Genomic DNA, 141,354 nt, shown 5'->3' with positions numbered 1-141,354 from the left:
ATGTGTGTGTATGCTTGTTATGGTAAAATATATGCAACACAAAATTTGCCTTTTTAACCAGTTTAAGTGTATGTTTCAGTGGCATTTAGTACATTCAAAATGTGGTACAGCCACCACCACTATTTCCAGAACTTTCTTATCACCCCCAAACAGAAGCAAAAGCTCCCCATTCACCTTTCTCCTTAGTCCCTACTGAGGAGAAACCCTAACCTCTAATCTACTCTCTGTCTCTATTAATTTGACTATTATAGGAACCTATGTATAATAAATGGAATCCTACAATATTCTTTATTGTCTGGTTTATTTTACTTAGCATAATGTTTTCAAGGTTCATCCCTGTTGTAGTGTGTGTTAGAATTCCTTCCTTTGAAAAAGCTGAATAATATTCCATTTTAAGGGGTGGCTCACATTTTGTCTATCCATTCATCTCTCAGTGCACACTTGGGTTGTTTCCACCTTTTGACTATTGTGAATAATGCTGCTAGGAACATGTGAAAATATGTCTTTGAGACTCTGCTTTCAGTTCTTTTGGATATATACCCAGAAGTAGGACTGCTGAATCATCTGGTAATTCTATTTTTAGCATTTTTGAAGCACCTACATACTGTGCATACAGTTTTCCACAGAGGCTTTACCATTTTATGTTAACACCAACAGTGCACAAGGGGCCCAACTTCTCTACATCCTTGCCAACTCTTTGCTATTTTCTTTCTTTTTTGGGGGGAGATTAATTTTATTATTTATTTGTACTTTATTTTTTGGCTGCACCATGTGGCAGAGGGATCTTAATTCCCCAACCATGTGTAGAACCTGTGTCCCCTGCAGTGGAAATGTAGAGTCTTAACCACTGAACAGCTAGGGAAGGCTCTGCTTGCTATTTACTTTTCTTTCTTCTTTTTTTTTTTAATGCTAATGAGTGTGGCAGTTGGGTGCATTTTGCATCAAGGTCTTGCCAGGTGAATTTGAAAGGCTTGAAGGACAAAGAGTGATTAAGGACAGGGAGACTCAAACAATCAACGTATTGGTCATAAGATAGGCATTATAGGTTCACCCCAAAGCTTTGGGGTCATGTGGAAGGATACCAAGATGATTATGGGATAAAAGGCAGAGAGGAAAGATGTTGGGAAAGTCTGTTGAAGTGGTATGATATTGTGATTTATTTAAAAAATTAAAAAAAAAATTTTGGCTGTGCCGCTGGCATGTGGGATCTTATTTCCTTGACTAAGGATCAGATCTGCTCTCCTTGCATTGGGTTAGCACTGAGTCCTAACCCCTGGACAGCCAGAGAAGTCCTGATATTCTGATTTATCATAAGATAGATACAGATATCTACTGGTCTATATAGTCAAAGCTATGGTTTTTTGAACTGTGGTGTTGGAGAAGACTCTTGAGAGTCCCTTGGACTGCAAGATCAAACCAGTCAATCCTAAAGGAAATTAACCCTGAATATTTATTGGAAGGACTGATGCTAAAGCTGAAGCTTCAATACTTTGCCCACCTTATTCGAAGAGCTGACTCGTTGGAAAAGACCCTGATGCTGGGAAAGATTGAGGGCAGGAGGAGAAAGGGATGACAGAGGATGAGATGGTTGGATGGCATCACCAACTCAATGGACATGAGTTTGAGCAAGCTCCAGGAGATGGTGAAGGACCGGGAGGCCTAACATGCTGCAGTCCATGGGGTCACAAAGAGTTGGACACGACTGAGCGACAGAACAACAATAACAGATACAGACATAGATATATTTGGTCTTTCCCCCTGTTCCTGGCACAGAGCTGCTAAAACCCTTGGAATTTCCTAAATGGTAAGAGCAATTAAAGGTGAAATGGGTGTTATCCCAATAGTCAACAATTTTATCAGTTTTGCCTACATAATGAAACCTCCATAAAAATCTCTATGGATCTGGAGAACTTTCAGGTTGATGACCACGTGGAGATGCTGGGCGGGCAGCACACCCCAGAGAGGGCACAGAAGTCCCTCCCCTCCTCCATACCTTGCCCTGTGCATCTCCTCCATCTGACTGTTGCATTTTTTCCTAATACATGTGTGATCTAGTAAGTAAACTAAGCAAAACAGTTCCCTGAGTTCTGTGAGCCACTCTAGCAAATTACCTAAGCTGAAAAAGGCATTGAGGGAGCCTTATTTATAAGCTGGTCAGTCAGAGGCCCAGGTGATAATGGCCAGGACTTGCGATTAGCATCTGAAGGCAGAGGGCAGTCTTTTGGGATTGGGTCCTCAACCTGTGGGATCTGATGCTATCTCAGGGTTTGTGTCAGAATTAAGTTGAATTCAGGGCACCCAACTGGTCTCTGAGGACCATTTTGTGTGTGGTAAAACCTGCACATTTTGGTGTCAGAATTGAAGTATTAAGAGCAGTCCTGGAGAGGAAACACAGGAGTTCTTCCTTCCAGGTGGAGTTTCAATGGAGGAGCTCTGGTTGCCAGCAACAGAAGCCACACCAGTAAGCCCCACAGAAGAAATGGGTTGTTCACAGGGTTGGCTGAATATAGGACCCAGGTCAGTTCTGGGGATCTGGGGAGCAGAAATCAATGGATGTCCCCTTGAGGGAGCTTTGGTCACCATGGTTGACTGAATAATGCAGCAAAGGTATTATTCATCCTGACCTCCTCCCACTCAGGGGAAAATTCTGGGAAATTTCTGCTAATTGGCTCAGATTCATGAAACTGTCCCCTGCTTGAGTGGGATGTGTGGATTGACAGCCCATCCAAGACCCAACATCTAGGGAGGGAAGTGTTCCCCAGCAGTAAATCTGGGTGCTGTGAAAAAATGAAAGTGTTAGTTGCTCAGTCATGTCCAATTCTTTGCAACTCCATGAACTATAGCTCTCCAGGCTTCTCTGTCCATGGAATTCTCCAGGCAAGAATACTGGAGTGGGTTGCATTCCCTTCTCTAGGGGATCTTCCCAACCCAGGGATCAAACCCAGGTCTCTCTCTTTGGAGGCAGATTCTTTACCATCTGAGCCACCAGGGAAGCCCTGAAAATCCCACCAGTTCATTATAAACAGTACCTCAGGAACCCAGGCACTGGGACAAAGAGGAATGAGCTGACCCTCGTCCAGGAGAAAAGTGTCTGTAGTCAGTCACCCAAGTCATATAGTCTTACAAGGTTGATTATGTTCTTCCCCTGCTCTAAGCTCTTCCATTGCTGCCTATTGCCCTCAGGATAAATTCCATGCCTCAGTTTGCTCTTCTGCAAAACAGAGCTATTGTTCTTTTTAATAGAATCAGCCTCCTCAGGACACGGTGAGAATAAAATGAGTTACCACAGGGAGGGCGCACAAACAGTGTCAGGCATGTAGTCACCACTTAAGAAATGAAAGTGACCATGATGATAATTAAAGGCTTCCCTGGTGGTTCAGTGCTAAAGAACCCACCTGCCAGTTCAGGAGACCCGGGTTTGATCCCTGGATTGGGAAGATCCCCTGAAGAATGGAATGGCTACCCACTCCAGTATTCTTGCCTGGAGAATCCCATGGACAGAGGAGTCTGGCAGACTAACAAGCCATGGGGTCCCAAAGAGTTGGATATGACTGAGTGACTACGCATGTATGCATGTGATGTTAATTATCTTTATGATGGATATTATAGTCTTTTGCGCGCCTTCACATCCCCCCCTCAAACACCTCCAGAGGTTCTGATATGCTTTCCTTCTGCTCAAAAAACTCCCATTGTGCCTCAGAAACTATTTCTGCTTCTGTGAAATGGACACAGTGACACGAACCCCACCCCCCCACCAACAGGTTTGTTGTTCCGTCACTAAGTTGGACAGGTTGTGGTGCATATATTTTTAAACTCATGTGTCAAATGCTTAACCAATGCTGGGGACATGGTAAGGGCCCAGAAATTTGTATTTTTTAAGGAAACATTTATTTATTTATCTGACTGCACAGAATCTTAGTTGCAGCATGCAGAATCTTTTTTTTTTTTCTTCTTCTTCCAGTTGCGGCATACAGGATCTTTAGTTGAGACGTGTGGGATCTAGTTCCCTGACCAGGGATCAAACCTGGGTCCCCTGAATTGGGAGTTCAGAGTCTTAGCTACTGGACCACCAGATAAGTCCTAAAATTTTTAGATAGTATTATATACCTTTTGTGAAACTTAATTTTGTGATAACTGTAGGCTCATATGCAGTTCTAGAAACACAGAAGGGTCTGGGGTATCCTCTACCCAATGACTACATGTTGCAAAACTATAGATGTATATCCAGAAAATTGACACTGAACACTTCTGACACTGTGGGGGGGCCCTCTTGTTGATCTTTTAAAGCCACCCCCAATTTCCTTCTACTCCATCCTTTTTTTGGCTCAGCATGTGGAATCTTAGTTCCCCAACCAGGGATCAAACCTGTGTCTCCTGCATTAGAGGTGTGGGATCTTAACCATTGGACTGCCGTGGGATCCCCCTAATTCCACCCTCTAAACCCCTGGCAAGCACTGATACGTCTCCTGTCTCCAGTTTTGTGATTTCAAGAAGGTCTGTTAGAGGAATGCATACAATGTGTAAGCTTTGGGGAGTGGCTTTCTTTACTCAACATCATTTTTTGAAAATTTATTCAAGTTGTTGTGTGTTATCAGTCATTTGTTTCTTGTAACTACTGAGTAGTTCCATATATTAGATTTCCCCTTTTTCTTTTGAAAAGAATATCAAAGGTTATAAGACTGGTACCATGACCTCTTGGGTACCCATTGCTCCACCTCACATTTTGTTGTTCACATTTTAATACATCTTGCATTGTCACCAAGCTCCAGAGGATTTGGCACCTCTAAGAAAAAGGCCATCCTCTTACATAATCATACAACAAATTCATGCAATTTAACATCGAGTTGATGTTATTATCCAATATATGTAATCCATATTCACATTTCTCCAACAGTCAGCATTGTGTTTGTTAGAGCCCTTTCCTTTTCCAATCTGGGGTGTAGTCAGAATCACATATTGCATTTGGTGTTCCTGTCTCAACCAGCTGTAATTGTCTTCCATGATGTTTGAAGACAGCAGAAAAGTTTTTTTTTTTTAAGGTTGTACTGCATGGCATGTAGGAGCTTAGTTCCACAACCAGGGTTTGAACCTGTGTCCCCTGCATTGGGAACACCAAGTCTTAACCACTGGACCACAAGGGAAGTCCAGAAGTTGTTTCATAGATGGAATTTGTCTGATGGAGTCTCTAATTCATTTCATTCATCCAGCACACACTTATTGGGCATCTACCATGCCAGGTGGGTTTCCCAGGTGGCACTAGTGATGAAGAACACACCTGCCAATGCAGGAGACCTAAGAGACACAGGTTTGATCCCTGGGTCAGGAAGATCCTCTGGAGGATGGCATGGCAACCCACTCCAGTATTCTTGACTGGAGAATCCCATAGACAGAGGAGCCTGGTAGGCTACAGTCCACAGGGTGGCAAAAAGTCAGACAGGACTGAAACGACTAAGCACGCAGACATGCAATGATTGAAGCAATCCATGGTTAAGACACCAAGCACCACATATCTACTCAACCAAGTGTTGAACATTGCTGAGGAATATAGCCAACTTCTAAGCATCCAAGGGTGCCTGGTTTCACAAGGGTAAGATTTCCCAAGCTGTGGTCAGACTTTCTGCTTTTTACCCAGCCCACCCGGTCCCCAGAGCTCCACCCCTGTCTCATCCGCACTGTGCCTCTACGGGTCTGGATGCACCTGCCTGCCCAGCCTCTATCGCCAGAGCCTCAGCCGAGAAGAGGAGCTCAGGTTTCTGCTAAGAGCAGCTGCTAGGAGGCCCCGGGCAGGTGAAGGACTTGGCAGCGAGGCCCTGCTGATGAGGAAGGAGTCAAATAATCCCTGTGTCACTGTTGTCCCTTGCAGTATCCCAGGTCACCTGTGAGAGCCAGCTCAGGGGTCAGAGAACCAGGGAGAGCGTGTGTGGGTGGGTGAGCATATAGAAACAGTCAGTGGTAGTCAGCTGGATTGGGGGGTTTGCCCCGCTCCAGAGGACATTTGGCAATGTCTGGAGACATTTAAAATTTTTTTATGCTTTCATTTATTTATTTATTTAATTTTGGCTATACTGGATCTTTGTTGCTGTGCATATGCTTTCTCTAGTTGCGGCAAATGGGGGCTGCTCTCTAATTGCGATGTGTGGACTCACTGCAGTGGGCTCTCTTGTTGCGGAGCACAGACACTAGGGCACTCAGGCTTCAGCAGTTGTGGCGTGTGAGTTCTACAGCACAGGGTCAGTAGTTGTGATGCTCGGGCTTAGTTGCTTTGCGGCATGTGGGATCTTTCCTAACCCTGGGATCGAACCCATGTCTCCTGCTTTGGCAGGTGGATTCTTTACCACTAAGCCACCAGGGAAGCCCTAGAGATATTTTTGATGGAGGTGTTGCTGGCGTATAATAGGTAGAGGCCTGGGATGTCCCTAAACATCCTACAATGCACAGGACCATCCCTAAAAACAAGACTAATCTGGCCCCAAATGTCAGTAGTACTGAGTCGGAGGAACCCTGATCTGTAAAGATGGAAAGGGGCTCATTTCACCTCATCTTCTCAAAAATAGCCTTCCTTGTTGTCTTCTTCTTATTACATGAGTGCAAGTTGCCTGCAGATAATTCAAAGATTAGAGAAGAACAACAGAGAACATAAAAGTCACCCACAAATACCCCATGCAGAGGGAATTGCTGCTAGCAATTTTTTAATATCCTCACCCCTAATATATCTGTGTTCTCATTCATATATTTACAAAAATTGAATCATTCAATTTTTTGAATCATTCATTCAGCACACTATTTCACATAATAGATGGGAAAATCTTTTTGCATCTTAAAAAAAAAATTTTTTTGACAGCACCCCTTAGCACGCGGGGAACTTAGTTCCTTGACCAGGGATGGAACCTGCACCCTCTGTAGTGGAAGGCAGAGTCTTAACCGCTGGATTGCCAGGGTAGTCCTGATCTTTTGCATATTGAAATTCTCTGCTACATTCTATTTTCTGATATGGCCACGTTGCCACTTAAGTAGGAGCCTCATCATTGGAGATTCCAGTTGGTCACAGTTTAGGGTTAATGCACCTTTGTGACAAAGCTCTTTGGGACTAACTCTTTATACTGGTTCATATCTATTTCCTTAAGATAAGCAGTTGGAGGCTGAATTGCCATATTAACAAACATGCTCATTTTAAAGCATTTTTTAAATGACAACTTATCTGCTACCTATAACTGCAAGGCAGTTGATAATTACATTGTTTACTACAATGCAATTGTAAAAAAAATTAAAGAAGGATATGAAGCAGGAAAGTAAATGTTTCAGTTAGCTCCACCTCTTAGTACCATCTCTCTAGCCAGTTTGGAGCACACCTTACCAAAGCTTTTTCTACACAGACACAAACCTATGTTCACCAATTTCACGTCTATAAAATGTGAGCTTGCTCTGTTCCTAACTATAAAACTCCAGAAAAATGATAAAGATGAAGCTATTTGCAGGGCAGGAATAGAGACACAGACATAGAGAATGGATACATTGAGTTTGGGAAGGGGAGGATGGGACGAATTGAGAGAGTAGCACCAACATGTATACACTACTGTGTGTAACGTAGCTTGCGGAAAGCTCAGCTCAGCGTCTGTGATGAGCTGGTGGGGTGGGATGAGGGAGTGGTAGAGAGGGGATATATGTGTCCTTACAGCTGATTCACTTCCTCCTACAGCAGAAACTAACATGACCCTGTAAAGCAGCTGGACCCCAGTAAAAAATCCTAAGATGAGTAAGACCATTTCCACCCCCTCTTTTCATCTCCTAATCACTTCAAAAGCATAAACCCATCTGATTCTCACTTTTCTCAGGTGGTGTGACCTGAGGGTGGAAAATGTCCCCATCCATTCATCCATTTACCCACCACATGTTTACTGAGCATCTGCCGTGTGCTGGACATTATTCTAGATGAGCAGTGAACAAGACAGACAAAGATCCGTGCCTTCGTAGAGGTTACAACTCAGAAAGGGAGACAGGCACTGAACAAGGAAGCCTTCTAACACAGAGCATTGGAGAGAAGTATAGGATACTGTGAGTAAGTAACAGGTGACCAGGGCCAGCTTCTCTGACTGTGTGAGCCGACACAGAAGGGTGCATTAGCACAAATAAGAGGCCCAAGAGGAAAGCGTGTTCCTGGTGGTGGACACAGCATGTGCAAAGGCCCTGAGGTTCGGGGGAAAATGAACCATTTGGGGTACTGCAACCAGGCTGGAGAGGAGCAGAGAGTGTGGGGGGAATCCCATGTTGCTGGAAGGGTCCTGACTGTGACGCTGGCAGAGATTAAACTGGGTGTGGGGAGGTGGAATTTCAGATGGGAGCCGTGGAAGTGTTGGGGGACTCCCAAGACCCTGTCAGGATGGATGAAGGCCAGGTTTACAGGGGGTGGATCATGGGTTGGGGGTCTGTGAGGGTTCAAATTGCAGACCTTGATAACAGCCTCCTTTCTCTCTCCTACAACTGTGAATATTTGTCTATGTCAGTTGAATCCAAAGCCTGTAAAACTTAAAAAAATTTTTTTGGCTGTACCACATGGCATGAGGGATCTTAGTTCCCCAACCAGGGATCGAATCTGGGCCTCCTGCATTGGAAGCGTGGAATCTTAGCCACTGGACCTCCAGGGAAATCCCCAAAGCCAGTAAAACTTATATCAAGGTATCAAATGTCTTCTTTAAACAGAGAGAGAGAAAAAGGGGTGGAGAGAGGGAGAGAAACTGGCAAATGCAGACTGTGTCTTCCTGAAACCATGGTGACCAGAATAATGACCTGGGGGGCTGCTGATGATATTAATAATAAATCCCTGTGAGCTTGTGTGTATTTTTCCAACATGGGTATTGTAAGGGCAAGACAACATGTTTGCCTATGTGTGTGTGTCTGTGTGTGCGTGTGTGCACGCATGCATGGATGGGGCTCTGTGTGTATGCACTTTTGCATAGGTGTCTGTGTGTGTGTGTGTGAGTGACTGTTGTGCATGTGGATTGCAGGTGTGTGGCTTGTGTGTGTTGTGCATGGGTGTGACTGCATGAGCGTGCGCTTTCACGTAGGTGTGTAGAGTCCTATGAGTGTTCGAGTGCCCCTTTCCATGACTGTGTAATCAACTGTGTGTACATATACATCTGTGAAGGCATCTGAATCGGCCTGTACATATGTGTGTGTGCAACGCTGTGTGAGTGACTTGTGCCCATGGATTCAGGTGTGTGTATGTATAGCATGTGTGTTCAACACCAGAAGTGTGTCTGCACATGTTTAGATGTGAGTGCCAGAGGGGAGCTTAAAGTGATAATTGGAAAAGTGAAGACCCACATCCTACCTAACAACTGGTCCCCATGCCAAGTTCCTGATTTTGAGAATGTACTAGAGTTATGTAAGATGTTACTACTTGGTGGAGGGGGAAGGAGGGGTACAAAAGAATGTCTGTGCTATTTTTACAACTTCCTGTAAAGCCTATAATTATTTAGAAAACAAGCTTTTTTTTTTAAATCTGAAGATGAGAAACATGAATTTCACATATTTTCTTGTCTCCTCAAAACAAGCAGTAGAAAAATGGAAAAAACCTAAGCTGCCAACCAAAGATTTCTTTTAAGTGAGGTTTTATCTGGGAACATGGTTGATGTCCCCAAGTCTCCTGGGTGGGGGATGGCGATACAGGCATGTGTGCTGGGGAGGCTGGGGAGGTGGGGAGGCTCAGGCTGGACCCAGGCAGGTGCAGTCAGTGTCCACAAGCCTGTGGCTGTCTAGTGACCTGGATGGGGACTGGGAACATGCAGAGTGAAGGGCAGCATTGGCGAACACGCGGGACTTCACAGGTGAAGACGAGGAAATTTAATCAAGGCGGAGCGGACAAGTCAGCAGTGTCAAATTGCTTGGGTTGGCAGGAGAAGGAGGGGCAGAGCAGCTAATCCCTGGGTTTCAGGTTGTCTGACCACCTGCCTTAGTGGAGGTCCTCCCTAGACCTCAGGGTCCCGAGTTGAGTGGGTGTTGGGGTACAGAGGGAGGCAGAGACATGGAGATAACATGGAGATACAGAGAGAGAATGTGAAAGAGAGGGAGAGAGACAGAGGCCAGGCAGAGCAGGGAAACAGAGAGAGAGGCAGAGACACAGAGAGAGAGACGAGAAAGAGAGAGAGAGAGAGGCAGAGAGAAAGCAAGCTTTTGTTGTCTCTGTTGAGCCTTTGTTTCCTTGCCTAAAAGGATAGATCAATTAATTGGTCCATCAGTGGCATTCTCGCAATAGGCCAGTAATTTATCAGTTATCTATTGCTACATAACAAACCATCCCAAAACTTAAAGTCTCAAACAACAACAGTTTATTATTTCTCAATTATTCTGTGATATGGCTGGGTGGTTCTTGCCTGGGATCATTCATGCAACTGGACTCAAAGGGCAACATGTTGGGCTGAAGTTCTAAAATGGTCTCATCCACATGTCTGGGGCATCATGGGGTTTCTGGAAGCCTGGAGTCTCTCTCCTTCTACTTCTGGGTCTGGAAGCTTAGAAACTACATTTCCCAGAATCCCATGCAGCTAAACTTTGGGTGCAATTAAATTCTGTTAAGGGAATATAGTGATGCAGAGGCTGTATTTCTGTTTTATTTGTTTATTTATTTTTGGTTGTGCTGGGTCTTTGTTGCTGCAGGGAGTTTCAGAGAGTAGAGGCTACTCTCTAGTTGCCGTGTTCAGCTTCTCCTTGCAGTGGCTTCTCTTTGTTGTGGAGCCATGGGCACTAGGGCACTCAGGCTTTAGTAGTTGCGGCACATGGGCTCAGCAGTTGTGGCTCCCAGGCTCTAGAGAACACAGGCTCAATAGTTGCGGTGCATGGGCTTAGTTGCTCTACAGTATGTGGGATCTTCCCGGATGAGGGATCGAACCTGTGCTTCCTGCACTGGCAGACGGATTATTTACTACTGAGCCATCAGGGAAACCTGAGGCTGTGTTTCTGCCACACCTATGCTGTATTTCTTGGGAAGCAGGGTGGTGATATGATATGAACAGAGGCATGAAAGTTCAGGTACCATTTTTTTTGTTGGCATTGAAAGGCAGGACATGGCGGAATCAATTTTTGTTGCTGTTTTCATGGACATTTAATGACCAATAACAACCTGTTTGAGATGGGTTTTCTGTGACTTGCAATCCAAAGAATCCCAACTGATGTGGTAAGGAAAGTGAAGTCTTCATGGATGGATATTTTATACACAAGGAAGCAGAGGAATTAGTTTAAGGAAAATGATTTCCATGAGGTCAGGTTCCCAGCTCAATCAGACCAAAGAGCAAAAATGCTCGAGCCACATGGGATAGCAGAGACAGAATAGCCTTCAGAAAAATGTTACTGGAGCCACAGCAAGGAAAACTGAGTCCAGCAGGGGCAGAGAGGCTTGCCCAGGATCACGTAGTGATGCCAGATGAAGCTGTTTTCCTGCTTGTGGCTGGGGGGAAGAAAAGATGTAGGAGGGAATGGGAGGAAATTTCTCTGTGTGCAAAATTGCTATTAGAACAGGAATAGTAAATGTGTCATCAGCAAGATAACTGAGAGATAGAGCCTTAAAATGTCACTGGTCTGGGAAGGGCCAGCTCTGAGAAAAGATGGAGAGATGTACAGCAGACATCAGGGGAGATGGTGGCATGGATGATGACTGTTTTTCAAGCTCTCAATTTAGTCTCTGAATTCCTGGATGAAGAGCACACAGTAGCTGATACTGCCAGGATCCCGGGGGTGCAAAAATGGCCTCTATTGTCCTAGGTGTGGCCATACCAACAGTTACGGCATGGCATATTTTATCAGGTAATGAAAAATCTCTGCTTGTTTCTGTGGTGGAAACAGTGAGATTTCAGAAAAACCAGGGATGTATCAGTTAGGGAAGGCTAAGGTTTTGCTGCTGTAACAAACATCCCCTAAATCTCAGGGGCTCAAAACCTCAAGATGTACTTCTTGCTTGTGCCAGCCCCTCTATTGGGATTTGGCTGAGGGCTGTATATGGACTTCTTCAGGACACAGGTTGATGGAGTCACCACCGTCTCAAACTTTACCGTTCATTAGTTGAAAGAAAGAGACAATGTGATGAGTTGTGCTCTGGCTACTGGAGCTTCCACCTAGAAAGGGCAGCCCCCTGAGGTAGTGCTAGTGGTTAAGAATCTTTCTACCAATGCAGGAAACATAAGAGACATGGGTTCAACCCCTTGGTGATCCCCTAGAGAAAGGCGTGGCAATCCACTTCAGTATTCTTGCCTATAGAATTCCTTGGACAGAGGAGTCTGGCAGGCTACAGTCCATAGAGTCCCAAAGAGTCAGATAGGACTGAAGCAACTTAGCACACACACAAAGATAGGGCACATGTCACTTAAGCTCACATTTAACTGGCTCAAGGCCATCTCATGGCCCGCAGCTGACTTCATGGGGGGCAGGGAAGTGCAATTCTGCCTGGGAGAAGACTGGAACTTTTAGGGAAACAGCATTTTTGGCTAACTTGGGAGATGGGGGAGGAGAAATATTCTCTAGAAATGAGGCATTCATGCCAGTTTTTTTTTTTTTTAATGAATGTATTTATTTGGCCAGGTCTTAATTGCAACACATGGGATCTTTAGTTATGGCACACAGACTCTTAGTTGCAGCATGTGGGATCTAGTTCACTGACCAGAGATTGAACCTGGGCCCCCTGCTTTGGGAGTGCACAGTCTTAGCCCCTTGACCACCAGGAAAACCCTACTCATACCAGTTTTTTGTTTTTTTTAAGACTAACTATTTCTAAGGCTCTTGGATATTGGCTCTATTCTAAGCATTTGATACGACTTAACTAATTTAATTCTCATGACAACTCCATGACAGATAAGGAAACAGCCCAGAAAGTTTGGTTAGGTATACTAAGAACCCAAGAACTATCCTAAGAACCCAAATTCTGAAGTAGCAGAGGTAGGGATTTGAAACCAAGCAGTGTGACTCTAAAGCTGGTGCATTTAAGCACTACACTATGATGCCTCAAATCCAGAGAAGACTTCAGGGTAAAAAAAAAAAAGAGGCCAAGAGATGTCAGTGGCTGTTGGACCACATAGGAGCCCCTAAGGACTCTCAAGGTGACAACCAGCCTAAGGACAAAGGTAACACACTTGAGAATGTTAGGATAAACTTTGGGGACACTGGAACATTTCTGAGCAAGGCAGGCACAGGAAAGCTGTGAAAAGATGTCGGCATTCACTTAAGATGTGGAAGACATTTGTACAGAGGCCATGGACCAAGAGAGCTTTGAATATGGGTCTGTGGTTAGACCCAGGGGCTTTGGACCATGCAGACTCAAACCCTGGCTTGTCTGCCTCTTAGCTGTGTGACTTTAGGTCAGGAACTTATCCTTTCTGTGCCTCAGCTCTCTTATGCTTGGGCAGCCCTTTAGAGGGACCCACGTGGTGAAGAACTGAGGCATCCCATCCACAGTCTTGCAAGGGCATCATTCTCCAATTCCCGCCAAACATTTGTTTAGTCCTGGTAACAATCTGACTGGAACCTCATAAGAGACTCTCAGCAAGCATCATCCTATGAGTCTGTCCTGGACTTCGATCCTCAGAAACAATAAGATCATAAATATTTATTGTTTGAAGCTTTAATGTTTGGGGAGAATTTGTTACCTTGGACAACAAGGAGATCAAATCAGTCAATCCTGAAGGAAATCAACCCTGAATACTCATTCGAAGGACTGATGCTGAAGCTGAAGTTCTAATACTTTGACCACCTGATGTGAAGCACTGACTCGTTGGAAAATACCCTGATACTGGGAAAGATTGAGGACAGAAAGAGAAGGGGGCGAAAGAGGATGAAATTTTTGGATTGCATCATTGACTCAATGAACGTGAGTTGGAGCAAACTCTGGGAGATGATGAGGGCAGGGAAGCCTGGCATGCTGCAGTCCATGGGATCACAAAGAGTTGGATGTGATTGAGCGACTGAGCAACAACCACCACCACAGAGAACTGATATACTGGGGAGGCGAATGGGTGCCATGTGGGCTGAATTGTAGGATTAGCAGATGGTTTGGGAGCCAGGTCTAGCTGGTGCAGAGGAGGTGGGAACCGGGTAGGTGGAGCCAGTGAAAGCCAAGGAAAACAGTCAAGGACAGTCTCCCAATAGGGGGCCACACCTGCCTATGCATCCACGATGTTCCACCTTGAGACTGCCCTGGTGGTCCAGTGGCTAAGCCTCTGTGCTCCCAATGCAGGGGACCTGGGTTTGATCCCTGGTCAGGGAATTAGATCCCACATGCTGCAACTAAGAGTTTGCAGGTTGCAACTAAAGATCCTGCATGCCACAACTAACAGACCCCACATGCTGCAATGAAGATCGAAGATCCCATGCCTTAGGCTGCAACGAAGACTCAGTGCAGTCAATTTTAAAAGAAAATTTTTATTTTGTATTGGGGTATAGCCAATTTCAAGGTAGAACTTTTTTTTTTTTTTTTAATTTGGCTGCACCAGGCCATTACAAAGAATGAAATAATGCCATTTGTGGCAACATGAATGAACCTAGAGATTGTCATACTGAGTGAAGTAAGTCAGAGAGAGAAGGAGAAATATCATATCCCTTATACATGGCAACTCACTCCAGTATTCTTGCCTGGAGAATCCCCATAGACAGAGGAGCCTGGCGGGCTACAGTCCACAGGGTTGCAGAGTCGGACACGACTGAAGGGACTTAGCACGAGCACATAGCCAGTTAACAAACAATGTTGTGGAGGTTTCAGGTAAATGGCAAAGGGACCCAGCCATACATATACATGTATCCATTCTCCCCCAGACTCCCCTCCCATCCAGGCTTCCACACAACATTGAGCAGGGTTCCATGTGCTATACTGTAGGTCCTTGTTGGTTATCCACTTTAAATGAAACAGTGTGCACATGTCGGTCCCAGACTCCCTAACTACCCCTTCCCCCCATCCTTCCCCCCAGCAAGCATAAGTTCCCAGAAATTAATTCTCTAAGTCTGTCTCTTTCTGTTTTGTGAGTTTACTTGTATCATTTCTTTTTAGATTCCACATATAAGGGATGGCATATGATATTTCTCCTTCTCTGTTTGACTTACTTCACTCAGAATGACAATCTCTAGGTCTATCTATGTTGCTGCAAATGGCATTATTTCATTCTTTGTAATGGCCTGATGCAGCCAAATTTTAAAAAAGAGTTCTACCTTGAAATGACGGTGACTGCACATAGCGTTGTCCTTGAAGTTAAGGCCCACTGCTCAACTACCCAGCCCAGCTTCTGCAACTGCCCCTAAGAGCCTGGGAAGGACCTGACTCCCTTCCCACCTGGCTCTTTCCAGGGTACCCAAGGGGACCAAGGAGTCCCCCCACATCTCTTCTGTGGACCTTCAGCAGAACCCTGAGCCTAGGTTCTCATCAGTTGCCAAGTGTTCTCCTTTCCACTTCCGATGCTTCTCCATCCTCCCATCACACATGTGGTCCAGGCTGCCAGCGTCACTTGTTTGGATGATGCTCCCATGTCCTCTTTTTTCCCCTTTTTATTTCTTTCTTTATTTAGTGACTGTTCTGGGGTCTTCATTGCTGCACCGGCTTTCTCTAGTTGTGGAGAGTAGGGGTTACCCTTTGTTGTGGTGCTCAAGCTCCTTAATGCTGTGGCTTCTCTCGTGGGACACAGACTCTAGGTGTTCGTGCTTTAGTATCCATTCTCCCCCCCAAACTCCCCTCCCATCCAGGCTGCCACACAGCACGGAGCAGAGTTTCACGCGCCATACAGTAGGTCCTTGTTGGTTATCATTTTAAACATAGCAGTGTGTACATGTCCATCCCAAACTCCCGGACTATCCCTTATCCCGTCTTCAGTAATTTCAGCACGCAGGCTCAATAGTTGTGTCACCCGGGCTTGGTTCTTCCGCAGCATGCACGATCTTCCCGGACCAGGGATCAAACCTGTGTCCCCTGCATTGGCAGCTGGATTCCTAACCACTGGACCACCAGGGAAGCCCTCTGAAGTTTTCCTGGCTCCCTGTGACACAGCTGCCTCCCACTCCCATGTCCCCAGGCGGCTCTGGGAAATGTCAGCCTGAGCTAGTCACTGTCCTGCATAAAACCTTCCCATGAGAACAGAAAATGGCACCACCTCTCGGGAGAACCACTTGACAGCTTTTAAAAATGTTAAACATACACCTCCCTTAGGAGCCGTTGCAATCCTTGATACTTACCCCAGAGAAAGAGAAACATATGTCCGTATGAAGATATGTCCATACATGTTTATAGCAGCTTTATCTGTCATTGCCAATCGAAAGAAAGCTGTTGAAAAGTGGCAACTTCCCATGAGGGCAATCGGATGACATCTACCAAAATTACAAATAAGCCTGCCCTCAGACTCTATAATCGCACTGCTGAGAATTTACACTCCAGATGGGGCCACACACGTGCCAAGTGGCACATGTAGAAGACTGTTTCTCATAGCAGTGTGTGTGTGTGTGTGTGTAACAAAAGAGTGTAAATCACATAAACGCCCATCATCTAGGGGCTGGTTAAATCAATTATGAGAAATACATGCCATGAGATGTTATACAGTGAGTGAAAGCAACAAGAAAGCTCTTTATGTACTGAGAGAGAAGCTCTTTATGTACTGAGAAATACCTTCAGGATGTTATTATTAAATGAATAAAGCAAAGTGCGTAACGATTTGTTACCAGTTGATCATGTGTGTATGCGCATGTGGGTGAAATGTTTCCATTAAGAGTCTTTGCAGTGGCTGTTTGCTCTGCTTAAAAGGCTCTTCCCTTGGGGACTTCTCTGGTGGTCCAATGGTTAAGAATCTGCCTTCCAATGCAGTGGACATGGGTTCAATCCCTGGTTGGGGAACTAAGCCCATCTGCTACAACCTCTGAGACTTTGAGGCACGTAGAAAGAAACCAGCTTACCAGTGAGGATCCCGAATGCCAAAACTAAGACCTGCCCCAGCCAAATAAATAAATAAATATTTTTATTTTTAAAAAAAATGCTTTTCGCTTGATAAACTAGAGGGATGGGAGGGAGCCTCAAGAGGGAGGGGATATATGTATACTTATTCACATTGTTGTACAGCAAAAACTAACATAACATTGTAAAGCAAGTATCCTCCAATTAAAAAAAAAAATGCTCTTCCCAGGATTTCCCTGGTGATCCAGTGGTTAAGTCTCTGTGCTCCCAATGCTGGGGGCATGTGTTCAATCCCTGGTTGGGGGACTAAGATCCCACATGCTGTGTGGCAAAAAAAATGCTCTTACTATAGACTCTACATGTCCCATTCCCTCACTACTTTAAACCTCTGCTCAAATATTGACTTCTCAGAGAGGCTTTCTTTGGGCACCTTATTTAAGATTTTTCACACAACTCCCATCTTATATCCCACCTCTTTTCCTTAATTTATTTTTCTCCGTAGCATTTAACACCATCTAATATGAGATATTTATGTACTGATACTGTTTCTTAACTATTTCCCCAACACTGTGACTTCTACCAGGGCAGTGATTTTTTTTTACTTGCTTTGTGCATGCTGTGTCCCTGTTCCTATAATAGTGCCTGGTATACAGTAGATACTCAGCAAATGTTGGTTAAATGAGTGAGTGGATCTCTCTCTGAGATCTGAAGCTGCCCACAGGTATTCTAGATGGCCACCACAAACCAATGGATATTTAAGCCTCCAAAATCTTAGCGGCTGCCTTTGAAACATTTCCTTTGTAGCAGTCCGTCTCCTGCTGTAATAGTCAGCTATTGCTCTGTAACAAGTTTCCCTAAAGTGTCGCCGTTTGAAACAATGAACATGTGTCATCTCACAGCTTCTGTGGGCCAGGAATCCAGACCCGCTTAGCTGACTGGTCCAGGCTCAGTGTCCCTCATGATGTTCCAGTCAGATTCTTGGCCAGGGTTGTATGATCTGAAGGTTTGACTGGGACTAGAGGATCTGCTTCTCAGATTGCATATACATTTGTTGGCAAAAGCCTGGATGATATTCAGATTTTTTTCCCTTTTATTTTATTTTGAAATAATTTTAGACTTACAAAATATTGTGAAAATAGTACACAGAATACCTCTCTACCCTTGACTCATCTTCTAATCTAACACTGTCGATAACTGCAGGAAATTGCCACTTATACAACATAGTGAACTGATTTAAGATCTTACTCGAGTTTCCCTGATTGTCCCATTGAATACTATTTAACTGAACTATATAGATATTGAGATTCATCCGGCCTGGCATTCAGCATGATGTACTCTGCCTATAAGTTAAATAAGCAAGGTGACAATATACAGCTTTGATGAATCACAAGCTGGAATTAAGATAGCTGGAAGAAATATCAGCAACCTCAGATATGCAGAGGATACCACTCTAATGGCAGAAAGTGAAAAGGAACTAAAGAACCTCTTGATGAGGATGAAAGAGAAGAGTGAAAAAGCTGGCTTGAAACTCAACATTCAAAAAACTAAGATCATGGCATACGGTCCCATCACTTCATGGCAAATAGATGGGGAAAAAGTGGAAGCAGTGACAAATTTTGTTTTCTTGGGCTCCAAAATCACTGCGGACTATGACTGCTGCCATGAAATTAAAGATGCTTGCTCCTTGGAAGGAAAGTTATGACAAACCTAGATAGCATATTAAAAGGAAAGACATCACTTTGCTGACAAAGGTCTGTATAGTCAAAGCAATGGTTTTTCTAGTAATCATGTATGGGTGTGAAAGTTGGACCATAAAGAAGGCAAGCACCAAATAACTGATGCTTTTCAATTGTGGTGTTGGAGAAGACTCTTGAGAGTCCCTTGGACTGCAAGGAGATCCAACCAGTCAATCCTAAAGGAAATCAGCCCTGAATATTCACTGGAAAAACTGTTGCTGAAGCTCCAATACTTTGGCCACCTGATGCAAAGACCCAACTCACTGGAAAAGACTCTGATGCTGGGAAAGGTTGAGGGCAGAAGGAGAAGACAGCGGCAGAGGATGAGATGGTTAGATAGCATTACCAACTTAATGGACACTAGTTTGAGCAAACCCCAGGAGATGGTGAAGGACAGGGAAGCCGGGCATGCGGCGGTCCATGGGGTCACAAAAAGTCGGACATGACCGAGCAACTGAACAACAACAACAGATCTTACTCAGATTTCACCGATTTTTCCTCTTAATGGGATTAATATTATTGGATGATTAATCCTATTATTATAAACATTAACTTAATCTTCTCAAATATTAATAGGATTCTGGTTCAGGCTCCCTCATGGCATTTCATCTCCTCCTGTCTTGTCTTTCACAACCTTGATATTTTTGAAGAGCATGGGTCAAATAGTTTTGTATAATGTCCCCCAGTCTGGGTTTGCCTGAAGTTTGCTCGTAACTAGATTGAAGTTAGGCCTTTGGGGGAAAGGATGCCACAGAAGCAATGTGCTCTCAGGGCATCTTCTGGAGAGGCATGTAATGTCAAGTTGTGTCATCACTGATGATGTTCACCTTAATCTCTTGATTACAGTGGTGCTAACCAGGACTCCCCACTGGAAAGTTACCATCTTTCCCTTTGTAATTCACAAGTGTCCTGGGGAAGATACAACAAGATGATGCACATAACCCGACAATTTGAGCATATGGATGGATGTGGAGGATCAAACCAACAGGACATCCCCAAGTTTCCAACTCTGGCGTCGTCAGTGCCGCATCCATATCCCCTTTGCCCACCTCACATGTCACCTGTTCTTAGTTCAGGAATGTGGTACACTGGGGGTGTTCTCTGGTTGGGCACTGAACTCGGTCAGCATGTCAGGGAGCCACTACCCCAGGAGGGACCCTGGATTGATTGATTAAGGTATTGATTGATTAAGGAAGAGGCAACTCCAAGGTGCATCCTATTGGAACACCTTCTGCCATGGCCCGTGCCTGCTCTGTCTCTCTTCCCTCCCCGCTTCTGGGGCTTCCTCTGCCCCCACATGAGCTATCAGTCTTCAGATCTTTTTTTAAAAAAATATTTTAACTTATTTATTTGGCTGCACCAGGGTCTTAGTTTTGATGCATGGGTTGAGCTGTGGCATGTGGATCTAATAATAGTTCCTGGACCTGGGCTCTGAACCCAGGGTCCCTGCATTGGGAGCGTGGAGTCTTAGCCACTGGACTACCAGGGAATTCCCTGTCAGTCCCCAGATCTTGTCTCTGGAGCTGCAAAGAACTGGTGTTTAAGGCATTCTTATGACCTCCAGCTTGGATACAAAGATTTTTTTTTTCTCTCTAAAACAGCTTTAGAAGAGTGTGCATGCTCAGTTGTGTTGACTCTTTGCAGCTCCGTGGACTGCAGCTCACCAGGCTCCACTGTCCATGGAATTTTCCAGGCAAGAATACTGGAGTGGGTTGCCATTTCCTCCTCCAGGAGATCTACCTGACCCAGGGATCAAACCCATGTCTCTTGTGTCTCTGGCATTGGCAGGTGGATTCTTTACCTCTGAACCACCTGGGAAGCCCTTAAAACAGCTTTGTTAAGATATAATTCACACGCTGTACAATTCACCCCTTTAAATATACAGTTCATACTGGGTTTCTTTTTCTTTTGTTTTTAATATATTCACAGAGTTGTGTAGCCACAGTCTAATTCAGGACACTTTCCCTCCCCTGGAAGGAAATCCCGTCCTCATCAGCAGACCCACCCCATTACCCCTCCACCAGCTCCTGGCAACCACTCATCCACTTCCGGTCCCCACGGATCTGCCTGTTCTGGATGTCTCATATAAATGGACTCAGACACTATGTGGCCTTTTGTGTCTGGCTTCTTTCATCACAGGCATCAAGTTTTCAAGGTTCGTCCACGTGTCACATGAATCGGTGCTTTGTTCGTTTTTGTGCTGTGCTGTGCTTAGCCGCTCAGTCGTGTCCGACTCTTTGCAACCCCATGGACTGTAGCCTGCCACACTCCTCTGTCCATGGGGATTCTCTGGGCAAGAATACTGAAGTAGGTTGGCCATACCCTCCTCCAGGGGATCATCCCAACCCAGGGATCAAATCCAGGTCTCTCACATTGTGGGCAGATTCTTTACTGCCTGAGCCACCAGGGAAACCATGTTCCTTTTTAAGGCTGAATAGTATTCTATTGTCTGGGTGGACCACATTTTGTGTGTCCATTCATCCATTGATGGACATGTGGATTGCTTGCACTTTCTAGCTGTTGTGAATAATGCTATTACAAACCCTGGTGGGTACATTTTCCTGTGCTGTAATTTGTCTTGGGTGGACTCACTGGATCATGTGGCACCTTATTGAGGAGGGGGTGCTCCAAGCCCGAGGCTGAGCAATTGTAACCGCTGTCTCTGATTGTTTCTTACAGACTTTTTGGTTTGTCTCTCCCACTGCAAGGTCAGCACCATCAGGACAGGGGTTTCCTCCTGTTTTTTTTTTTTTTTCACTGCCGCATTGTCCCCAGGGTCTAGCTCCCAGTGCCTGGCATGTAGCAGGTGCTGGGTAAATAAGTTAAAGATCAAAATGAGGACCATCCAGGGCTCAGTGCAGGGTCTGAGAGCTTGTGAACACAGGGTACCTGTAACTACTGGTTTCACCACCAAAATACCTTAGGGGCGGGGCAGAGGGAAGGTCCTGGGCTGGTTCTATTGCTTGTGTCCCCACCTGAGTCTGTGTTTAGTCTCCTCCTCACCTCCCCCCGCCCCACCAGTCCTGCCTCCCTCCCTGGGAGGATCTCCCAGGCTTTCTCTATGGTGCACCCCCCATCTCCCTCTGACAGATGTCACTTGTCGGTTCATGGGCCTGGATCACTTTCTCTCTTTTGCTGTTGGGTTGTTTGCATCTTTCTCTCTCTGTTTTTCTGTCTTTTTCTTGCATTTCTCTCCCCCGCGCCGCCCCCCCACTCTGGCCCGTCCCTCTCTCTGTCTTTTTTCTCCTGGTCCTCTGGGGCTCTCCCCCTTGGAGACTGTGTGTCCGTCCATCTTTGTCTGCCTTTATCTTTCCACTCTCTCCCTCCCTGCTAGACTTGCGGTCTGTCTTCAGCTTCTTTGCCTCTTCCCCTCGGTCTCCTTCTATCTCTCCGTCTCTGAACTTTTGTGTCTCTGGCTCTCCTGCTCGCTTTCTCTCTGCCTCTGTCTCTGCCTTTCTGCCCTATGTGACCCCGTGCGCATCTTTGTCCTCCGTGTCTGCCTCTCTCTGGGGCTGTCCTTCCCCTCCTCTCTGTTCCCATCCCCCGTTAAGTGCACACAGGAGGGAACAGCAGCCCCGTGGGCCTGGGGACACCCCCTCCTTGGTTGCCAGGGTGCTGGAGCCTGGGAGGGGCTGTGGGCTCATTACCCTAATGGTGTCTGCGGTGGGCACCCAGCCGGCCCAGGAAATGGGCCACTTAAGCCTATTGGAGCTGATAGCAGCCTGCGGCCACTTTTCCCCTGCTGCTTTCAGGCAGAGAGCTGAGAGAGGGGAGAGAGGGAGCAAGCGGGGACTGGGAGCGAGGGGGGAGCAGTGGAGAGAGGGAGAGGGCAGGAGAGAGAGGAGGAGGAAGAGGGGGGAGGGAGGGAGGAAGGAAAGGAGGAAAATGCCTCTTCATCTCAGGCCTGGTAGGTCCTGGAAAACTGTGCTGGGCTGGACCCCGGACCCCAGGAGCAGGGCCATCCCTTGTACACACAACTTGCACACCCCAGAGAGCGCCACCTATAGGTTCCACTCAGGGACACCGCACGCCGCGCCCCCACCCCATCCCCCACCCCTTACCGTCACAGACGTCATCAGCACACCCACGCACCAGGACAGGCGCAGACCCTCACCGATGGTCATGGTGTACAGGTCACGCGCGCACTCACGCTCACGCAGAGCACTGAGACATGTGGGGAACTGAAAAGGAGGGGCGCTCACGAAGAAACCTCTCACACACAACCAGACACACACTTGCGGGCTGTGGGAGTATGGAAAAGACACGGTGACCACATCCCATATACATGGTCCACCAATCCCGTCACACACCCTCACACCACGGTCAGGCACAATCCATGCTACACAGACCCACAGATTCACAAAGCTGTGGACACCCACAGAAGCAGCAGCATCAGAGACAAATGACAGGTACAACCACAGCCAGCCACGTCTCACCCCAGCCTCTGCTCACGGCCACGCGTCACCACAGAACAGTTAAGTCTAGCTTGGCCAGATCCAACCATTTTTTCCGGAGAAGCCCGAGATCTGGATTTTTATGTGAAACCACTTAAAAAGAGGATAAAGTGTGTGCCACCCTGGGACTTCCCTGGGGCTCCAGTGGTTAAGACTCTGCACCTCCACTGCAGGGGGTGCAGGTCTGATCCCTGGTCAAGGAAGTCCCACATGAGGTGTGGCCAAAGGAGACAAAAAAGAGTGTGTGCTTCCCAGACCAGCAGAACTGATGGTCTAACCTTAGCCTCTATTTTCAAAGGCCCCAGCCACACCATGAATAGCTGGGCAACCCCTAGGCCTTTCTAGGCCTCCACCTTCGGTCCCTGGGTCAGGAAGATCCCCTGGAGAAGGAAATGGCAACCCACTCCAGTATTCTTGCCTGGAGAATTCCATGGACGGAGGAGCATGGTGGGTTACCGTCCATGGGGATGCAGAGTTGGACACGAAGGAGTGACTAACACACACACCTGCTCTTCTAGAAAACTCCGTCAGAAAGAACCTCATTTCCCAGGCCTGATGTGAGGACTGTGGCCTGATGCCAACTCAGCTGTGGGACAGAGGGAGTGCCTCCTGCCCTCTGCATCTCCCCGAGCCTGCCTGCCTCTGCTCCTCTGCTGGGTCCTACCCCTTCTGTGTCTTTCTGCCACCTGCACACACACACACACACACACTCACACAAGTGGCCTGGAGTCCCAGCCAGGAGGCAGAGAGGCCACTGGACTGAGCTGGGTTCTCACAGGGTCTTTGATTTTGAAGAATCTGCAGAGAAATGTGTGTGTGTGTGTGTGTGTGTGTGTGTGCGCGCGCGTGCATGCAGGTGACTGGTGTGCCCGCATTTGCATGTGTACCTTTGCCTACGTGCAGGCATGAGCCATGAGCTCACAGGTGTGTGGTTCCATGTGTCCTAGGCAGATGTTTGGAGTGGGTGGTAGGGTGGGGCCATTCTGAGACCCACTCCTGCCTAAACTGGATCTTCATCTTCTTGAAGCGAGGCCCCTCCATCCCTCTTGCTTGGGTGGGGTCCCCATCCCAGGAGCTGCATCCCAACCCTGCTCCCACCTCTGAGTGCCGCTGGTCCGCTTGGAGCCATTTTAGACAACCAAGCCACCACCGCCGCCACCACCACCAATGGCGCAAAAGATACGGCACTCAGATCATTCCCAAAGGACACTTGTTGACAATCTGAGTGAAGTCAGAAGAGAGGAATTGCCTGGTTCAGCCTCAGCAGGGAAAACATGTGGTGGAGACGCATTTTTCACCATTCTGCACACGTCCAGGAATGACCGTGAGAGTCAAGCGTATTTGCTTTGGAGCTACAAAAAAATGTTAGCAACGAGATGATTTTGCATATACCAAACCTGAAAATGGATCTTCCACACGGTTCAGACAGTAAAGAATCTGCCTGCAGTGTAGGAGATCTGGGTTTAATCCCTAGATCGGGAAGATCCACTGGAGAAGGGAGTGGCTATCCACTCCAGCATTCTTGCCTGGAGAATTCCATGGACAGAGGAGCCTAGAGGGCTACAGTCCATGAGGTCACAAAGAGTCGAACACATGTAAATCCATGGCTGATTCGTGTCAATGTATGGCAAAAACCACTACAATGTTATAAAGTAATTAGCCTCCGACTAATAAAAATAAATGAAAAAAAAAGAGTCTAACATGACTGAGTGACTAACACTTTCCTTTTCAAGCCTGAAAATAAAGAGGATTGACTCTATAAAGAATGTGTATCCAGGGAATTCCCTGGCAGTGGTCCAGCGGCTGGGACTCTGTGCTTCTAGTGCTGGGGGCACAGGTTCCGTCCTTGTCCCTGGTCATGGGACTGAGATCCTGCTTGCTGCTTATTGTGGCCAGAAAAAGAAAAAGCCCCCAAAGAACATGTATTTAAATTGCATTATTGCTGTCTGTATTCCCCGGCTAAATGATCACATGGGCAGGTATCTTGGTCTCTCTTGTTCACAGCTATGTCCCTTAGCTCGAAAGAGAGAGACTGGCACACGGTAGGTGCTCAGTAAATATTTACTGGTGGACAAAGAAAGAACCAATAGATGCATTTCTTTTTTGGCCACATAGCATGTGGGATCCTGGTTCCTCAACTGGGGATTGAATCCTCACCCCCAGTATTGGAAGCATGAAGTCTTAACCACCGGACTGCCAGGCAAGTCCCTGATGGATACAGTTTTTAAAAGCTATCTTGTGGTATAACTGACATAGAATGAACTGCATTTAAAGTGTACAACTTACAGGGCTTCCCTGGTGGCTCAGTGGTAAAGAATCCACTTGCCCATGTAGGAGACATGGGTTTGATCCCTAGTCAGGGAAGATCCCATATGTCTTGGAGCAACTAACCTGGTGAGCCACAACTATTGAGTCTATGCCCTAGAGTCTGGGAGCCACAACTACGGAGCCCATGCACCCTAGAGCCCATGTTCTAAAACGAGAGAATCTACTGCATGAGAAGCCCAAGCTCTGCAATGAAAAGTAGCCCCTGCTGTCCACACCTAGAGAAAGCCCTGAAACCAATGAAGATGCAGCACAGCCAAAAATAAATAAATAAATAAAATTATAAAAAAGATTACTATTTAACTGAAAAACAAACAATGAAGTGATTTTTTTTTTTAAAGTGTACAGCTTGCTAGGTATTGACATCCATGAAGCCATCACCACCATCAAAATAGTGAACACATCTGTCACCCCCAAAAGTTTCCTCCTGTCCTTTGTCATCACTCCCTCCTACTCTCCCCCTCAATTCCCAGGCAACCACTGACCTGTCATCTGTCACTGAAATGAGTTTGCACTTTCTGGAGTCTTCTGTGAATGGAATCCAACCATCTGTACTCTTTTTGTCCGGTTCATTTCACTATGGATAACTGTATGAGATTCATCCATGTGTTGTGTGGATGTATAGTTTCTTCTCTTTTCTTAGTGCATAGTATTCCATTGTGTGGATGTACTACAATCTCTCCATTTACCTAGGATGACATCTCCGTCATTCCTAGGCTTTTTGTGATACAGTACAATATAGTTCTGACACTAACCACTTGGAGTTAAGGCAGACCCCATAAGTTAAGGGCACAGTCACCAACAAGACTGTTCTCACTTCAGATTCATTTACCAACCAAGAAGCTCTACTGAGCTTTGGTGCTCAGAGTTTTAATTGGAGTTTCATTACATAGGTATGAATGATCAAATCATTGGCTGTGAGACTGAACTTAATCTCCAGTCACCCTCCCATTCCATCCCTTAAGGTCAGTCAGTGTTTCCTGCATGACCAGTCCCCATCCTGAGTCGTCCCATTTGCATAAACTCAGATGTGGTCAAGCCCCACCGTCAACAATAGACACTTCTATTGTCCATGGAAAACCCAAGGATCTAGAGGTTATCTTTCAGGAACCTGGGACAAAGACCAGATACATTCTTTTTTTTTTTCTTTTAACAATACAGCAGTTGGTTATGAATAAAGCTTCTATGAACATTTGCGTACAAGTCTTTTTTGTTGTTCAGTTACTAAGTTGTGTCCGACTCTTTGCGACCCCATAGACTGCAGCACGCCAGGCTTCCCTGTCCTTCACTATCTCCCAGAGTTTTCTCAAACTCATGCCCACTGAGTCAGTGATGCTGTCTAACCATCTCATCCTCTGTTGCCTGCTTCTCTTCCTGTCTTCAATCTTTCCCAGCATCAGGGTCTTTTCCAGTGAGTTGGCTCTTCAAATCAGGTGGCCAAAGGATTGAGAACCTCATGAACACAAGTCTTTATATGAACATAAATTCCCTTTTCTCTTCGTTAAATATTATTACATAGGAGTAAAAAGACAGTCATGGCATTTTTAAAAGTTTTTTTTTTTAACATGGACCATGTATTTTAACAATTTTATTGAACTTGTTACAATATTGTTTCTGTTTTATGAGTTGTGGGTTTTTTGTTTTTTCTGGCCTTGAGGCATGCGAGATCTTAGCTCCCTAACCAGGGATTGAACCCATACCCTCTGGAATAGAAGGAAAGGTCTTAACCACTGTACCACCAGGGAAGTCCCTGGGTCAAGGCATTTTAAAAGCATTTGATTTGGGGAACTTTCAAAATACACGCAAAAGGAAGAGTACAGAATAGTGAGTTCCCATTCCCTGTCCCTGTCTCAAATTTGTGGCTATTTGTCGTTGTTTAATTGCTGAGTTGTGTCCAACTCTTTTGCAACACCATGGACTGTAGCTCACTAGGCTCCTCTGTCCAAGGGATTTTCTAAGCAAGAATACTTGAGTGGGTTGCCATTTTCTACTCTAGGGGATCTCCTACCCAAGAATCTAACCCATATCTTCTGTGTTGGCAGCTGGATTCCTCACCACTGAGCCACCTGGGAAGACTTTGTGGCTATTCCCAGGCATTACATCTCATTTACAAATATCCTAATGGTCTATAAAAGATAAGGACTCTTTTAAACAATGTAATCCCAATATTATCACCACTCTTTTAAAAGCTAGCAATAGTCTTTTTTTTTTTTTTAAAGCTAGCAATAGTCTTTAATAAACTTAATAGTGTGGACTAGGAGCCTGTTAGAGCTCATAACATTTTTGCACGATTGGTTTGTTCAAATAGCCCACATATGGTGCTGGAATATGTTTTTTTTTTTTTCATCTAAAGGAATGCTCACCAAAAAGTTACCAGTGTGGTTGTGTATGTGGGGGAGGGGGGTGTGGGGGGTGTAAGTTATCAGCGGGAAGTGGAATTAGGAGTCCCTGCTGTTTTCTTCTGGGTATAGCTGGTAATAATGTTCGTTAAACTTTATTTTTAAAATGTGCTTACCTCAGTGTCTGTCAGCTGTAGACTTTAAGCTTTTATTACTATCTGAGTGTTTGCTGTGTTCTCAGCACCAAGCCCTTCAGTACACAGTTTATCTTATTTAATCTGGACAACCGCCCCCTGTAGCAGGCATGGTTATCCCATTTTGCAGATGAGGAAACTGAGGCTCAGAGAGGTGAAATGACTTGTCCTCGGGGACACCCAGCTGGAGACAGGGGCCAGGCTGGGAGCCCAGGTGTGCCCAGCTGTATTTCTACATCAAACCTGGGAGCTCCCTGGTGGTCCAGTGGCTAAGATTCTCCATTCCCAATGCAAGGGGCCTGGGTTCAATCCCTTGTCAGGGAACTAGATCCTACATGCTACAATAAGAGTTTGCATGCTGCAGCTAAAAATTGCACATGACATAACTAAAAAAAAAAAAAAAAAAGATCCTGTGCTTCAATTCCACAACCAAGACCTGGCAAAACCAAATAAATAAATAATTTTTAAAAATTTAAATAAATAAATAAAATCTGTATTCCCTAAAGATTCTATTAGTACAACAAATATCTATGACTTTAGGGGAAAACAGGGTGTATTCATCTCCTGTGGCTGCTGTAACAAATGATCCTAAACTCGGTGGCTTATGACAACAGAAATGTCTCCTCTCACAGCTCTGGGGACCAGAAGTCCTACATCAAGGTGCCAGAAGGGTTGGCTCTTTCTGGAGGGCGTGGGGGAGAAATTGTCCCATGCCTTCATCCTAACTGAACTTCCCTGGTGGCTCAGATGGTAAAGTGTCTGCCTGCAATGTGGGGGACCTGGGTTCAATCCCAGGGTTGGGAAGATCTCCTGGAGAAGGAAATGGCAACCCACTCCAGTATTCTTGCCTGGAACATCCCATGGACGGAGGAACCTGGTAGGCTATAGTCCGTGGGGTCCCAAAGAGTTGGACACGACTGAGTGACTTCACTTTCTTTTTTTCTTTTTCTCCTAACTTCTGGTGCTTTCCCCAAATCCTCAGTGTTCCTTGATATATAGATGTACCTGTCAAATCTGCCTCCAACTTAGCATCATCTTCTCCTCTGTGTCTCCCTAGGGGTCCCCTCCTCTTAGACGGACACCAGCCATTAGATCTGCGGTTGTGACCAACTCTTTGCGACCCTATGGACTGTAGTCTGCCTTCAGGCTCCTCTGTCCTTGGAATTCTCCAGAGAAGAATACTGGAGTGGGTTGCCATTTCTTCCTCCAGGGGATCTTCCTGACCCAGAGATCAGACCCAGGGATTGAACCTGGGTCTCCTGTATTGCAGGCAGATTCTTTACCGTCTGAGCCACCAGGCCCTTGGATCCAGGGCCCATGCCAAATCCAGCATGACCTCGTCTCAACTAATTACATCTGCAAAGACCTAATTTCCAAAAAATGGTCACACTTGGAGGTTCGAGGTGGCTACAAATTTTTTTTGGGGGACACATTGAACCCACTACATAGGGTTAACTTTTAAAAATATTTATTTATGTATTTGGCCACACTGGGTCTTACTTGCGGCACACATGATCTTCATCTTTGTTGCAGCATGCTTGATTTTTAGTTGTGGCAGGTGGGATCTAGTTCCCTGACCGGGGATTGCACCCAGGCCGCCTGTGTTGGGAACAATGAAATCTTAGCACAGTTAGCATTTTAGACCCAAAAAGGCAGGAAGGAGGACCCGTCACCTATTCTCCATAACCTGATGACCCTAGAGCCCTGGACCTGACTCCTCCGGCCAAGATGGGGCCGAGTTTCTGGGCTGGGGGCAGTGCGAGCAGGGAAATGGGGCGTGTGGACAGATGGCCCCAGATCATTGGCAACGCAGTCAGGAAAGGAGCCTGGCTTCACAGCTCCAGGTTTCTAGGCTCCTCCTGCACTGTGGGATTCTGACACTTCCAACCCCCCCAAACTCAGGATGGGGACACAGAAATAACCAAACAAGGCAAGGACGTTGAGGTTCTAGGGACACTACTCCCATCTTCTCCCTGGTGCCAAATGGCTCTCTTTGTATGAAGGAATACCTTTTGTGGTATTTCTTCTACTTTGTATGGAAACATCACCTGCTCATATGAGGCAGACATTTAGCACACTGAGCCCATACATGTGTGTAGACGTTGTAACCACCATCCAGCTGGTTGTGTGGAACACTCTGGGACTCCCCCAGAGGGCTCCTGGGAAATCTTTCAAATGGGAAGCGTGGTCCTGTCCTCCCTCACCTAAATCTTTCCGTGTCCCATCACCATGAGGATCAAACTCATAATCATCACCATGATGACAGCGCTCAGTGTACATCAGGCACTTGATCTGCCGCAAAGAGCTTGTCTGCATGGAGTGCCTTTCTCTCCTGATATCCTTTGGACACAGGGATTCCCTGGTAGCTCAGCTGGTAAAAAATCCACCTGCAGTGCAGGAGACCCCAGTTCAATTCCTGGGTTGGGAAGATCTCCTGGAGAAGGGGTAGGCTACCCACTCCAGTATTCTTAGGCTTCCCTGGTGGCTCAGCTGGTAAAGAATCTGCCTGCAATACAGACAGGTTCAATCCCTGGAGGAGGACATGGAAACCCACTCCAGTATTCTTGCCTGGAGAATCCCTATGGACAGAGGAGCCTGGTGGGCTACAGCTCATGGGGTCTCAAAAAGTTGGACATGACTTAGGGACTAAACAGCAATGCTTGTTACACCCATTTTATAAATGGGGAAGATACTACATGGAGTGTTGAAGTCATCTGGGCTAAATTTGAAGCCAGATCGTCTGGCTCCAGCCCCACCTCCAGATAGTCATGGAGGCTGCTTCTTGTGACACAGCTGTGTGCTTGAATGTCACCTCCTGTGATCCCTAGCAACTAGCAGTCTGGGTTGAGAATTCAGGGCAGGGCGCCAGATATGCGGAGAGACAGAGTCAACGTAGGAATAAAAAAGCAGCGGGAGAGACTTCCTGGTGGTCCAGTGGTTAAGGCCGCTCCCTTCAACTGCAGGGGCATGGGTTCCATCCCTGGTGAGGGAACTAAGCTCTCGTATGCCCCATGATGTGGTCAAATCGGGGAGGAGGGGACAGAGAAAGAATCAAGGAAAGAGAGAGAAACAGAGAGGGATTAGAGAGAAAGCAATGGATGGAGACAAACTTGTCCCAGGTCCCTAGTACGTGCTTTGAATACATGGGTGGCTGGGGAATGCCCATGAGATCATCAGACACTGATGCTGATCAGGGAAAGGGGAGAAGCAGCAAGACTCCAAATCTAGGCACCTGGGTACAGAGCATGCGTGAGAGGGCGCTGAGATGTACCAGTGTGTGTGCACGTGAGGGCCCTGCATGGATGCAGCGATTTGGCCTTATGGCCGGGCAAGCATCCTTTCTCCTCTCTCCCAGTCTCTCTTCCCCATCCTGGGTCTCCCAGCTTTCCCCCTGTCTCTCTATCTCTTGTCTTAGAGTCTCTGCATCTCCCTGGCAGCCAGTGTTGGGCGTATGTTGGCACAGAAGGCACCTCCTTGGGGGTGGGGTCCCCATGGCAGCGGCTGATGCCTCACACACACTCATTCACATCGGAGTTCCTCCGCCCCCGCCACTGAATCCCCAGGAGGACTCACCCACGGCTGACAGTCACAGTGTGGTAAATGGCAGCCCCCACCCCATCTCACCCACCAAGTGTGGACTGCAGACCCACAAGTGGCCTGCTCTGACACTGAGAAGGGAAAATGGATGGGAGCCCGTCTCCCTCAAAACCCCCAAAACCTGGCCGAGGAAGGATCGTGGGGCCTCTCAAGCTAGGCCAGGCTGAGGACTCCCATCTTTAGAATCCCAGGGAGGGAGGCTGGTGGTGGTGGTGGGCTGTTCAAGAGGAGGAGGAAGAGGAGGGAAGGGGCTCTGGAAACAGAGGGGACTCGGAGTGGAGGGGGCGCAAAGAGAGGAGAAGTCAGAGAGGAGCTCAGAGAATGGGAGGGGGCTCTGAAAGCGAGGATCAGAGTCGGGAGGGGACAGCACCCAGGCTTGAAGACTCCCCAGAGAGGGCCCGCAGCAATCCTGGAGAGCTTCCAGGAGGCCTGGCCTGCTTCCCCCTTGGAGAGTCCTTCCCACCCCACCTCCCAGCCTGAAGGAGTGGACCCCAGAGCCCACCAGCTAATGACCAAGGGACTGACCAGCTGACCCTTGTTGACCAAAGAAAGCCAGTGGCCTGTTCAGGGGTATGTGTGTGTCTGTGTGTGTGTGTACTTCCCAAGGCTGTCCTGTGGACCTTTCCCCAAGGGGCCCTGTTGCCCTTCCAGGTCCCCAGGGCATCCCTGTCTTCCTAATAATGTCTGAGGGAATAGGCCTGGCCAAGGACAGAACTCGCTCCTTCTATGCTTTGCGGTGGTCGTTCAGCTGCCCCCACTGCCCAGGTCCCTGTGGGCCTGGGAGTCCCAGCCCAGGTGCCCCCACCCTGGATCACGTGGTCCCCTTCCCCCGTTCCCTCCTCCTTCCTCCTCGGCCCACTTGGCCCCCTGCCGTCTTTAATTGGCTTTTGTGGAGCTGAATTCACTGGGACGCTTGCTGCACAGCCCTGCGAGGTGGGGCCCGGCTGCCGCTCTCCCGCCTCCCTCCCTGGCTAATTGGGGGGCTTCATTGTCGAGAGGAGGCCCCCCCCAGCCACCGCCCGCTCCCGCTGCTGTCTGCTTGCTCCCGCAGACAATGCTGGAAGCCTGCTGTCCTTAGGGGCGGGCTGCTGTAATTTGGTCTAATTCAGCCCCGGAGACAGCGATTACAGCTAATAAATAGACCCCAACCCTCCTTTGTCTCATGCTTCCTTGCATCCTGCTTCCACCCTTCCCCCCAGCTGCTCTGTTCGTCTCCCTTCCCACAGCCAGGAGAGGGCAGGAAAACAGACAGGGCCTCCAAGCCTCAGTTTTGCCATCTCAGTTCAGTTCTGTTCAGTCTCTCAGTCATATTTGACTCTGCGACCACATGGACTGCAGCACACCAGGCCTCCCCGTCCATCACCAACTCCCAGAGTTTACTCAAACTCATGTTCATTGCGTCAGTGATGCCATCCAGCCATCTCATCTTCTGTTGTCTCCTCCTCCCGCCTTCAATCTTTCCCAGCATCAGGGTCTTTTCCAATGAGTCAGTTCTTCATATCAGGTGGACAAAGTATTGGAGTTTCAGCTTCAGCATCACTCCTTCCAAAGAATATTCAGGACTAATTTCCTTTAGGTTGGACTAGTTGGACCTCCTTTCAACCATCTAGGAAACGGTTATCGCATGGGTCCCCAGGAGCTGGTGCCCATCCATCTCCCCTGCACCTTGAGTTGGGTGTGGGCAGCAGTAGCTTGCTCACATCAGCACCCCGCCATGTCCTAGGCACACCAATGTGCCCCATTCTTTAGTGGAATCTCTCTTACTCCATCCCGCCCAATTCAAGGTCAAGGTCTGGGAATCTGGGAAAGGACTGTGGACCCACCAGACTGGGTACTCCTCCCCTCACATAAATTAACACTGACATGAAACCACTCCTGATGATGGCTTGAAGCACAGGGAGGGTGAGACACCTATCTGATGTCACACAGCAATTAAGGGGCAAGGTTGAGGGAATTCCCTGGAGGTCCAATGTCCAGTGATCAGGACTCCGAGTTCCCATGGTAGGAGGTGTGGGGTTTATCCCTGGTCAGAAACTAAGGTCCCACAGGCTGCATAGTGCTGCCAAAAAAAAAAAAAAAACAAAGAGGTGGGGGATGTGGGCAAGGTTGAGATTTGAACCAAGGCTTTAGGAATTCAATGCCCATGTTCCTAATCACCATGCTATAGTAATTTAGAGGATGAACTTGCCTTAGGGAATGGGCTTTGTTTTAGGGGGGTTGTTTTTGTTTTTCAATATTTATTTACTTGACTGCGCAGGGTCTTCATTTCAGCATGTGGGATCTTTAGTTGTGGCTTGTGAGATCTAGCTCCCTAAGCAGGGATCAAACCCAGGCCCCCTGGATTGGGATCAAGGAGTCTTAGACACTGGACCACCAGGGGTCCTGGGGATGAACTTTGAATGTAGTAGACTCAAGGGCAAGCTGGCTAAAGGAAAGAGATTTCTAGAAGGAAGTCACAAAACATTCATTCATTCACATAGTTTATGTGAATTCACCTTCATTCACATTCAGTCCTTCCTGAATACCGCAGGCTGTGTACTATGGACAGAGCCATGGCTCAGATAGGTAGGCAAGGCTTGGGGAGAAGCAGAAATGACAAGGAGATGTTCGAGGGACAATGTGGAGACCGCGGTGTTTCCCTGCCTGAGCGGGGACAGGTCAGGGCACAAGTGTGGAGGGGACTGAGGTGAGCAACAGGAGAAAGGACTCCATTGACTCACCAGGAGCCAGGGGTCTGCGGGAGGAAACCCTTCCTGCACTTTGCTGTGAACTCACCGCTTCCCAGGTAGCGCTAGTGGTAAAGAACCTGCCTGCCAACTTGAGAGATGCAAGAGACTCAGGTTTGATCCCTGAGTTGGGAAGATCCCTTGGAGAGTGAAATAGCACCCCACTCCCTTGCCTGGAGAATCCCATGGACATGGAGAATCCCCTGACAGGCTGCAGTCCATGGGGTCACAAAGAGTTGAACGTGATTCACACACACACACACACACACAGACACACACACACGACCCTCCATGAGGGAGCACTATTTTTATCATCTCCATTTCAGAGATGAGAAAGTTGAGGCTCAGAGAGGGAAAACCACCTGCCCAGTGGCACACAGTGAGGCTGAGTTCACCAGGCTGCCCAAGAGAGAGTGGGAGAGGAGTGTAGTTCTGGGGAAACTCCAGTAGGATATGTGTGTGTGTGTGTGTTTGTGTGTGTGTGTGTATGAGGGTCTGGGAGACAGATCTGGGGGATGAGAAAATCTTTCTCACATCCCTCTATACCCTGCCCTCACCACATCCCATCTCCCCCCACATTTAGCCTTCAGAGAATGACGGTTTGATTGTGCAGAGCTAAGAATAACCTCAACTGTAAAGTGCCCTGGAGATGCAGGGAGGTGAGAGGCAGAGCCTGTAGGAATGAGGCAGGGAAAGGGACAGGTCTCATCCACACATGCCCCCTACCCCTGTGCCAGAAGCTCTCCATTCTGCAGCTTCTGCCAGCAGCCCAAGGCTTCTGCTTCTCTCATCAACCATCCCTGCATCCCCATGACAGAAATAACAAGCTCACTGTGTCATCATCTCTTGATGGAGAAGGTCCTTTCTATATTTATAGGCGCTGGGTTAGCCATGGAGAGGTTTAGAATCGTGCGTTCTGGAGTCAGAATGCCAGGTTAGAATCGGTGCTCCCCAGCTGGCTGACAGATGACTTCATCTCTTTGGGCCTCAGTTTCCCCATCTATACAATGGGATTAATGATCATACCTCTCAGTGTCACAAGGGTGACTGACACATTGTGGTACAGAAGATACTAACACATTGTAAAGCAATTATACTCCAATTAAAAAAAAATAATAAAAAAAAAGAATTTATGGGACCCACCCCCCAGTGCTAGGGATTGTGTTCAAATGGCGGGGGGTGGGGTGGGGGGGGGAGGAATCCACATGGGCTGCAGGCAAGAAGGCATCATTTCATAAACTGATGAAAATTATAAAGATAAGGTGGGCAGGGGAGTTCCCAGCTACTGCAAACCTCCCCAGGTAATCAGTCAAAGAATTGATTCATTCAAACATGACTGTTGTGGTTCCAACACTTATGGAATAAATAGTTTAAAAATATTTCTCAATAGCAAAAAACAAGTGAGTGAGGTTGTTTATGAAGTTAATCTCTCTGTGTGTCTGTCTCCCCAGTACACTGCTTCTTGTGTAACTTAAATCACCAAGCCTAGTTTCCCCATCTGTAAAATGGACATAATGAGAGTTGTGATAAAGAAATTATGGAAACACGTACTTCAGGGGCTTCCCTGGTGGCTTGGTGGTAAAGAATCTGCCTGCCAAGGCAGGAGATGTGGGTTCGATCTCTGGTCTGGGAGGATCTCACATGCCTCGGAGCAATTAAGCACTACAGCTGCTGAGCCTGTGCCCTAGAGCCTGCTGAAGCCGACGCGCCCTAGAGCCCATGATCCACAAGAGAAGCCAGCGCAGTGAGAAGCCCTCGACCACAGCTAGAGAAGAGTCCCCGCTCTCTGTGACTAGAGCAATGAAGACCCGGCACAGCCAAAAATAAATAAATAAATTAAGTTATTTAACAGCAATAAAAAAAAAAACAAAAACCCTAGTTCAGGACCTGGCACCTTAACTATCATTATTTAATTACTAGTTAACCAATTCATTAGCTAGTAGTTCACTATCATGATGTTTGTAAACTAATTTCTAATAAAAAATGTGATTGATCCCTGGTCTGGGAACTAAGGTCTCACCTGCCAAGTGATGCAGCCAAAAAAGAAGGAAAAAAAAAAAGGTTTTTGCATTAGAGCCACAATTCTTCTGTCCCACAAGTTTTTCTGTATGTTTGGAATGATTTCCAAAATAGAGATGCAACTTGTATACAAGCTGAGGAGTAGTAAGTCAGTCTTGCCCAAACCCCCAGCCCCCAGCCTCCAGGAGCCTCTCACCCAGAGGTCATAGGCAGTCACCCTTGCTGCCCATTTCACAGGTTCCTTCCAGGGCTATTTTGTGGGCACACCTCACTATGTTCATATACATTGGTGCCCTTTCTGAGTTGTGATTATTTTGATAAACGCTGGCATAGGCTATAGAGTTCCCCAGACTGCCCCAGTTCAGAACGTAAAGGGTCTTCTCATTTATCACACAGCTATGGATGGACAATTGGGCTGTTTCTGCTCTTCAAAAAAAAAAAAACTTATTTGGCTATACTGGATTTTAGTTGTGACACGGGGGATCATCACACTTTGTTGTGGCATACGGAATCTAGTTCCCTGACCAAGAATGGTCAAACCCAGGGCCCCTGAATTGGGAGTACAAGGTCTTAGCCACAGAGCCACTTGGGAAGTCCTGGTTTCTGTTCTTTTGCCCAGAAAGCTCTTGGTCTACTATGTCTTAATATACTCATGAATGACCATGGTATGGCCCAGGCCGAATGTTCTAGTGGCTGATTCCTGTTCAATGAGCTTTTATTTTATCTTTAGTCATCTTGATTACCTTGAACTTCATCTATGTGGTATGCAGTCTAGTTTTGTGCCGTGAACTTTGGAGCCAGACCACCTGTCTTTGAATCTCTCGTCTATCATCAAGTTGTTGTCGATTAGTCACTAAGTCATGTCCGACTCTTGAGACCCCATGGACTATAGCCTGCCAGGCTCCTCTGTCCATGGAATTTCCCGGGCAAGAACACTGGAGTGGATTGCCATTTCCTCCTCCAGGGGATCTTCCCCAACCCAGGGACTGAAACCACGTCTTCTGCATTGGCAGGCGGATTCTTTACCACTGAGCCACCATCTACTACTTATAAGCTGTGTGACCTTGGGCAAGTTACTTAACCTCTCTGTGTCTCCTTGAGCATGTTACTGTACTCTCCATACCTGGGTCTCTTCCCCTATTAAAAAGGGGGCTGCTAGGGGGTTGTTGGGAGTTTATTTATTTACTTGGCTGTGCCAGATCTTAGTTGTGGTGTGTGGGATCCAGTTCCCTGACCAGGGATGGAACCTGGGTCCCCTGCATTGGGAGTTTGGAGTCTTAGGACTCCTTAGGACTACTTGGGAAGTCCCCTAAAAGAGTGTAAAATGTGACATTTTCTTAGAAAGTTTCTCAGCTCACATTTGCTGGAAGTACAAAGGGATCTGTTGCAGACAGCCAGTTACAAGAGATGTTTCCCAGACTGGAAACACTGAATCCTTACCCACTTCCCTTCTTTCTTTCCTCTTTCCTCTTCTTCCCTCCAACCTTCCTGAAGGCCCCTGGAAGGCTGAGCACTTTGGTAGAATAGACTCTGCCTGCTGATGCTGCCTGCTTGGGGACAAGGACACTTCTGTAAATACTGGGGGTGGGTGTTAGGGGAGAGAAATCTGGGCCTCAGTGAGGAGCTAGAAGAAGGATGGGATGTGTGGTAGGAAGGGGATAATGGTGGGGTGGTGTGGATACTGCAAGATGCCTGTGGTCTGGGCTCCTGCTGACACCTAGTGGAAAGATGGAATTATCGTTGTTTTCATTCGAGGCACCTGAGTTTCTAGCCTCCTCAAGGACATCTACTGGACACAGACTCAGAAAAGGGGAGCAACTTTCTGGGCATCACACAGCAGACTGGCTGCCTTGAGTCAGTTTGAAGGACACAAGAAATGATTTTTTAATGAATTCCTTCAATGAGCTTTTTTAAGTGAATGTTTTATTTTTATTTTTAAAAATTATTTATATTTTGGCTGGGCTGCGTCTTCATTGCTGAGCTCAGGCTTTCTCTAGTTGCAGCAAGTGGGGGCTGCTCTCTAGTTGGGATAGGTGGGCTTCTCATTTAGTGGCTTCTCTTGTTGCAGAGCACAGGTTCTAGGCTTGCAGGCTTCAGTAGTTGTGGCACGTGGGCTTAGTTGTCCTGTGGCATGTGGAATCTTTCTGGACCAGGGATCGAACCTGTATCCCCTGCATTGGCAGGCAGATTCTTTTATGCAGGTCTTTGCTGCTGTGCGGGCTTTTCTCTACTTGCAGCGAGCAGAGGCTACTCTTCATTGCACTGCGCAGGCTTCTTATTGCAGTGGCCTCCCCCGTTGTGGAGCAGAGGCTCGAGGGCCCCGAACTTCAATAGTTGCAGTTCCCAGGACCTACAGCACAGGCTCAGTTGTTGTGGCCAATGAGCTGAGTTGCTCTGTGGCATGTGGGATCCTCCTGGATCAGGGATCCAACTCGAGTCTCCTACATTGGCGGGTGGACTCTTCACTACTGAGCCACTAGGGAAGCCCCAGCAGGTGGATTCTTAACCACTGGTCCATCAGGGAAGTACAAGAAATAATTTTAAAGAAGATTTTCTTTTTGTTGCTTTTTGTTTTTGTTTTGTTTGCAGATAAGTGACCTCTCAGACCTTGATGCAGGAAAGAACAGGCTTTGCAAGGTTTTGTCCTTCACCAGGAAGCCACCTGTGTTACTCCATCCCCAAAACCAGGTATTTTCACGCCATCCCTTGGTATTTTCTCTCCTCTGAGCAGCTGTTCATTTGTTTGTAATTTCAACACATGTTTCCTGAGCCCATAGTGACATGTAGGGAACAAAATAGATTTAAACAAACAAATAACAACAACAAAACCCCTGAACTGGTGAAGCTCACAGTCCAGTGGGGTAGACAGAGGAGAAAGAAGTAAACAGATCTACATATGGGGTTGTTTCAGAGACTGATAAGTCATTGAAGGAACAGTGACGTGATAGGGACTGCCAAAGTTAGGGGAGAAGATTAAGGTTAGCTGGGCTCAAGGAAGGCCACTCTTCAGAGGTAGCATTAAAACCATGACTTGGAGGAGAAGGAGGAGCAAGCCCTGGAAATAAGTGGGAGAATGTGGCAGGCACAGCTTGTGCAAAACTGTATGGTCCTTGGGGCAGGACCATACCTAGTATGGTGGAGGGACAGCGAGCAGGCCCATGTGACTGGAGCAGAGTGAGGGGGAAGAAGAGAGGAAGGAGAGGAGGGCAGGGAGAGGATGGGGCAGGTCGTGCGGGACCTTATGAGCCATGGGAGGATGTGGTCTTTTATCCCAAGGGAAATGGGAGTCCTGGAGGGCTGTGGCAGGGGAGGGGTGGGGCCTCAGTCAGGTGATCACAGGTGCAGTGGCTGCTGCAAGAAATAACATGCTGTGAGGGTTGAGAGGATGCAGGTGACCACACTGGTCCATGTGGGCCATGAGGGGGAGGATGAGAGAGATGGTCATATAGTATGTAGTCAGTAAATACTTACTGAATGAATGAATAGGTGGAATACTATGCAGCTGTCAAAAAGGATGCTGCAGAAGAATTTTTAATGGCAGGGGGAGGTGTAGTTGGCAGAATAATACCCCCCACAATGTCCACGTCCTAATGTCCAGAACCTATGAAGATGCTTCCTTCCATGGCACAAGGTACTTTGCAGGTGAGATTAAGTTCAGGGTCTTGAGCTGGAGTGATTATTTTGCATTATCTGAGTGGGCCTACTGTAATCAAAGGGATCCTTGTAAGGAGAAGAGGGGACTTCCCTGGGGGTCCAGTGGTTAAGACCCCATACTCCCAAAGCAGGGGGCACAGTTTCAATCCCTGGTCAGGGAACTAGACCCTGCTTGTTGTGACTAAGAGTTCACACGTCATAACAAAGATCAAAGATCTTGTGTGCTGCAACTAAGACCTAGTGCAGGAAAAGGAAAACTGTGTGCTTCTCAATATGATTAAAAAAAAAAATTATATATTTTGCTGTCCCGTGTCTTAGTTGCAGCATGTTGGAACTTTCACGTGCAGCATGTGAGATCTAGTGCCCTAACCAGGGATCAAATCAGGGCCCCCTGCACAGGGAGCTTGGAGAGTTAGCCACTGGACCACCGGGGAAGTCCCTCAGTATGTTTTAAGTAATTTTTAATAGTAAATCCCCGCCTCGAGCCTATGTGGAAAGTGTTATCAATATGTTTGCTTCCATTAAACACAGAAACATAAAATTGTAAGTTCTTAATGTTGTGAATTTTAACATACCTACTTTTAAGTTTCAATATTCTCAATGATGTTCTGGGGGGAAATAGGACTTAAAAATATGTAAAACCAGACATAGAAGGGCACACATTTTTGTTCTTGCCTCAGACTGCAATACGGCTTGGTAAGACACTGCCAAAACCTGTCTTGATTTAAGATTTTGATATTTTGTCCACTGTGAGGTTGCTTTTTGCCATTAATTTGATATTAATATATTGGGATAATGTATTAAAATATTATTTATCTTGATTGTTGAGTTTTTTAGAGCCACCTTAATTTTTGCACCTGAGGTCTGTGCCGCCTCACTCTCCTTCTAATCCTGGCCCTGCAAGGGGCAAAAAAAAAAAAAAAGCAGATTTTACAGTAACTTGAATCTAAATCCTTATGATTACCTACCTCCCTTCCTTCCACTATCTCTCTTAAAAAAAGAAATGCTCTAAAATGAGTTAACTCCAGTTAAGATGAAAACTCATTTAAATTATCTTCAATTAACTTCTTCCTGTGTCCTGATTCCACCCCCCTCCACTTCCAAATTCGATGCACCCAGCAGCCAGATCTTTTACAGAAAATTACTCTAGAAAGTGGTTTGGGCTGAAACAGCATGGTTAATATTTGTAGGCAGGAAAGAGTTTAAAATAAGGAATCTATGAGACGAACTAATGAAACGTTGACTTCAGGATAGGTTTGAGAGCAATTTCTGTCTTAGATTGTTTTAATAGTGTGTTTGTGCTTGTTGAGAGGGGGTTATTTTCCTCCTTCTAGCTTCCACATCAGACAGAGTGATGGACATTTAGGAAGAGTGGAAATCAACGTGGGGGGACGGAGCCAAATAATAGTCATTTCAGGAGCTACAATGTAACAACTTCTGTAATATTACCTATAGTAAACTCAAGAAGTGTGACTCTTGTCCGTTTCCCTAGTGTAGCGGTTATCACTGTCACCTCCCACAAGAAAGATCCCTGGTTCAAAACCCAGATGGAAACACTTAGGTATTTTTACTATGGGACTTTAAAATTTACTACAGTAGAAATTCAGATTAGGCGCTTTTAAAATTTATTCTTGTTTTTTAAAAGCTATTCTGGAATTGTAGAAGTTATTGCAAAGTAATAGAAATACTAGCTTGATGTTTAGGAAATTTTAAATAGACAGTAAGAGAAGCTTTTTAAAAAAGCGACTAACCAACTGTTGCGTTGGCCGGGAATCGAACCCGGGTCAACTGCTTGGAAGGCAGCTATGCTAACCACTATACCACCAACGCCTGGGCAACAGAAGATTTCTCACAATACCCTTAGTAAAAGTCTTAGCGGTTTGGTTGGGTGGTACCAAGTTACCAGGGGTGTCTCTTCCCAGTGTCCCTTCCTCGCACAGGAAGACGCCACCCGTGGCACGTCTCACCCCACTTACTGCGGGGGACCCTGCTGACGCGTCTCCCCCAAGCGCCCCTGGCTTCTTGGTACTGGCCGGGCCGCGACCAATCCCAGGGCGCCGCCTGGGCCGCTCGACTTCCGGGTCAAAGGGGCCTGGGCTGCCGGGTACCCCGTGTCCGCCGGCGCCGCTGTGCCCCGCGCCCGCCACTTCCGGGGCCGCAGTCCCGGGCATGGAGCCGCGAGTTTGAGGTGCCGCCGGCCCCGGGACGCCCTGCCCAGCTCGGCCGCCTCCCTCGTGCCGGCCTCAAGTCCCGGTAAGCAGCACCCCCACGCCCCGTCCGGCCTCGGCCGCAACCCTGAGCCCGCCATTGACCCGCCCCGCTTCATTCCCGACTCTGGACCCTACGTGGAACCCTCCGTCCCGGCCTCCGCGCTCCCCGGCCCTGCCGTTGACCTTACGCGCGGTTCCTCCAATCCCCGCCTCCGTTTCCCCTTCGCCCCGCGCCTCTCCTCACTTCTCGTCCGCGCGTTCCCTCCGCTTGCCCGGCCAGCTCTCAATCTCTCCTCTGCCCAGCCTAACCCGACGTCCTCTCCCATCCCGTTGCTGCCCGGGCCACTGGGCTCTGACCCCTTTCCTGGGGTGGCCGGACTCAATAACGCCTTCTCTTCCCCGTCGGCTCTGGAGGTCCCTACCTTGTCCTCTCTTCATGCAGACACATGCTACCTATATGAGAGCAGAGGCCACCGCCCCGCCCTGCGTCCGGCCCCCACTCCTTCATCCCACATCCCCACTGGGTCCAGCCCGCTTCTCTGAGCCCCCTTCCCAGCCCTGTCCAGCTATCCACCCTCTTCCAACAGAGTCTTGACACTTCCCCATCTGTGCGGCAGAAGTGGCCCCTTTCCCTTTGAGCTCATCCCTGCCCCCGACTGTGAGGAAGTCAGTTGCCTGAGCGGCAAGCATAAACCTTTACAGGAGCTGGGACTAAAAGCCCAGGAAGGGTGCAATGTGGTCACCAGTCCCTGTAGTCCCTTGTTGGATCCTGGTCGAATTGGCGCCTGGTGGCAGGACTTTCCTGCGGGGTGTGGTCCAGGGCGTGCAAACAGCGCTGCGGGGCTGTGAGGCATCATTAAGATCTACTGGGTACAGTGAATCAGGCTCAACCACTGGGGACTCGCCAATGGCAGGAGCGTGAGGGGGTTAGTCAGTCCTTCTGTTAAGTCGCAGTGTTAATGACACATTTACTCTGTCAAGGTCTGTGAACCACATCTGCAGCTGAAATGGAGGCTCTCTGGACCCTTTAGAAGGTCAGTGGCGATGGGGTGGGGTGGCTGGACTGCTGGGTATGGGTGGGTGGGATTCATTTGTCTGTTCCAGGATATAGAATCTGGGAGGAAGTGGTTTTCTACAGCCCTGGTGTCACTTGCCCTGGGGGACAGTTAGCCTGGCCCCAGGCTAGTGGCTTCAGCTTTGCTCTAGTTGGAGACTTTTCTTTCTATCCAGGAGGAGAAAAAAAAGTATTTGGTGGATGTGTGGCTACACATGCAGACATACACACCACGCCCACCCCCCATCTAATAGGGTGCCTGGCACTCGGTACTGGAATGGTGTGGATTCTTGCTCTGAAAGGGGCTTGAGTCCAGTTCTCCTCTTGGAGATTTTAAGTAACTTGTTACTTTGTTATTAAGTACTTGTTATTTAAGTAACTATTGATTTTAAATAATTTGTTCAGATGACAGTATTAGCTGCCCTGTGGTTTCTATGTGTGTGATTTTACCCCTGTAATCTCATTCAATCCTCACAGTAGTCTTAGGTGTTGGCCCTGCCAACAAATAGGGCGTTGGTCCTGTTTTACAACTGGGGAAATTGAGGCACAGGGATGTTAGGCGACTCCTTCAAGGTCACAGAAGCCACGAGTAGTGGAATCAGGATTTGACCCCAAACCTCTCTGACACCAGAGCCCACAGTTTTCTTCCCTGGTCTGCGGTGAAATTGGTGCTGCTTTCTAGTGACAGTTTGCTTCACTTCCAGGTGATTATCCTGGGACCAGGTGCTGCTTTCTTTTTCTCTTTCAAATATTTACTTGACTGCGCTGGATCTTCACTGTGGCGTGCAGGATCTAGTTCCCTGACCAGGGATCGAACCCGGGATCCCTGTGTTGGGAGCACAGAGTCTTAGCCACTGGACCGCCAGGGAAATTCCACTGCTTTATTTTTCTTCAACCATCGGGGCACCTGTCTTGTCAAGAAGGTGGTGGAGTGCCTCCCACACCAACGGTCCCTTTGACTTTAGACAGCATTCAAGTGAGGACAAGGACGTGCTCATTCAACCTGAGATGTCTGTTGAGTGCATCCTGTCTGTCAGGGCCACAATGGGAAGAGACAGGTGAAGGTCTGCTTCCATGGAGCTGACATCCTGTTGGGAGTGGTCATCTACCCAGAGAGGGGTTCTCAGCCTCAGCTCTAGTGGTGTTAGGGGCCAGATTATTCTTTGCGGTGGGAGGGGGTTTATCCTGCTTATTGTGGGGGCTTAGCAGCATCCCTGGTCTCCACCCACCAGATGCCAGCCGCTTGCCTCCCAGTCCTGACAACCAAAACTGTCCCCTCGGGACACTGGCCTCGTTGAGAGGCGTCTGCGTACCAGGATTACCTGACCTGCAGAGGCCCTGGGAGGCTGCACACATCTAAGCACACAAACAGAGAAGGGGTGACTCACAGGCCCTGGGGGCCACCCTGGTATACCACCTAAACCACAGGTGATTTACTTTGGTGTCTAAGTGTTAGTCGCTCAGTCATGCCTGACTCTTTGCGACCGCGTGGACTGCAGCCCACCAGGCTCCTCTGTCCATGAGATTTTCCAGGCAAGGATACTGGAGTGGGTTGCCATTTCCTTCTCCAGGGGATCTTCCCAACCCAGGGATCGAATCTGGGTCTCCTGCACTGCAGGCGGATTCTTTACCGACTGAGCTACAAGGGAAGCTCAGTGTCTGGTGTCTAGTGTCACTTTGGTGTCTAGTATGAGTCTAAGAATCTCACTCAGTTTTTGCCCCCCAGACAGTAAACACAGTTTCTCCCCCTTGGCACTTAGGACACTGAGACCAGATCATTCTTGGAGAGAGTGGGAGTGGGCTGTCCTGGACACCCTAGGGTGACAAGTAGCATCCTAGACCCCGCCCACTGGGTGTCGGTAACCGCCCCCCCATCAGAACAACAAAAAATATCAACAGACATCACCAAAGATGCCCTGGGCAAGGGTGGAGGGCAGAAATTTCTCTCACTGAGAACTGCTGTCTTAGAATGAGTGCCTGCAGAAATGCCCAGGCATTGAGATGGGGCTGACAGGGTAGCACTCTGGACTGAGTGCCAGGAATGACCCCTGAACAGCTGGTACTGGGACCCAAAGGACAAGAGGGAGCAGGTCTCACAAAAAGCAGGGCAGGGGTGTTCTAGGCAGAGGGGCTGTGGAGTGCAAAATCCTGGAGGTGGGCTTGTCTGTGTGTTTAGGGAGGTTAAGGCCAGTGTGGTTGGAGATGGTGGTCAAGATCTGGGAGGAGTGGGGTTGGGACAGCCATCGGGGAGCAACCGCAGTGGGGAATGTGGGTTTATTTGATTCCCCAAAAGTGCTGTGGGTGGTATCTCCCTAGTCATGTGAAACTCGCATCTTCTCAGGACTCTTAGCTGGGGAGAACTGCCCGCTTCCTGGCAAACATCTGGATAGGCCTTCAGATTTCTTAACATCTGCCCCATGAGAGGGACTTCCCTGGTGGTGCAGTGATAAAGAATCCCCCTGTATATGCAGGAGATGCAAAGACACAGGTTTGATCCCTGGGTCGGGAAGATGCCCTGGAGAAGGAAAATGGCAGCCCTCTCCAGTATTCTTACCTGAAAATCCCATGGACAGAGGAGCCTGGCGGGCTACAGTCCATGGGGTGGCAAAGAGTCAGACACGACTGAGCACGAGAAGGCCCTTGGCGTTGAGTGTTCCTTGCAAACCAGAGGGCTGCCTTTGGTTTTTCTGGGGTTTTTTTTGGTCACCCCATATGGCATGTGGGATCTTAGTTCCCTGACTGGGGATCAAACTTGAGCCCACTGTATAGCCGAGAAAGTCCCGGGAGGGCTGCGTTTGAAGGGGAGTGAGGCCTCACCCCTCCACACTGCCAGAGCTGCAGCCCTGTGGTCTGCCCCCTCGCAGGCTCCCCCACCTCGAGGTCAGTCAAGTGGTTAATGCGGAAGGTTAAGAAGCTGCGGCTGGACAACGTGAACACAGGACATTGGAGAAGGTAAGGGGTGCTTGGGGATCCCTGGTCGGTGGTGACATCGCAGAGGTTCCCAAATTTCTAATCGAATCATAGGTCTGGAGGGTCTAAGACAAACTGGCTGTTCCCAGCTTTCTGGTTTTCCCCACAGTGTGCTTCTGGCTCTTCTGTGAGGGCAGCAGTGTGGGCTGGCAGGGTTACTCAGCCATAGCATTTAAAAAATAGATTTTTATTTATTTATCTGGCCATGCCGGGTCTTAGTTGTGGCCTTCAAACTCTTAGTTGCGGCATGAGGGATATAGTTCCCTGACCAAGGATCGACTCGGGCCCCCTCCATTGGGAATGTGGAAGTTCTAGCCTTGATATTTTCTCCACTGGGCTAGGTCCTTCAGTGCTTGCCCTGGCATTGCAGGAGTGGAGCATCCACCCCCACCCCCAGTCATGACAACCCCAAGTGTCCCCAGACATCACCCAGTGTCCCCTGGGGAGGGGATTGAGAACCACTGGCCAGATGGTCAGGATGTGGGCTTGGGGCTCCTGCCCTTTCTTGTGGGGAAGGTTGGGTGGGCCACTTGACCTCAGAACCTGCTTTCCAGTCACCTTTAGGGAAGAGCCCAGAACTCACTTCCCAAGGTTTCAGTGAGGATCAAATACAATTATCCTCACAAGGCTCAGTCACTCATCTGTTCTCCGTGTGGGGCCTGACACGAGAGGAAGGGACCATGAAAATTCCTCAGCTGAGCCGATCTCTGTCAGTATCAGTTTTCTGATCTGCAGCTGCTGCTGCTGCTGCTAAGTCGCTTCAGTCGTGTCCGACTCTTGTGCAACCCCATAGATGGCAGCCCACCAGGCTCCCCTGTCCCTGGGATTCTGCAGGCAAGAACACTGGAGTGGGTTGCCACTTCCTTCTCCAATGCATGAAAGTGAAAGTGAAGTCCCTCAGTCGTGTCCGACTCCCAGCAACCCCATGGACTGCAGCCCACCAGGCTCCTCTGTCCATGGGATTTTCCAGGCAAAAGTACTGGAGTGGGTGCCATTGCCTTCTTTTCTGATCTGCAGGCTCACCTGCTTTCCATGAGTGCAAGGATCGGGATGGGGTGGGCAGGAAGGGAACAAAAGACGGTTCTGGAAGACAGGGCTGGCATTAAGTGCGTGATTTGTTTCCCAGATGTGACTCTGAGCTTGTGTGGTGCCCGCGCATTCGGGCGTCAGTTCCCAATGGGGTTGGAGTCTCCTCTCTCCTGTGCACCAGGTCTGGGGCGGGCATGGGCTGGGCTGCTCATGGACTGGTAGAAGCTGAAGGCCTGGGCGGTGCTGGGGGTGGCCCTCATAGAGTGGAGGATGGCCTGCTATTCCAGGGGAGCCCCCAGCAGGAGGGGTGCTGTGAGGTCCCTAGGCTGCTCCCAGGCGTTTCTAAGCGTGGTGGCCGCGGCCCCCACCTCCCTTCGCCTGGCCCCTCCTGCCTTCTTGCCTCCGCCTGCTTGCCTCATCACCTGGGACTCTGGCTGATAACCCGGGGGCAGGTGGTCCCAGCTTGAGAGGCTCTGGGCGCTACAGAGCCCACACGGCCCCGGCACTGTTGGCAACAAGCTCACATCTCAGAAGCCGAGCGGGCCTTGACAGCGACCCTGCTGGCAGGTCCTGACCTGGGTGCTGGTGGTGGGTGGTATGGGCTGTGGGCCGTCCTATCGATTGGCAGAAGGAAGGCGTAGGTGGGTCTGACCTAGGTGGCTTGGAATCCGCTTTCATTTCCCCAGCTGTGTAAACTCTTGACTCAAGAAGCCGAGCCCCAGCTGGCGCTGAATGAGGCAGGGCCGGCACAGGCTTGCTTCCCGAGGACTGCATTCTGTTCACCTGTTCCCCTCTCCAAGCCTCTCTTTCTGCCCCTGGGGAGGAGAGAGGCGAGCTGAGGGCCAGGGCCCAGCAGCAAGTGTTGGCCTGCCTGCGAGCTTGGGCTGCCCAGCCACGTCTAGAAGGTTCCTAGAAGGTCCTCCCAATGTTTCATTTCGTTTCTCATCTCCTGGATCGTGTTTTTGCTTCCTGGGCTCTCTGCACTGATCGGAGGCAAGATCATTTTTATTTTCCTTTGCTGTGGACATAAGCCATGAGATTCCATGAGGGTTTTTGCCAGGCTTACTTTCTGCCTCTGGGGTTCCCCATGGGAGCACCCGAGGCCAGTTTGTTTTTCTGCTGTGATCGCAGCTGGAATTGTGGTGGCAGCGTGGTGGGGGGGTGGGGGCGGGGCTTGGTGGTTAGGGGACTTGCCCTGACTTGGTTTTCTGAGCTTGTTGCCAACAGTGCCGGGGCCGCGTGGGCTCTGTAGCGCCCAGCTGGTCCTGGCCCGGCCCCTTCCCAGCCCTGCCTGTGGCCCCTGCTGCCCTCGAGGTGAACCGCAGCTCTGTGGCAGGCCAGGACAGGCCATGGGTGCCCCTCAGCAAGGGTGCCATCCTGCCAGGGTTTGCTTTATTTGACCCGAGGGCCCCAAAGGCTCTGATGGTCTGTGGTCCATGTCTTCAGAGCCAGCGTGGGGGCAGCTGAAGTGTTTGGGGTGGCAGGCCATGTCAGTTTGTTGCCCCTCCCCCAGCTCAGCTGGGTCAGAAAGGACCAAGCAGGGGCCCAGTTGGAAAGAGGAGTCTTAAGATCAGCCTACAGTGGGTGGTCAGCAGCCATGGGTGCCTCCCCGTGTCTCTTTCTCCTGTCGCCTCTCACAGCGGGCAGGGATCTTGTACTAGTAAGGGGCAAAGCCTTCTGGAAGTCTTAAGGCCCCCACGTGAAGGTGGAGCCCTAGCTCTGTCCACGACTTCTTGAAAGCCAGTTCCTCCTAAAAGGGAACATGTACGTGTGCCCACAGAGGCACTGATCCCACAGGATGAGGTATCCAGGAGTCTAAGCAAGACCTTTGGCTCTTTGGTACCCTCACAGGAAATCCAAGCTGGCCTGCCCATGTTGGCTGGCCTCACCAGACGACCCTGGCTCTTCTATAATCAGGTCACCAAGGCTGTGTTTAGATTTCCATAAAATAAATATTTGCCTGGCCAGTCTAGTTCAGTCAAGAAGCCCTAGTGCGGGGGGTGGGGAGGGTATTACACAGCAGCAACCTTTCCTGGAGTGGGCGGAGAGAGTGGAGTGGCCTCTGGGGAAGGGGGTGCCTGTCCATCCTCTCACCTGAGGCTCTCTGATGACCAGCAGATGTCTGCCTGGCTCTCTGAGCCCCTCCGGTGAGACGGGACAGCTTCCCCTGCTGGCTGGTGAGCTGATGGCATGGGCCATGAGATTTGCCCACCTGCCCCTTATTCTCAGTTCTTGGGGAATGAGAGAGTGTTTCCCGGCGGAGATCATCACGCTGTGGCTCTCCAAGGAACTCCTCCTGTGCGCCAGGGGCTGTGTGAGGTTCCAGGGACACTGCCGTGGCCAGGACAGACACAGTGTTGGGGGCGGGGGGTGGTCCTGGGCAGGAACAAGCAGGAGATCCGTGAACAGTCACCATGATGAAACACTCTGAGGGTGGAGCAGCCAGGGGGCAAGTGAAAGATAGATGGACAGTTTTGGTCCAGATGGCCATCCACAGCCCTGACAGACAGTTACACTGAGATCTGATTAGAAGCTAGTCCAGTATGGAGTGGGGCAGAGGTGTTCCAGGCAGAAGGCCAGCACAGACAAAGGCTCTGGGGTGGGAAGGAGCCTGGCTTGTTTTTGAAGCTGAGAGAAGGCCTAGATTAATGAAGGTGGGTGAGGTTTGAAGGCCTGGCAGAGGTCAGAAGGCAAAAGCCAGCAAAGGCCATGTGAGTGCTTGGTTTTACCCCAGCTAAGTGTGGGAAACCAAGGAAGGGTTTTAAGTCGCAGGATCAGATTTGCAACATGTGCGAGGTTGAGCTGGGAGACAGTGTCAGTGTTTCAGCCAGGAGGTGCTGGTGGTGGGGGTCTGCGGGTTCCTGGCTTGAAAGAAGTGGAGGAATTTGAGGCATCCTCAGGGGGTGAGGCAGGGTGCCCAGAGGTGGGACCTGACCAGGGGAGTTGGGGGTAGGGGGCGGCTTGTGAGCGGAACTTGGGTGCCACCCTGCTTCTCATCGTCTTCCCGCCTGTCCTTCCCTCCCTCTCCCACCCTCCTTGTAGCTTCTCGCTGAATTCCCAGGGGGCGGAGAGGATGGCCACCGGGTCGCCGACGTCTGAGCGGGGCGACGCGGCGGAGACGGAGGACCCAGCGTCCCGCTTCCAGGTGCAGAAGCACTCGTGGGAGGGGCTCCGCAGCATCATCCACGGTAGCCGCAAGAACTCGGGCCTCGTGGTCAACAAGGCGCCTCACGACTTCCAGTTTGTGCAGAAGACTGACGAGTCAGGCCCCCACTCCCACCGCCTCTACTACCTGGGTAAGGCCCCTGGGCTCCCCGCCCCCACGACACGTTTCCGGGCCAGCTGTTAAGACGTCCTCTCATCCCCAGAGATCAGTGAGTCAGAAGGTCCAGACAGAGGGCTGAGCCTGGGGCAAGCTGTTCTACCAGTGATGTGGTCCCACCCACAGGTGACGGCTATGAACAGTGACAGCCTGGGGCAAGGGTCCCCCAGGGCCTCAGCTGTGTGGTGGCCAGCACAGAGGGCAGTCCTGCCCCATCCATGTAGTAGCAGCTCCAGGTTTGGGCCTGGTAGGTGGGCACAAGGCCCTGAGATTGTTTCCAGTGCCTGTCAGCTAGGCCTGCCCCCTGAGTCACTTCCCAGCGGCCTGGGCTGGGCCGGGGTGGCTGGTGAGCAACGTGACTCCCCACAGTGGAAGCGGAAGGTCACTCCCGTGGAGGCTGCCGGCTCGTGGTGTGTTGAGAAGGACCTTGAGGCTCACAGAGAGGTGGCAAAATTGCATCACCATGGGCGGGTGGTTGGGGGTTTGCTCCCCCAGCCCTGGATTCCCGGATAAGCACGTCAGTTGCTGCTCACTTCCGCCCCCTGGGGTGTGCCTCGATGCAGGGCTTCCTACGTCATCAGCAGTTACTTCTGCGCTTGTGTTCCCCGCTGGCCTTTGGGGCACGGTGTGGCCTCACACACACCTGTGGCCTCGACAGCCGGGCCCCAGCCTGGCTCCTCGGAGGTGGATGACAGATACCTGCTGAACAAATGAATATTGCCTGAGGGTCTTCCAGGCCAAGAAGGAATGGCGCCAGTCATGTTCGTTTGGACACAGCCTGACCCGCGATTGTTGCTCCGAGGCAGGTTTTTAACCCCAGCTCTGAACCTCTGGGGCCGGGTCACCCTCCACATACCTTCAGCCTGACCCCGGTCAGCCCTCAGTCAGTATTGGAGTGAGTGATGGAGCGAACGTACAAGTGAAGGTCATCCCCCACCCCGTGCTGCCCTCACGCCGAGGCCCGTGACAGTGAGTTCAGGGGCTGCGGATGCCCTCCCTCCCTGCGGAGGCCCGCGTGGAGACCAGATGGCAGTTGGGCAGGCGGAGTCAGAGAGAGGAGTGGTCTAGAAGGGTCCGTGCGCGGCAGCCAGCTGTTTTTAGAAATCCAGTTGTGCTGGTGTGCGGCCACACCCGTGGGTGTACAGACCATATCGGGCGGCTTTCAGGCGTAACTGGGACAGAGGTTATGTGGGCTGCACAGCCAAAAATACTTACTGTTTCTGGCCCCTGTGGAAAAAAGTTTGCCAGCTCTAGCCTAGGAGAGATTAGGGCGGGCTTCAGGTTTCATTTACCCCGGGGAGAGGAAAGAGAGAGGACTGAATGTGGCCCAGACTCTGTGACTGTGGCAAGCCACAGCCTCTCTTTCTTTTTCCTGTGGTTCTGTGTTCCCCAGTCCCTCCCCTGTCCTGCATGCAGTCTCACTTGGGTCCCTCGCTCGCTCAAGTTCAAGTTGCCCTCCCAGGTCAAGGTACTTGTAAGAGTGTCCCAGGACAGCTGTGACCACTGACCTGGTGGTTTAAAATGACAGAAGTGTATTTTGTCTCAGTGCTGGAGGCCAGAAGTCTGAAAACAGTTTCTCGGCCAAGAGCCGGGTGTCTGCAGGGCTGGTCATCTTCCTGAGGCTCAAGAGGTTGGGGGATGTGTTCTTTGCCGCTTCCGGCTCTTGGCAGCCGTCGGTATTCCTCGGCTTGTGGCTGCATTGCTGCAGTTTTTGCCTCCCTGGTCACATTACCTTCTCCTCTCCTGTGTGTCTGAAATCTCCCTGCCTCCCTCTTATCAGGCTCATTAGGGCCCCCTGCATAATCCTGCCTGATCTCCCCAGCTCTTTACTATAATCCTAATGGTAAAGGCCCTCTTGCCAGGCAGGTACCATGCTCACCAGCTCCTGGAGTTAGGATCTGGGCGTCTTTGGGAGCCATCATTAAGCCAACCACAGAGCTGCTGAAAGAGCAGAAACGCTCTGAGTTACTCTGAGCCTCATAGTAAAGATGTAGGTGCGTCAGGGACCTCTTCCAGCCCGCCCCGTGCCTCCCGACACTGAAAAGCCTGAGCTAAATGGAGTCCAGGCATCCGCTTCATGTGTTTCTCTCTGCGGCTCTACCCTCACTTCCCACCTGCCTTCTGCTGCCACGCTCCCAGGATCACACGTCTGGTTCCGGCCACCAGCAGAAATGGACCACCTTTCTCTGAATATGACGGGCTTGATGTAGGTCAGATGTCCGCTCCTTTGGTCAGCCTTGGCCTGTGCGTGGGTCTGGGCCTGGGGTCTGCAGAAGGTTCTGAGAGCCCACCCCAGAGGTCTGGGCCAGCTCCAGACAAGGGCTGTAGAGCCACTGAGACCCCGAAACGTGCCTAGAACAGCCTAGAGACATCCTGCTTCTCTTGGGCTAGATCACCCTTGAGCTGATCCAGTCTGTATCACTCAGCACCCTGGGGTGCCCTTGACCTCACATCACGTCCAGGTTCCTGGATCAGGTCTCCCCCAGGCCCCCATGCATTTATAGCTCAGTGCTGGGGGAGTGCTGGTAGTGAGACACTTTTATGGATTGAACAGAAAGGACCTCCCAGGTTGATGGCCAGCCTGCTCGGGTGCCCTGAGCATGTGGCCTGTCCCCCTGTTCCTCCGGGACCCCTACCTCCCTGGCAGGCCCCATCACACCCCTTTGGGAAGTCTCTCTTGGAGCCCAATGCATGTGGGACAGAGCAGAGAAGGGAATGTGCCTGCTGCTGTCCCAGAAGACGGGCTCCGGTTCCAGGGCTCCACTGCTCCTAGTGGGTCGGCTCTTCCCTGCTGCAAATGGGTGTCGCATGTCCAGTGGAGGAGGGCGCGGGGCCCAGATGGCACTGGGAGTCCCTTCAGGCGTAAGGGAGATCTCTCGTGTTCTGGGTCCAGGTCCTGGGCCACCTGACATGCTGGGGGGGCTCTGGGATGGGGCACTGAGATGGTGGAGCCAGTACAAGAAGCGACAGCAGAAGTCAGGGGCCATGCTCAGCCGTCCCAGACCCTCACTGTGCACACAGATCCCCATCAGCACCAGGGCCTGGCAGCTGCCTCAGGGAATGTGCCAGAGCGCGTGTCCCTTTTCATGTCCGTGCTTATTAGTCAGTGGGGAGGGGAGGTGTCTCTGGTGTTCTTTGGTAGGACTGCACCACCAACTTCCTGTCTGGAAGGCTTCGGCTCCCAGAGAGTCTGTGGACCAGGGCTGTTCAGAGTCCACGGCGCTTGGTTGAGAATGGCCACCTACCCCCTCCCAGCTGTCCACTCTGGCCCCCACACTGGACCTTGTTTGTTGTTTAATTGAGAAGTAATTCACGTCCCATCAAATCCCTTCTCTTAAAGGCAGACGGCATGGTGATTTTGGGTACAGTCACAGGATTGTGCAACCATCCTCACTGTCTAGTTCCAGAACATTCCATCACCCAAGGCAATCCCCATCCCCGTGAGTGGTCACTCCCCATCCCAGCCCCCAGCCCCGGCAACCACTGACTTGCTTCCTGTCTCTGGACTTGCCTGTTCTGGACATTTTAGAAGAAAGGAGTCACCCACCACATGATTCCCATCCCCACTTGTCTTGTGAACTTGGGAAGGAAGATGGCCCCATGGGTGGCCCGGGTGGGCGGGTCAAGTCCATGCCTCTAGCTGGGAGTGAGTCTAACTGCAGCAGCTTAGAGCAGCGGTCCCCAATGTTTTTGGCACCAGGGACCAGTTTCATGGAAGACAGTTTTTCCGCCGACTGGAGGTGGGATGGTTTCAGGAAGATTCTCATGAGGAGCTTGTAACCTGGGTTCTTCTCGTGTGCAGTTCACAGTAGGATTTGCTCCTGACAGTAATGCCGCTCATCTGACAGGGGGCAGGGCCTAGGTGGTAACACAAGCAAAAAGGAGCGACTGTAAACACAGATGAGGTTTTGCTCACTAGCGCTCCCCTCCTGATGTGAGGCCTGGTTCCAAACGGGACTAGGGACCCCTGGCTTAAAGTCCTTAGATGTTGAATTGTGAACACTTCCTCACTTGTACATCCAAGTTAGCTTTGCATTTTCACTTCTTTTCCAACTATATTTCATGAACAGACTGTCACGAGTTGAAAATGCAAGTCGCTTGCTGTGTTGAGAAGCTACCTGTAAGAGTTACTGCAGTGGGACGGGTATTACTTGTGAAGCTCTGTTTAGCTCTAGAGGCATCAAACTTGGGGCCCTCAGCCTCCAGTCTTAGAAGTGAGGGTGCGTATGAGGACAGGAGACCAGTACCAAACCCAGTCTTCCTCCTGGAGGAGTTTGGGATTGAAAGGGGTCAAAGAGAGGTGCCCACTCTGTGTGATCTGCTGTTGGTCATGGTGCATTCCTGGGCCACAACCTGCTTCCAGGGAGCCCTGCCCCAGTCCCCCATCTTGGTACCTGGAGAGCTGGGACCCCCACACTCCCCGAGAGAACCGTCTTGTTCCCACTGCTAACATTCTTAACAGCCATCACGCCATTGTCCATCAAGGCAAAGACACCAGGTTGGAAGATGTGTCCTTGCCATATTGGCTGCTGTCTGTGCTGAGCACTATGTATTTCTTTCCTCACTCACCCACATGGAGCTCTCCCCAGGCAGCCACTCTGCTCTACAGATCAGCGGCTCCCAGTCAGGTGCTCCTGCCCCAGGAGATGATGCTCAGTCATGTCTGGGGACATCTTGTGGTTGTCACACTGATGGGGCTCTTGGCATCCAGCAGGTAGGGCCAGGGAGGCTGCTTCACACCCTCCTGTGCCCAGGATGGCCCTGCAGAAGCTGACTGACCTGGAGTCAGCACTGCAGAGGGGGAGGGGCTGGGCCTGAATACACTTCTCCCTGTCATTCTGGAGCTTTGCCCTTCCTCTGATCCAAGACTAATTCCTGGCCTTTGCAAGGGTCCATAGTATAACAGGATACACGACCTGAGCCCAACCTGTGAGGAGTCGGGGATCACTGACCCCCCATTTTTTGTCCTCTTGGGTGCTTTTTGTTCAGTAACCGAGGCTGACATATTTGGCTCTAACATTTCAGGTGGAGGAGCCTGCTGCTCCTGCTGGCCAGTGTAAATTCTATCTATGGATTCTCTGGGGAGGGATGTGCGGCCAAGGGGCTGGAGAAGCAGGAGGAGCTAGCCAGGCCCAGTCCCCAGGAGCTGTGGGGAGTCTGGGTCCTAGGCCTGTCCCACCTGAGGCTCTCCTCTAGCGCTGGGCTAGGCTAGAGTTGGCAAGGGCAGCCACTCTGCTTTTCTTTCCCCCACAAGGGATGCCTTATGGCAGCCGAGAGAACTCCCTCCTCTACTCCGAGATCCCCAGGAAGGTCCGCAAGGAGGCGCTGCTGCTCCTGTCGTGGAAGCAGATGCTGGATCACTTCCAGGTGAGCCCCGTGATTGAGTCGGGCCCTCCCCCTGGCTGAGGCGGGCAGGTGCACTTGGCCTCTGAGGGGTCCCAGCCTTCCCCGCCAGGAGGAGTGCCCGGCCCTGGACACCTACCCTACGCCCGCCCTCCCCTTCCCCCGGGGCGCCCGAACTGCAGCGCAGGCTTGTGATGACAGTGCCGGCTGGAAGCACCTCTCCCTTTAAAAGCCTCATCAAAAGCGTGAGAATAACTTGGGCTTGAGGCCCTTTTATAGACGTTTAGCTAATGACCCATGTGGTCCAAGTCACCTCGCTTCCAAAGAGGATGTGGCTGGTGAGCAGGGAGAGTGCCGTTTGTACTGGTTGACATTGACTGCTTTTGGATCATAAATATATGACAGTACTCCAGGGAGAGGACCCATGCAGCCCTCTTCCCTTTGCTTGTTGCCTGTCCTGGACAGAAGTTGCCAGGCTCACCAACTCCTATTTGCATGGCTTTCCTTGCAGCGGGGGAGGGGGTGTGTGTGTGTTCATTTTGCTTTGGATTCTGCTCTTTAAAAACACATTTCTGGGATCTCCCTTCTGCGGTCTAGTGGTTAGGACTCCACGCTTCCACTGCAGGGGGCAAAGGGTCGATATCTAGTTGGGGGACTAAGATCCTGCACACCTCGCAGCATGGCCAGAGAAAAAGAAATTTAAAAAATAAAAATGTGTTTCTTCCTTTTAATGTTTCTCTGAATTCCCATGTGGTGTTCAGAATTCTCCATGGGGCAGCTGCATGGTGTCCCCCATAGAGCACCTGCTCACCTGCCTGCTGCCCTCCCACCCCAGGTCAGGCATCTGGGTGGTCCTGAATCTGCCCGTCCCTTCCCCTGCACAGAGTGGGAACATGTGGTGGTGGGTGGAACTAGCTCAAATGTTCTCACAGGAAGGGGCTGTGATCCAGGACAGAGGGTGGGGGTCTGTAGGGTGGCACTGGTTGGGGGCCAGGCCCTATCTGTCTGGGAGAGAGTTGGTGGGGAAAGGGGGCCGGGGCCTCGGCTGCTGACACTGATGTCCCCCTTGTGTCCTCAGGCCACGCCGCACCACGGGGTCTACTCCCGGGAGGAGGAACTGCTGCGGGAGCGGAAACGCCTGGGCGTCTTCGGCATCACCTCCTACGACTTCCACAGCGAGAGCGGCCTCTTCCTTTTCCAGGCCAGCAATAGCCTCTTCCACTGCCGGGATGGCGGCAAGAATGGCTTCATGGTGAGCCGTGCTCGCTTGTGGGGAGGGCGTTGGGGGGACGGCGGCAGGAATGGCTTCGTGGTGAGCCATGCTCGCTGGTGGGGAGGGCGTTGGGGGGGACGGCGGCAGGAATGGCTTCATGGTGAGCCGTGCTCGCTGGTGGGGAGGGCGTTGGGGGGGACGGCGGCAGGAATGGCTTCATGGTGAGCCGCACTTGCTGGTGGGGAGGGCGGGGGAATGGCTGGGGCCTCCTGCCCCACTGAGCCAGGCCTCTCTGTCTGCAGGTGTCCCCCATGAAGCCCCTGGAGATCAAGACCCAGTGTTCGGGGCCACGGATGGACCCTAAGATCTGTCCTGCCGACCCTGCCTTCTTCTCCTTTATCAACAACAGCGACTTGTGGGTGGCCAACATTGAGACGGGCGAGGAGCGGAGGCTGACCTTCTGCCACAAGGGTGAGGCCGGGCGGGCGGTGGGGAGGGGGACGCGGGGGCGATGGAACACCACCACCACTACCTACCAGCCCCCTCCCTGTGCCCCTGTGTGGAGGGTGGGGCGGATGGGAACCCGCTGTCCCTTGTGGTCAGTCCCCACAGCCACCATTCCAGCTTCTGCTGGAGACCCTTGCCCCACCATGCACCCCCACCAGACCACGAGCACCTGCTCAGAGCCTGGTCTCCCAGCCACCACAACTCCCCACCCCACCCCCACAGTAATCCCACAGAGTCCTGCTGCCTGGCTTTCCTCTGTGTGAATCACCCAGGCCATGGGGGCCTGGCCTGCCCGCTAGATGCTGCCCATCTCAGCCTTCGTAGCCCTGCCCCTCTGTCCTCCACGCTTCCAGCCCAGAGCTCACCAGACCCGGGCTTGCCTCAGGCCCCTGCCTGCCCCGGGTGATGTCACCCCTGTGCAGAAGCCGGTGGAAATCTGAGGGCTGTGGCTGCTCCTGCCTACCATCCTGCCCCAGGGCCTGGTGCCCTCTCGATAAGCCTGAGCCGCTCAGCTGGGGTGCCTGGGACACTGACCATGTGCTGAGACGTTGTTAGCTGTCACAGCGGGGCAAGGATGTTCCTGGCATGGAGTGGGTGGGGTGGCGATACTGCTCTATATCCCATGGCGCCCAGGATGGCCCCCAACATCAGCAGTGCCAGGAGAGCAGCCCTCCTCTGAACCAGACCCTCATCTCCCACCTGGCTGTGTCCCCTCCAGGCTTGTCCAGTGTCCTCGATGACCCCAAGTCTGCGGGTGTGGCCACCTTTGTCATCCAGGAGGAATTTGACCGCTTCACTGGCTACTGGTGGTGCCCCACAGCCTCCTGGGAGGGTAAGCGCCTCTGGTTTAAACACACTTGTGCAAGGGACTTCCCTGTGATCCGGGGGTTGAGCCTCTGTGCTTCCACTGCGGGGGCTGCGGGTTTGATCCCTGGCTGGGGAACTAAGATCCTTCATGCTGCAAGGTGCTGCAAAAAATAAGTAAATAAACACACTTCTACAAATGCTTTTCTATTAACAGAAGCACAGTATACGTGCTAATCTACCCTTCACGCTTTTCATTTAATATTAGCCTTGGCCAGCTTGCTGTTGACACTCAGGCCGCTGTTACAGAATACCACAGCCAGGCAGCTTATAAACAATGGATATTTATTTCTCACTGTTGCAGGGCCTGGGAGTCCACGACCAAGGCAGATTTGTTGTCTGGTGAAGGACTTTCCCTGGCTCCCGGGTGCCGTCTTATCTCCCTATCCTCACGTGCTGAAGGGGCAGGGAGTTTTCTGGGGTCTCCTTTTTGTAAGGGTACTGATCCCCTTCATGAGGGCTCCACCCTCATGACTGGATCACGTCCCGAAGGCCCTACTTCCCAGTACATCACACTGAGTAGTGGGGAGCTAGGATCTGCCATTTGAATTCTGGGGGGATGCACACATTTAGTCCGTTGTAATCAGAACACAGAGAATTGGTCCTCTACCTGTGGATGTCTTGAGTGTCTAGAGAGTAGCCCCACTAGCTGAAACTTGAGAAAGCCCATTTGTAGCAGTAAAGACCCATCACAGCTATAAATTAATTTAAAATAAAAAGAGGAAAGAAGAGAAAATCCCGCCTTGGAGAAATTCCCAGCTGGAAGAGAGGTGAATTGAAGCTACATGCACCTGGAAGTTTGATGGGTTTTGTCAGCGAGTTAGGAAGAAGCCGGAGCAGTGGGCCCTTTTGTATCTGTGTTTCTTTGCGCTGCCTAAGGCCAGGATGTGTCACCTCTTCCTTGTTCAGCAGAGCACAGTCTGTCTTCTGAGTGAGGGAACAGTCATTTCCGGGGCCTGTGAGTAGTGTCAGACCCTCCACAGCATAAGCAGAACTGGCCCAGGCCTCCGCTGCCCAGAGTCCCTCTGACCTGAGTGCCAGTGGGCATGGGGCCACAAAACCCAGGATCCTGGGGACCAGGTATTGGTGTCTACCGCCGTAGCCGTGCACCACCCCATCGGCCATCCACTCCCACCTTTACATCAGCTCACCTTTTCCTTAAGTTGATTTGTAAAGAAAGCTTTATGGTCCAACCATGAATACAAGATCGGCCTGAAAATTGTGCAGTGGGGAGAAACCAGTGCCATACACTCTAGCCAGCACCCAGGTAGAGGTTGAATTGTCAGGGTTGGGTAGGCTGCTGGCACTCCTGAGACCTGGCGGGGATCGGCATGTTTCTGGGGAGGACACTGTCCACACTCCTCCATCTGGTCGGTGATTTTCACCATCACAACACCTGGTGTGCCTGAGGCCCACCAGGGAGAAGGGCTCCAGGTCAGAAGTCAGGGTCGGGTCTGGTCACTCTGCTCATGACTCTGCCTACCAGCAGCCGGTGACTGTCCCACCCTTGAACTTCATGGTCTGTAAAATGAGGTCTCCTCCCCTTATCCCTGTGGGCATGGAGGTGGGCTTCTTCTCTCTGGGGGGCTGTGGTCTCCTGAGCTTTCATGACAACCACAGATGTCTCCAGACATAGCATAAGTCCCTTGGGGACACAGATTGACCCCTGCTGTTATCCACTGGCCTTGATGACATCAGCGTTCTTACTCTGCTATTCTCAGCAGCTCAGAACCCCTCAGATAAAGCCCCCCATATGCAGGAGCCCAGGGGCACTCACTCTGCTTGCTGTAACCAGCACCCTACAGAGCAGATGTGGAGATCTGCAGGCCAAGTGGGGCTTAACCACATTTGACGGATGTTGTTGGTCCACCCTAGCGAGTTAGACGAGGGTATAACATGCAGAGGGGACCCTTCTCAGCAACTGAGAAAGCAGTGGCTGTGGGCTCCGTCCCCTTGACCTTGGCACTGGCAGCCCCCATGCCGCTTGCTAAGCCAGCAGCTCCTGGCTACTCGCTTCCTTCTTGTGACAATGTTCATGTCACCCTTTCTTGCCCCAGCCCTGAGTGCTGGTCTGCTTGGGTGGGTGTGACCAAGTCCCACAGATGGGGCAGCTTGGACATCACAGCTTGGAGACTGGATATCCTAGGTGGAGGCATTGGCAACTTTGGGTGTCTGGGCCCCACCGTGGAGGGGCAGAGTCCTGTGTGGGCAGGGGTGGGGGACAGCAGGGGAATGCCTGGCACCCTCAGCAGGTACCGCGCTCCTTCCCAGGGTCAGAAGGCTACAAGACACTGCGGATCCTGTACGAGGAAGTGGATGAGTCTGAGGTGGAGATCATCCACGTGCCCTCCCCTGCACTGGAGGAAAGGAAGACGGACTCCTACCGGTACCCCCGGACAGGTGAGGGCCTGGGATAGGTCAGGGCCCAGGATAGGTCAGGGCAGCTCGGAGATGTCTGAAGCCTCTTGGAACATGGTAAGGCACCAACCAGGATGGGCCCACAGGACCCAGGCAGGGATAGACCCAGAGAAGCAGGCTGGGCTCGGGAACAACAGCCGGGCCAGCGCCACCATCAGAGGTGACTGGTGTCCTGCCTTGGGGCCCAGGAGACAACGGGAGCCCTGGGGAGGTAGTGGAGGGTGTGGCCCCTCTGACGGCGTTGGGGACGCTCACTGCCTGTGAGAGTACAGAGTTTGCCCCGTGTCTCAAGAGAAGCCAGAAATCTAGACTCACCCATGAAATCTCCCAATTTATTTTTTTTAATGTGGACCATTTTTAAAGTTTTTATTGAATTTTTTTATAACATTGCTTCTGTTTTATATTTCAGTTTTTGGCCAAGAGGCTTGTGGGATCTTAGCCCCCCAACCAGGGATTGAACCTGCACCCCCTGCATTGGAAGCTCCGAGTCTTAACCACTGAACCCAGAAATCTACCAGTTCTTAAACATGTCTCAAATTATTTAAAAATACTTTTAGGAGGACTTCCCTGGCGTCCAGTGGTTAAGACTTTGCCTTCTAATGCAAGGGGGTGCAGGTTCGATCCCTGGTTGGAGAGCTAAGATCCCACATGCCATGCTAGGCGCAGTCACACAATTTTAAAAAAGAAAAACGAACTTGGTGAGCCATACAAGATACTCATGCAGGCCAGGTTTAGCATCTTCGGGGCCCCCGTGGAAGCCTCTGATAGACTTGTTCCTGCCGACTGTGGGCCGTGCTAGGCAGAGCCTTCCTGGGGAAACTTCCAGGCCCTGGTATGAATGGGGAGGTCAGTCTTTCCCTTCCATTGCTGGAAAGGTGAGGAAGCAGAGCTCCAAGATATCACCTGCCAGAGTGCTAGAGCCATGAGGCCAGAGCTGAGACATGTCATAGGAACTGAATCCTGCCCTGGAGAGCCTGTCTCGGCCGCCCCAGCCTATAGGCTGCCTGCCTCCTGACTGCTGAGCACCAGCTGTCGCCAGACATGGGCCCTGTTTCTGCGTCATGGGTGCTTTCATTAGGGGCATGTGCCGTCTTTACACCCAGCTGCTTTCAGGGTCTCCCAAGGCAGGGAGATGTCTTCCTCCTGTCTTGTGTCCCCCCGTGATCCCCGACCAGCCCAGGTCTGATCTCTGTTCTTACACAGCAAAGATGTAGCCACGTCCCCATTGGGACCATGGTCCAGGCTCACAGTCAGTCCTGCCTGGCGGCCTTTGTTCCCCAGGCCAGAGAGGGTGACACACCCACAGAGGGACCTTTGGACAGTTGGTGCCTTCCCTCCCCCCATGTCAGCTGGGTCACAGCCCGTGAGCATCACCTGAACCCCCTGCTGCCAGCCTCTGCCCCAACTCCTGCTGTCAGCCCTCTTGGTCCACCTGCCAGGTCCACCTCGCTTTCATTTCTGCAGGCAGCAAGAACCCCAAGATTGCCTTGAAACTGGCTGAGTTCCAGACCGACAGTCAGGGCAAGGTAAGTGTGGCCGGGGTGCCTGGAAGAAGTGTCCAGATGAGGAGGGGAAGCCGGGGTCTGAGCTGGGAGATCAGGTGGCCCCTCACCCCCATTTCAGGTCAGGTGCTTCTCTGGCCAACTGAACTCAAAAGAGGCTCCACCCGGAGCCCCGGCTTCCAGGCCGCACCCTTCCACCCATCACCCTAAACCTGGACTCAGACAGCGAGTGGCCCTGAGGTGCGGAGAGGGGACCCCTGTGAGTGAGCTTCGAGCGGAGGCCCTGCAGGGGTTGGGCTGCCCAGAAAGGTAGTGGCTTGCAGAGCTTCTGGAACAGAGAATCCAGGGAGCGGGGGTGCAGTCACCTGGTGGACCTGACCTTAGACCAAGGGTACCCCCGCCCCCGCCTCTGGGCAGTTCCTTATCCGTCACCTCAGCAGATGCATCAGTGTTCTGGGATCCTTCTCTCCATCACCTAGTCAGCCTGGATGGGGGTCATCATCACCCAGGGAGTCACTCTTCAGGATCCATAGCCAGGAGGGCAGAGGAGGCTGTGGGGAGAAGGGTGGGAGGGGGGGATACCCAACTCCACGTGAGGATGTTGGGTGGTGCTCCTCATGGCAGAGATCAGAGCAGGCTGGTGAGCTGGGAAGCCCCTTCGTATTTTAGCCAGAATGGCTTCTTATGTAATGTTTCAGAAAAATGCCTGAGATAAACTACATTTATTTTCACGATCTAGGGGTTGGTTTTGGTTTGGGCACGAGTAGGACCTAACCAACCAAACCCCTTCCCCACTCCTGACCGGAATGTTCTGGTGGATCCTCCAGGGACCTGTGCTAAGCGGCTTTGCCGAGCCCCACCAGCTGTTGCAAATGGTTCCAGGCCCCCCTGAGACGAGCAGGGTCCTGAGATGGCTGGGAGGTTTTGCCCACTAACCCACAGCTGGGGGATGCAGAGGTTGGGGGCACGCCTGAGTGTGGGATGTGCTGGGCCCTGCTGGCCTCTCTCCCATCCACCCTCCCCAGGAGATGCCCCGCTAGCCTTGTGTCACCGCCAGGAAGCCACAGGGACCAGAGGCTTGTCTTGCCCAAGGCCACCTGGCTCTTCAGCAACAGCCATGCCAGAACCCTTGGTTTCCAGTCAACAGGCTGTCATAGCAGAGACCCCTGGGAGGCTTCAGTCTGTCATTTGTTCTGGAGGCTGAAGGCCTGAAACTAAAGTGTTGACAGGGCGGCTTCCTCCAGAGACCTGGCAAAAGACCTGTCCCTGGCTATCCGAGGCCTGGGGATGCCACCTTCTCCCTGCATCATGTCACAAGACGGGATGCGTGGAGCCTGTGTACACATCTCCCCTTTTTATAAGGATACTCATCCTGTGGGTTTGGGCCCCCACACCCCAGTATGACCTCATCTTAACTGATTACATCTGTAACTGCCCTGTTTCCAAGTCAGGCTCCCTCCTTGGGTCCCAGGAGTTAGGGCTTCAGTGTGTGGTTTTGGGGAGTTACAGCGCCTCACAGCAGTGGCAGCACATGGCCAGGCTGGATGGTAACCCATGTCTGTCTGTTCCCCTTTAGATTGTGTCGACGCAGGAGAAGGAGCTGGTGCAGCCATTCAGCTTGCTCTTCCCGAAGGTCGAGTACCTCGCCAGGGCCGGCTGGACCCAGGACGGCAAGTAGTGAGTGTCATCCCTCAGAGTCCAGGATACCCCTCACAGTCACTTCTGTCCTGGGTTGGGGCAGACACACTACACCAGAGCCCCAAAGCACACCCGGGGACCAGACCTGGTCGGCTGCCTATCACCATGCAGCTTGTAAGAATGGCTTTTCCGTTTTCCAGTGATGCGGGGGCCGGGGGTCCAAAGAGGAGTATTTCATCACATGGAAATGATAGGAAAGCCATATTTCAGTGTCCAGAGATAAAGCTTTATTGGCACATGGCCACACCTCTGTGGCCACTCACCCCACACAGGCAGGGTTGAGTAGTTGAGAAAGGAACAGTGGCCCGTGATGAGGGTATCTGGTCTGTCTTTCTGTTGAGAGTCAACTTTTCCATCTCTGACCCCAACAGATCTTTGTTTACAATACATTGAAGTTGGGACTTCCCTGGTGGTCCAGTGGTTAGGACTCCGCACTTTCACTGCAAGAGGGCAAGGGTTCAATCCCTGGTCTGAGAACTAAGATTCTGCATGCTGTGCATTGCGACAAAAAAAGAAACAAACAGAAAAAAGATTTAAACTAACTGTCCACTTAGAGCAAGATATGAAACAAAGGACAAATAAGGGCTGAAGATTTGGCAGAAGTCGCCTAAGTTCACCAGTGATGCAAGGTGTTTGCAGAACAGCTGGATCGTTCAGTTTTGTCAGCACCCACCCCACCCCCCTCCCCACCACCCCCGTCTCCCTCCTGGGCATGCCTGCCAGCCAGGGAGGCTTTATGTGCTGCGTAGTCACTTGCTTGTGTCCCTGAAGCTGACAGGAGGAGCCATTCTGATCATGCACATGGACGGGCAGGGGGCGTCTGGCCCCAGCTGGCCTGCACCGGGCCCTGAGCTTCCCGTCCTCCCATCTCGCCCTCCAGCGCCTGGGCCATGTTCCTAGACCGGCCCCAGCAGCACCTCCAGCTGGTCCTCCTGCCCCCAGCCCTGTTCATCCCTACCACTGACAACGAGGAGCAGCGGGCAGCCTTCGCCAGGGCTGTGCCCAGGGATGTCCAGCCATACGTGGTATATGAGGAGGTCACCGACGTGTGGATCAATGTAAGAGCTGGGGTGTGCAGGCTCTGTCCTACCGCACCTCCTGGTTTCCCATGTCCCCGCGCCCAGGTCCCCAGCTCCTCAATGTGGAGAAGCCAGCTCAGGAGGGAGGGTTGGCGGGGACCGCCCTCTGGCCTGGCTGTCCAAGCCTCCCCTTTGTCAAAGAGACACAGCCCAAGTTTCCCCCCACCCACTCCTGCCACAGCCCCCACTTATGACATGTCCCCTCTCTGTCCGGACAGGTTCACGACATCTTCTACCCCTTCCCCCAAGCAGAGGGAGAGGACGAGCTCTGCTTCATCCGCGCCAACGAGTGCAAGACTGGCTTCTGCCACCTGTACAAAGTCACCGCTGTCCTGCAGCCCGGCGGCTACGACTGGACCCAGCCCTTCAGCCCTGGGGAAGGTGAGCAAGCCCAACTGATACTTACTCACCACTCTTGCCTGCGGTTCAAGCAGGTGGTTCAGTGCATAGCTTTTTCACGGGTCCCACCCCACAGGGAGTGGGTGTTTATGATTAAGAGACTGGCCTTTCCTAATGCCGTTCCTGGTCTGGAAGGGCTGTCACAGCCACGACTGTTTCTTTTGGCAGCAGGCTTCATCCAGCACCAACTGCATGCCAAGGCCCTTTGTGTACCAAGGCCCTTTGTGTACCATCTGACCCTTTATAGGAGAAGCTGCCCTGCCTTGCACACAGGGAGGGTCACTGTAGAAAGAGACAAGTGTGGACATCTCTGCTGTAGAGGGGAGGCAGGCAGACATCCAGAGACTGTGAAAGGCACCAGGAGGCCTGGAGCACATCAGTGGATAACGTGACACAGGGCAGAGACCTGTAGCAGAGGTGGCCGCACAGTGCTCCAGGCAGAGAGCCCAGCCGGTGCAAAGGCCTTGGGGGGTAGGACCGGGCCTGGTGTGGGGGAGGGACAGTGAGGAGGCCCGTGTGGCTGGTGCAGAGTAGTTGGGGGGCAAGGGAGGGAAGGCCTGGTGTGGTCGGTAGGACCCTCTGGACCGTGAGAAGCATGGGCTTGAACCCAGAAGGCTCAGGAGCTCAGAGTGAGTTGGAGCAAGGCAGGGGAACCAGCAGGCTGTGCCATCACCCAGGCCCGCTGGGGGTCTCGGGGCGGCTTGGTAACAAGAGGCACAGAGGCTATAGAGCCGGAGCAGTGCATCATCGGCAGGGCCACCAGCCCCAGAGGAGGCCTGTGCAACTCGGCTCCCCATGTGGGCCCAGCAGTGAAGGCATCGGGGAAGGTGTGGGGGCAGGCAGTGGTGCACCCACCTCGCGGTGAGTGAGGGGCAGAGGAGTGTCTGTCTCTCCTGGGTCCTCTGGTGATGGCCGCTCAGCCCAGGTCTCTGTTCTGTACACCCTGTGGATCTGTGTGGGGACGTCTGACCCTCCATAGGAGACGTTGACAGTAGTTTGCTTCAGACCCAAGAGAATAGAAAAGACCTGTAACCACTGCTCATAAACTGTTTTTAATATAAAATTTCTAACACATGGCAAGAAACATTACATATTGTTATTTACCTGATAAGAACTCTAAAGCGAGGACTTCCCTGGTGGTCTAGTCGTTGAGAATCTACCTGCCAATGCAGGGGACACAGGTTCAATCCCTGGGTCAGGAGGATTCCACATGCTGCGGAGCAACTAAGCCTGTGTGCCCTGGAGCCCGTACTTCTCAACACAATGAGAAGCCCGCTCACCACAACTAGAGAGGACCCACGTGTAGCAACAAACACCAAGCACGACCAAAAATAAGTAAATAAATGTATAAAAAAGGAGATACCTACCCCCCCCCAAAAAAACCCCCAAAAAACCTACTGTAATTCCACTGAGCCTTTGCTTAGTCCCAGAGTTTAGTCAAGACCTGGTTCCCAACCTGTCCTAACCAGTCACAAGTCCAAGGCCTGGAAGGAGGTGGTTTGGCCCGCAGGGTTCTAAAATTGGGCGCCGTTTTTTTTTTTTGGCCTTATCAGTCTGCATGTGGAATCTTATTAATAGTTCCCTGACAAGGAATCAAATCTACACCGCCTGCAGTGGAAGCTTGGAGTCAGGAGAAGCTCAGAGTCCTAACCACTGGGCAGCCAGGGAAGTCCTGAAAATTGGATGTTTTTGATAAAAATGCCGATCTCAGGTCTGCGTCCCATGCCGGGGGCCCGGCTGTTCCACATGCCTGTCCCCCAGCTGCCTGGGCTTTGCAGTGAGTCCATTTTGTGCTTTGAGTCCGCGTCACAGCTTCCCTGGGCCCCTTTCACCTCTTTTCCTATCCTTCCAGATGAATTTAAATGCCCCATCAAGGAGGAGATCGCACTGACCAGCGGCGAGTGGGAGGTTTTGGCGAGGCACGGCTCCAAGGTACCCGAGTCTCCACACACACCTGTATACATACACGTGCACAGACACACACACACAGTCCTGACCCCTTCAGACCCTTAGACTTGTGGCTTCTCCTCCACCCCCACGCCCCCCACCTGGCCACCTGCTCCTGCTCTGCAACTCAGGGCCATGGGGGCTGCACTTCCCACCAGCAGGAGATCCTGGGTCCGGAAGCAGGGTTGTCTGTGTTTCCTTTGTTGGATCCTGGTGGTTGGGGCCTGGCCCATTCTCCCTGCCACCAGGAGTGTCCACTTGGCCTCCTTTGGCTGCATGAAGATACCTGTGGACAATGGTGGGGCCCACCGTGGAACCACCCTGCATTCATCACTGGGGGCCAGGTCTGCAGAATTCTTGATTTTATGGAGAGACCCCTTAATCAGACATCCTGGAGCCCTCCCGCCCTCCCAGCTTTTATAAAGGTCTCCTGGTCCAAAGACTCAGACAGACCTAAACTGTCCAAGTGCCCAAGAGGAGATGTAGGCCAACCTTTTTAAAGCCCAGAGCTGGGTGGCCTGTGTGCTGCCAAGAGAAGGGGTCTGGGCACTCCTGGGCAGGGGGCAGAGAGGGCATCCATTACAGTGTCAACCTGCACTTCATTTGACCTGACAGCCCCCATTCTAGGCAAGAGCACCCAAGGCACACCCGGGTTAGCGCACAGATGTGCACTGTTTATACGGTAGAAAATAGCAGTCCGACTTGGAATGTAATGTAAGGAATAATGTAAGGCACTGTGCCCATGACAGTGGGACCACAGCTGTCCCTACTGGGTGGCTCTGCTGTGCTTGAGTCTTGCTGGAGGCACCCCTGGGCTCATGGCCTCACTTGGCCCAGCCAGCCAGGCACTAAGACTGGGTTTCCTTGCTGTGACATGTGGCCATCAAACAGCTCCAACCCTCCCATCTCCACAGCAGTATCTCCCTCAGTGCTGTGGACACTCGGGGCAACTGTGGGCACTGTGGGTGTGGAGCAGCCTCCCTGGCCCCCACCCCAGCTGTGATGACCACAGATGTGTCCAGTGGCTGCCAAATGGCCCAGGGTGCGAGTGCCCCAGGTGAGAACCCTGCTTTAAAGTACTTTGAAGGCCTTTAGCAGCTGGCAGACACACAGGACAGTATTAAAATCTTTCTCTCGGGACTTGCTGGGTGGTCCAGTGGTTAGGACTCAGTGCTGTCTCTGCCAGGGCCTGGGTTCAGTCCCTGGTAGGGGAACTAAGATCCCACATGCCCTGCTCATGGCTGGAAAAAAAAAAACAAAACTTTTCTTCGTGGTCAAAGTTTAACCCTCTGCACACCCTATCTTTTTACCTAGAAATTTTCTTTAAAATAAAAAAGCAACATTTTAAGAAAGAAAAAAGGAAAGAATGCCCTTTGCCGTCCCTGCCCACAGCCACATGCTCCACCCTTGTGTCCCGGGTCTTGAGTGGGTCCCTCACCTGCAGACCCTCCTTCCCACCCACACAGCTTCTCGCAGAGTCTTGGTGACAAAACCAGCACACGACTTAACTACAGGTGGTTTGGGATTTTCTGATGACATCCTCCATTTTCAGAAAACCTGCATTTATTTTCCAGTGAGCACATGACAACCACCATATCAGCATTTGTTGTAAAAATTGAACTTCTCTATACGGTCCCCTTCCATCCTCACCCCAGGCCCCCATGACCTGCCTCCGTCCTCAGAAGTGACCACAGTGGGGAATCACTATAGGTCTTTCCTGTTTGCACAGGAACATGAGTATTTTAGAGGGTTTGTAGGGTTGCACGGCTTCTTGTGGCCCCAGGGAGGTGTTCTGTAAAAGTGGAGCCAGCCTGTCTTTAGGACATTCTGGCTGTCAGCTCTCTCATCTGAAGAGCACTTGGGGCATCGCTGTGCCTTCATCTGGAATTTGCCCCTCCACTGCCATCCTTGGGAGCAGTCCCCAGGCACAAAGGCCTGTTCAGAACATCTGCTGCATGGTCAGCCCCGCAAGGCAGTGCCTCTTCCGTCCCCAGAACGAGGTTCTTTCTTCCTCCTCCTGAGGTCACTGCCTGAGAACCACGCCCAGGTCTGATGGGCTTTTCCTCTGGGAAATAGCAGGGCAGGGAGTTAACACTTCTTAACCCTGAGCACTTGGGTCAGAGGGTGGGCTGTCCCCACCAGGGACCAGGACTGGGGGCTGCTGGACCCAGGACAGGCTCTCACTCAGCCTCGGTACCCCCACACTGTAGACCTTCAGTCCCCCTCCGGCGGCTCTGGGCCCGCCTGGAAGGAGCTGTCCAGACTGGGAGTTCTGATTCCAAGTCGGACCAAGGACATGTGGTTAGCCCAGCTCTAGTGGAGTGGGCTTCTTCCCCACGGGATCCAGGACCGTCTCCCAGACAGTTCTCCAGCCGGCGGGCTGAAGCCAGCTCTGGGAGAACGGTCCTCCCTGTTCACAGAACACTGAGCCCTCCCAGGGGGCGGGGAGGGAGGCCCCGGGGGCCATGTCACCAGGAGCCCCCATGCCACCTGCAGATCTGGGTCAATGAGGAGACGAAGCTGGTGTACTTCCAAGGCACGAAGGACACGCCCCTGGAGCATCACCTTTATGTGGTCAGCTACGAGGTGGCCGGCGAGATTGTGCGCCTCACCACGCCCGGCTTCTCCCACAGCTGCTCCATGAGCCAGGTGGGCCCCTCCCCAATGTGCCCTCCCTTGGAACATTCCAGGATATCAGGCAGCAATCTGGAACATGACCACAGGGCCACCCTTGACCCAGACAAGTAGCCAGTGTAGTCTGCTGGCTGTAGGACCAGCAAGATGGGCAGGTCCCTCAGTCAGCACCCAGGGCCCCCCTGGTCAGGGGACAGGCTCTTCTCACCTCTCAGGGTAGGGGTGGTGGTAACAGCAGGGTCACACGAGCAAACACACCACACGGGGTATAGACGGCAGGCAGTTAATGCAGGTGGGGGTGATGGGGGAAGGTGCTGGCACAGCGTGGGTGATGGGAGGCACCCCGCGGTCTCAGCGCCCCATCCCGCCTGCAGAACTTCGACATGTTCATCAGCCACTATAGCAGTGTGGGTACGCCACCCTGCGTGCACGTCTACAAGCTGAGCGGCCCTGACGACGACCCTCTGCACAAGCAGCCCCGGTTCTGGGCCAGCATGATGGAGGCAGCCAGTGAGTAACCCCAGACCCCCGAGACCTTGACCGAGTGCATCGCTGCCCGAGCCCTGGTGAATAACGTGGGTGAGCGCAAGGCAGCAAGTGGCCCAGAGCCCCAAGAACCGATCAAGTGTAACCACAGCCCCGAACTGTCCCGTGGGGCCCCCAAGACAGCCTCAAGTTTCTGTGCTGCTGTCCCAGAGAGAGCACATGCAAAGGGCAGGAGCCGGCTCTGCCAGGTGGAGGGGTCCCTACATAGAGCCAAGTGCACCTGTGCAGAGCAGATGGCCCCTGCCTGGGGTTGGTCACTAGGGGCCTCAGGGAGTGGGAGGCAGCTGGTCAGTTAACCCAGGAGCCTCCAGGGCGGCCAGGCCTCCACCCGGGTGACCTCGGGTTCCAATTCTAGCTGCGGAAGCAAAGGCCAGTCAGTTCAGTTCATCTCTCTTAAATGCTTCATTACCTACTGAGTGGCCCCATGGCAGCCCACGAGATGTAAACAACGCTCTGCAGGGCACCCTGCATGGGGATCACTTACTAATAAGGCTGCCCTCCCCTGCGCAGGGCTGCCCCTTGTAGATTTCCAGGACACCGTAGGACATAAGATCCCTGGGGGTTGTGGGTGTTAACAGGCTTTCCTGTGGCTCAGATGGTAAAGAATCTGCCTGCAATGCAGGAGACCCAGTTTCAGTCCTTGGGTTGGGAAGATCCCCTGGGGAAGGAAATGGCAACACACTCCAGTATTCTTGCCTGGAGAATTCCATGGACAGAGGAACCTGGCAAGCCATAGCCCGTGGGGTCACAAAGAGTCAGATACGACCGAGCGACTAATACTTTCAACACTTTGAATGGGCTGGAAAGCAGTCTCTTACCATCACTGCTCACAGAACATGAGTAAATAAGCAGCCTCCTCCATCTGACAGCACAGTCCTGGAACTTGGCCCTGGTTCACAGATGAGGAAGCTGAGGGAAGAGAGGGGCCTGACAAGGTGCCACCCAGCACTGAACAGGGGCAGCGAAGGGGGCTCAGGCGTCCTGATGCCCAGCCCTGGATGTGCAGGCAGGCCCATGGGGACACTGTTTTCCCCCAAAGCCTAATCTGGCTGTGTTTGTGGGTCACCTCTGTGAGAAGTGGGCAGACTGGCCCCCTGGCCACACCTGACCACGCTCAGTCGTTCCGGCTTCATCTGTGGCTGCTCTGGGCGGCCGCAGCAGAGTCAAGTGCACCCAGCCCTTCGTGGCCACAGGTCCCCCAGCCACAGATTCAGCCAGCCACAGAGCATGCCAAAAGGCAAAACCTGACTTGTGCATGGCAACCATTTACGTAGCACTTACACTGTGTTTACAACTAGTTACGTAGCGTTTGTGTTGTATCAGGTATAATAAGTAACTCAGGTGACTGAAAGCACACGGGAGGGTGTGTGTATGACATCTTATATGAGGGACTTGAGTATCTGCAGCTTTTGGTATTGGGGGGGGGTGCCCTGGACCCAGTCCCCTGAGGATACAGAGGGACAAGTGTGGTGACAACCCAGACACACAGAATGTCTCTTTTGCACGTAAAACCAAAAATACTACCTGGCCTTTTGTAGTAAACACTGTGGACCCCTGGCCTATATCACTGTTGACTCATTTGCCTTTTAAATTGACACCCTGTTTACTTTAAGAAACTTAAAATCTCTTCACCACTGGATTGAAAAGCGAGTGTTGCTTTGCAAAAACAGAGGTAACCATAAAAATCAGAGAGAAGACCCCTCCCCCCACCATAAAATCTATCTTAATCAGATCCCAGAGCTGCTGTCACCTCCAGGGGAGAGGAACTAGTGTCGAGGGCTCCGGAGAGGGTCCCAGACCAGACTGTGGCCTGACCTGAGCAGACACCCAGGGTGCAGGTCACTTCCAGCCTGCAGACTCTGTAACTTCCAGGAAGCACAGAAGACGGGGTGCTTCTGGCCCACCTTCTGGGTTTGGGGGAGTGTGGGTTTGGCCAGACGGGGGCCCCACTCAGATTTGAGCCTGCCTTGGCTCACCCTGGCCCTCAGAGCCACAGCCGCTCTGTCTCCACAGGCTGCCCCCCGGATTACGTGCCTCCAGAAATCTTCCATTTCCACACGCGGTCAGACGTGCGGCTCTACGGCATGATCTACAAGCCCCACGCCGTGCAGCCGGGGAAGAAGCACCCCACTGTTCTCTTTGTGTATGGAGGCCCACAGGTGGGCACGCCCTCCCCCCATACTCCCCCTCTCCACCCAGGGCTTGAGGGGCCCCTCCTAGTGCTGCTTCCCGTCCCCACTGACCACACGGGATTCTTGGGGACCACCTGCTCGCTGCACAGCCTCCTCCCCCGCTCCACCTGCTGATACTCTACATCCCTCTGGGAAGCCCCCAAAACCCCGTCTATGTGTCTGGGCCACCCACCCAGCAGTGACCCACTCTTACCCTTGGTCACCAGCTTGGAGCCCTGGGCCCAGCTCTCTGAGAAGGGGACAGGCCAGGCAGGCAGGTTGGCAAGCAGGTGCATCTAAGACAGTGGTTCTCAGCTGGGGTGGCTGTCCCCCAGGAGACGCTTGGTGACATCTGGGGACATTTGTAGCCATCACAACTGGGGTGGGGGAGCTCCTGGCATCTAGTGGGTGGAGGCTGGAGGTGCTGTCAACACCCTACAGCCAGCAGGACACCACCCGGAACTTGATGAGGCCCGAACATGAATTGTGGTGAAGTAGGGGACCAGCATAAGCCACATTACTTGGGGGATACACCGCCTGGCACCACCAGCCTGCCAGCCTCCCCATCAGCTTCTGTGTCTGTTTCTAGATATAACAGGGGGGTAGAAAGGAGGCAAACGTAGCTGAAGAGAGAGGGGGTAATCCCAGGGAGGGCCTGGGGCAGCGGCCTCCTCTCGGGGCATCCATAGGCTTCATGATGGAGCGCAGGCCTCCTCTTTAGACTCACATCTGCCTTGCCTTCCCCACAGGTACAGCTGGTCAATAACTCCTTCAAAGGAATCAAGTACTTACGGCTCAACACCCTGGCCTCCCTGGGCTATGCTGTGGTCGTGATTGACGGCAGGGGCTCCTGTCAGCGAGGGCTTCGATTTGAAGGGGCTCTGAAAAACCAGATGGTAATGTCTCTTCCCATTCCCTTCTTGTGTGGTGAAAGTGGGGGGACCTGGGGTTTGGGGGCGGCCCTGAAGCATCTTCCTCAAGGACAGTCCTGGCCAGGGTGTCAGTCCTAAGTGGGGCGGCCTATGGAACTAGAGAAATGTCCACTCTGCTGCTCAGCTCTGAGCGGTGCCCCGTGGGGAGACAGATACACATATGCCCCACCTGGTGCCTAATACCCAGATGCAGCCAGGCATGTCAGTATAGGCCCGATCAGCAGGAAGCCCCAAGGGCTACGCCAGACAGGCACTGGTGGCTGTGGAGGTGGTGCTAGCGGTGGTGAGGGTGGTGAGGATGGTGGGGATGGTGGGGTCCTGATGGTGGTGGGGGTGATACTGGTGATGAGGAGGAATTTGATGGTGATAGTGGTGGTGAGGATGGAGGTGGTGGTGGTGGTGGCGGTGGTGGTGATGGTGGTGGGGGTACTGATGGTGGTGGGGGTGATGCTGGTGATGAGGAACTTGATGGTGATAGTGGTGGTGATGAGGATGGAGGTGGTGGTGCTGGTGGTGGTGAAACACCAGCTGTTTGAGTCTTGGCACACACCAGGCCTCTGAATACAGGGCACCTCGCATCTCATTTCATCTTCACACCCACTGTAAAATCTTCATGTTAACCTCATTTTGGGGATGGGGAAACTGAGGCCCAGAGAGGGGATGTGACTGTATCAGAGCCAGCCAGGAGATGGCAGGGCAGGGTTGGTGCCAGGTCTGGCTGACCACCACCCTGAGAGGTTTGCATGGGGCCTGGAGAGAGGGTGACTTCCAGAGAGGGCCTCCTGCGAAGGAAGGGAGACAGTGGGGCATGGGCCTGGGAGGAGGCCACTGAGGGGTACCTGGCCTCATCCCCCAGGGCCAGGTGGAAATCGAGGACCAGGTGGAGGGCTTGCAGTTCGTGGCCGAGAAGTACGGCTTCATTGATCTGAGCCGGGTGGCCATCCACGGCTGGTCTTACGGAGGCTTCCTCTCGCTGATGGGGCTGATCCACAAGCCCCAGGTGTTCAAGGTGGGTCCCGCCCCGCCTTCTCCCCCATCTGCCAGCGCCCCCGTGCCCCTTGGAGCCCGCCCCCCCGGGGGAGGCATCTCGGCAGGGGCCTTGCCACGTGGCTGTTTCTCCCCGCAGCAGCCCCACGGGGCCGAGCCCCCCTCCTCATTGCCCGCCACTGCTGACCCCAGGATGGCGTCCGGCTGCACAAAACCCCGCCAGCAGCTCTCTGTGGGAGGCTGAGCTCGGGACCCCGGCCCCGGACGGGCAGAGGTGGGGCATGGTGTGGAGAGCGTCGGGGGAGGGGCCCCCAGGCCGGCGGCGCTGCCAGGGCGATGAGGAGGAGGAGGCAGGAAGTCAGTGGGCCCAGGGAGGGGCCGAGTCCAGCCTGAGCGCTCGCCCAGCTCACCCACCCTCCCACGACAGTGCACGGTCCACGGGGGAGACACGTCGGAGGGCCCCTCCCCGCCAGCCCCCGTGTGCATGCCCGCTCCTCATGTCCTCCGGGGGAGGCCCCGGGACCACAGGCCAAACGCAGGCTCCCAGGACGTGACCTCTGTGTGTATGTCTCTTTCTCCCGCCACCCCTTCACCCACGGTGGCCCCCAGGTGGCCATCGCAGGCGCCCCGGTCACAGTGTGGATGGCCTATGACACGGGCTACACAGAACGCTACATGGATGTCCCAGAGAACAACCAGCTTGGCTACGAGGCGGGTTCTGTGGCCCTGCACGTGGAGAAGCTGCCCAATGAGTAAGGCCCCTTCCGCCCGCCTGCCCGGTCACCAAGGCCGGCCCTCTACTGAAGCTGAGTTCTCCTGGGGCTGGGTGGGCATGGCTTCCACACCTCCTCTCTGTCTGCGCTGGCGCCCCCTCCTCTTCCTCTATCCTCCCTCCCTCACCGCTCCTCACAGAAAGCAGGCCTCCAGGTCCTCTTGGACCAAGGAGAGAGGGAAGCCCCCCAGCCCTGCCCCCAGAAACATGGAGAGGAAGATCTACAGTGACACTGCTTTGGACACCCTGGCACCCCTCACCTCCTAAGCACGTGGCCTGCTGTGGGCCCCGTGTGTTGGTCTTGAACCCTAACCGCCTCTGTCTTGCGGGTTCTGCCTCAGAACCCACGTCCACAATGGTTGTAAAACCTACGTGTGTTGGCCCAGCTGTGATATTCCATGTGTGCTTTGGGCACTGGTTTCTGATTCTCCCATTGGAAAGAAAATGGCAGGGCCATTTCTCATGTGCCTTTTGTCTGGTGAACGTCCACCCTGGCCCCACCTTTAGTACCAAGGTTGTTGTCCCAGACTGACCCCGTCCTGGCCTCTCTCCCTGCGAGGCCATTCTCTTCAGTCTAGAGGGTGACCTGGACTCCAGGGGCTGCCATGGTGCAGCCAAGCTCAGAACCCACAGCTCTGCAGCCACTTCCATTCACTTTTGCATTCATCTCAGTTCACTGGAATAATAAAAGACAGAAGCTTGGTGGTTGCCAGGGGCTGGGAGCAACTGCTCATGGGCATAGAGTTTGCTTCAGAGTGATGGAAATGTTCTGTAACTTAGGATCCACGTGATGGCTACATGACATTATGAATGCACCAAATGCCCCTGAATTGTTCCCTTTAAAATGAGTGAATTTTAAATCATGTGTCACCTTAGTAAGCTATTTTTATGTCAAAATTTCAAAAGGAATCAACCTCCACCACCCATGCCACATGTCAAGTACTTGGTAGCCACTGGTGGTGTTGGGTGGGGCAGGCCTAGCACATTCCAGAAGCTTCTGGGACCTCAGGGCATTCCAGGTACCACCAGCCACACCCTCCCCTCCTGGCCAGGCATTTCCCAGACATGCCAGTCACACCAGATCATTGGGTTGCTCCACCATCTGCTGCCAAGTTGCTGCTGCTGCCTCCTCACTGCCATGGGGCAGGGTGGGAGAAGGGGGTTCAGCCTCAGACCCTCACCCCAACCTTGTCTTCCAGGCCCAACCGCCTGCTCATCCTGCACGGCTTCCTGGATGAGAACGTGCACTTTTTCCATACAAATTTCCTCGTCTCCCAGCTGATCCGCGCAGGAAAGCCTTACCAGCTCCAGGTGAGTGGCTCCTCCCAGGAGCTCCCAGGGTGGGCAGCAGCGTGGATGGGGAGGGGGGCAGTAGGGGGAACCCATGTCCCTGTCCCCATCCTCACATCTGACTGCCTGGCTCCTCAGGGTAATTGGTAATTACCCTGGCTCTCTGGGTCCCCGAGTCCATTCAGTAGATGTCTCGCGGTCCACTCCGCCCTCTGCTGGCCACCTCTGGGAACTTGGGGGAGCACACGCGTTATTTTAAACCAAGCAGCTTGCTTTGAAGTTCAGAACCCCACCCAGAAAGTATGAGGCTTGGTGGTGGCGGGGTGGGGGAGGGGTTACCTTGAACAGGGGTTGGAGAGGAATTCCCTGAGGAGGTGACATTTAAGGATGCTAATGAGTGGGGACTCAGCTAGGCCTAGGGGTCGGCTGTGGAGGACACTAGACACAGGAAATTAGTGAAAGGGAGCAGCTCAGCGACAAGAAACCAGCGTGGTTGCAGCCAGCAGAAGAGTTGAGGACCAGGGCCAGGTGACGAGGCAGGTGGGCCCTCCGGTGGTGGGCGGGGCTTAAGCAGTAAGGGCGGGGTCTCAGGCGGGGGCGGGCCCTCTCGAGAGGGTGGGGCTTCGGTGGTAAGGGTGGGGCTTTTGTGGTAAAGGGCCCGGCTTTGGGAGTGGGTCTCAGGGGAGGGCTGTATTTTTTCCTAAGGGTGAGGAAAAGTCCGTCATCTTTCAGGCAGCCATGTAGACATGCCCATGGGACATGCACCAGTCAGTTGTCCCAGCAGGAAAGGGGCCGGGAGTGGGGAGCGAGAGGCTTGGTGGACTCCAGGGGCGGGATGTGGTCGGGGGGTTGGTTGGGGGAGGCCTGATGCTGGAGGTAAGAAGGACAGATTTGATTACCTGCTGCTGCCACGCAGTCTTTCTGCTTCCTGGACGCCTTCACGTGCTCAGTCCTGTCAGGGGAGGACACGTTGCCATTCAACAGATGGAAACGCTGAGGGTCGCCGGGCAGGAGGGACAGGCCTCAGGGATCTATGGCTGCGCATGCGCGGGCCGACAGGGCAGGGGGGCGGCGGGGCTCCCACAGGATGAAGAGCTGTTGGGAGCAGCCCCGCCCCGGCCTCACATGCACCCCCAGCACAGGCCAGCGGCAGCTGCGCTTCAGAGCTGAGGAGTCAGGCAGGGCCAGGGTGGATCCTCAAGTGTCCCTTCTGAGCCTGAAGGCCTGAGTCTCCTGGTTGGGGTAGCCCCTCTCTCCCTGAGTGACCACAGGTGGCAGGTCCTTTAACCTTGGGCCTGGTCTCCTTATCTATGAAATGGGCTTGATAACCCCTGCCTCTGAGAGGTGTTGAGGGTCAAATGAGTGCTCTCAGGAAAAACATTTGGCACATGGGGGCCTGGAGACTTGTGCCTCTGCCTCCCAGGGGAAGTTGAAAGTGAGACAGGATGCTCCCTTGGGGGGTGGGAGAGGGGGGATGGAGCTCACCCACTTTCTGCTTCAGACACCCAGAAACACTTGGCCTGGAGGCTGACAGGCCAAACTTGTTCCCACGTCACATTGTTGCCACAGACCAGGCCCGCGACCGGGGGTTGGGAGCGTAGTGGGGAACCAGATGAGCTTCTCCTTGCCCTCACAGCCCAGGAGGAGGAAGTGACCAGGCACCCAGGACCCAGGGTGGCGTAGAGGGGTGGGTGTCTGTCCCAGGGCGTGCCACTGCCCCGGGCCCTGAAAGAGTGGGACCTATGAAGCTGTGGGAGCAGTAGGATCCAGGAATCCAGGTCTTGATCTCAGCCTGGCAACTCCTCTGAGCTAGGGACAGTATGATGAGACTTGTGACTCATCCAGGATGGATTACTAAGGCAAAGGTAGAGGAGGGGAGATCTCTGAGCAGTTAGATGTATTCCTAGGGTGTGAAGCAGGTCTCACACCTGCCCCAGGAACCCTTACTCCATGGCCAGAGGCAAGGCCTGCCTTGCTGTCTGTCACCATCCACCTGCTGCTACTCAGCCAGGTCTCGGACTGGGTGATTCCTTGGGTGTGGCCCCTGTCACCAGCACACTGCCACTTCCCTCAGGGGATGGTCCCACCCTTGGTTACTGAGAGGGCCCAGGAAGCACTTTGCAAAGCCTGGGGGGACGCCCTCCTAGAGCGAGGCCTTCCTGTAGCCTCGGTGTGTCCAATCCCCAGTGGGGCCTGTTGGTAAAATGCAGTGGCTCAAATGGAGGGCAGCAAATGTCTCCATGATTTGAAGCCCCAGCCCCTCTGCTGATATGAGTTCCTCACGCTCCCTGGGTTTGGGGGACAGAGGAGCAGCACAGCTTCTCAAGGCTTTCATGTGTGCTTACATACCTGCATTATCTGGCCCAGGCCACACAGACCCTACAAGGTCTGAGTTTTTCACTCAGCTGTCATGGGGGGAGGCTGTCACCTGCCCAGAATCACTTGCCCAGCAAGTTGTCTGTGGAGGGGGGATTCGAACTTGGATCCCTCAGTTCCAGAGCAACACCTCTTCCCAGGGGGGCGAGGGTGGGACCGAGGCCCTGAGGGGAGATGCTGGGAGCCAGACTCAGAGGGCGAGGTTTGGAGTGCAGGGTCCTCGGTGCCACCAGCCTGCCTTCTCTTTCCACCCAGATCTACCCCAACGAGAGACACAGCATCCGCTGCCCCGAGTCCGGCGAGCACTATGAAGTCACACTGCTGCACTTTCTTCAGGAACACCTCTGAGCCTGGGGCCACCTCGGGAGGGGCCTGCACAGTCAGAGCACAAGTGGCTCCACAGCCGCCATCGCGCATGCTGGGGGCAGGAGGGACTGAGTGGCCTCGCGGGCCCCGCACCGCGCCTCCTCCCACCAGCCCGTGGGACTGCCTGCCCCGGGAGCCACCACCTTCGCCCCCACACCTTTGATCGTTTTTGTTCACGCTCCTGGGTTTTTTGCCTGCTGCTTCTGGGTTGCCAGGATGGAGCACTGAGGCCAACGTCCACAAAGCACTTCCTCAAGCCATCCCTCCACTCCCCATTGTCTGGGAGCCTCAACTCCACTGGGCACTGGAGGCCTGAAGAGACTCAGAGAAGCCTGGCCTTTGCACCACTCACCCCCGGGGGCAGGGTCGGGTGGGGGATGGCCAGGCCTAGGCTCGGGCCCAGCCACAGGTGCAGAAGCATGCGGTTGCCTGTCCTCCCCACCTGCGCCCACTTCTTGTGATTTTTTTTTTTTTTTTTTTTTGGCGGGGTGTGGGGCGTGTTTTATTATTTAAAAGACAGAAAGCTAGGGGTGCCTAAATCTAGAATCTGGGTCTGCCGCTGGCCGCCGGGTTCACCCCAGCCAGCACTCGAAACAGGAGCCATGCACCCAACAGACCCAAGTAGTGCGCAGGGGAGCGGGCAGCCCTCCGGCCCGGCTCTCCCCCGGCTTTTAGGCAGGCTCTGAAATGTGACCGGCTGAGGCTCTGCTGGCCAGCAACTGCTGCCCCCTCTCCAGCCCGGCCATCTGGTCCCACGTTTCTGCCTGGCCCGCACTAACCGGGCTTCCAGGGTTGGGAGTGGAACCCTCCCCGCCTCAGGGTTATCCTTACTCTTCCTTTCCCTCCCGCCAAGAATTCTGCCAGGGGCGGGTTAAAAAAAAAAAGAAAACCCAACAAAAAAAAAAATCCCACCAGAGAGACGAACCACCTCTACATATTATGGAAAGAAAATATTTTTGTCAATTCTTATTCTTTTATAATTATGCGTGTAAGAAGTAGACACATTAAACAATTCCAGATGGAAGCGTTGCCACCTGCCTGAGGTTCCTTCTAAGCTAAACTCCCCAGGGCTGGTGATGGGGGTTCCGTGGGTGGGCAGGGAAGTCCCAGGAGGTGACTGAGCCAAGGGCAGGGCAGTCTTGGCAGTGGTGGGAGAGGGGTTGCTTGCTCAGCCTTGCTGCCCTGGCACAAAATAGCAGGGGGCCCCATGCCACAGCTAGAAGATGCCCAAAGGACAGTCTCAGAGGTCCTGAGGCAGCTCGTGGGTGCCACTGAGGGACCCAGCCCAGGCTGTCGTGGGCAGCCTGGCCCTGACTTCCTTTTGCATCTTTTCTTGTCCAGAGGCTTGATTTGGTGGTTGGAGCATCAGGACACGCCGACAAGTGGGGGCAGGGGGCGGACTCTTCGTCTGTCCCAACAGCTGAGAGAGGAGGCTGGAGACCCTGCCCGTGCCGAGCGCACTCGTGGTACTTGAGTGTCTAATGGCACAATGACCTCGGCCCCAGGGCCACCACCCGCTCCATCCTTTGCGAAGGTCCAGTTTTATTTTCAATGGCTTAAAGAATAAACCAGGGACTCCCCTGGGTGGTCCAGTGGTTAAGAAACCATGCATCCACTGCAGGGGGCACAAGTTTGATCCTTGGATGGGGAAGTTCCACATGCTGCAGTGTGGCCAAAAATAAATAAACCAGTACAAAAGGGTACAGAGAGGAAAACGATGCCCTCCCCACCTCCACGAGAGGTAAGCCCTCCCCAGTCTCTCGTCAGAAAAATTATTTTTGGCTGTGCTGGGTCTTCGTTTATGTGCTCAGGGTGTCTCTGGTTGTGGCAAGCAGTGGCTACTCTCTAGTTGCAGTGGCTTCTCTTGTGGAGCATGGGCTCTAGAACATGCAGGCTTATGTAGTTGCAGTGCCTGGGCTCAGCAGTTTGGCTCACAGGCTTAGCTGTCCCATGTTATGTGGAATCTTCCCGGACCAGGGATTGAACCTGTGTCACCTGCATTGGCAGGAAAATTCTTAACCACTGGACCATAGGGAAGTCCCCCAGTCTCTCTTTTTAATACCTGCCTTCTGTTTTGCTCTGGGAATGCCATAATTTATTTTGCCAGGCACTTATCAAGGGATAGGATTATTCTGGGCTTTTTGTATAAATCAGGGATCAACAGACTGTCAAGGACCAGAGAGTAAATATTTCAGGGTTTGTAGGCCAGGCAGTCTCCGTTCCAATTGCTCAGCTCTGGCCCTTGCAACTCAAAAGCAGCCAAGGGTAATGTATAAATGAGTGGATGTGGCTGTGTGCCAATAAAACTTTATTTACAAAGCCACACAGCTGGCCAAATTTGGCCCACAGGTTGTCATTGACCAACCTCTACTACAAAAGATCCTGCAACAAACAGCCTTGTACATGTTTTTGGCATGTCTGAATTTATAGGCTAATTTCCTAGAATTATTGAAAGGCATATTCATTTTTAATTTTGAAGAATATTGCAATATTGCCTTCTAAGGAGAACGCCTCCATGTACACACCTCTTGGTGAAGTGTGCCCCTTGTTCCATTCCTTCAGTGTTGCTCTTGTTCAGTTGCTAGGTCATGTCTGACTCTTTGTGATCCCATGGACTGCAGTACGCCAGGCTTCCCTGTCCTTCACTATCTCCTGGAGTTTGCCCAAGTTCATGTCCATTGAGTCAATGATGCCATCCAACCATCCATCCAATGATGCCATCCTCTACCATCCCTTTCTCCTTTTGCCTTCAATGTTTCCCACCATCAGAATCTTTTCCAGTGAGCTGGCTGGAAAAGGTGGTCAAAGTATTGCGACTTTAGCCTCAATATCAGTCATTCCAGTGAATATCAGGGTTGCTTTCCTTTAGGATTGACTGGGACGATCTCCTTGCAGTCCAAGGGACTCTCAAGAGTCTTCAGTACCACCTGTTATTTTTGAAAAGCTTAGGGAGTGAAACACAGCAGCTCACTGTAATCTGAACTCATTTTTCTTTTATGTGTGTATGAATATTTTCATGCTTTAAGGCACTTGTTTACTGCTAATCATTTGTCAACCTTTTTCAATTTCTTTTTGGCTTGCAGGATCTTAGTTCCCCAGTCAGGGATGGAATCCAAGCCCTTGGTAGTGAGAGCTCAGAGTCCTAACCACTGGACCACCAGGGAATTCCTTGCCCACCTTTCTTTTGATATGTTGGCTTCATTCATTTGTAGACACTCTATATATATGAAGGAAATAAGCTCATTGTCAAACATGTTGCAAACTGAACAATGTTGCTGATTTCAAAATGTTTGATGGGTAGGAAGCTCAGCCAATGAATGTTAAGAATCATCTCAGGAATAAGAATATATCTTGCCCATAATCCACTGTGAAAGTGGAGAGGCAACTCATCACAAGTCACAGAATGACAGAAGTTGATGAGAAAGGAGTCACTAGGGTTGCCCAGAAGGCTTGGCAGTTGGCAACCCACAACCATCTCAAGCAGAAACTTTTTTTTGGCGGGGGGGGAGGGGCGGCGGCTGCCTTGTGGCATGCTGGATCCTAGTTCCCTGACCAAGGATCAAACAAGTGCCCCCTGCAGTGTAAGCATTCGAGTTCTATGCACTGGACCACCAGGGAAGTTCCTGTTTGTTTTAAATTAACCATAGACACATAAGAAGTTGCAAAAAACAGTGCAGAGTCTCATGTACTCAGCTTACATCTTACCTAACCCTAATACACTGTCATGCCAAGAACATGATGTGAATACAGCACAATGAACTAAACTCTAGACCTTATTCAGATTTTATCAGCTTTCACAGGCACTCATATATGTGTGTAGTTCTATTCCATTCTGTCACCTGTACAGATTCCTAGAACCACCACCACAGTCAAAATACAGAGCTGTTGGGAAATCCCCTGGTAGTCAGTCTGTTGGTTAAGACTGAGCTTCCACTTCAAGGGACCCAGGTTTGATCCCTGGGCCAGGGAACTAGGATCCCACATGCCTCATATCCAGAAGAAAAAAAAAAAAAAAAATATATATATATATATACAGAGCTGTTAATTTACCACAAGGGAGTTCCTTCATGCACCCTCTATGATGTCCACACTCACCCTGTTTATGGTGTCCTAACCATGGAGACAGAAGCCGTGGCAGTTGTGTTACCAAATCTTTTTTGACTGCTAGATTTCATGTCATGATTAAAAAGCAGAATCTTGGGAATGATGGTTTTTTTCTTTAAATCCCTTTAGTTTTTTGTTTGTTTCTATTTTGGGTTTTGTTTTATAGGCAAAAAGGAAAAACAGAAACAAGAGGCCGGGGTTCAGTCTGAGAAGACAACACACATACACACACCTACCCCTCTTGAGGAGGAAACTCAAAACTACTCACAACCAAATACCTTGTCACCTACAGCGTTTGGCCACTAATTGAATCCTTCATAGGGATATGCTGAAGGTCAAACACAGGAGGTAGGGAAATGGAGACATCAAAAGAACTGCGCTGTGTGAAACACCAAATAGTCTGCTGTCCTCCAATTTATGGAGCCAATTCCTAACAGGTCCACGGCAGCCAGCTGCAAAGAGGGAAGCATTTCTTAACATGAGCAGGTACCCCCACTCAGAACAGGCTGTAAGAAATAAATGTGTTGTTTAAGCCAGCCAGTCTGCGAGATATTGTTGTAACAACCCAGACTAAGGCAAGGATCCAATCCTGGATCCCAGTTGCCTTTCGACGTCTTGGTCTCCTCATTCTGTGATGGTTCCTCAGCCTTTGTCTTTCATGACATTTTTAAAGAGAACTAACTGCCAGCTACCTAGGTCGAATGTCCCTCAACTTGGGTCCCTCTGGTATCTGCTCTGATCAGATTGAGGCCGTGCACTTTGCACAGAAATTCCACGGAGATGCCACTCAGAATGTCCTTCTCTGTATCCCATGGTGGCTCCATGAAGTCACCGTCTTTTTTTAACGACGTTGACTTTGCTCAATGGGCTATAAAGATGGTGTCGCCCCTCTAAAATTACTACTTTTCTCTTTGTAGCTATCATGTATCTCGGGGGGAAATACTTTGAGATAATGCAAAAATCCTCTTCCCCACCAGTTTTTAGCATGGATCCACGAATCTTGGAGTAACAATCAAAGAGTTGTTTGCTCAATGGTGATCTTCCATTTCCCTCATTCTGCCTACATGCATTAACCTGAATTTCAGTGGTGCTCCTTTATATCCTTCATTCGTTGTACACGTACTAACTAGAAGAGTTGAAGGGTCAGTCACTTACCTAGTGAGGGACGAATGGACCCCAAACCAAGAAACCTGTTTCAATTCCATCAACCCCAGAACGCTCCTGGGACTTCCAAGCCCCGCCCCCAAGATGGCAGCCCGGGTAGGAGGGGCGGGGCCCTCCGGATCACGTGGTCGCGCCGACGACGACGTGGCCTCCGCCAGACTCCCTACGTGTCCCTCACCGCGCTCCGTCCGCCGTCCCTGCCCCCGTGAACCTGATCCCAAGATGGCAGCGCCCAGCGGAAGAAGGAATGGCAGCGGCGGCGCGAACTTGTGGGTCTCGTTGCTCCTGGCGGCCGTGGCGCTGAGGCCGGTGGAGGCGGTGTCCGAGCCCACGACGGTGGCGTTTGACGTGCGGCCTGGCGGCGTGGTGCATTCTTTCTCCCAGAACGTGGGCCCTGGGGTACGTGCCTCAGACACCCCGGGGGCTTGAGGGATGGTGCTAGGCGGGGCATGGCCTGGGGAGGGGGTGCTGACCGGTGGGGGCGGGACCAGGAGGGCAGCCCCGGTAGGGGCAGGGCCTTAGGTTAGGGGGCGGGACTTGGTAGGGAAGCTAGAATGAATGAAGAGGAGGCGAGGCTCCTGGGGGCTGGCTTCTTTGAGGGGGCTGGGTCACTAGCCTCAGTCCCTAACTCATCTCACTTGCCCATCGTGCCCAAGCAGCCCCATCCCTCAGACCCAAGTGTTGTTCTTCAGTCGCTCAGTTGTGTCCGAGTCTGCGACCCCATGGACTGCAACATGCCAGGTTTCCCTTTCCTGTACTATCTCCCGCATTTTGCGCAAACTCTTGTTCATTGAGTCAGTGATGCTATCCAACCATCTCGTCGTCTGTCGTCCCCTTCTCCTCCTGCATTCTGTCTTTCCCAGCATCAGGGTCTTTTCTAATGAGTCGGCTCTTCACACCAGGTGGCCAAAGTACTGGAGCTTCAGCTTCAGTATCAGTCATTCGTCCTTCCAATGAGTATTCAGGGTTGATTTCCTTCAGGATTGTCTGGTTTAGACTCAAGTGAGTCCCTCCTTATTGGAGGGCATGATGGGCGCAGAGGTGGGGAGAGGAGAGCAGGAAGCCCTGGGGCATATGCCTCCAGGCCCCACAGAAGGTCGTTCTGCCTCAGCTCTGACCAGGAAGGAAGTAGACAGATGTTGCTCTTTTCTTCCATTGCAGAAGGTCCCCCATCTTTTTCATTGAAATCTGAGGCCAGACCCTCTTTATCTAGAGGCAGCAGGCCTAGGTCTAGTCTAGCCCATCCTCAGCTTGTTGGAGAAATTGCTTCCTCTCCCAGTCCTGCTTTCCACTCTAACAACGATATCAATAGTCATTATTTGTTTATTACTTCCTTACAACCCGATATTGTGCCAGACTCTTTATGTGAGGCCCATTTTCCAGGTGAAGAAACAGAAAGCTTTGCACTTGCCCAAGGCCCACAGTGGAGCAGAGATGGACCGCAGGTGTCCCTACTTCCGGATTTCATGTTCCTAAATGGGTGGGTTGTGGAGGAGATGTGATCTCCCCTTCTGGAAGCCACATGGGTTGTTTGTCCAGAGCCAGAAGCTCCCCAAGTGGGGAGGCTGGTGGGGAAGTTCCTGGCCTCCAAGGATATTGGCCTCCAGGGACATCAGCCGGAAGGCTCTGACTCTGCCTCCTTCCTCTGAGTGTAGATACTCAAAAGCAGGATCTTCTTGATTCTGGATCTCAGAGGGACATTCTGAGACCCTGAACCTCCAATGCTATCTACTACTAAGTTATCTGCTACTGAGACGTTTTCCCTTCAATTCTCTAGGACAAATATACCTGTGTGTTCACCTATGCATCTCAAGGAGGGACCAATGAGGTGAGTTGTTCAAAACTCCATGTAGTTTAGTACGACAGCATCCATTGTCATACAGACCTGCTCTCTAGAGGACACTGGACTATTCTTGCCTAAGCAATAAAAGATAGTGCTCAAGTCCAATGGTGATGGCAGATTCTACTCATAATTCCATAGAGTGAACAGACATATGGACAGAAAGAGGGATGTGAGACCTGAATCTGCCATTCTCATGAGCCTCTGTGAGCAGTATCATGTTCATCTTCTGTGCTGAGTAACACGGACTGAACAGCTTAAAACAGTGCCCAATTATTATCGCATCATTCTTTTTTTTTTTCCCAGTTATTTATTTTGGCTACCCTGGGTCTTTGTTGGGGCATATGGGCTTTTCTAATTGTGGTGCATGGACTCTGGAGCATGAGGGCTCAGTAGTTGTGGCACGAGGACTTAGTTACAGTGTGTGAGATCTTAGTTCCCCAACCTGGGATGGAACCCAGGCTCCCTGCATTGGGAGTATAGTCTTATCCACTGGACCACAGAGGAAGTACCTATCCTGCGGTTCTGAAGGTCAGAAGTCCCTGTCGGCTCAGCTGGATGCTTCACAAAGCCAAGATCCAGGTGTCAGTCCGGCTGGGCTCTCACCTGCAGGCTCTGGGGAGAGCCCTCGTCCATACTGATCTAAGTGGTTGGCAGAATTCCTTTCCGTGTGCGACTGAGGTCCCGAGTTCCATGCTGGCTGGTTTCTCCAGCTGATGGCAGAAGACAGAATGAGAGAGATTGGAAGCATAAGACAGGAATAGTGCACCAGAGCACCACAGCTGACTTTGAGGAGGTAGGATGTATGGCCTCTAGAAGCACAGAGCAGCCCCTGGCTGGTGGCAGGGAGATCAGGGCTTCACCCCTCCAATCACAAGGAACTGAACCCCACCACAACCAGGTGAGTTAGAAGAGGACCCCAATCTCCAGATCTCTAGGTGGGAATGCAGTCTGGCTTCCATTTTTATTTCATTTTTTTTATTGACCATGCCATGCAGCATGTGGGATCTCAGTTCCCCGACCAGGGATCAAACCTGCATCCCCTGCATTGCAAGGCAGAGTCTTAACCACTGGACCACCAGGGAAGCCCCTGGCTGACACTGATTTAGCTTGTGAGACTGAACAAAGGACCCAGCCCTGCCACACCCAGACTTCTGACCTACAGAGCTATAAGCTAATGAATGGGCATGCTTTTAAGCTACTAAATTTGTGGTAATTCTTCACATAATGTAGTGAGTTGAATGAGGTCCTCCAAAATAGATGTGTCCACTTCCTACTTCCTAGAACCTGTGAATTTAGACAATGTCTAAGTGTCCTTCAGTGTCTGCTGGAGGACAAAATTACCCCAAGGCGAAAGCCACTGGGCAAGGATGATATGAAGTTGGGGCTTCCCTGGTGGTCCAGTGACTAAGACTCTGCGCTCCGAATGCAGGAGACCCAGGTTCAATCTCTTGTCAGGGAACTAGATCCCACAAGCCCCAACCAAGACCCAGCGCAGCCAAATAAATAAATAGATAATTAAAATAAAAGAGTGACATGAAATCCACTTTCCTTATTTTGGATACATCCGATTTGTAAATAAAAGTAAATGACTCCCAGCAACAGTATTGTAATGAAATGTAGTGAACGCCTGGTGACACCCTTCCCAATGGAACCAAGGGTTGTTGCAGCCCTTCCTCCTGCCGCCAGGACCACGGGCATCCTGGGATTGTTCACCGCTCCCTCAGACACCTCCAGGCCTCACTGCTTCTCCAAGCAGTCCAGTCCACTGTGGGGTGGTGACAGGTGGTAGAACATTCTACCCCAGTCCATACCTCTTGGTAGAGCCATGCCCCATCTCAGGCTCCTGATTAGTCCCAAAGCACCTTCTCCTCATCAGCGCATTCCCTGCCTCTTTGGTTGTGAAAGTGAAACTGTTAGTCACTCAGTCATGTCCAACTCTTTGCTACCCCATGGACTGTAACCCACTAGGCTCCTCTGTCCGTGGAATTCTCCAGGCAAGAATATTGGCATGGGTTGCCATTTCCTTCTCCAGGGCATCTTCCTGACCCAGGGAACGAAACCAGGTTTCCTGCATTGCAGGTGGATTCTTTACCATCCGAGCTACCAGGGAAGCCCATGGTTGTGTCCATGGTCAGTTCATTGGATAATAAAATCATGATGTCCCCACCCACCTTGCAGTTTACCAGGCACCCCGAGCGGTGCTAAGCCAGGCACATATCATGTTTCATCTTCAGAACCCTGGGAGGCTGTCATTACCCCCACTTCACACACGAGGACATGGCAGCCCCTAAGGCTGAGGACCCAGGTCCCCTCAACTGGAATGTGACTGAAGTCCCCAAGGTGCAGCCCTTTGACCACTACCCTGAGGCAGGACACAGCCTGCATCACCAGCAGTGCCTCCCTGACAGGATCCTGCGGGTGGACAGTTCACGGGAGAGCCAGGCTCACTCCTGGGACAGTGGCTAGGTCACAAATTCTGAGCCAGCGACAGGCTCAGTTCTTCCATTTCGGATGAGGGAATTCTTCCCGAGGGAAACACCTCAGAGCAGACGTATCCAGCACGACCTGTTCCAGCAGCACCAGCCAGAACAATGATCATCAGAGACCATGGGCCACAGCGGAGCACGGGAACACGACAGTGTGACCCACCGGCTCTCTGGCTGCTGGCCCACTGCCCTGTTGGCAGGAAACAGCCCACTGGATCCTCTGTATCCGCCTGTTAGAAATGAGAACTTAAGTCCACACAAAGCTCGCACGTGACTGTTCAGAGCAGTGTGATTTCGTCATAGCTAACAAGTGGAAGCCACCCAAGTGTCCCTCAACAGGTGATGAATGAGCACAGCATGGTCCTTCACACACAGGAACATCACTCTGCAATGGAAAGGGGTGAGGCCCAGACGCTCGCTACTATGTGGACAGATCCTGAGAACACAATGGTCAGTGAGAGAAGCAGGCACAGAAGGGCACACAGGGTGTGATTCCACTGATGGGAAACGTCCGGAACAGGCCGATCCACAGACACGGTGGTTTCCTGGTTGTCAGGGCTTGGGGGAGAGAGTGGGGGTGACTGCTCATGGGTTTAGGACTTCTTTGGGGGATGGTGAGAATTAGGTAGGGGTTTCCTTTGTGGCTCAAACAGCAAAGAATCTGCCTGCAATGCAGGAGACCTGGGTTTGATCCCTGGGCAGGGAAGATCCCCGGGAAAAGGGAGTGGCTATACAGGTGATGGTTGCACAGCTCTGAAAGTACTAGGAAACACTGAAATGTGCAATTAAAAAGAGCATATTGTGTATTATATAAACTGTTTCTCAGTAAAGCTATTAAAGGTAAGTGAACTGTTGATACACATGCAACCACTCAGATTAATCAGACATGTGTTAGGCAGAGTGAGACTGACCAACTCAGGAGACCGCGGCTGTGATTCCACTCAGGTGGCATTGTGCAAAGGCACAACTATGAGGATAAAGCAGATCAGTGATTACTGGGAATTTGCAGGAAGGGACTGACTCCACAGGGATGGTGAATAGACAACTGCAGAGACAGAACGGATCTGTGTCGCAGTTGGGTAACTCAGAACAGACACAGGGACTTCCCTGGTGATCCTGGTTAAGATTTCGCCTTCCAATACAGGGGGTGAGTGTTCAATCCCTGGTTGGGGAACTAGGATCCCACATGCCTCCTGACCAAAAAACCAAAACATAAAACAAAAGCAATATTGTAACAAATTCAATAAAGACTTTAAAAATGGTCTACATAAAAAAATCTTTAAAAAATACACAAATGGGTCCATTTCACCATCTGTTACTTATCAATATATCTTAATGAAAAACAACAGCAGTGACCATTTACGTGTATCACTTACACCTGGTCACTTAGATCGTGATCTCCCCAGCCTCCTGAAGAAGGTCACAGAGGCTCCATCTGAACAGGCTACCCCAAAACACACCCTTATGTGCGTATCTGATGCCAAAATATGAGCCTCACCAAGGGCGCCTACCGCCCACCCTAGCCTGCAGCCTCAAGACCACAGTCAAATTTGTTTAACAAACCACTCAGAGGGAGGTTGGCTGTATTGCTAAGAAACTCTTGGTTTTAATTTAGTTTGCTTTCATAGTCTTAAAAAAAAAAAAGTTTAAAGATTTGCCTGTCATGGAACTTTTAAGAGCTATGGAAGACCATCCCAGGTATATTTCACAGCATAAAACTGTGAGCCCTTGAAACTGTGGGCAGGAGTTTTTTTTCTGTTTTTTTGTTCAATTTTATTTTTTGGCCGCACCGTGCAGCATGAGGGTTCTTAGTTTGCCGACCAGAGATCAAATCCACACCCCCTGCAGTAGAAGTGCAGAGTCTTAACCACTGGACCCCCAGGGAAGTCCCAGTAGTTTTTAAATAGAAAATAAATATATGGGTCCACTTGCCTTGCCTGCCCCACCTAAGTAATTGGCTCCGGCCTTCATGCTGCAGGCAGAAAGCTTATAAGTGACCATTTACTCCCATCATAATTAACATAAAAATGGCCTTGTTTTTATTAGTGGAAAAGCTCTAGTGTTAAAACAAATTATCAGCGATTGGAGTCCATCTTTACTCTTTCGGAAAGACAAGACACTCTCATTTTACTAGCAAAGCTCAGAAACACCTCAGGCCACCAGAACTTGCATTTGGCCAACTTTTTGGAGGCCCTGAAAATGAGAATAAACTGGTAGTGGTGTGTTTTGGAACCATCATAAAGTATTATTATTCATTTTAAAAATGTTTTGGCCACACCGAGTGGTATGTGGGATCCTAGTTCTCACAGGGATCAAACCTGTGCCCCTGCAGTGGAAGCACAAAGACCTAAGTACTGGTCCACCAGGCAAGTCCCTAAAGTATTATTTTCTTAATTAAATTTTTTTAAAAAGCTAATACATGTCATTCAGAAAGAGAAAAGAAAAAAAACAAAACATGAAAAGCTCTCCGGCACCTTCCATCTGCCCAGCCGCCACCCACGTCCTGCGTGTCGCCTTGGTTATCACGGTCTTGCATCTTCTCTAAGAACTGCTCTGCACTTACACAAGCAAGCATGAGCATACAGTCTTTCCTTCTTTTATTTTTGTTTTTATTTTTCCCAACCGGCTTTATGTTTTACAGCAAAATTGAGCAGGAGGCCCAGGGATTTCCCGTATCCCCGTTCCCTTCACCCATCACCCCTGATCAGAGTGCAGCCACTTGGATTTGTGAGGGCCAGTGACCCTGCACTGACACATCAACACCCCAAGTCCAGAGTTGACATCGGGGTTCATTCCCAGTGTGCTGCGGGCTGTGTACGTGATGATGAGGCTGCGTGTCCTGGGTTGACCTGCTGTCCTCTCTCCCCAGAAGTGGCAGATGAGTCTGGGGACCAGCGAAGACCACCAGCACTTTACCTGCACCATCTGGAGGTAAGCCAGGGTCCTGGGGGTGGGATCTCCCCCTCCTCAGATGAGGCACCTTTGCTCTAGGCGGCCCACAGAGTCCTGCGATCCTCTGGGGTGGGGAGAGCTCCCTGGGAGGGCTCTCCAGGAGATCACGTTGACACTGAGGCCAAGAGGGGGTTGGGGGGCGGGGGGCAGGAGCGTTCAGGCAGTGGCCGCAGTCCCCAGACGCCGCCCCCTTCTTCATCACCCTCAGTTACATTCATCATTCAAGGGCTTAACCTCCCGCCCTGGGGCTGACACCATGCCCACCCTTCTCGTAACCCCACGGCCTGGAGCCCAGCTCGAGGAGCCTGAGAAGGAGGCGCTCAGCCCCCTGAGGGGCTGCAGTGTCATCGGATCCTGGCCCTTCTCCTCTGGGCCCCATGGCCTGGAATGGATCGCCCGAGCAGAACTGATTTTTTTTTTTTTTTTAAATTTAGCTGTGTTGGGTCTTAGTTTCTGCATGTAGAATCTTTGTTACAGTGCGGGGGCTTCTCTTGTGGCACACAGGCTCAGTTGCTCCATGGAATGTGGGATCGAACCGGCATCCCCTGCATTGGCGGGTGGATTCTTAATCACTGGACTTCCAGAGAGGTCCCACAGGACCGATTTCTCAAGCATCAACACGTGTCCGACACAGCAGAATTCCCAGCTACGCTCTCACCCTCAGGGACCGGGGTCAATGCAGGGGACAGATCAAGAAATGGGATATGATAGAGAACAGGGAGGGTGACATTTAATTAAGAAAATGTGTGCTGGCCTCAGTGCACAGTCCCCGTCTCCTGCGAGGTACCTTACAGCAGTACCCCACTCCAGGGTACCGAGTAGTGTGAGGGTGGGAGCCCCATGTCCTCAACGTGCCACCACCAGCCCTGTTGAGAGCCTGTCTGTGCCCCTTCCTGGCCTCAGAGGAAAGCATCTAGAGGAGAGGAGCTGGGGTGGGGCCCCCTCATTATAGGTTAGTCATCCAAGCTGCATCCCCGTGCCTGTAGACCACCATCTCACATGGACTTGGGAGTGCCAGCCCTCCAGGTGGGCAGACTTGGGCCACACAGGCCCAGAGCAGGGTCCTCATCCTGCTGCCTCTTAGCTGACCCACCCAGCAGCACCCCCTTAGGGGCACACTCAGCTGTAAGCACCCTCCTCTGCTACCTAGGTAACCACTGTACTTCTCACCCTCTGGGGATGTCACCCTGCCCCGCCCCCACTGCAAACCTAGGATGTTGTCCAGGGGATGAGAAGTGCTCAGCAAATGGACGCAAGTGTTCCTGTCCTCAAATAGCTCCCGTGCAGAAAGGGAAGAGGCTTGTCCATCATGGAGCTGGAAGAATGTTCTGGCAAAGAGCAAATCATGTTGAGGGCACCCAGTCTGTCCTTCCCAAAAATGGAATCCCCAAGTAGATTCTTAGGGAATGGAGGACACGTAGACCCAGGCTGATCTGTCTCCCGACCTTTCTTCGCAGGCCCCAGGGCAAGTCCTACCTGTACTTCACACAGTTCAAGGCAGAGGTGCGGGGTGCCGAGATCGAGTACGGCATGGCCTACGTGAGTGTTGCCCAGACTGGGGGCTGTCTGGCTGGCCCACCATGGACTGTGCCTTGACAACCCCCAGGTTGGGGGTGAGGAGGTGGCAATAATGAGGAGATGGATACCAAGCCCTTAGAAGGAGGCCTGGGGGTCGCAGGTTGCAGTACCCAGAGGGGATCCCAGTTGGCCCCTAGAGACTGGTCTTCCTCCAGTAAGGCTTTACCAGCCTCCCACTTATGTCCCCTGCTGGCCAAGCTGGCAGGAAGCCAGGAGGCAGGGGGGCTCAGCCCTGGGGATAGGGCAGAAGTGGGCCCAGGGGGCAGGCTCACTGGTATTGGGAGGGCCCCACATCCTTTGGCGCCAGTGACCTGTGGTTCACAGCTCTGCCAGCACCTTCTGCCATGCTCCTGACCTCCACAACCCCCTTCAGAGCCCAGCCACTCTGCAGAGCCCATGCCTGCTTCTGCATCTGAGTCAGGAACAGTGTGAAAACTACTTTATCAACCCAAGAAGCAGAACCAACAAGAGACAGACATGAGAGATTCACTGTAGGAACTGGCTTCCGCTGTGGGGGCCTGGCTGTTGGCGGGGTTTCGTCCAGGGAAGCCTCAGCTCTTCCCCTAGGCATCCCCAGGTCATCAAGGACCATCTCTTTGACTTAAAGTCAGCTCAGGATGAACCTCTGTCACAGCAGTGGCCCCCCCAGCAGCCCCCACCAGGGTCTGATTGCCTAACGCTACCATGGCTCCTCCCAGTTGACACATCAGACTGACCATCAGTCTGTTAATTCATCACTCTCTTGGGTCTCTTCTTTGCATGCATTCATGCTCCATCACTCAGTCATGTCCATATCTTTTGGAACCCCATGGACTGTAGCCTGCCAGGCCCCTCTGTCCATGAGGAGTCTCCAAGCAAGAATACTGGAGTGAGTTGCCATGCCCTCCTCCAGGGGATCTTCCCAACTCAGGGAATTGAACCCACATCTCTTACCTCTCCTGCATTGGCAGGTGGAGTCTTTACCCCTGCACCACCTGGGAATCTCCACTTCTTAAAGAACAGGAGCCTAGCAGGCTATAGTCTATGGGGTCGCAAGAGTCAGACACGACTTAGCGACCAAACTACAACCACAAAATTGTGTCTAAAGTAATCTATTCTTACTGTAAAACTCTTACTGTAAAACTCCATTACTCTAACTGATCTGAGAAAGACACAGTTCTGATTTTTAAAAATTACATTCAAGAGACAGCCATGCTTGTATGCCATTTCCATACATCAGCTAAAGGGAAAAACTGAATTAGATGCCTCCCTCCTCGGATTTGCAGCAAGGCATGAGGTTTGAAGCCAGCTGACGGTCTCGTAAGTGGATTAACCCGCTACTTCCACTGGATTCTCTTTTCTGTGCTTAAAAAAGCATCTCGAGTCTGTCGTCTCTGTTGCTCCAGGAAGCAAACCGAGCCGTGTTCTTTCCTGATTAGAAAAGTTTCCACTTGTTCCCTTTCAGTCGAAAGCTGCTTTTGAGAAAGAGAGCGACGTTCCCCTGAAAAATGAGGAGTTTGAGGTGACCAAAACAGCAGGTAGGTGGAGGAGTTTGTGGGGCTGTAACCCAGGTTCTCCAGCAGGGAAGGTGAGAGAGGGGACAAGACCCCCATGAGGGGTCGATCCAGGGGCCACTGGTGAGAGGAGGCTCCTATCCTTCCTGTAAAAAGGGCCACCTGGTAAATATTTTCGGCTTTAGGGGCAAACACCCCCTCTGAAATAACTCGGCCTGCCCCCGCAGGGCCAAGGCAGGCATGACCCACTCATCAGCGCATGTGGTGGCTGCATGCTAATGAGACCTTGTTCTGTGAACACTGACATGTGAATGTCATACTACATTCCCGTATCACAGGATGCCATTTTCCCTTTCTGTTTATAAACGTAGAAGCCACTTTTTGCTTACAGGTGGCAGGCACGCTTGGCCCATCCCTTGCAGAGATCAGAGGGTGTGAAGTCTGCTCAGCTCCACCGTGGGGTGTGGGGGAGGGGGCGTCCTGGGCCCTGTGACAGGTTCAGGCATCGAAGTTGGGACCTCGCGTGTGCCACGTGACGGGAGAGGCCGGGGGTCACGTCCTGAGGCTCCGAGACCCCTGTGGCCTCTGACCCCTGTTCAGCTACCGCCATGCAGGCCAAATGCAGAGCAGAAAGAGTAGGTGCTAGAGTTGGGGCTCGGAGGGGTGAGAGCAATGGGGGATGAGTGAGTGAGACAGTGGATGTGGAGTTGAGCTGAGTCAGGGAGCCTGAGAGTCCTGAGGGACAGGGGAGAAGTGAGATGAGGAACCCATGTGGCCATGGGTGCCACCAGGCACCACAGTGGAAAGTGGGAGGGGAGGGAAGGTGGTAGTGTGATTGGGGGTTTTAGGAGGGCCTGGAAGGAGGCCCGCCCTGCCCTCAGGTCCTCCAGGGCACAGGGCCTGTTCCGAGTGTAGATCAAGGACAGAGGGGCCTGGGATGCTGGCAGACCCTGAGCCCCAGGAAGTGCCAATGGGGAGGATAGACAGGGGGTGGGAGACAGGCTGGGGCTGCAGAGCAGGGCACGGCCAGACAAGTTTGCCAGGGCAAACCTCCGACCCTCACCTATTCTCAACGTGGCTGAAGTGATCACAGCTCTTCCCACCTCAGCCTCTCCCATGGCCTCTCGTTGCCCTCCAGACAGGCCCTCGACTTCCCCACCTTTCCCCTGTCCATCACCCATAAGCCTCTCAGGGCCAGGAGCCTTTCCTTATGGAGTCCACTTGGAGGCCCCTCCCCTGCCCTGCCCCCATCGTTGCCCCCACGCCACCCCCCAACTCAGGACCCAGAGGCCTTGCAGAGGCGAGCACCAACCCAGGGTCTCTTCCTTTGCAGTGTCCCACAGGCCTGGGGCCTTCAAGGCTGAGCTGTCCAAGCTGGTGATCGTGGCCAAGGCAACACGCAGCGAACTGTGACCTGAAGCCCCTCTGAGGGTGGCTCCTCTCCACACAAGGTGCTGGACCCCAAGAGGGCCCAGTGCTTGTTTTCTAGGTGGGATTGGGGGGCTCTTGGTTTTCTGTCCCAGCTGACGTTGCCCCATTTGGAGGACAGCTAAGGCCCCAGAGTGGAGTCTGGAGGGCTAGGACTCACCTGGCTCCCACCTTCCCTCACCCCGAAGATTGTGGGTCTGAGACCCACAGCTCTTCTCATCAGAAGAGGCATCAGGACACATGGTGGGGGGCCAGGGGGGGCGTCTCCCGGGATCATGGCTTTTCTGAAGCCAGAGCATCCCCTCCTACCCACTGGGATCAGGCCAGGCTCCAGGATGTTCTGCGGGGGAGCCCCCCGCCGCCTGTGATCCCACACCAGCCGCCTTCTCACTCCCCAGGGGACCAACTTTCAGACTGGGCAGAAATGAAATGTTCTTTCATATTTAAATAAATAAGGCAACTAAAAAGCACCCACAGTCTTGGCGTCCGGCACTGGTGCCCCCCCACTGGCTGGGCTTGCAGGGCCGGGGTCCCCTACTGTCCTTTGCTGCTGAAGACAGGCGAACTCAGTCACCCCCGGGCAGAGGGAACCTTCTGGCAGGACTTTCCTACAGGCGCAGACGTGCCGGACCCAAGGCAGCCTCACCAAGGCTCACATGGCCTCACCTGTGGGGCCACTCCTAGCCGAAGGGGAACGCACTGGGGAAGCCTGGCTCTTTTTATTTTTGGCATGGCATGTGGGATCTTACTTTCCCAACCAGGGATTGAACCAGCGTCCCCTGCTTTGGATGTGTGGAGTCTTAACCACTGGACCACCAGGGAAGTTCCCAGATCAACTGTTCTGCACCCTATAGTTGGCTCTGCTTATTTTTTTTGAAGCTGGATTGCAAACTCGGTGACTTAAAAAAAATAATGAAACACCCCAGGCAAACAAAAATAAATAAATGAAATCCCCAAATGCCTCAGCCAGTTCTAGCAGCAGGGCCTGGGAGTCTGACCCCCAGTGGACTGTCTGCCTGGCCTCTGACCAGGAGGAAAGAAACCTGTGGCTGTGAGTCGGGTCCTTGATGATCAGAATCACCGCATTGGGCTGGCTGAGGCCTCTCTGTGTCTGTCACTCACCTGGCCCGCCCCTCGTGCGATCAAGGAGTCAGGTGCTGCTGGGACCCCGCCAGCCAGAGAAGCAGCCGGCTGACCAAGGGCATGGGGTCCAGCCCCAGGGCTCCAGCACTACTGGTGTAGGAGCCATTCCAAGGGAGGCGCAGGCAAGAAGAACAGCTGCACTCAGAACCAGTGACTGACAGGGACCTTGGGCCCACAGGACTTGAGGAAAGAAGCAGCAGCCTCAGTGGTCAAATGCACACGACCTGCGCCACTTCAGGAGCAGCTCTCTTTTTGTTCAGTTGCTCAGTTATGTCCGACTCTTTGCGACTCCACGTTCCACAGCATGACAGGCTTCCCTGTCCTTCACCGTCTCCTGGAGCTTGTTCAAACTCCCGTCCGTTGATTCGGTGATGCCATCCAACCATCTCGTCCTCTGTCCTGTCTTGCCCGCTGGACAGCACACAAGTCCAGAGCAGCTCTGGACGCACACATGTCCTAGGGGATGCTCGCTCCACCGAGCATGGCAACCTGCAGGTCTCAACAGGGCCCAGGAGATGCTTCCCCGAGGCTGCCTGCAGAAACTAGGCAGCAGGACACAGGCAGAGGCAGTGGTGCTCCCTGGGCCCTGAGCTGCGTGAGGGCCAGACCCCAGCCAAGAGGAATATTAATTTTTATATGTTCAGTTGGGAATCACTTACCACTTCCACATCCTGGGCGCTGGCAGAGATGCAGAGTGGTGGGCGTGATGTGGCGGGGCAGGGCGGAGCATCTCTGGACACAAAGAAGCCTCCCCTCTACCCCAAGGGCCTGGTGAGCAGAGCCGCCCGGCCCCAGGTCACGATGAGGAGCAGGACCGAGCCACCTCTGGGCTGCCAAAGCCAAGCTCTGCCACCGCTGCTAGGCTGTCATCAAGCTCAGCAGGAATAAAGCCTGCCAGTAGGCTGCAAACCTATAACATTTGTGTGCAACCTGGAGTTCTTTTCTTTTTTTATTTTGGCTGTGCTGCGTCTTCATTGCCACGCTCAAGCTTAAGTTGCCCCGTAGCAGGTGGGATCTTAGTTCCTGGACCGCAGATGGAGGCTGTGTCCCCTGCATTGGAAGGCAGATTCTCAACCACTGGACAACCAGGGAAGACCCCAACCTTGATTTTTAATAGGTAGAAACCCCGGGCAGGTGAGAAAAAGCTATAAGATGCTTTTATTTACATAGTTCTCTTTGGTTCTTTTTTTAAAAATTCTTTTTATTTATTTGGCTGCACCAGGTCTTTGTTGTGGCATGTGGGATCTAGTACCCTGACCAGGGATTGAACCCGGGCGCCCTGCATTGGAAGCGTAAGTCTTAGCCACTGGACCACCAGGGAAGTCCCAGTTCTTTTTTTTTTTTTCTAAATTAAATCTCAAGTGTATGAAAAGAGTCAAGACAACAAGTCCAAAGCCTTGTCACATGAATGTCCTTCAGCCAGCAGAGCAGAGGGCAAAGGATTTCATCTGGGGCTTCTTGGTGTAATCAAAATACACATTTGCTCTTGAATTGGAGGATCTGTCTCTTGGCACACAAGAAGAGGGGAAGTTTGCCTTGGAAGTGGAAGGTAGGGGAACAGCTGACTATTGGGTGGAAGCCTTTGGCTTTTTCAAGGCAGCTGAAACCAAACAGAAATGCTGCCCTGGATCTGGGGTCCTACTGTACCAGCCAGCCCAGCATGGCATGGAGAGGCAAAAGGGAGTGGTGAGGACTGTGGCGGAGCAAAGACGGGCCACCTCTGCAGCTTCACCAGTGGGCAGTACAGGTAGGTTTTCTACAGTTTTCATGATCTATTGATAGATTGGGACATGCAATTTCCTTGGTTTCAGGTGTTGGCAACTAATTCCAAATGTTTCAAACACTGAGGCTAAGCAAACCCATCGTCTCACCTAATATGGCCTGCGGACCTCCTGTTGGCAACGTTTCCCCTAAGCAGACCAGGTTCTACAGAAACGGACACAGTTCCCCCCTCCCCCCAGGGTGCTCAGAACAACCGGACACAGCCAGACCTGCAGCAGGGTTTGCAATCTTTTAAAACCTCTGCCCACTTCTGACCAAATTGCAAATACCTCCCCACACCCCCACGTGTCCATCCGTGCCCCAAGTTAAGCATTGTCCCACCTGCCGGGTGTTGCCAAAGCCAAGGTTTGTTGAGCTTCGTCTCTGAGGCCTGTCATAAAAACAAGTGTTATGTGTATTTGTTTCCCAAATATGAAATGATCCTTTAAAAACAGGCATGCGTCTAAGATGGCTTTCCCGATGGCCTCCCATCAGAGGTGCACTCCAACCCCTCCCTCCTGGGAGTCAGGGCCACGATGCCAAGCAGACAGAGGGGCATCCTCGCCAGTAGGCCTGAGCCCACCACAGCTCTCACCACGGCTCCCTGGCCTCATTTCCTAAGGTGCGGAGCAAAGTGCCCAGCCTGGGAGGCTGACACAACGGAAGCTTGTTTGCTCAGCTCGGGAGGCCCAACATCAAGGTGTGGGCCTGGCCGGTGTCCCAGGCTCTCTCCCAGCTTCTGGTGCTGGCTTGCAGCTCTTGGCATTCCTTGTCTTGTAGACACATCCGCCCAGTCTCTGCCTCCACCTTCACATAGCATTCTCCCTCTGAGACTGTCTCCACATGTCCCCTTCTCAAAAGGACCCAGTCATGTGGATTAGGGGCTGCCCAGCTCCAATATGAACTCACTGCAACCAATCACATCAGCAATCACCCTATTTTCAGATCAGGTCATATTCACAGGTCCCAGGGGTTAGGACTTCCATCTGGGAAATGGGAGGTTACAGCTCACTCTGTAACACCCCCTCTTGGTTCCCTGTAACCCTCTCTGCGGGAATGAAAAAGCCCAAGTAACACTGAAGTGAGAAGCCCCCAGCTGTCAGAGACACCCAGTGATTTGAGGGGTACAGACAGTGGCTCAAGGGGCATTGTTCAGATGGTGCCACAGCAGGCAGAGGTCTCCAGGTGCCTGGGGGAGGCCGCAGGCACAGGCAGACTGAGCCGGGCTCCGAGCCCGGTGAGATTGGGCCCGAGGACAGGGGACCCGGGTCCTTGGAGCTGCAGTCACCTGTGTGTATGTGTTGGAGGAGGGGTGATTGGCCAGAGTCAGATAGGAAGGAAAGGGTTAGCTCTGCCCCACTTCGAGCCCCGCCCCCCCGCAGGCAACCGCAGCGGGGTCGGAGGTCATCATATGCTGTCCTCATCCAGCATCCGGGTGAGGCCGTCGCAGATCCGGCGCAGGTGGGAGCGGTAGGGCTCCACGGGGCTGTAGAGGGCCGCCAGGAAGTCGCAGTCGGCCAGGTGGCCGAACACGTGGTTGATGCGGCCGTGGGACTTGGCGGTTAGGTGTGCGCCAGCCGCCTGGTGCAGCAGGTCCCGGCACTCAAGCAGGGCGGCGGCCAGCACGCGCCTGTCGAAGGTGAAGTCCACCTGGTGGAAGCTGACAGCAGTCATGGCCAGACGGCGCGCCTGCTGCCGCAAGCGCTGTAGCCGCGCCAGCTCCTCGGCGCCCAGCTGCCCGGCGCGCAGCAGAACGCCCAGCTTCACTGCCACCTTGACCAGGTTCTTGACCAGCTTCTGGGCCTCCTTGCGGCTGCGGGTGAACTCCTTGGTGGCGCGGTACAGCTCGTCCAGCACCTCGCTGCTGGTGTCGTCGATGAAGGCGGACGCCACTGCCCGGGAGGCCATCTTGCTCAGGAGCTTCTTCTGGGCCTGGAGGGCCAGGCTCTTGGTGCTGAAGGTGTCCATCTGTCCTGTGGGGGGAGACACACAGACCCGCCATCAGCCCGTGGTGCCCAGCTGTGGGGGCCTTGCACCGGTGGGCGGCTAATGCTGGCGACCTCTGTCTTCCGCATGGGAGAAATGGGCACGCGCGCCACCAGCCCATCCCCAGGAGAGCCCATGTGCCCACTCCACAGACGTACTGGGTGCGCAGAGCTGACCTCGAGACCCTTCCACCCCCCCCCACCCCGCCCCACCCCCCTCCACCAAACAGCAAGTGCCGCCATCAGAGAAGCTGCAAGAGCCCTTAGCAGGGACTCCTGAGCAGATCAAGAAGGCCCAAGAAGGCCCTGGACAAGAGGACAGGTAACAAGATGGGGAGGGAATCACAGGCTCCAAGGCCTAGGGAAGGGAAATTCAGAGTTGTTGGAGGACCGGATGCAGAAACTTATGAACAAATAGCAAAACCTATTTTTAGGAAAAGCTTGTAAAAACAAACAACATTCACACTGAAGAGATGATGGGACCTAAGGGAATTTGTTTCTTAAAGGAATTAATGTGTAGTGGTGGAATCTGGGCAGGGCCTTCTGTTATGGTTTATTACAGAATATAGTTCCCTGTGTTATACCCTAGGACCTGTGGTTTAGCCATTTCTGTAAACAATACTTTGCACCTGCTAATCCCAAACTCCCAACTAATCCCAGACTTGCAACTGCAAGTCTGTTGTCTATGTCTTTATTTTTGGCTGTTGTGGGTCTTTGTTGCTGCGCGGGCTTTCTCTAGTTGTAGAAGGTGGGGGCTACTCTCTAGTTTTGGATCGCGGACTTCTCATTGTGGTGGCTTCTCTTGTTTCTGAGCTTGGGCTCTGGGCGCATAGGCGTCAGTAGCTGTGATGGACAGGACTTAGTTGCTCCGTGGCATGTGGGATCTTCCAAGATCAGGTATTGAACATGCGTCTCCTGCATTGGCAGGCAGATTCTTAAACTGTGCCACCAGGGAAGTCCTGTTCTCTATGTCTGTGGGTCTGTTTCTGTTTCATTCAGTTCAGTTCAGTCACTCACTTATGTCCGATCTTTGCAACCCCATGGACTGCAGCACTGCCAGGCCTCCCTGTCCGTCACCAACTCCCAGAGCTTGCTCAGACTCTTGTCCATCGAGTTGATGATGCCATCCAACCATCTCATCCTCTGTCATCCCCTTCTCCTGCCTTCAGTCTTTCCCAGCATCAGGGTCTTTTCCAGTGAGTCAGGTCTTGCAACAGGTGGCCAAAGTACTGGAGCTTCAGCTTCAGCATCAGTCCTTCCAAAGAATATTCAGGACTGATTTCCTTTAGGATGGACTGGTTGGATCTTCTTGCAGTCCAAGGGACTCTCAAGAGTCTTCTCCAACACCACAGTTCAAAAGGCGCTCAGCTTTCTTTATAGTCCAACTCTCACATCCATACATGACCACTGGAAAAACCATAGCTTTGACTAGACAGATCTTTGTTGGCAAAGTAATGTCTCTGCTTTTTAATATGCTGTCTAGGTTGGTCATAGGTTTTCTTCCAAGGAGCAAGCATCTTTTAATTTCATGGCTGCAGTCGCTATCTGGAGTGATTTTGGAGCCCCCAAAATAAAGTCTGTCACTGTTTCCATGTTCCCCATCTGTTTGCCATGAAGTGATGGGACTAGATGCCATGATCTTAGTTTTCTGAATGTTGAGTTTCAAGCCAGCTTTTTCACTCTCCTCTTTCATTTTCATCAAGAGGCTCTTGAATTCTTCACTTTCTGCCATAAGGGTGGTGCTATCTGCATATCTAAGGTTATTGATATTTCTCCTGGTGATCTTGATTCCAACTTGTGCTTCATCCAGCCCATGCGAAAGCATGATATGCTCTCCATAAAAGTTAAATAAGCAGGGTGACAATATACAGCCTTGACGTACTCCTTTCCTGATTTGGAACCAGTCTATTGTTCCATGTCCAGTTCTACCTGATGCTTTTTGACCTGCATACAGATTTCTCAGGAGGCAGGTAAAGTGGTCTGGTATTCCCATCTCCTGAAGAATTTTCCACAGTTTGTTGTGATCCACACAGTCAAAGGCTTTGGCATAGTCAATAAAGCAGTAGTAGATGTTTTTCTGGAACTCTCTTGCTTTTTCGATGATCTAGCGGATGTTGGCAATTTGATCTCTGGTTCCTCTGCTTTTTCTAAATCCAGCTTGAAGTTGACAGTTCACATACTGTTGAAGCCTGACTTGGAGAATTTTGAGCATTTCTTTACTAGCGTGTGAGATGAGTGCAATTGTGTGGTAGTTTGAGCATTCTTTGGCATTGCCTTTCTTTGGGATTGCAGTGAAAACTGACCTTTTCCAGTCCTGTGACCACTGCTGAATTTTCCAAATTTGCTGGCATATTGAGTGCAGCGCTTTCATAGCATCATCTTTTAGGATTTGAAATAGCTCAACTGGAATTCCATCACCTCCACTAGCTTTGTTTGTAATGATGCTTCCTAAGTCCCACTTGACTTCGCATTCCAGGATGTCTGGCTCTAGGTGAGTGATCACACCATCGTGGTTATCTGGGTCATAAAGATCTTTTTTGTATAGCTCTCTTGTGTATTCTTGCCACCTCTTCTTAATATCTTCTGCTTCTGTTAGGTCCAGATCTGTCCTTTTTTGTGCCCATCTTTGCATGAAATGTTCCCTTGGTATCTCTAAATGTTCCTTTGGTATCTCTGTTTCGTAGATAAGTTCATTTGTGCCATACTTTAGGTTCCACATATAAGTGATATCATATATGGTATTTGTCTTTCTCTGACTTAGTCCTCTTAGTATGAGAATCTCTGGGTCCGTCCATGTTGCTGCATATGGCATTATTTCATTCTTTTTTATGGCTGAGTGGTAGTCCATTATATATATACACCACATCTTTATCCACTCATCTGTTGATGGACATTTAGGTTGCTCCCATGTCCTGGCTATTGTAAATAGTGCTGCTATGAACATAGGAGTGCATGTATCTTTTTGAGTTATAGTTTTGTCCAGGTATATGCCCAGGAGTGGGATTGCTAGATCATCTGGCAGCGCTATTTTTAGATTTTTGAGGACCCTGCATACTGTTCTCCATAGTGACTGCACCAATTTCCATTTCCACTAATAGTATGGAAGGGTTCCCTTTTCTCCACACCCTGTCCAGCATTTGTTATTTATAGACTTTTTAACGATGGCCATTCTAAGAGGACAACAGAGGATGAGTTGGTTGGATGGCACCACCGACTCAATGGACATGAGTTTGAGTAAGCTCTGGGAGTTGGTGATGGACAGGGAAGCCTGGCATGCTGCAGTCTATGGGGTCACCAAGAGTTGGATACAACTGAGCAACTGAACTGAACTGATTCTAAGAGGTGTGGGGTGATACCTCACTGTAGTTGTGATTTGCATTTCTCTTCTATTAGCAATGTTGAGCATCTTTTCTTGTGCCTATTGGCCATCTGTATGTCCTTGAAGAAATGTCTATTTAGGTCTGTCCATTTTCTGATTGGGATGTTTGTTTTTTCTGTTACTGAGCTGTATGAACTGATTATATATTTTGGATATTAATGAGTAGGGCTTTCTGAATCCCACTACGTGCGGGCCCTGGCTCCAGCCTCGCAGACCCACTGTAGCCTTGCTCTGAGCTGAGAAGGGCTCAGGCTGCGTGACCACGGGGGTCCTGGCCTCACTCCACAGCTCCATGAGACAGGGTCCCAGCCCCCGCCTCAGGCTGTTCAGGGTAGGGGAGGAGCGCAGTTAGCAACCCCCCATCTCCCCAGCCCCATGAGTTTACAGCAGACACCCCTGAGGCCTTAGTCAGGCCCTAGATGAGTCAGGGGGGCAGCAGCTGGGTGGGGGCTCCCCAGGGCCATTTGTGGGGTTTTGGGAAGCACAGAGTTCTGATGACTCCTCTGATACAGAAACACTGACATGCGTCAGCTTGCGCCCAGGAAAGGACCGGGCAGGTGGCCGAGGTGAGTGGCAGGCTGGTGCTCCTGGATCAGCAACCACGCCTCCGACTGCAGAAGCCTGTCCCTCATGTCCCTCCTGCCATGGCCGTCTTCCAGATTTCCCAGGCTCTGAAGCCTCCCCCTCAGCACCAGAATTCTTCCTAAACTGCACATCTGGGCATAGTCCTTTCCTTCTAAGAACCAGCTGGAAGCTCCTCATGGCTCTTGAGACCAAGCCCCACACTCCATTTGGGTCCCTGCCTCTTCCCTGGTGAACTCCTATACATCCCTCAATACCTTAGCCCCCAAACCCCTGCCTCTTCCTTGGCGGACTCATATATATGCCCCAAAGCCCTGGCCTCCAAGCCCCTGCCTCTTCCCCTGGCAGCTTCATCCCTCAGCTCAGCCTGAACACCACCTCTGGGAAGCCATCCCTGAACAGCCAAACTGACAGTGAGGCACCTCCTATGAGTCACCCAGCACCCCAGGCATCCCCCATCTCTGCTCCACACTCTGGCTTTGCTGCCTCAGTGGTCTGCGTCACCACAGGCCCCAGGGGAGATAATGGCCTGATTCCCTATCCACTCTGTTTCTGGAGACTCCAGAAGCATCTGCCCAATGAATGAGGGAGCCTGAGGCCCACCCCCAGCCCTCCCCCACTGCTGCCCCAGGCTCTGGTCAGAATCCACCGCCACCCCAGCTGCGGGCCAGCCTGACCAGGAATGCCATGTGGGTGCCCACTCAGCCATGGGAGCCCCCACAAAGCCCCTCTTTGTGTGAGCTCAGACGCTGGGAGGAGTCCCAACCCTCAGCCGCCCTCTTGCTGCCCACAGAGGTCAGGACAGGCCTGGTGATGAATGACCCGGGCCTCCCTGCCCCCTACACCAGTCCCAGACCCTGTCCACAGGCTGGGGCCAGAGCGGGGTGCGGGTGACTCAGCATCACATGGCAGGCCCTGAGCAGTGGCTGGTGCCTATTTCATCACTTCTGCCTGATATTGTACTGAGCTGGCTGCCCATTTGCAGAATGGCTCAGACCAGGCTCAGAGAGGCTTAGCCATTTCCCCAAGGCCACACAGCAACACAGGGACCGCCTGCCCCACCCTCTCTGCACCCAGCTACCTCTGCCTTCCCTAGCTGATGCCTGGGAGTCGCCCTCAGTCTTGGGGGGCTGGGAGATATCCCCCGTGACACAACCAGCCCTGATATCTGGGGCTTGCTCCTGGCTCTGACCCCATGGCCAAGCAACATAACTGCCCTATGCCTCAGTTTCCCCGTCTGTAAAATGGAGGATGGTGACTGTCAGGATGGAGAACTGACTCCATCTCAGGACAGAAACGTGTGGCCAACCTGAGGGCCCCCCAGGCTGTGAGATTTCCCTGTGCAAGAGGCTGGACCACTGTCCCGACTTCTGACCTTCAGGCTCTGCGTCCTTTAGCTCTCTGAACAGACCTATTTCTCCGCTATGTTCTCAGCAAGGATGCTTTCTCACCAATTTCTCTAGAACATTCTATTCTTTATTTTTCTTTTTGGTCACACTAGGTGGCATATGGGATCTTAGCTTCCCAACCTGGGATCAAATCCACACCCCCTGCATTGGAAGCACAGAGTCTTAACCACTGGACCGCCAGGGAAGTCCCTAGGGCATTCTATTCTGTTCCCTCTATGTGGACCCCTCCTGGTCTCATCACCTGTAAACTCCTGCTCCTCATTCAAGTCTCAGAGTGACTGTCACCTCCTCCCGGAAGACTTCCGGATGTCCCAGGCTATGCTGGTTCCCCAGCGTCCGTCCTCCATTGCAGTTCTGAGCACTTGGTCTCAGTGTCCGTCACACCAGGCCTGACGGCGTGGGCAGGGACTGTATGTTTCTTGCTCTGGTGGCCAGCCTGGGGCCTGGTACTCAGCAGGCACCCAGTAAGTGTTTGCTGAATGAATAAGCGGGGGGGTGTCTGCAGACATTGAAACCCGGAGGGAACTCCCAACACCCTGGGTCCCCCAGTTTACAGATGGATAAACTGAGTCTCAGAGAGAGGAGAAGGCCTTTCCCTGGATCCCAAGAACCCTGGCGCTCAGGTCTTTCTGCCCTATTCCGTTACTGTGTGGCCCCAGGCAGGGCTCTGCCCCTCGCTGGGCCTTGACCTTCCCGTCTGCAAGTCCTGAGCTTGTGCGTGTTGGTTCAGAGGGGAGGCTGGTCCTACTGACTGGCTTCAGGAAGAGCCTGGGCCCACGGCAGCAGCGCTGCCCGACCCCCACCCTGCCAAGCATAGGAGGAAGAGGGGTGGGGGTGGAGGGGGAGACTCCATACTCTTAGCCCCTCGGGCCAGTCCCCAGATCTGTGACACCTGGACCAGCCCAGCTGCATGGTGGCCCACCCCCCTTCTCCTCCGTCCATTGTTCTATCAGAAACGCACCCCCCTCCAAGCAGCCAGACAGGGAGATGACTGCTTTCCCCGGGGAGCACTCTGGGGACCAAAATAGACCCCAGCCTTCCTTCCTGCCAGCTGTGCTCATCCAGGTCCAAGGGCAGGCCGGCGGGAGGGGCCTGGCGGGGGCAGGGCCTTCCCAGGGACTGCCCAGCGGACCCAATGCCAGATCACCCCACTATTGTCACGAGCCAGAAATGCCCGATGAAGCTTCCAGGGCTCGGCTGGGACGCTCATTCAGGTCCTCCGTGAGCGTTTATAGAGCACCAGCTGTGTCTTAGGGCTGGGAATATGTGTGTGCTAAGTCGCTTCAGTCGTGTCTGACTCTTTGTGACCCCATGGACTGTAACCCGCCAGGCTCCTTTTCCAGGGGATTTCACAAGCAAGAATACTAGAGTGGGTTGCCATTTCCTCCTTTAGGGGATTTTCCTGACCCAGGGATTGAACCTGGTTCTCCTGCTCATCAGGCAGATTCTATACCTGGACCAAAAGAGATTGGGTCCCCGCCTCCCCAGGGATCCCGGCCGGCTAGACCCCATGCCACCTCCTTGTTCCAAAATAATTTGGGTGCCCTCACTTCCCTGAAACAGAGTCCACAGGCAGCACTGTCTATCTCCACCCGCCGGTATAAAAATAAAATTAATAGGTGGTGAGAATAGTGAGCAGGATTGTACAGGCAAACTCTGGAATATTTCTTTAAAAAAAAAGAAATTTTATTTTGGCCATGCCACACAGGATGCGGGACCCTAGTTCCCCAAACAGGGAGAGAACCTGTGCCCCCAGCGTTTGCAGTTGGGCATATTAGCCACTGGGCCACCAGGGGAGTCCCTGGAGTGTTGCCAGTTCTGTGCCTCAATCTGGGTCTACATGAATGTAAAACGTCATCGAGCTGGGTGGCTGCAAAGCAATGTGAATACACTAAAACCCAGCAAATTGTCGACTTTCAAGGGGTGAATTTTATGGTGTATGAATTAGACCTCAGTTAAAAAAATCTAACATTTCTCCAAAGAAGGTATATAAATGGCCGATAAGCAGGTGAAAAGATGCTCAACATCACTGGCTAGGAGGAAAATGGAAGTCGAGCTCATAATAATATAATACCTCACCCCACAAGAATGGCTACTGCCAGAAATACAGACAAGAAGCAGGGCTGGCGAGGTTGGGAGAAACAAGCCCTCATCCAAGGCTGGTAGAAACAGAAGATGGTGCAGCCACTGTGGGGAACAGTTTTCTGGCAGGTCCTCGAACAAACACAGTTACCACATGACCCAGCAATTCCGCTCCTAAGCATCAACCCCCCCCCAAGAAATGAAAATATATGTTCACATAAAAACATAAACACACATGGGCATAGATAGCAGCACATTTGTACTAGCCAAAACATGGAAATGACACAAACACCCACCCACATATAGATGGACAAACAAATGTGGTCCCTCCACACACGGGAGCATCACTCAGCCCTGAAAAGCAGTGAAGCCCTGACACTCGCTACCACATGGATGGACCCTGAGGACACGATGCTCAGTGAGAGACGCAGACACAGAAGGACACAACAGGGTGTGATTCCACTGACAGGAAACGTCCAGAACAGGAAGATCCACAGACGCAGAGAGTGGGTTCCTGTTGTCAGGGGCTGGGGAGCACAGAATGGAGAGTGACTGCTAATGGAGACAGGATGTCTTTTGGCAGTTGAAGAATGTTTTGGGATGTGAACACCTTAGTGAATTTTACAATACGTGAATTACACATCATCAAGCGGAACACTCAATGCACCTATACCCAGTGGGCATATTTTATACCTTTGTGCCCCTTACTATATATTTGTTGTTTAGTCACTAAGTCGTGTCTGACTCTTTGTGACACCTGGACTATAGGCCACCAGGTGTCTCTGTCCAGGGGATTTCCCAAGCGAGAATACTGGAGTGGATTGCCATTTCCTTCTCCAGGGGATCTTCCCAACCCAGGAATCAAACAAACCGGCATCTCCTGCATTGACAGGCGGATTCTTTACCACTGAGCCACCAGGGAAGCCTATATATATATATGTATGTACACACACACACACACACACACATATATAATGCCTCACTTTAAACATGTTAAATAGGATTTTCCTGATGTCTCAGTGGTAAAGAATCTGCTTGCCAACTCAGGAGAAATAGGTTCGATCCCTGATCTGGGAGCAACTAAGCCCATGAGCCACAACTACTGAAGCCTGTGTGTCCTGAGCCCGTGCTCTGCAACGAGAAACCACCGTAACGAGAAGCCTGTGTACCTCAACTAGAGAGCAGCCCCTGCTTGCCCCAACTAGAGAAAGCCCACACAGCAACAAAGGCGCAGCACAACCAAAAATAATAAATAATTTTTTAAAAATGCTAAATACATTGGGACTTCCCTGGAGGTCCAGTGGTTAAGACTGTGCTTCTAATCCTGGAGATGTGGGTTCAATCTCTAGCTGGGGAGCTAAGACCCCACATGTCTCATGGCCAAAAAAGAACCCCAAAACATAAAATAAAACCAATATTGTAACAAAATTCCAACAAAGACTTTAAGGGCTTCCCCTGGTGGCTCAGTGATAACAAATCTGCCTGCCAATGCAGGAGACATGGGTTTGATCCCTGGTGTGGGAAGACCCCACATGCTGCGAAGCAACTAAGCTTGTGAGCCATGACCATCGAGCCTGTGCTCTGGAGCCCGGGGACTGCAATTACTGAAGCCCGAGCGCCCCAGGGCCCGTCCTCCGCAACAGGGGAAGTCACCGCAATAAGCCCGAGCACTAGAGCAACTACAGAAAAGCCCACACAGCAACGAAGACCCAGCACAGCCAAAAATAAATAAAATTATAAAATAAATAAATGAAAATGGTCCACATAAGAAGACAGAAATCTTCAAAAAAGAAAACCTCAGGCCCACTGCACTCAATGACAGAGTGAATCTGTCAGAGGTTTGCCCCTTGATGCAGCACTGCAGTGAACACGAAGATACAAATTTCTACCACAAAAAGAACTCCAAAGGTCCCATCTGTTTGTAGGACATATCGCAGGTTAACCTTAAAAATGCATTCCAGTATACATCAGGTGCAGACAAATACTGTTTGACTCCATTATACCTAGAATAGTCAAATTCATAGAAAGTACATTGGTAGATGCCAGGGGCCATGGGGTAGGGAGATGGGGAGCAGAATGGGGATTTAGTATTTAATGGGGACTGAGTTTCAGTTTAGGAAAGTGAAAGATTCGGGCGACCGATGATGGTGACGGTTGCACAACAACGTGGATGTACTTAGTAGCACTGAAATGTACAAGTTAAACGTGGTTATTATGTGACTTGTACCATAATACAAAAACATAACAAACAAACAAACAGACCAAAACTCCATCTTCCCCTGATTTGCCCAGGAGTTGCATTTCAGGTATGTTCATTGAAAATTAAAACTCCCGGTCATTGGTTTACATTTCTGGCAGGACATTAGGAAGTTGTGGGCTGAGGGGCTGCCCTGAGCATAGCTGGATGCCTAGTGTCCCTGGCCCCTGCCCCTGAAATGCAAGCACATCCTGTTATTATCACAAGTGGGGGAAAAAACCCTCCGAATTTCCAAAACAGCCGCCTAAGAGGGGTCACCCCTGCTGGAAGGAGGAGACAGCAGGAACCAATGAATGTGGAATAAACAGGATAATTTCAGAGACAGTTAAGGCCTGGGTTGGGGGCAGTGACAGCCAGGGACAGCAGGTGACCTAGGCCAGTGGTCGGGAAGTCTTCCTGGAGGAGGAGCCCCTGTAGCTGGGACTGGAAGGACGGGGCCTGAGGCAAAATGAGCCAGGCAGAGGGGACAGCACGTACAAAGGCCCTGGGGCACGGCAGCGCAGCGAGGAGACCGGAGACTGGTCCCCAGCCTCCTAGGAGCCCACCGTCCAAGTCTGCCACAGCTCTGAGGTCTCCCCACCAAGACCCCGGACCAGCCCCAGCCCCTGAGGGCAGCTTTCCCATCTGTGAAATGTGTGTCCAGTTGCTGAATCTCTGACTCTGTCAACTCCTATACTCCATGTTCTTCCCAGAACCCTGGCCTCCATCCCTACCTCAGACTTATGCCCTCTGCCAACCCCACTTTGTCTCTTCGGCTCTGACCTTTGTCCCTGTCCCCATTTTGGACACTCCAGCTCCTAAACTGACCAGACATCGACCTGGAGCCTCGGGTTGCTCTAGACATGACAGCATCCTTTCCTTGCCCAGGCAGAGGCGGGGAGGCAGGACTCTATGTGAGCCCTCCCAGAGGGGAAGGGCACTCGGCCTGGCAGATCTGTTCCTCCCAATCCTTTCAGTCCGCAAACTCTGGGGGAGGGCCAGCCCCCACCCCTGCCCCATCAGCGACCTTCCCCACTTCATCTCCTCTCTCACTGTCCCTGTAACATGCTAGGCATGGTCCAGCCTCGGGGTCTCCACCAGGTGGGCGTGGCCTCTCCACCCACACATTCCTGGTGCTGGACGCTGGGCGTGGAGGTGATGGGGATTCCACCCCGACTCCCAGGGGCCCTAACTCCTCCCTAGGTACACTGGGAATGCTACATCTCATCCCATTCACCACCTGCTGGAAAGTTCTTAGCCACCAGCTCTCCGGGGGGGGGCGGGAAGTAGGCATGTAGGTACATACGTATGTTTTCCATAAACTTTACTGACATAAAGGATGTGCGCCGTGCAACTTAAGAAAATAGCAAACCTCGTTGTAAATTTCACGCAGCCAATCGATGCTTGATAAATGTTCTCAGTTTTGCCTAACTGGTGGTGGTGGTGGTGTTTAGTGGCTAAGTCGTGTCTGTCTTGTGACTCCATGGACTACAGCCCATCAGGCTCCTCTGTCCATGGGATTACCCAGGCAAGAATACTGGAGTGGGTTGCCGTTTCCTCCTCCAGGGTATCTTCTTGACCCAGGGATCGAACCCATGTCTCCTGTATTGGCAGACGGGTTCTTTACCGCTGAGCCATGAGGGAAGCCCAGTTGTAAAATTGGTTCCAATAGCCAATCTGTGGTTGCTATGGATAAATGAAAGCAGTTCTGACATGGATGTCGCTGGATCTTCTCTTTCATATGAGAAGAGAAAACTTGGACTTCACTTACTCACTCACTGGCCAAGTGAGTGACTTTTTTTTTGCAGAATCCAACAGTGGTTTTCCAATAGTGAGGGAATATCCCCTCAAGGTTTTTTTGTGCTATTCGAAAGCAAGCAACTAGAGACACACCACCCTTTAACATTTAATTTTCATTATTGACATTACCTGGAATTATACTGGGGGTGGCAAACTCTGTCCGGCTGCCTGTTTTTATAAAGTTTTGTTGGCACTCAGCCATGCCCACTTGTGTACATATCAAAGCACAGTCTTGAATAGAGGCAACAGAGGCCATGTGGCTTGCAAAGCCAAAATATTTACTATCTGGCCCTTTATAGAAAAAGGCTGACCAGCCTCTGGATTAGAGGATGACTGAACAATACATCAAACCCTGATTTGTAGCATCTGCCAATATCCATGGTGTAAATTCTCTTGCCATGGCCAGTTTCAAGCTTCCAACTTGACCACGGAGTTGGAACAAACTGCTCACCATTTCCACCAAACAGAAATAACCTCGAGAGCATAGAGGTCATTGTGCAATGCAGTAAAATAATTAGAAAGGATATATATTTTCTTTTTTTGTCTGCACTGCCTGGCATGTGGGATCTTAGTTTCCAGACCAGAGATGGAACCTGTGCCCCCTTCATTGGAAGGTCAGAGTCTTAAGCACTGGACCACCAAGGAAGTCCTGAAAGTTAGGATTTTTGACCATTTATGACCTTTGCTTTTTTATAAGTTATTTTGAAGTATTTAAGTCACATACCATCAAATCCATGCTTTTAAAGTGTACAGTTCAGTGGATTTTATATATTCACTGACCTGGGTAACCATCACCACTATTTAATTCCGAAACATTCTCATCCCTCCAGAAAGAAACCCCATCCCTTGAACTTCCCTGGTTGTCCAATGGCTAAGATTCCAAGAATGGGACCCAGGTTCGATCCCTGCTCAGGGAACTGGATCCCGCATGCATGGCATATAAGAGTCTGTAAGCCACAACAAAGTTCAGAGATCCCAGTGCAACCCAGTAAATAAAATATCTATTTTTTAATTTATTATTCTTATCTGGGGGGAAGGAATGGTGGGTCTGCATTGCTGCACCTGGGCTTTCTCTAGTTGCGGCAAGCGGGGGATACTCTTTGTTGCAGGGCGTGGGCTTCTCACTGCGGTGGCTCCCCTTGGTGGGGCCCATGGGCTCTAGGTGCTCAGGCTTCAGCAGTTGCCACTCACAGGCTCTGGAGAGCTGGCTCAGTGCTGTGGTGCACGGGTTTAGTTGCCCTGAGGCATATGGATCGTCCTGGACCAGAGATCAAACCAGTGTCCTCTGCATTACAAGGCAGATTCTTAACCACTGGACCACCAGGGAAGTCCCTTTAAAAAAAAAAAAAAAGAAACCCCATCCCCATCAGCAGTCACTCCCTATCCCCTCCCCCAGGCCCTGGCAACCACTAATTTACTTTCCATCTCCATGGATTTGCCTGTTTTTTCATATAAATGGAATCACACACTCTGTGTCCTTCTGTGTCTGGCTTCTCTCACTGGGCATCCCGTTTTCAAGGTTTATCAGCATTGTAACGAGTGTCAGCCCTTCACTCCTTTTTATGGATGGACAGTATTCTGTAGCTCTGTGGGTGTTTTTCTTCTTTTTGGCAGTGCCACGCAGCTTGTGCCGTTCATTTATCCACCAGGGATGGAACCTGGGTCCCCTGCAGTGACAGCTGGGAGCCCTAACCACTGGACCGCCAGGGAATTCCCATCCATACCTTTGTTTTAAACATAATGTATTTGACTGTAAGTTCACAGCCTGTCATTTTTTTAAATTTATTTTTTCTTCCAGTTTTATTGACAGTCTGTCATTTTTAATAACGGGGATATTAACAACTGGGTGGCAAAATTCCCAACAATACAGCACGTGACTGATGATTGGGGTGAGGCCGGCTCCGGCATGCCACTGGTCCACGGAGCAGCCTGCCCTCCACATGAATTCTTCATGTCCCAACAAAGGGCATCAATAATTGATGGGCCCGCTCAGCGGGGCCAGGGCTGCCGCCCCACCTTTCTCCCTCAGCCCTGGCTGCAGGGGCCCAGGGCAGCCTGGGGTGGGGTTGGGTGGCGGGGGGCTCCGGGTCTCTGCTCGCCATGGTAAATGCCCCCACGGTCTTTGTTCCCATTCCATACTCTTCGCTAACACCAGAGCACCTGCTGCTTCCAGCCAACACCAGGGTACCCGCTGCTTCCAGCCCTTTATCAACCATCACTCAGACCTCACATCTGGCGCCCATTTGGATATGGAGAAAGCGGGGCTGAGGGCTACCTGTTTGTCTGAGCGGGGGGAGGGGATACCAGTGGTTCTCAAACGGGGTTTCCCAGAGCCTTCGGGGGCCACCCCAAAGATGGGCAGGGTCTGCCTGCCTGCCGGACTGCGGCAAGAACTAGGACACTTTCCACGGTGGTCAGATCTCCACTGAAGAAAGAGCAGGGATTGGGCGAGGGACGGGGGTTGAGGGTAAGGAACGGATGGGCAAAAATGAATGTTGGGAGACCGAAGCCCACCCCACTGCAGAGGACAGGAGAGGCTGGGACTCAGGTTGATTTTTAACAGCAAGTGGCAGAGGTTCGAGGGTCACCTGGCAGGACTGTGGACACAGCCCTTTAGAGTCCTGGCTCCACCCACTTCTCACCTCTCCGCAGCCTCCATCGTGTCTCTGGTCCGCGTCCCCGGTCCGGGTTCCTCTCTGGAGAAGCCGCCAGAGGGCGCCAGCGAACACCTTAGTCCTCCCCTCAGGGCTCCCACCTCCCTCAAAGTAAACTCCCAAGTCCTCCCGGGGCCCACAAGGCCATGCACGACCTACTCCGTCCCCTCCCTGCCCTCCCCTCCTTCCTCTCTCCCCCTCACTCACTTTGCTCCTGACACACAGGCCTCCTGGTTGTTCCACCAGCACATGGAGCCTGGTGCTACCCCAGGGCCTTTGCATGGGTTGTGCCCTCTGCCTGGATTGCCCCTCGTCTCTGCATGGCTATTTATTTCTTGCCATTGAGCTTCAATTCAAATGTCACTTCCTCAGGAGTCCCTCCCAAATTCCCCATCTCAACTAACTTCCCCATCCATCTGCCCCTCCAGTCCTTCATGCAATTACAGCTAAGCCTAATGACTTTCTCTGGATGAATGTGAGCTGAATCCGGGGGGCAGGAAGGGGTGCACCACATGGACTTGGGTCATTGCTGGGTTCTGGGCACCCTGCACCAGGCTTGGCTTACAGTAGGCACCCAGAACCAGGTTGTTGAATGAATAGATGGCCTTTCAGTGCCAGAAAGGAAGTCAGAGATGTCATCCAAGGGCCCCACTATCCAGCCAGGGAAACTGAGGCAAAGAGAAAGACAGATATCCTAAGGTCACATAGAAGCAAAGCGCGAACACTTCTGGAAGGGTCTCTTCCAGGTGGACACTCCCCAACCTCCACCGCCCCTTTGGACAGAAGGGAAAAGTGAGACCTGCAGGATGGAGCCTTGGAAGATCCCAAGGACTTGACCAGAGGATGCCAAGACCAGTCCTGAATGCCTCACGTGGTGAGATGCTGGAGGAAGTCATCTGATGGAGGGGTATACGTCGCAGATTCTGGGGTGAAAGCCCAAATTCTCTGTAAGGCCAAGTCCTGCCTGTCTCTAGGTCATCTCAGTCTGTAACACCTGCACAAGCATGAGTCATTTCTTCAGCACCTGCCTCTGGAGCTATTTCCATGACAATAGCCGGAGTTATGTCCTAGGCACCCTGTTGTGGCCCCATTTGACAGACAGGGACATTGAGGCCTTCTGAACCCATCACATCAGATCACCAAGCAACCAAAAGGCCCCTCCCCTCCCCAGGTCTCAGGTGAGGAAACTGAGGCTCAGGCAGCCCTTGACCTGCCTAAGGCCACACAGCAGAAGGGGATATCATGGGGCCTCCACGGGGCCTGCCTGACTGGTCTTTTAACTTAGGAACCCCCACCCTCCATCAGAGTGGGGTTTGAGTCCCCAGTTTGCCTCCCCCAAGAGATTTGGGCACTCATCCACCACTGGCGTCCCAGGCCACCAGGCCTGCCAAGTGGGAGAAGCTCAGCCCAGGTGTTCCTGTGGCTGGGACGACAGTTCTTTGTTCTGGTTTCCATAGGTACAGCGTCCCTGGGACGGCTCCTCCTCCGCCCCTCCCAGCCACCCAGCTGCCCAGCCCTGGCCCCGCTGGCCCTTGGCCCGGCCCATCTAGCAACTTGTTATGTTTTAAAGTTGGCTCCTGGGCACCTGGCATTCAGGTAGAGGGAACAGCTCCTGCAAAGACCCCGAGGCAGGAGAGTGCCTGGTGCGTTGGTGGAGTGTGGCGGCTGTGTGGCTGGAGCAGAGTGAGTGAAGGGGGTGAGAAGGAGGAGGTGGGGATCAGGGGAGAGACACGCAGGGCCCATGTTCCTGCATTTAATCCTGCAAGCTGCCCTCACCCCTGGGGGAGTTGTTATGTCCCTCAGACAGGAAACTGAAGCTGGGAGAATGGAATCAACTTGTTCAAGGTACTGGTGGTGAGCGGCCGAGCAGGAACTCCGGTTTGTCTGATTCCAAAGTCCGAGCTCCCCAACCACTGGGCTGAACTGCCCTCACCCATGCTACCCACCCACCCCCAAACCCAGGACGTTCACCTCCCCCAGCTGGGCTGAGACCTGCTCAGGAAGTAACCTCAGAGGCCTGTTTACAGATGGGGCTGCCCCTCCTCCAGCTGAGCCCCCCCAGGATATTGGGGGTTGTGATGCACACAGATCTGGGTCAGGTCAGCTACCAATTACCTCAGTGACGAAGCCCCAGTTCACAGCTGACAAAACTGAGCCCAAGGCTTCAGGCTATTGGGGAACTCCCAGGTGGCCAGTCTGGGTGGGCCTGGCTCCGGACGCCCTCAGCTGCCTGGATCAGCCAGAAGTCACACACATCCTCACCTCCACGTCTCTGGCCTGGCTGCCCACACCTGGAATGCCCTCCTGGCTCTGAAATCTGGCTCTGGGGCTTGGCACCCTGCACTGTGAAACGGGCAGAGTCCATCAGAGTCCTTGTTGGGTGTGCTCTGGTCTCAGAGCACTACCCATGCGGGGGGTGGGGGGAGGCAGATCAGATCCAGTCCGCCTCCCCTGACCCACACAGCAAGAGAGACAGAGGGAAAGGGAGAAACAGAGAGGGAGATGGAAACTGAGGCAGGAATACTGATCGACCGGGGGTTGTCAGAGCAGAGGGAGCGACAGAAACAGAGAGACCAAGTGGCCCCCGAGGTATGCTGAGATGCGGGGCGCCCCAGCACCGCTCGCTTACCTGTACTCTGGGATTCAGTCGTTGGTTCGACCGTCGAGGTTCTGTCCGGCTGCCTCTGAGAGGCCGTTGCTGTGGCTGCGAGACTCGTGCCTGAGGACTGGGACCCGGCGGGGCGGAGCAGGAAGCTCGGTCCCGCCCTCCAATTGCCCCGCCCTTCTGTGCGGCCCCGCCCCGCCCCCGCCCGCCCGGAAAGGACCGCAGTGGGGCCGGCAGAGGTGGGGGCGAGCGAGGACGTAGGCTCAGCCAATGGCAGCGCGGGCGGTGTACGAAGAGTCCAATGGAAGCAGATCGCCGCGCGGTGGGGTGGGGCCTAGGGCGGGGCCAGGCGGCTCGGGGGATTCCTCCGGAATCTCGAAAGGGGCCGGATGCCTGGGGAGAGGCCAAACCCGGGGCCAGTCCAAGAAAGGAGAGGAAGGAGACTTAGAGTCAAAAACAGAGATATGAGGACCATGGAGACAAAGCGAGCCAGAAAGAAAAGCAACAACTCTGTGGCTCTGGGACTGCCCCTTTCTCCCACTGGGACTCCGTTTAAAGTACGGCCCCGGGGAACCCTTTACTACATAATGACCAGGGAGTCCATTAAAAAATGTAGATAAAAAATGAAAAAAAAAATGTAGATAAAAAATGTAGATTGCTGTACCCTCCAGACGGGCTGAATCTAACCCAATGTTGAAGATACATCTTTCTGGGTTGCAGATAACTTCTCCAGGTTAGGTTTAATGCAGTCGCTACGCGGATGGACCCTGGAGATCCCACCAGGGGACTTCCCAGATCCAGGCACGATGTCCGTGGGAATGAGCCAGAGAGATCTGCAGGAGCCTTCAGGCCGCTGGCGGGTGGGGCGGTGGGGCCAGCTGGGGCCCCCAGAGGATGCAGCTGTGAGTCCTGGGAACAGGACCCAGGAGCAGCTCTCAGAACCCCTGCCGCTCCATTTCCTCCCTGAATCTCCAACCCCTGGATCCCAGTTGCAGCTAGGACCAGGGGGAGCCAGAGCAGGCTGCACAACCAGTGCAGCTTGAGTTCTGTCCTCTACGTGGGGCACACACAACCCTGGCACAGACTTCAGGAGGCAAAAAGAGATGAAATGTCTCTTTATCCCACCCTTTTTTTGGTTGTTTTTTAAATCAGGTGACTGAGACCCAGAGAGTGGAAGTGACTTGCCTGAGGACCTGCAAGCGAAAGTGGCAGGTCCAGGATTTTAACCCAGTAATTTTTGTCCCACCTCCTCCCATTCACAGCCAGGTACTAGTTTCTCATCCCGGACGCTCTGTATTGGCGTTCCTATGCACTGACATGGAAATAATAATAGAGTTTGCATTCTACTGTTGTGTGGAAATTGTATAAATCTTCATTATGTTGAATTGGTTCATAGTGATTTTCAGGTCTATTATATCCTTCTACAGGGGCTTCCCTGGTGGCTCAGACGGTGAAGCGTCTGCCTGCAATGCAGGCGACCCGGGCTCGATCCCTAGCTTGGGAAGATCCCTTGGAGAAGGAAATGGCAACCCACTCCAGTACTCTTGCCTGGAAAATTCCATGGACGGAGGAGCTTTGTAGGCTACAGTCTATAGGGTCACAAAGAGTCGGACACGACTGAGCGACTTCACTTCACTTCTTCACTTCATATCCTTCTACTCTTCTGTATATTCATTCTGTTAATTTTTGAGAGTTTGATATTGAAACTCCAACTAAAAATCTTTATCTACTTAAAAAGATAATTGTAATATATAGTGGAACTATATGTAACCTTGTTCTGCATTTTCCAAGTCTCCTATAAATATGTTATCATACTTTCATAATTTAAAACAATAAAATAAAAAATTAATTAAAATAATAAATTTTTAATAAAAAATTAAAAAATAAAGCCTACAAGCCCACAAATAAGAATGAATAAAGGGAATTCCTTGGTGGTCCAGTGACTAGGACTCCGTGATTTCGCAAAGGAGGACACAGGTTAAATCCTTGGTCAGGAAATTAGGATCCCACAAGCAACGAGGCCAAAAAATAAAAGAATGAATAAGAAGTGCCCAGGAGGGACTTCCCTGGTGGTACAGTGGGTAAGACTCCATACTTCAACTGCAGGGGGCATGGGTTCGATCCTGGGAAACTAAGATTCCACATGCTGGGCAGTGCAGCCAAAAAAGAAAAATGTCCAGGAGGATATGAAGAAATTAGAACCTTTATACTTTGTGATAGGGATGAAAAATGGTGAAACTTCTGTGGAAAACAGCTTGGTCATTTCTCAGAAAAGTAAACATAGAATTACCATATTGCCCAGCAATTCCACTCCTAGGTATATACCCCAAGGAGTTAAAAGGAAGGACTTTAACAAGTATATTTTTTCATAACAATTTTAATAGCAGTATGATTTACACTAGCCTAAAGACAAAATAACCCAAATGTCCATCGACAGAGGAATAGGTAAACAAAATGTGATCCATCCATTTGTTATTGTTCAGTTGCTAAGCCTTTGTGACCCACCCCATGGACTATAGCTCACCAGGCTTCTCTGTCCATGGACTTTCCCAGGGAAGAATACTGGAGTGGGTTGCCATTTCCTTCCTCAGGGGATCTTCCCCACCCAGGGATCAAACCCACGTCTCTTGTGTTGGCAGGCAGGTTCTTTACCACTGATCCACCTGGAAAACCCAATCCACCCATACAGTGAGATATGGTGGTGGTGGTGGTTTAGTCACTAAGTCGTGTCCGACTCTTACGACCCCATGGACTGTAGCCCGCCAGGCTCCTCTGCTCATAGGATTCTCCAGGCAAGAATACTGGAGTGGGTTGTCATTTCCTTCTCCAAACAGTGAAATATAATTCAGTCATAAAAAGGAAGGAAGTTATTCATGCTAACATGAATGAACCTTAAAAATAGGTTTAAGGTGCCAAACATAAGATGATCAACATTCGGTACTTCTTTGGTGGTCTAGTGGTTAAGACTCCTCGCTTTCACTACATGGGGCACAAGTTCGATCCCTGGTCAGGGAAGATCTGCATGCCGTGAGGTGCAGTCAAAATTTAAGAAAAAAAAAAAGATAATAAATATTGTATGATCCACTTATATGAGGGACCTTAAAGGAGAGAATCCACAGACAGAAAGTAGAATAGAGGTGACCAGAGGCTGGGGGGGGACAGGAATGGGGAGTTAGGATTTCATGAGGACAGCATTTGTGTTGTGGATGATGGAAAAGTTCTGGAGATGATGGTGGGGATTCACGACATTGTGAAGGCACTTCATGCCACTGAACTGTGCATTTAAAAAGGCTTACAATGGTAATTTTTATTATATATTTGCCATAATTTTAGAAAATGAATACTGTAACATCCCAAACCACTGAATTGTATGCTTTAAGTGGGCGAATTGTGTGATATATAAATTATGTCTTGACAAAGTTATTTTTCTTTTAAAGTGCCTAGCAGTATATCTGGCAATAATAACAATACTATAGTTGATGACTTCCATGGTGGCTCAGACCATAGAGAATCTGCCTGCCGTGCAGGATACATGAATTTGATCCCTGGATCAGGAAGATCCACTGGAGAAGGGAATGGCTACCTACTCCAGTATTCTTGCCTGGAGAATTCTATGGACAGAGGAGTCTAGTGGGCTACAGTCCATGGAGTCGCAAAGAGTTGGATACCACAGAGTGACTGACACTACTACTACTATAGTTAATATTTACTGAGCACCTACTACGTTCCAGTCACTGTGAGGACTTTACATACATTAACTCACCAAATTCTCACAGCAACCCTACAATGCTGTGATACCCTACAGGTGTCTCATTTCACAGATGATGAAAAACAAGTAACCTGTCCCAGGCCACTCAGACAGGTCAAGGCAGAGGTGGGATTAGTGAGTTGGGAGCAATGCATACAGCTCCTCTAGGTGGTCGGACATCCTTAGGGAGCGATGGTCTGAACAAACCAGGGTCTCTATCCGGGGTTGGAGGCTAAGCCTGGGACCAGTGACTCGGGGTCTAGAGCTTAGCTCAGAGTTGGGGCTCAGCGCAGCGTCGGGAGCTCTGTATCAGGGGTCAGTTTCAGCCGGGGAGCGGGGAGCCGGGTGGGTGCTCAATTTTGAGTGGGGGGCTCTATCCAGAGTACCAATGTTCGTAGCTGCGCGGATTCCGGCCGTGCCCAGCAGGGGGCGTGCTCTGCCCACAGCCAGGGCCGGCTGAGCTCTGGCTCTCCCCGGAATGGGTCGCCCTGGTGGGCGGGATACGCAATGCACGACACAGGGGCCCCAAGTCTAAGTCACCCCAGATCCTAGACCCACCCAGCGTCATCTGCACCCCGAGATCAGACCTCGCACCCGGCGGTGCTGTGTGTTTCGCGACGGCCGACCCCCTTCTCTGGGCCTCTCCCTCGCGCCTGCGCAATGGGACCACAGTAGTGGCGGGGGCGATGGAAGGATGGGAGGTAGGAAAGCCTGTTCTCCAGGAACCTCCGGGAGCCCCTTCTCCTCCGCCTGGCGGCTTCCCCGCAGCCGGAGCGCTCCAGGGGCCGATGGTGGCGGTGACCAGCGCGCCACCCTCCCCCGCTCCAAACCCAGGCGTAACTCCCACGTGCCGCGATCCATCTGTCCCCAACCCATCAATCTGTCCCCGCAAGACCCCTCCCAACGCCACTTAGGAAAGGGAGTGGGTGGTCGGACACAGATGGGGGACGGGAGGAGGGGCGGACCTTACTTGAGCCTCCAGACCAGGCCAGGAAGTCCCGTGGAACTTTTCCAAGGGCACTGAGCGTGGGAAGCTGTCTTCATCCCAGGGTCACGGGCTCAGCAGGGAGTGGGGGCTCAGGGCCCGTCTCCCCATACCCCCCACCCCCGGCCCAACTATCAGGGAAGCAGAAGGAAAGTGGGACCGCAAGGTCCTAAGAACCATATTTCAGCCCTCTGCCTGCGTCCCCCCACCCCGCATTCCCCGCATCTCCCTCCCCGTGGCAGTGAAGGAGCGCAGCAACGAGTCGGTCCCAGCGTTAGGATGTGTTTACAAGCTTCCGCCGCTCAGACGCCAGTCGGCCGCCTGCGTGTGGGAGGCGGGCGTCTGCGGAGATAAACGGTCAGGTGTGGGTCTGTGGGTACGCGGGTAGTGGGGGAGGGGAGGGCCGGATCTGCAGCTGCTTCTGAGGGTGGTGAGCCCCACCCTCCCTCCGTTATTCCCGGCTGGAGGAAGCTTCACTTCTTGGAGTCTCAGTTGCTCCATCTGGAAGACGGGTGCACAGAGTCACAGCCCCGGGCAATCATGACAGAGCTGTGATGGGAAAACACAGGCAGCTTTGGGGGCCCACAGGAGGTACCTGACCCCATCTGGCAACCTGGGTGGCTTCCTGGGGGAGGTGACAGCTGAGCTGAAAAAGAAAGAGCAGGAGTCAGTCACAGGGGAGAAACTGGAAGGAGAGTCTCTTTTATTCTTGGCTTACTGATCTTGGGCATCTCATAGGTCCACTCTGAGCCTCTGTTTCTCTTACTTTCTTCCCACCGCCCCTGTTTTTGGTTTTGTTTTTATTTTTATTTTTTAGCTATTCATTTATTTGGTTTGCTTGGGTTCTTAGTCCCAGCCTGAGGGATCTTCGCTGCCTCATGCAGGATCTTTTGCTGTGGAACAGGACTCTAGTTGTGGCCTAAGGGCTTAGTAATTGTGGTGAACAGGCTTAGTTCCTCTGCATGTAGGATTTTAGTTCCCCAACATCCCCTGAGTTGCAAGGCAGATTCCTAACCAGTGGACCACCATGGAAGCCCCTGAGCCACTGTGTCTTCATCTGTGAATCAGACTCATGATACCCACCTTGCAGGACAGTTGCAAAGACTGTCCTGAGAGGATGTAGGGATGTGCTCAACCCAGTGTGAAGATGGGTGATTATCATCTGCCCCCAGGAACTCCCAGGCTCTGGAGCAATAAGAACAGTAGAAAGGGCTGAAATGCTGATGATGGAAAGGCTCCCCAGGTGTGAACAAGGGAGAGGGGGTTAGGAAGTTCTAGGGGCTGACAGGGAAAAGTGTGTGTGCTGATGGGACCACAGAGACCTTCAGGACATCAAACGTTGGATATAAAAATCCAGAATTCAGGATTTTCTGGCAGTCCAGTAGTTAAGACTCCTTGCTGCCAAGGCAGAGAGCACATGTTCAATCCCTGGTCCAGAAACTAAGATCCCACATGCCACTCAGGTGGCCAAAAGATAAATAATAATAATAATAATAATCCAGAATTCATCCTGAGGGTAATAGGGAGCCTCAGAAGATGTCAGAGCTTGGGTGAGATGAGAATATTGGAATATCTCTCTACTGGCCAGTGGGGGTAGACAGCAGTGTGCAAGACTGGAGTTGGGGGGCAAGGAAGGAGGGGACTGTGGGGAAGAAGGGGGCTGCCCTGGGATGCCCTGCCCCCATTGCACCCCAGAGGGGAGGAGGAGAAGCTGTTGGAGATCTTGAGGAGGGTAGCCAGCAGGCAGCACCAGGGTGCAGAGGACCTGTCTGAGCTGTCTCTCCTGGGAGAGATAGTTGGGGTGAGGGACAGTTGGGAGGTCATTGGCAAGATTTGGAATCCAGATGTTTGAGGACATGACTGGAGGTGAGGATAAGGTAAAGGCAGAGAGAGGAGGGTAAAGGGTGGAGTTTGGGACTTAGCCTGTTTCCTCTGTGATTTCCGCCCCACCCCCCCCCCCACCCCCGGTCCCAGACTCTAGGGATCCCAGATTCCACAGTCTCCCCAGGATTTACCTCTTCCGGATCGTCACAGGCCACCTACTTCCCTCCCGGGGCTGTGTCAACCCCACATCCAAAGAATCTGCCTCCCCGCCCTCCCCTTACTCCCTCCTCCCAGAGATCTAGACTGGCCCTGATCAGCGAGAAGATAAGAAACTCCCAAGATCCACCGCCCTTGTTCAGATCATCACCTGCAGCGCTGTAACAGGGTCCTACAGACCTTATCCCGGAGTGCCCGTGCATCCCCGCCCCTCCGCCACCCGCCACCCCATCACCCTGCCGCCCGACAGTGTTCTCCTGGTTTGCCGAGGACGCACGGCTACGCCAGTGCTCATGCAGTTCTCTCCACCCTCAGAACCCTCCTCGCACCCTTCTCCTCGGCGGGTGAGATAGCTCCGCAAGGGAGCAGGTGTAGCTCCTGAATCATCACACAGACCCAGCTGTTTCTGGCTCAGACTGGAGTGACTTCCTATCTGTCGATCAGCCTCAGTTCCTTTTTTTCCTTTTTTTCCAGTGGGGTGGGGAGGGGGAGGGTGGCCATGGAGAACTTCTCTGACTAGGGATCGAACCCGTGTTTCCTACATTGGAAGTGTTGGAGTCTTAACCACTGGACTGCTGGGGAAGTCCCAACAGCCTCGGTTTCTTTTATCCACCGCCTTCACAAAGCTGACTTCCCGGAGGGGCTTGAAATAGGAATAATGCAAAGCATTTCAAAACTGCAATCGTGGGCTTCACTGGTGGTCTAGTGCTTAAGAATCCACCTGCCAGTGTAGGGGACATGGGTTCAATCCCTGGTCCGGGAAGATCTCACTTGCTGGTGCAACTAATCCCGTGCCACAATAAGAGAAGCCACCACAATGAGAAGCCTACACATTGCTCAGAAAATAGTCCCCAATCTCTGCAACTAGAGAAAGCCTGTGGGCAATAAGGAAGACCTAGCACAGCCAAAAATAAAAATAAATAAATATATCTTAAACAAAAAAACTGCATCGTGCAATTCTAAAAGGGAGTGAGCACTCAGTGCAATGTGGGATCCTGGATTGGAACCTGGAACAGAAAAAAGGACACTCATGGAATAAAGGGAGACATCCAAAGGACATCGGGAGCATCTGTGCATCTTAGCGTGCCCAGGCTGCTTTGTTCATTGGGACAGATGTTAAGGTTTTAACATTAGGGAAAGCTTAGTAGAAACTGTCTGTACTATCACCACAACTTTTCTGTAAGTCTAAATTATGCCAAAAGAGAAAAAGAAAGGCAAAGATCAGGGGGCCGTGAGTGCTTTTAGCAGAGCACTGGTGTGGCTGGGGTGGGGAGGTAGGTGTGACTCTGAAATTCATCAGATGATTTCTCTCCTGTCCTGGCACACCCTCAGTTTTCAATGTCAGCTGCTCCTCTGGGACCTCCAGGCCTCCCCACAGCCCCTGATCTGCCAGTCCATGTCCTGACATGTCTCTGGTGTGGGGTGGATATGAGGCTGGAGGTGGCCTGTGTGCACACACGAGAGCGTGTCACATAGCTGGTGTGTATGTCCCCGTGTCTGTGCTGTGCCTCCAAGCTGACTTCCGCACTTGGCTGTTGGCAGGAGGGCCTCAATTCTTTGCCACTTGGCATCGCCATGCGCTGCTTGAGTGTCCTTTCAACATGGCAGCTAGCTTTCCCCAGAATGGATGATCAGAAAAAGAGCAAGAGGGAGCCAAGAGAAAGCCCTGGCTTTCTGTGTGTGTGACCTCATCTCAGAAGTCACACTGTCACTTCTGCCATGTTCTATTTTTTAGAAGTGAGTCACTCAATTCAGCCTACACTCAAGAGGAGGGGAATTAAGCTTCACTTTCTGAAGGGAGGTGTGTTAAAGAATTTGGGGGTATTTTAAATTTATTTTTAAAAGTGACTGTGTATTTTAATATTTTTATTTATTTATTTGGCTGCACCAGGTCTTAGTTGCAGCATGTGGAATCTTTAGTTGCGCCATGCAAACTCTTAGATGCGGCTTGTGGGATCTAGTTCTCCCACCAGGGATAGACCCCAGGCCCCCTGCATTGGGAGTGTAGAGTCTTAGCCACTGGATCACCAGGAAAGTCCCTGTGGGCATATTTTTAAAACGCCACCACCTCCCAGATAAACTACCTGCAGCCTTGCCTTGGTGTCTGCTCAGCACTGGTAGGAGAGTAGAAAATTAGATAGAGAAGTCAGTTGATACATGGTTTGTCATGAGCCACTTGAGGTTCAGTCGTGCCGAGCTTCTGGAAGACAGTGTAGACTACCCCACAGAGTTGTTCCACCCCAAGAGCGAGGGAGCTGGGACAGTCATCCTCCAGCCCTAAACCAGCATTGCCTGAGGGCTGCTGCCAGGAATGTTGGCTGTGGGCAGAGTGAAAACTCCAGGATGAGCCTTATAAGTGTTTGCCAGTGCCGCGGAGACATAGGGCTCCAAGGGCATCTGCTGTAGCACACAGCTCAGTATTAGTCAAGGGGAACCTGCCCTGGGACGTGATTGATAATTATAAGACAGGAATCTCTAACCTGGGGAAACAAGAGCTGGGAGCTGCTAAAGATCAGCTGAGAGGTTGGTCTGCTGGACACAGAAGTCAATGGAGGACAGCAGAAGCAAGGCAGAGAAGGAGACTGAGTTCTGAGGCTTTTGATCAAACTATGCCTGAAGGCCCTGGACGTTCTAGCATCTAGAACCTGTAGATCCAGCCAAGGACATCGTCTTGGCACTTCATAGGATGTATGCATAGGGTAGCGGGCAGGAGCTGTGAATCAGGGAAAAGGTTTGTAGCACTATAGACCTCCAGAATAAAAAACCTTAAAACTGTCTTTATTCATTTCATTTTCACACTGTAAACTCCCTTTCTCTTTATGTGCCCAGCCCTGTGCTAGGAGATTACAGAGCCAGAGTGTCTTCATTCTCCAGACGTAGGCTTCAAAGACTCCCCACTCTTGGGGAAAACAGAGCTCTACTCAGACTCTTCCTGCAGAGGGAGGCTCCAGAGTTCAAGTAGTAGAAGGGAGAAAGAATTTGCCTGTGAATGTCCCAGTGGGCTGCATGGAAGCGGGGGCATGGGAGCTAGGGTTTTGATGTTTGAATAGGAGTTTTTGAAGATAAAATAGAAGCAGAAAAGGAGAGTGTTCCAGGAAGAGGGGACATCCCAGGCAAAAGGCTTAAAGGTGTGAAAACAGCAATTCACTCACAATGGTTGAGTTAAAGGATCCACAGGAACCATAGAAATCTTGACCTGAGATTTAATCTCAACACAAAAGGGAGCCTCAAAGGAGTTCCAATGGAAGTAGAGCCCATAATCATTTAGGGGCTCTAAATGGGCACCAAGTACAGCCCATAATCACCGTGAACCCATAATCATTTCTTTCCTGAACAAACCGTCATTAGATGGGTTCAAATCCCTGCTCTGCCAGCTACTTGCTGTATGACCCGGACAAATCATTTGTGCTCTCTGAGCCTCAATTTTCTCATCTATACAATGAGCACTTAGTGTGCTGGGCCTGGTATTGGCTGGAAGTACAGTCTCTGGGGACAGAGCTGGGGACAGCCTCTGCTCTGGGCAAGCTCACAGCCTAGAAACCGGGGCTGCTGCTGTGAGCTGGGCACTTGAGGATGATCTTCTTGTTTAATCTGCCCCGTGAGGACTTTCCTGGTGATCCAGAGGTCAAGAATCCACCTTCCTATACACAATGGAATATTACCCAGCCATTAAAAAGAATACATTTGAATCAGTTCTAATGAGATGGATGAAACTGGAGCCCATTATACAGAGTGAAGTAAGCCAGAAAGATAAACACCAATACAGTATACTAATGCATATATATGGAATTTAGAAAGATGGTAACGATAACCCTATATGCAAGACAGAAAAAGAGACACAGATGTATAGAACAGACTTTTGGACTCTATGGGAGAAGGCGAGGGTGGGATGATCTGAGAGAACAGCATCAAAACATGTGTAATATCAAGTGTGAAACAGATCGCCAGTCCAGGTTGGATGCATCAGACAAGTGCTCAGGGTTGGTGCACTGGGATGACCCAGAGGAATGGGATGGGGAGGGAGGTGGGAGGGGGGTTCAGGATGGGGAACACATGTAAATCCATGGCTGATCCATGTCAATGTATGGCAAAAACCACTACAATATTGTAAAGTAATTAGCCTCCAACCAAAAAAAAAAAAGAATCCACCTTCCAAGCCAGAGGATGTGGGTTTGATTCCTGGTTGAAGGAACTAAGATCCCACATGCCATGGGATGTGCCCCAACGAAGACCCAGTACAGTCCAAAAAAAAAAAAAGTCTGTCCGTGACCAGGCACAACTTCATCCACCGCTCTCTTTCAGGTGCAGTCACATCACCACATCATCCAGAACTTCTCTCCTCTCCAGGCCTTTGCCCATGCTGAGACTGCTGCCAGATACCCTCTTCTGCACCCCTTGGCCTGGAGAACTGTTCACTCCCCAGGGGTCATCTTAGAAGGGGCTTTTTTCCCTGATCTCCCTCCCCAAGCTGAATCTAGTCCTCCGCTGGGGTTCACAGAACCCTAGGTGCCCCCTACCACAACCATAGTCCCCCAGTATTTTAGCAGCCCAGTGACATGTCTGTCTCCCCCAGCCTGAGAGCCCTGGGAAGGCAGAGCTGGGTCTATCTTGTTCACTCCTGTGTCCCTGGTGCCCAAAACAGGGCTTAGTACACAGTAGGCACTCACTAAATATTTGTTAAGTTCCTTAAGGAGACTTTTCTTTCCACTTTGTGGCTGAGAAAGCAGAGTCCAGAAAGGACTGGTCTAGAGTTTCAAAGCGAATGAGCCTGAACTAGGATTCTAACTCAAACCTGCCTAATTTCCGATCCTGCTTTCCCGCATTCTGGGCACTTCTCGGGGTCCTCTGACTATCCTTTCCCCCATCTGACCAGCCTCTGGGTCCCTACTGTTTCTCTAAGATCCTCCCCCTAACAGCTCCCTGCAAGACCCCTGAGAGTCAGGGCAACTGGGAAGGCTTCCTGCAGCAGGGGTCTCCTGGGCAGCGAAGTGTGCTGGGGGTGCGTCTCACAGCCTGTGGGGTGTGATGTTTGTTCATCCTCACCTCTCCGGCAGACACGGGGCGCAGGTGGGAAATCTATTTCCACCGCTGTCCTTACACCCACCCGTCTGTCTTGGTGACTTCATCGGGGCCTGAGCTGGGGGTGCCGCTGACCTCATCCTCCCACCTTCGGGAGGGTGTGTGAGCATAACCTTGACACCCTAAAATAACTCAGCGGCAGCACACCCAGCCGGAATCTGGGACAACAGGCACCTTCTGCGCGTTATCTCAGAGTCCCTGCCGCAGCCCCAGGAAGAAGGAGTTGTTATGGTCCATCGTTAGCAGATAAAAACTGAGCCCAGAGAGGGATTTCACTCGCCTGGGGATACAGAGCAAATGAGAGACAAAGCTGGGACTGGTCTCCCCTCGGCCATTGCGCTTCCTCTTCAATGCATTTTCCCCGCGCCTGCTAGAGGGCGCCCATGAGCACCTGAGTGAGGCCGCGCGCCTCCGCTGCCCACAGCCCTCTAGGTCTTCCACCTCCCGGAGGTCAAAGCCCAAGCTTTTTGCTCCTTCACCCTTCCCCTCCTGGAGAAAAGACCTTCCGCCCGCCAGTGGGTTGTGATCATAGGAAGTCCTTCCTCTTTCTCAGGACTCTCTTTTTCAATCTGTAAAATGGGCAGGTTGTTGTTCAGTCGCTCAGCTGTGTCCAACTCTTTGCGCCCTCATAGACTGCAGCACACCAGGCTTCCCTGTCCTTCACCATCTCCTGGAGTTTGTTCAAACTCATGTCCATTGAGTCAATGATGCCATCCAACCATCTCGTCCTCTGTCATCCCCTTCTCTTCCTACTTTCAGTCTTTCCCAGCATCAGGGTCTTTTCCAATAGCCAAAGTATTGGATCTGTGATAGGGTTAAAGTGAAGTCGCCCAATCATGTTCAACTCTTTGCAACCCCATGGACTGTAGCCTGTAAGGTTCCTCCATCCATGGGATTTTCCAGGCAAGAATACTGCAATGGGTTGCCATTTCCTTCTCCAGGGGATCTTCCCAGCCCAGGGATTGACCTGGGTCTCCAGCACTGCAGGCAGACTCTTTACCGACTGAGCTATCAGGGAATCTCTAATATAGGGATCTGTAAAATGGACAGGTAATATTTCACAAACCTGCGCCAATGACTTCTTACGTATTCCATTTTCCCTATACCCATAAGTGTTTGATTAATATTTTCCTTTATACCCGCTCACATTAAAACATCAATACCTGTATGGATTTTTTTAAGGTTTTTTTAAAAAGTGTTTGTTGAATTTGTTACACTATTGCTCCATTTTATGTTTTGAGGTTTTGGCTAGAAGGCTTGTGGGATCTTAGCTCCCTCGACCAGGGATCGAACCAGTACTTCCTGCGTTGGAAGGCAAAGTCTTAACCACTGGACTGCCAAGAAATTCCCTGTATGAGTTTTTCAAAGTTCTTTTCTCTTAATCACAAACATAAAGAAAGATCAGCATTTCTCATCATATCTAGAAGGTAACTGAAAATCCAATTTAATCTGAATCTCATTGGTTACTGATGCCTGCAGGATCCTGTGACGGGATTAGCAGGTAGAAAATGTGTTACAGACACCCCCTCCCCCAGGGCCCAACTGAGACTTCGGGAAGATGGAAATGACGTTTAAGAATAGTCTCTTTGCAACTGGAGTTTGAGGTTATTTCTGCTGAGCACCCTCTGAAGTCATGTTGTTCTTGAACAAGGGGCATGCAGCTCTGGGCAACACTGACCCCCCATTCTAGGGTCAGGTGCCAAGATATCGCTCCCTCAGGCAGATTCATCCTAGTAGCAAACATCAGATATTCTGTCTGCTTCCCTGACTGTATTTTCTGTCTCTCTCAGTAGAACTTATGTTTCACAAAGGCCAGAATGGTTGTCTGCCTTGTCGCCTGCTGTCTTCAGTACCCAAGACAGCTTGGCATACAGTAGGTGCTCAATAATGTTGGTGGAATTAATGAATGTACCCATGTCTGCATCTCTTTGTGGCTGGCAGGATAATAATTCCCCCTCAAAAAAGAGGTCCCCATCTTAATCCCCACAACCTCTGCATATATCACTTTATGTGGCAAAAGTGACTTTTTGCAGATGCAATTAAGTTAAGGATCTTGAGATGGGGAGGTGAGCTAGGATTACCTGGGTGAGCTCAGTGTCACCCCAGGAGGGACGCAGAAATGCCAGAGCCTGAGAATGAGAAGTGATAACAGAAGCAACAAAGGCAAAGTGAGAAAGAGAGCAATAGTTTGAGAGAGACATGATCAGTCTTGGCTGGCTTTGAAGATGGAGAAAGAGGCCATGGACCAAGGAATGCAGGCAGTCTCTAGAAGTTGGGAAAGCCAGAAAGTGGGTTCTTTCCTAGAGCCTTCAGAAGGAGTAAAATCCTTAATTTCAGTTCAGGGGAGCTCAGGATGGAACCCAGTGGAAAGAGAAGAGGAGTCAGGACCGGGGAGAGCTGTACCCAGAACTGGTGTCCACTCAGCCAGTATTTACTCCCAGGCATTGTTCTGGATGCTGGGACTGCAGCAGTGGAGGAAACAGAGATAAATCCCTGCCCTCAAAGGGCTGACATTCCAGTGGGGAAGACATATAATCAACAATCCAATAAAATGCACAATACAATGGCAAGTTCTCTCATCAAACACGAAGCCGATTGCTGGAGGGACAGGGTGATTATGCAAGGCTTCTCTGAGGAGATGACATTTGAGCAGAGACCTAAAGGAAGTGAGGAGGAAGCTGTGTAGATATCCGGGCAGAGGCAACACACGTGCAAAGGCCCTGAGGCATTAACTCTGGTGAGCCGTGGATTTGGGAAATGATGGAGGAGAGTTGATGTTGCCGAGTGCATCCAGCCAATGACCCACTGATTCCATATTTAGTCATGGTCCTCAGAGAAACACTTGACCTAATACATAAAGAGAGGTGTGTGTGCTAAGTTGTTTCACTTGTGCCTGGCTCTGCATCTCTGAGGACTGTAGCCCACCAGGCTCCTCTGTCCGTGGGATTCTCTAGGCAAGAATACTGGAGTGGATTGCCATTTCCTTCTCCGTTAATCAGCTATACTCGAATAGAAAAATAAAAGGTTTAATAATAATAATAATAAAGGAATTTCATATAACTAAAACAACAACAACAGAAAAGCAGGAATTGACCTAAAAAATCCATTGAGTAAATTAGGGCATATTCTAACAATGCAATAGTGTGGAATAGGCAAAAAGGACATAATTAAATCCATACAATAATGATTTCTAGGGACTTCCCTGGTGGTCCAAAGGCTAAGACTCCATGCTCCCAATGCAGGGGGCCTGGATTCAATCCCTGGTCAGGAAACTAAGATCCCGCATGGCACAACAAAGACCTGGTACAGCCAAATAAATTCATTAAATAAATAAAAAGAATTTTTTAAAAATAATGATTTCTAACATTTATTGAGCACCTACTAAGTACCAGGTACTGTGCTAAGCACGCTATGTGTGATAACACATAGTAACTCTTAGAAAGCAATCCTGAAACGACTACTAAAAAGTACCCACTAAAAAGAAGAGAGTATTAGTATCTGTATTTTTCCAAATGTAGCAATTTTAAAATAAGTCCATGAATTCTTTGACAGTTTATTCAAGAGGTGGAGCCCAATCCTCCTCTTTCTGAGGGTGAGTGGACCCAGCGACTGGCTTTTAATGCATAAAATAAGGCAGGAGTGACTAGGATGTAAAAGGCTCTCTGGCTTCCTTCTTGGTGTCTTTCTTGGATCACTCAGTGGATGGGGGCAGGTGGGGGGAGCCAGCCACCATGTTGTGAGGATGCTCAAGCAGCACTATGGCAAGGTCCATGTGGAGAGGAACTGAAGCCTCCTGCCAACAGCGGTGTGCACGGACTGCCTTGAAAGTGGCTCCTTCAGCCCCAGTTGAGCCTTCAGATGATGCACCCCAATCAATGTCTTGACTGCAACCTCATGAGGGACCCCAACCCAGAACCATCTGGCTAAACCACTTTCAGATTTCTGACCCTTAGAAATGAGACAATAATAAGTGTTTATTGTTTTAAACTGTTACGTTTCAGAATATTTCATTATTCTGCAATAGATGGTGAGGAAACTGAGACACAGAGAGGTTAAGGAACTTTCCCAAAGTCACAGAGTCTTCACATGGCAGAGCTTGAATTCGAACCCAGGCAGTCAAAAATACAACATTAGTAAAATAATAATAATAAGTTGCACAATTATATATGCCACGAGTACATTAATGTCTTTTTTTTTTTTTTCTCCCAGCACTGCACAATTTGTGGGATCTTAGTTTCCCAGCCAAAGATTGAACCCAGGCCCTTGGCAGTGAAAACACAAGAGTCCTAACCACCAGACCACCAGGGAATTCCCTGCATTTTTTAAATGCACAAAATAATCCTATTCACTGTTCCTAGATATAAGTGTGCTTGAGAGAACATACAGATATAAGCACTCCCACATTTTGTTTGTTTCTTAAAAAATGAAAAATGACCTGAAGCAAATATGACAAACATTAACCATCATTGTCAGCCCTGGGTGGGAGACACACAGGTGTTTGCTATATTCATCTTTGCACTTTTCTCAAAATGAAAAATAAATGATTATAAGGAAGAGAGAAAGTCAGTGGTGGAGGACTTAAATGGGAAGGGAGCAAGTGGAAGGAGGTTCCAGGCAGAGGCACCAGCTTCACAAAGGCCTGAAGACCGCAGTGAGCTTGGTCTTTTGGGGCAATGAGGAAACCTAGAACCTCTCATTCTACACCCTGGTGGCACCTTTGGATCATGTACCCACCCCCCACTTCAGACCAATTAACTCAGAATCTGAGGGCAAGCAGGGGCAGGGTGGAGGACAATGGCAGGGTTTAACATGTCCCAGGTGATTCTAGCATGCGCACATTGTTAGGAACCACTGAATACACAGTCTAGTGCAGTAGCCACTTAATACTTGTTTGCTGAGAGTCATAGAGAAGCTGAGGGGGATGGACAGGCCTCTGCCAGCCTGTCATTTGGACTTGGGAGAGGCCATCATCAACCTAAGAGAATTCCAGGTGATAACAAGTGCTGTAAAGAAAATGCAGATAATAATGAAATTAATCATATCTTCTTCAATGTCTGTTGATAACACTTTAAATAATAAATTGTTCTTGTTAAATTGTTTAACAAAAGAAAGAAAGAAAATGCAAGAAGATGATGGGATAGGAAGCAGCCGAGGAGCCTTTTGAGCCAGCTGGTCAGGGAGAGCTTCTCGGAGGAGGTGACACTTGAGCTGAGACCTGAAGGGGGAGCTGGCCCTGGAGATGTGTGGGAAATGTGTGCCAGGCAGAGGGAACAGCAAGGGCGGAGGCCCTGAGGAAGCAACAAACATATAAACTGGTGGTTTGCAGCACACGGTGAGCAAGGCCGTGCTGGGGGTCTCTAGGGGTGGCAATTCAGCCCACCACAGCAAAAATGCCCCCCTCCCACTTCCCCACGTTCTTGAGAGAAACAGCACCTGAATAGAAGCGCTTATTTTTTTCCCCCAAAGGAGAGCGAGCGTGAACACGATCACCCTATATCCATCTGATTTTAAATTTAGCCCAGTGCTCATGGAACGCAGTTCAGGGGAAAAACAAGGAGTTATAAAAATATAATTCCATTTTCCGTCATGGGCAGCAGCAGAGGGAGTGGAGCAGGGAGAGATGGAGGTGGGGTGGGCTGGAGGATGAGGAAGACGTAAGACTCCCAGAGGAACTATACGATATGGCCTGCTGGGGCAGAAGGCTTCAGGGGTCCCATCCTGGATTCCCCGCCTTCTCCAGTGCTGCCCCGCTGACAGCTCTGTCCCTGCACAGACATAACGAGACATAATGAGAATGACCAAGTTAAAATCCAGCTCCATCCCATCCCACGCTGCCCCCAAATGCCCAAGGTTCCCCACTGCCCTGCCAGCAAGACACAGACTCCTCTCTCCTCGCCCCACACTGTGTTCCTGCCCGGATTGGGAAAACCGCCTTCCGGTCTAAAGAAAGCACACGTGCTGGCAGCCAAGAAATGACCCCAAATGTAAAGACTGTAAGCAACGCACGTCACTGCCTGTAGTTTCTGTGGGTCAGGAACCCAGCTTGGCTTAACCAGATGCCTTTCTTTAGGGTCTGGTGAGACTTCCTTCAAGGAGACACCTGAGGACCCCATCTCATCCGCAGCACAACTGGGACAGGTTCAGCCCCGCAGACTGGTTGCATGCTCTTAGTGGTGTTCAGACTCCTGCCAGGGGCCTTCTCCATCGGGGCAGGCTTGTGGCGAGACAGAAAGAAATAGCAAAGCTGAATTTACAATCTCATGTAATTTAATGAACTTCAGAAGTACCATCCCATCACATTTTGCTATATCCTGTTGTTGAGAAGTGAATCTGAGGGACTTCTTTGGTGGTCCAGTGGCTAAGACTCCCACTCTCCCAATGCAGGGGGCCCAGTTTTGATCCCTGATCAGGGAACTAGATCCCGCATGCTACAACTAAGAGTTTGCATGCGGCCAAAAAAGATCCTGCATGCTACAATTAAGGCCCAGCACAGCCTAATTAATTAATAATAAAAAAAAGAAGTGTCAGAGACCCCATTAACACCCAGTTGGAGGGAATTGAACAACGTGTGATAAAGGAGGAGGTGGGGATCCTTGGAGGGCCATTCTAGAACTGGGGCTTCATTAAGGGTATCACCTTAGGTTCATGCTGTGGAATGCTACACAGCTGTTGATAGGGGAGTTTTGAGTTAGAATGTTATTCTGTTGGATTTTCCTAGTGGTACAATGGATAAGAATCTGCCTGCCAATTCAGGGGACACAGGTTTGATCCCTGGTCCAGGAAGATCCCACATGCTGCCGGGCAGCTAAGCCCAGGTGCCATAACTACCGAAGCCTGTGCACCTAGATTCCATGCTCTGCAACAAGAGAAGCCACTGCAGTGAGAAGCCCATGCACCACAATGAAATGTAGCCCCCACTTCAGCAACTAGAGAAAGCCTGTTTGCAGTAATGAAGACCCAGCACAACTGAAATAAATAAAACTAGAGAGAAGAGAAGGGAGGTGAAAAATCTGTAAAAAAAAGAAAAAAGGAATAGTACCCTGTTACTATTACCCTGTTACTATCCCTCCTAATCTAGTAATGTTCCTGTCTCAGGGCCTTTGCAAGTGCTATGCCCTCTCCCTGGAATGCCCTCTCCTTCACATCTTTCTGTGGCTCCCTCCTTTATTTCTTTCAGATTTGTGCTCAACATTGGAGAGGCCCTCCCTGATCACCTTCCATCCCCTATCCCCCCTACTTTGTTCGGTCCCCAGCTCAGCTCACCATTTGACTTTACATATTTATCTTGTTAGTTCTCCACTTCCCACTGGAATATCAGCTCCACAGAAGCGGGGACTTCTGTCTGTTCTGTTCACTGCTGTGTTCCCACCACCTGGCACACAGTAGGTGCTCTATAAAAATGGATTGAACAAATGAATTTAGACAAACATGTCCCCTCCCCACAGATTCTTTGCTTAATGTCTTCTCCCTGATGAAAATCCTGAATGTCAACTCTTTTCTTATATGCCACCTCCACCCCCAACCTCAGACTCTGGGACATCAGTGGTCTTGATCCTGTCTGTCAGCTTCATCTTTGTTGCTAGGCAACCCAATGCTCTTGACTTCCCCACCCCCAGCCCCTTAATCCACATTCTTTTCTTGGAATAGAACAGACTAGCTTGTCCCACCAACCCACCTCCTCCCCACTAGCCCCTACACCCCTGACCACCCCTTCTGAACCAAATTGGCTTCTGAATGAGGGTCCCAATGCAAGCCAGCCCCTCCCTCATTCCTCTCCACTTCCCCAGGATCATCCAAGTCTATAGTGATCCCTCTGACTCCATCTTTCATGTGTTCTAAGCGCTTTCTCTGTGCAGATTTGCTTAATCATCACCCACTGAGGTGACACTCTCATCTTCCCCCATACAGATGAGGAAGCTGAACTGTCAAAGGAGGGGCACAGCAAGCAAGGACCAGTGGGACTCACATCTGAGGCTTCAGGGAGTCCCAGGCGAGGTACTGTGTGACCTTGGGGAGGTCTCTTTCCCTTTCTTGTCCCCCACCCCGACTCCTAGCCAGGCATTGAGGAGAGAGGAGGCTCTGGTTTCGTTGGGAGAATTAAGGCTGCACCAAAGAGGGACTTGGAACAGGGGCATTAAAAGATAAATTGGTGACCAATCACTAGGAAGGAAAGATTTTGGGGGAAAGGCGTCCTAGCAGAGCGCACAGCAGGTGCAAAGGCCCTGGGGCAGGACCCGGCCTGGTGTGTTAGAGGAACAGGGAGGAGGCCTGTGTGGCTGGAGCAAAGTGAGAGAGAGGAGAGAAGGAAGAGGGGAGGGAGGGAATGGGGCAGGTCATTCAGGGCCCTGTGGGCCATGGAGAAGACGTGGGTTTTTTATCTCAAGGGAGGTGGGAGCCCTGAAGGGCTGTGGGCAGAGGGAGGATGGATCTGACTTAGATTTTAAATTGATCATTCTGAATTATTTCACAGAAGAAAACCAAAAATCTCAGGCAAAAGTAACAAAATGGGGAGACTAATATTGACATATGTACTCTATTATGTGTAAAATAGTTAGTGGAGACCTGCTATATAGCTCAGGAAGCTCAGCTCAGCACTCTGTGAAGACCTAGAGGGGAAGAATGGGGAGGGAGTGGTGGAAGGGAAGTTCAAGAGGAAGAGGATCTGTGTGTCCATATATAATAGCTGATTCACCATGTTTTACAGCAGAACCTAACACAACATTGTAAAACAATTATACTCCAATTAAAAAAAAATACTCACTGACTCAGTGAACATAGAATTTGATCAAATTCTAGGAGATAGCGGAGGACAGAGGAGCCTGGCGTGCTACAGTCCACGGGGTTGCAAAGAGTTAAACACGGATTAGTGACTGAACAACAACACAAACAAAATAATAGACTGGAAAAAAGTGACAAAACATTAGCTGCGTTCCTTAATTGAGGTTGGTTCTTATGCAATAGTATTCTCTGGACTTAATGTTGAAAAAGAGAAAGAAAAATTCCCCAAATATAAATCAACTATTAATAATACATGAACAGCGACAAGTTGAATTTGATTGGTGGATCTTCACCTCCAACCCCAGCTGGAGCCACTAACCAGGACATCCAAGGCCTCCCTCCGGCACAGTTGGCCATTTCCTGGGTCTGGGCACCCACGTCACTGCCCCCTCACCTTATTCTTTCTGGCAGGGAGCCTAGCTTTTCCCTGAACGTGACAACGAATTCCTCAGCTCTGAAGGCCTAATTGTGCGTGAATCCAATCGAATTATCAGGCCCTGATGAGCAATTCCCGAGATTATTTAGCTCAGTGAAGTAAATAATGACATTAGCATCTCCTGCGAGTTCCTGGAGCCCCCGTCCCCCACTTCAGTCCTGTATTCATTTCCTGCATGGTCTTTTGAATGGTGGGAATAAAGACGTGGAGGTGAAGGCAGAATCTTCAGATGTTAGCATAGGAGGGACTCAACACTTCCCTACAGATGGGGAAATTGAGGCCCAAAATAGGACCTGTCACACAGAAAGTTAGGGCCTCTGGAATCCATCTGCGCCTCTTCAACCGCGGCTGCAGACACTGACAACCCACAAGGGCATCTCCCAGCTCACTTCCATCCTTGGGTGTGCCAAGGCAGGGCTCAAATACCAGCAAGAGTGACATTCACTGTGTGTATGTGTGTGTGTGTGTGAGTGTGTGTGTGTGTGAGTGTGAGTGTTGGGTAGTGGGTGGGGGAGGCTGCAGTGTTTATGAATCCTAAGATCTCGTCTTATTGAGCGAGACAAAGAGACGCTGATTAACTTTCTGCTATAGTAAGCTAAGTATGCCTGATTTTTTAACAAGTATGATAAGAATGACTACTTAGAGGACAGAAATAGAGTGAATAATTTTCAAGCCACTAGAGGGAATAACAAAAGGAAATAGAGAAAATCCCACACGTTCAGCAGGAGGTTGAAGAGAAGGTAAAAAGGAAGTAACGGGAAAAAATAGTGTTGATCATAAAACACCATAAAAGAAAGTGATGGAAATATATCCAAATACTTCTGTAAATTCAACAAATATAAATGGATTAAACTCACTGCTCGAAAGACACAGACTCTCAGGTTAGACACATAAAAACAGCAACAAAGAAACAAAATCCATCACTATGTTCTTTTGAGGACACACACCTAAAACAGAATGCTGATCATCATTAAATAAATTGCAAGGATAAAAAGACATAAAGAGACGTAAAGAGAAATCAAACAATTATGTGTGTGGATCTTGTTTGGATCCACTTCAAAGTGTAGGATTTTTTTTTTTTTTTTTTACTTTTTTTGGACTTTCTTGGTGGTCCACTGGCTAAGACTCAGCGTTTCCAATGCAGGGGGTGTGCATTTGATCCCTGGTTGGGGAACTAAGATCCCACATGCCACACAGCATGGCCAAAAAAAAAATTATGACTCTTCATGCAACTAGAAGTTTAAAAGCTGATGGACTGCTGGATGATATTACGGAAATATTAATATTTTAACAGTGAATCTTTATCTTTTAGAGATACAAACTGATCTGTGTATGTCTACATTATATGATTCCAGAATTGTCTTCAAAATAATACTAATAAAGATGAAATAAGATCAGTCATGAATTGATAAGTTTTGACATTGACAATGCTTACATAGGTTTCATTGCATTAATCTCTACATTTATATGTTTAAAATTTCCCATCATAAAATGTTTTTATTTAAAAAAAAAGAATGATGCAGATAAGCTTAAAAATTAAAGAATAGAAAAGGATTTACTAGGGAAATATGAGCTCCCAAAAGAGCCAGGCTCACCTCTGCACGGGTGGTGATTCTTTACCAACTGAGCTAACAGCGAAGCCCAAATGAATCTGTACCCCTCAACAGCTCCTCTCCATCTTTAGGCCTCAATGTCCTCTCCAAGATGGGCAGAATTCTTGCCCTGCAGGAGCTGACAAAGCAGAAAACCAAAATCAGGCACACATTGTAGGGACTTCCCTGGTGGTCCAGTAGTTAAGAATCCACCTTGCAGTTTAGGGGTGCAGGTTCAATCCCTAAGTCAGAGAACTAAGATTCCCATGTGCCAGAACTACTGATTCTGCAACAACTATAGAGTTCCTGTGCCACGCCAAAAAATCCCACATGGAGCAACAATCTGCCTGCTGCAATTAAGACCCAACAACAGCCAAATAAATACATATATTTGATGCTATTTAAGCACACACACACACACACACACACACACACA

The 141,354-nt window shown here is 51.2% G+C and overlaps 3 protein-coding genes, 1 long non-coding RNA gene and 1 other non-coding gene across 8 annotated transcripts; 2 read left to right on the top strand and 3 right to left on the bottom strand.

Annotated features, from left to right (window-relative positions):
* Positions 1-41,705: 41,705 nt before the first annotated feature.
* TRNAG-UCC lies at positions 41,706-41,777 on the bottom strand. Its single transcript has one exon. It is a non-coding gene; the product is annotated as a tRNA-Gly (tRNA).
* Positions 41,778-42,003: 226 nt separating this feature from the next.
* On the top strand, positions 42,004-80,600 carry DPP9 (dipeptidyl peptidase 9). Of its 3 annotated transcripts, XM_043466263.1 has the most exons (22): positions 42,004-42,200; positions 43,139-43,191; positions 46,076-46,163; positions 50,253-50,506; positions 55,787-55,899; positions 56,954-57,127; positions 57,391-57,559; positions 58,314-58,427; positions 60,731-60,859; positions 62,342-62,403; positions 63,956-64,056; positions 64,958-65,135; positions 65,375-65,537; positions 67,408-67,487; positions 69,999-70,151; positions 70,511-70,646; positions 72,696-72,841; positions 73,603-73,749; positions 74,642-74,794; positions 75,382-75,524; positions 76,744-76,855; positions 79,466-80,600. In XM_043466263.1, exons 3-22 carry the CDS (start codon positions 46,108-46,110, stop codon positions 79,556-79,558), a joined length of 2,676 nt encoding a protein of 891 aa, XP_043322198.1. In that variant the 5' UTR covers positions 42,004-42,200; positions 43,139-43,191; positions 46,076-46,107; the 3' UTR covers positions 79,559-80,600. The 3 variants fall into 3 exon arrangements, with proteins under 3 accessions (XP_043322198.1, XP_043322200.1, XP_043322199.1); XM_043466264.1 differs by lacking the exons at positions 76,744-76,855; positions 79,466-80,600 and adding an exon at positions 74,912-75,046 and having other exon boundaries at positions 42,016-42,200; positions 75,382-75,523; XM_043466265.1 differs by lacking the exons at positions 67,408-67,487; positions 70,511-70,646; positions 72,696-72,841; ... (3 more) ...; positions 76,744-76,855; positions 79,466-80,600 and having other exon boundaries at positions 42,014-42,200; positions 69,999-70,145.
* LOC122440256 lies at positions 76,412-84,977 on the bottom strand. 2 transcript variants are annotated; one of them, XR_006269074.1, is made up of 4 exons: positions 84,836-84,977; positions 83,959-84,132; positions 77,734-77,786; positions 76,412-77,066 (listed from the first exon to the last, which is right to left on the bottom strand). It is a non-coding gene; the product is annotated as an uncharacterized LOC122440256 (long non-coding RNA). The 2 variants fall into 2 exon arrangements; XR_006269073.1 differs by having other exon boundaries at positions 83,959-84,950.
* A 5-nt stretch (positions 84,978-84,982) lies between these two features.
* Positions 84,983-97,094, top strand: MYDGF (myeloid derived growth factor). The gene is made up of 6 exons (XM_043466266.1): positions 84,983-85,243; positions 86,622-86,672; positions 92,043-92,104; positions 93,583-93,664; positions 95,148-95,220; positions 96,530-97,094. Exons 1-6 carry the CDS (start codon positions 85,067-85,069, stop codon positions 96,607-96,609), a joined length of 525 nt encoding a protein of 174 aa, XP_043322201.1. The 5' UTR covers positions 84,983-85,066; the 3' UTR covers positions 96,610-97,094.
* On the bottom strand, positions 96,882-118,428 carry TNFAIP8L1 (TNF alpha induced protein 8 like 1). The gene is made up of 2 exons (XM_043466267.1): positions 118,285-118,428; positions 96,882-101,501 (listed from the first exon to the last, which is right to left on the bottom strand). Exon 2 carries the CDS (start codon positions 101,494-101,496, stop codon positions 100,936-100,938), a length of 561 nt encoding a protein of 186 aa, XP_043322202.1. The 5' UTR covers positions 101,497-101,501; positions 118,285-118,428; the 3' UTR covers positions 96,882-100,935.
* Positions 118,429-141,354: the final 22,926 nt, after the last annotated feature.

The sequence above is a fragment of the Cervus canadensis genome, chromosome 4 (genome assembly GCF_019320065.1).
Source record: "Cervus canadensis isolate Bull #8, Minnesota chromosome 4, ASM1932006v1, whole genome shotgun sequence".
Taxonomy (NCBI): Eukaryota; Metazoa; Chordata; class Mammalia; order Artiodactyla; family Cervidae; genus Cervus; species Cervus canadensis.
Note: the sequence above shows the minus strand (reverse complement) of the source record. Positions and strands in the feature narration are given on the sequence as shown.

Coding starts and splice junctions, on each gene's coding strand:
- MYDGF (XM_043466266.1), top strand. CDS start 85,067: ATGGCAGCGCCCAGCGGAAGAAGGAATGGCAGCGGCGGCGCGAACTTG. Junction 92,105..93,582: donor TTTACCTGCACCATCTGGAG/GTAAGCCAGGGT, acceptor CTTTCTTCGCAG/GCCCCAGGGCAAGTCCTACC. Junction 93,665..95,147: donor TCGAGTACGGCATGGCCTAC/GTGAGTGTTGCC, acceptor GTTCCCTTTCAG/TCGAAAGCTGCTTTTGAGAA.
- DPP9 (XM_043466263.1), top strand. CDS start 46,108: ATGCGGAAGGTTAAGAAGCTGCGGCTGGACAACGTGAACACAGGACAT. Junction 73,750..74,641: donor GGGCTCTGAAAAACCAGATG/GTAATGTCTCTT, acceptor CTCATCCCCCAG/GGCCAGGTGGAAATCGAGGA. Junction 76,856..79,465: donor GAAAGCCTTACCAGCTCCAG/GTGAGTGGCTCC, acceptor CTTTCCACCCAG/ATCTACCCCAACGAGAGACA.
- TNFAIP8L1 (XM_043466267.1), bottom strand. CDS start 101,496: ATGGACACCTTCAGCACCAAGAGCCTGGCCCTCCAGGCCCAGAAGAAG.